We start from the raw sequence: 123,531 nt of genomic DNA, 5'->3' as shown, positions 1-123,531 counted from the left end.
CTTGTTATGTAGCCCAGGTTGGCCTTAAACTCATGATCCTCCTGCTTCACTTCCCCACTGCTGGAATTATAGGCACACGTCATCATGCCTGGCTTTAGTCTCCATTTTAATATGACCTGAAATCAACTAACCAATCAAAGATCATTGCTGAAGCATCTTCCAGATTGTTTAAAAGGAATGCTTATAAAATAGGTTTCTTTAAAGAAATTAAAAATGTTGTCCTAGTTAGGCAATTAGCTCCTTGAAAGCAGAGACCATTGCTTGATCATTTTTATATTCCCAAGATCTTAGAACTGGGTCTGGCAGGGAGTAATACTTCATATAAGTGGTACTGAATGGCTACACAATGTCAACATCATTACTTATTTACGTGTGAGTAAAATCACATTTGTAGTAATTAGGACTCTGTCTACTCAAATATGACTTTATAGTGAAGACTCCTAACAGATGCCACCTTAATCAAGTGATTGACACTAACATAATCACTGATGATATCAGGTACCCTGTGGTGGATGCTGAATAATGGTTCTCAAAGCTATCCAGGTCCTAATCCTGGATCCTGTGAATATGTTCCTTTACATACATGGCAAAAGGACTTTGAAGACAAAATTAAGGATCTTGGGATGAGGGAATTATTCTGGAGTATCTGGATCGACTCAATGTTTCACAAAGGTCCTTATAAGTGGGAGGCAGGGTAAGATTTGTACACAGAAGGAGAGAAGGCAATGTGGTGACAGAAACAGAATGGAGCGATGTGGCCATAAGTCAAGGACCACCAGCAGCTGGAAGAAGAGGGACCCGTTCCTGCTACAGTCTTCAGAAGGAACCTTCCTTGTCAAAAGTTGAATTTAGGCCTTTGAGGCTCATCTCGGACTTCTGGGATCCAGAATTGTAAGAGAATAAATTCCTGTTCTTTTAAGCCACCAACTGTGGTTATTTGTTACAGCAGGAACTAATACACACTCCCTGATAGAATGTGATGAGAAAGGCTTCTACCTCTTTGGTCTTTCTTCATAATTCATATCCCCAGTCTAACCATGAAATGATATTAAGCAAACTCAAATTAAGGGACAGTTTATAAATATCTAAGCAGTACTCTTGAAAAGTGGCAAGGTCATGAAAAACGGGAAATGCTGAGAAACTGTCACAGATAGTGCACCAAGAATCAAATGCCGTATGGTATTTTGGGTTGAACTCTGGAGCAGAAAATGACAGTAGTAGAAAGACTGGAAGCCTAAATAAAGTCTACAGTTTAGATCATAGTATTCTCCCAATGCTAATTTCTTAATTTTGTAAGATGTTAACAATAGAGGAAAGTAAATGAAGGATATATGGAAACCCTTTGTACTGTCTTTGCAACTTTTCTGTAAACCTGAAGTTGTTTTGAAATAAAGTATTTAAAAAGAGATCTAGCCCAGCCACATATTGTCTTGTTAGACATCTGTTATTGGAAGTAGAAATAATACAGGGCTGTATTTCTGGGGCATTAGAGCTGTGCTGATAGAATGCTCCAGGAGGGAGGAAAGAGCTGGAATGAAATGGCTGAGCATAGAAGGCTAGTGGCCCTCTTGGTCGCCTTCAGTGTCACTGGATGGTACTGATGCCTCATGTTATCTTGGGGCGTGGGCAAAGGGGATTGACTTGCCTATGCTCATGGGGCAGCTGTGGAAATGGAATATAAATCATCTAATTTCCAGGTATGTGCTGGCTGAACAAGAAAGTTCAGCTCACTTATATTATTTTAAAAATGCATCTATTTATCCAGATAAGAAACTCCAGTATTACTGGATGACAAATGGATTTCAGTCTGCATAACTTTTCTAAATTTGACCAGATTTTTCTTCACCTCACACCCTGTCTGAACACTCAAGGCTCAACTCAGGTTTACTGCACTTGCCTTTTCTGAAAAGATCTTTACTGTTTCTTTTGTCTTTTTGGTGATTTGTCTTTCTTTCTCTTGTCTATCCGATCTACTGATCAGGTGTAATCTATTGTTGCATAACAAATTACCATAAAGAAGTTGTTTAAAAATAACTAACATTTATTAATTTACAGTTTCTGTGGGTCAGGAATTTGGGAGTAGCTTGGTTGGGTGGTTCTAGTTCAGGATCTGCCATGAAGCTGCAGTCAGGGTGTCAGCCAAGGTTGCAGTCATCTGAAGGCTCGATTGGTGCTAGGGGATCTACTTCTAAATGACACTCACATAGTGGCGGGCAGCAGAATGCATTTCTTCACCAGGTGGACCTATTAATAGGGTCACTGCAGTTTCACCATGATATAGTGGCTGACTTCCTCCAGAGCAAGTAATCCCAAGGAGGAAGCCCAATGACCTTTACCATCCAGTCTTAGAAGTTACCCACTGTTCCTGTGACCTCATTTTATTTGTTAGAATTACTGAGCACTAACTGCAGCTCACACCCAAGGAAAGAGAAATTGGTGTCCATCTCTTAAAGAAAAGCATACCGAGAACTGATGGATATACGGTAAAAATCACTATGCCAGTGTTGTCTTAGACTTGGGGCTGGCTGAGAATATGGTCTTCCTCTCCTGGCATGCTGTAGGCATCATCATTTTCTTCTGCAGCTTTGTGGGGCTCAAAATGAAACTTGACTCTTTCTCTCAGAATACACCCCTCATCTTTCACTTAAGTTTCCAACCCCATGACAAGTCACAGAATGTTGAGAACAGAAAAGGGAACTTGAAATGATCCCAGCATTACAGGATCTGGATATAGTCATCTGCCTTGTTTGTTCCTGCTGTAGCACTAAAATTTGACATCTCTGAATCTTCTCAAGCAAGGGTTGCTGAAATCTTTTTAGCAGCTTCTCCATGGTGCTGTCACAAAACTAATATTGAAATCATGCTTAGTAGCCACTGACTTTCACCACACTACCTTCTCCTCAAAGCCTAATGTCACTTTATTCTCCATGAATCTTGCAGTATATATTCGAGCTATGTGGCATTCAACATTCTAGTTCTCAGTTTGCTCTCTTAATTATTTACCTCTCTGCCTCCAGACTTCATCTCTAATTTTTGTAAGTTCATTTACTCACATTCCCTTGTTCATATGGCAAACTCAATATCCAACACCAGATTCAATGCTTCCTCCAGAGTGACTTCCCTCTTGCCCTTGCTCTTTAGTCTTTGAATGACACACCTTAAAAACAAAATCACCATCTTGGTCTTCCCCATTTCCTGTATCCCCTACATTTGTGAGAAGCAATGGGATTCTTGCCCCCATATTGTGACAAAAATAGTTAGCCTGCCATGTAGTTGGAGACTATTCTCAGCCTTTATAAGGGACATCAAAAAGCCCCAATGTGGTGTTTTTTTTTTTTTTTAACAGTGTCTTACTATGTAGGCCAGGCTGGCCTCAAACTCTAAAAATTACTATGAAGCCCAGGATGGGTCATTATCTTCCTGCTTCAGCCTCCTTAGTGCTGGGATTATAGGCATGCGCCACCACACCTGGCTGTAATGGTTCTTGGTTTACCTTTGAAGTAGTCAAATTGCTGGTTCCATTCTGAATTTGGGATTTCAGTCTCCCACTTGTTCTCAGTTCCTGTCCCCACCGTTGTTGCCAGATCTCTCTGATACCTAGATCACCATATTCTAGACTTTAATGTGCACACAAATCCCCTGGGGTCTTATTCAGACTTTTTTTTGGGGGACTGGGGTTTGAACTCAGGGCTTTGCGGTTGCAAAGCAGGCGTTCTACCACTTGAGCCATTTCACCAAGCCAAAATTCAGATTATTTTAAAAATGCAGATTATCAGGTTGGGTGCATAGCTCAAGTGGTAGAGGGCCTGCCTAACAAACGCAAGACCCTGAGTTCACACTCCAGTAGCGCCCCCCAAAAATGCAATTATCAGGAGGTTTGGGGTAGCGGCTGACCTTCTGCATTTCTAGCAAACTCTCAGGTCACATCCATGCTTTGGCTCAAGAAACATATTTTGGGTAGTAAGCAACAGTTTCCTAAATGTGCTTCCTTGCTTGCTCTCTGCATGAGCAGAAAGGGCAGAATAAGCACTGTGATGTCGTCATGATCTCTGGAGCACATACTGTAGCCTACACTGGTTTCCAGTGCAGCAGAGTGCTGGAATCTCCCAAGAATCTTGTGAAAAATACCAGTTCTTGGATCCTATCCTTGGAGATTTCAATTCAGTAGGTCTGGGGTAGAGTCTCAGAATTTGTATTTTTATAAAGCACTCCAGGAAATTTTGATGGCTTTTATTTATTTATTTTTTTTGGTACTGGGTTTTGAACTCAGGGCCTCATGTTTGCTAGGCAGGCACTCTACTGCTTGAGTCATTCTGCCAGCCCTGTTTTGTGTTGGGTATTTTTGAAATAAGGTCTCAAGAACTATTTGCCCAGGCTGGCTTCGAACTATGATCCTGCTGATCTCTGCCTCCTGAGTAGTTAGGATTACTGGCATGAGCCACCAGTGCCTGGCCTTTGATGGCTTTTTAAAGCACCATGTTTTAGAGGTCAAAGTGTAATCTGCAACCTCAAATGCAAAATCTTTCCCAGAAGATTAAATATCCTTCATTTCTCATTTTTTACTCCCTTCCAAACCTTTGTTCCAGGAACAGTGTTTCTCAAACAGACCCAGAAGAGCTCCTTCTCTTTACTCTGGTTCTACTCACAATTTCTATCCATTCTATAATTTATCTTATCTGTGTACATGCCCCGTTGCTCTTCCGAGAATGTGCTACTAGAAGGTACAACACCATACATACAGAGAGTGGGAAGAAACTTTGTCTCTGGGCTTTTGATCCCATCAAATCTACCTACCTTCTAGGTTTTATCTAGAAGTCTCTCTGCCCCCATTATTAAAGTTTTACAGAAAGGTACTTTTCTGGAAGAATGGAAAATGTGACTCTATCGATTACAGTAAATGTATATATGACACCCCTCGTCCCTGCCCCAAACACATAAGCAAAGATCTTAGTCTCAATCCAAATCTATTGAGAGACTGGAGTCCTGAGGACAGGGACTACTTGTTCTACAACACTTTCGAAAGTCGCAAGCATCTCGTACTCGTCACTAAATAAAAAGCTAAGCTCAGGTCTGAGTGTGTTTGGTTCTCTGCTGGAAGATAACACATAATGGTAGGGATGCAAAGAGTCATTACAGCTAATTAGTTGAAATGGAATAAAAATTCTCTAATTAGCCTTTTTAAAACATCCTCGATCCCAGGAAATATTAGGTGTGAAACCTTAATATACCTTCACTCCTAAAATACCATTAGAACATTCTATGATGCTGTGGAACACCTAATGCTAACAGCAGCTGTGAGAAATGAACATCTATCTTCACCCGCTTCATGTACACAGGAAGGAACACTAACAGACCAATTGAATTTAAGAAGTGAGGCCAACTCAGCACATAGGGGTATGTAAAGAAATAAAGAGAAGCAATACCCAGAAGTCCTCTTTGTCAACCAAAACTCTAGATAGAACTTACTAGCAAGAATACAGGATGCATTACAGTCTCACTCAACTTACTTCTAGCTTCCTTTCATATAGCTCTTTCCACATCCCCTCTCTTCCAATCTGAGTGACATTTCTGGACTTGCATTAGTCCCCCTTCTCAATGTTCTCCTCTTTCCTTTATGCCTCCATCTAGGTACATACTATTTTCTCTGTTCAAAAGGCCATGACAAACACTTTCCCAACCTTTCAGGATAAGCATCACTTTCTGAAGAAAAGGTGGTTATTTCATTCTTGGAACAGGGCACAGGGTCTAAAAAGCTTCATGTTATTTTTCCCAGCCTCTTACACAGTACCTGGCAACTGTAGGTATTCAATAAAATTCTTTCAAGTGAATAAAGGCATTGCTAATTCACTAGTATACATGGAACCTTGTTTATTGAGCTCATTTCAATCACTTCTGATTTCTTCCAAAGTAAATCCACAGTCCCAAAATAATAATCACAATGATTGTAATAAGTAGCTAATATTAATCAAATGCTTAGTATGGGCCAAATATTATTCAGTCTTAACAGGGATTTTTTTTCACAAATTATCCCTACTCTACAGATGAGGAAACTTATGACACTAAGTACCTTGCTTAAGTAACACGCCAAGGTAATAAATGAAGGAGCTAGGACTGGAACCCAGAGACCCATATCACACCATTAAGCTATACTGCTAGCAACTGTTCAATGCCACTAAGCTCATGGTTATTGACTCATTATTGGTGATGCTCAATTCTACCTAGAAGCTCTTCAGCCTCCAGACATACAGCATCAGTCTTCCTACTGGGCTTCCTCCTTTCTGCCGGCTTTAAGGAGGCTTTCATATTACGGAAGGAACATGGCAGCCACCTTGGTGTTGTACACTGGATGAGTTCATGGCAACACAGTTGGAGGCTTTCTTGGTGGACCCTGGCATGGTAACAAGTACAAGTTCCTTTGTTCTTGGGTCCTGAAAAATGAGCCCTTCAGTAGTAATGCCTGTTAGTAACTAGCTTCCTGTTATGTATCTAGAAGAGATGGCTCCTTATAAGTCTTGAAGATATACCCTCATAATGTATTTATTAGTTGTTGACTAAAGGTGAAGCCTGATTCAAATAGTATGTCTTTAATAAAGTCACTCCCAGTACTCCTTCAACATAACTTACTTCTTTTCACCCACCTCCCAGTTCCTTGGGAGAATCTATAACTCTTTTAGAGTTCTTTATTTCCCACTACGGGCTTAAGAAGAAACTTGCTGTAAAATGTGGCAAGCATTCAATTAAAAATTGCAAAAGCTACATAAAAATGCCAGTTCATATAATTTTTAGAACAGATGAGAAAAGACCTTTTTTTTTTTTTTCTGGAAAACACCATTGATCTTTGAGAGTTAAGAGTACAGCTGGCTCCCTGAGAAAGGGAACACAAGGGCTTGGCAAATCTCCAGCAAAGAGTATATATGCTTTGTGCTTCTGGTTTTCCCAACATTCATTGCTGAAGGTTTAAGGCATGAGTTCTGTACATGTGTTTCTCAGTAGCAGTCCCCATTCTAACAAGGCTGAGTGCTGGCAACATTTATTAAATACCTACTACAGGTGCCGCACGCTTAAATGGAGAAGCCCAAGTTGTCTGTTAAGCCATGGAGGGACTATGATCTGCTGGCTGATTCTCATTTGGAGAAAGCCGGCAGCTGGGCAGTGATTGAAGCATCCAGCAGGGGGCTGGCATTCTCTGTCTATATGTGCTCCTGGTTCCTCATCAGAGCCCCAGCTCTGAGAGCTGCCGTTCGTTGGAGAAGTCGGTGACGTGCAAAGCATCCTGCCTATAGGATTGGAGGCTTTCTTAGTGCAGTTTTTTCTACCCACTTTAAACCTTCAGGTTCTAAATATCAGGAAAGGCAGGAAATGCTTTGTGAAAATAGCAGGGGAAAAAGTTCTTAGTAAACTCAGCCAGGGAGACTGAGACTAGGATGGAAGTAGAAAGAGCTGATGCAGACTAGGCTTCACTCTAAGCCTTCCTTTGGGCTGAGTTTGTGTTGCTGTTCACTTATTGGATATGGAGATGGGTTGCACCGGTAGTGTGAAGGCCAGAGTAGCACCAGCAGCAAAATAGTGACAGTTTTGAATATCATAGTATAGATGCAGTCAGAGTATTTTCTTTATTAAAGAAGATAGAATTTATCTTTACTGTCACCTAATTGCAAAATCAAAAGTTAAGAAACAGCATTGTAAGGGTGCTTTTAGGTAAGAAGTCTAGAGATGGAACCAAATAATTGTTTCCTCCTGAACTTGGAAGTGGACCATTTCACAAACTGCAACGCCTCCAATCACAGTGTGGATCTCCCTGTGACCGACGACTGGTTCCACCCGGGGATCCTCTATGTCATCCCTGCAATTTATGGAGTTATCATCCTGATAGGCCTCGTTGGCAACATCACTTTGATCAAGATCTTCTGTACGGTCAAGTCCATGAGAAATGTGCCGAACCTGTTCATCTCCAGTCTGGCTTTGGGAGACCTGCTCCTCCTGGTAACGTGTGCTCCTGTGGATGCCAGCAGGTACCTGGCCGACAGATGGCTATTTGGCAGGATTGGCTGCAAACTGATTCCCTTTATACAGCTTACCTCGGTAGGAGTATCTGTCTTCACGCTTACGGCACTGTCAGCAGACAGGTAAGCACTGGCTGAAAGTTACATGCTCTCCCAAGGTGGTGGATGCCTTACTAAATGAATGACCATGTCATGACAGACAGAGCTGCTTGCACAAAGGGAAGTTTTACTCAAACTCTGATTCCCTTCCAGGCATGTTTTTGTTCTGGGAATTGCTTCTTGAGTTTGACATATTGGTTTAAGAAAGAAAAACAAGTGAATGGTGGAGACGAATGAGAAAAAAAAAATCTGTGAGCATAAGACCGAGGTGTATTTTCTGCAGAGAAACCATTGCCTCGTCCTAACTTCTCCCTCCCTGCAAAATTAATTGACCAGAGAGAAAGACAATTACACCCCATAGTTTCAACAACCTCAGGCAAACGTTTCTTAGAAGCAATTCAAAACCTTCAGAGAACAAAGTCCCACCACACTTCTTCAAAATATTCTTTCAGAAATAACCAACAGGAGAAAACATGCCTCATTTCTTTAAAATTTATTTTCCTCAGAAAGTTTAACTTTTCTTACAGCTGATTTTGTATTTGGATCTCTATTAATGAAGAGTTGTGTTGCAGAACAAAAATGGAGTGACTGAACAGATTTTCTCAGTCTTCCATTCTCTTAAATGGAAGTAAGCATTATTTCCCCCACACGCACACCAAGAATTCTCCATTCAAGGTTGACTTTTAATTTTAATATCTTTATTGACATCCTTCTATTTACAATGGTTTTGGGGCTTTGGAGTAAGGGGGTCCAGAAGGATTTATTCTAGAAAAAATATATATTTGTGAATTGCATTGTTTGTATGACCACATTGCATAAAATTATTTTTATACAGCCTTAAAAATTTGTTTTCATTCTTGAACATTTACCAAACATCTGTCATGTAAACAATACTTTCTTGAATTAACAGGTCAAGAAATAAGTGCAGGCTGTTCACACATATTGCTGAATAGATCTTACATTCTTGTAGGTTCTGAAAATTGGACACAGTCATGATCAGAGTTTCAGACCAAATGGTCAAATTAAGAAAAACTGGTGCAATGAACCAGAGACTAGGAATTGTTACCTTAAAGTCAATTGTATATTATATGTCAAAGATACTTTGGATTTGAGAGTATACCAGAAAAGGCATAGAAGCAGCTCTTAAAAGTTTATACTCTGAAAAAAATGTAACACATTTTAATACATGTGGTGCTGGATTCTCATTTTGTAGAGGAACAAACAAGTCCAGGTGAGCTGGCCCTGTAGAGTAATGGACAAATATAGTGTTATCAATATTTGTACCCACGTATTCAGACTAAGCTGCCTGAAGTACACTGCTCAGCACGCATGACATTTGCAAAGATTGAAATGAGGAGATCACACTGACTGGACAGGGTCTCTCCATTCCCTCCTCTCACCCTCAGCTTGACTTACTCTGTCCGTTTACCCACCAGGTATTAATGACCACAAACAGTTTTGGTGTTCGTTCAGGGCTGGCAAAGTTCAGAACTGGCAGAAGCTCTGTGGCTGGTTACCAGTGGCCCAGGGCACTTTAGGATGAGGGCAATTTTCTTGATGGGAAGGAGAGATTTGTGTTTCCGGGCTGGTGAATGCAGGGGTACAGATGGTGTTTACAGTCTTCTTGGGGAGGCAGACAGAGAGGACATGGAATGCTAAGATGCAGCTGCAGGGATCCCCTTCCCAGAGTTTCAAAGCACACCATGCTCATGAGCAACAGAAAGGAAAAGCTCTTTCAAAAGCTGGCGTGCACACGTCTGCAGCTGCAGTGCGTCCTCAGTAACTTTATAGTTAGCATGTGTCCTTCTCAAGTTCACAAATGACTACAAGCTCCCATTCAATCAACTTTCTATGTTTTGCTACTGCTTGAAACAGCTGATGGGTCACGTGAATCCCAGGTAGTGTACCTAACTGATTTCAACAAGAATAGGCATTGAGCTACTTAAATCTTATTATACTATATTTTTTCTATTTATCTCATTTTTTAAAGCTGTGAGATTCTTCTAACAACCTCATGAGGTTGGTATTGCAAATATATAGTCTCTATTTTTTTCTCCCCAACAAGCTATAATCAACATACACAGTAAACTGAACAAAGTAACAACTCAAGATATTTTTACATAATATCTCTGTAACTGTATAGCCACTACTCAGTTAAGATATTAGAAGGGTTCCAGCACCCCTGAAGTTTCTCTTATGCCCCTTCCTAGTCAATATCCCCATAGAGAGGGAATCATGATTCTGATTTCAATCACCATAGATTATTTATACCAATTCTTTAATCTTATAAATGGAGTCATACAGCAAGTACTCCTTTGTATCTTTCTTCTTGTGCTTATTATTCTGTGCTGGTGCCTATAGCAGTGATTTGTTCTTGTTCATTGTATGTAGTGGTCCATTGTATGACTATCCCTTAGTTTATCCATTCTAATACCGATGGACACTGGTTGTTTCAGGCTTGGGGTTGATAACAACCTGTTCTGGATGTTCTTACTTATGCCTTTTGGAGAACGTAAGAGTTTATTTCTTTGGGGTGTATGTCTAAGACTGAAATGCTGGGTTATAAGGGCAGATATTTAGCAAATATTACCAGTTTTCCAAAGTAATAGTCTGTGTTTGATATGTTGAACCAAAAGACCCTCCAAGGTGGACAATCATTAGAATCATAGGGAACCTCCAAACCATACAGATTCCTAAGGCAAATCCTAAATCTACTGACTCATGCTTTCCAAGGTGCAGTGCGAGTGGGAGTCACAGTGATAGTCACCCCATCCCTGTGCTCTATAAGGTGGCCAGCAATGCCAGCGCTCATCTCAACATCCCTCTGCGTCCTCCCTTTCCCCGGGTGAACTTGAGTCCCTGTCAGTATAAAAAGAATAACATTTTTCTAGAAAAGTTTGTAACACTGTCACCATGTTGAATGAAGACTTCAAGGCAGTCCTAGAAACCAGAATTCTGGAATCAACATAGTAGGCCAGTTGAAAGTTTACATTCAAGCCCCTTCAATACGGGCCCCTGTCCTTCCTCTCCTCCCCAACTACCTGCCCTTACATATATATGGACGTCCTCATACACACTGTCACACTGGCCCATTCTTTTTCCATCCACTCTCCAGAAAGCATCCTCCCTTCCTAAGTATAAGATGCTTCACAGTGTTGAAATCAGGTGTTTACTCTGATGAAACCCAGTGTGCTTTATTCGTTCTACTAAATGGAGAATTTGCTCTGCCTTCAGCTGGGGTAAAGAATGGGGTGAGCATGGCTACCTAAAGATGACCAGAGATCGGGATAACCACTGTGGGATTGGCACCTGGGCAGCTGCCCCACTGTGTGAGCTCCTGACGGTGACAGGAAGGCATGGATTGAGGACAGCATGCTTAGAGGAAGGACATTGTCTTCAAGTTGACAAGCATATACGGTGTCGTAGCTAACACTTGAGTCATTGATGGTCCAACCTGTGATGTGAATTCTCTGACATTTTCTACTTGTGACATGGTACCACTGCTGTAAAAGTTGCCATAAACAGATATTACTGAATCACCTAAATAAATTGTTGACTATATTTGGTTAATAAAAAAAAAAGATGCTGCTACCCTCACATACAGTGTATAATCTTGAATGGGTGTCAATAGGCAGACCTTCATTTTAGACATTTTCCACCACTACTACCCAAGTGGCACTGGACCAAGCCACTTGAATCTCTGGCCTTAGTTTAATCATCTACAAAATGATGGATTGAGCGAGATTATTTCTGATCCCTTCAACTTCCAAAATCTTCTGATTTTTATCTGTTTTCTTGCCTCATTTATAATCTGCCTCAAGCCTCTTCCTCAAAGTTATTGAGGAACAATAACTCAAGACTTATTATTTGACTTGTGAATTACCTTCGTGACACCTTTTATCTTGCTATTTTGAAGTATTTCATTTGTTTGTCTTTTTTTTATCCTCTCATATATTCATTGCTTTAAAATTTTAAGTAGGTCATTAAGGATGTTGAGGATAGAGATTTCACATATATATTTCATCATAAAATTCAGTTCCCTGGACAGCTCAGATACTGAACAGTTGGATCTTTGCAGAAAGTGCTGTTGTTCTGTTACACAGTGCAGGATAGAGTTTGCTCTTTGCCTTGGGTTCTAATGTCTTTCCCAGCATCCACGTTGGCTGCTCGCTCACATAGAGGATATCAATGCTTCCCACTGCACAGGTCTTTCTGTCTGGGAAATACCTTCTATTGGTGAGGTTTTGATACTTCCTGAAGATACAAGAGAGGGGGTCCAATTTTCCACGCCTACATTATGACTTTATGACTGTCTGTCTGATCGTCTCTCTTTCTCTCTCTCTTTTTGTAGTACTGGTAATTTAGCTCATGGCCTCACACTCACTAGGCAGGCCCACTACCACTAGCCCTTTTTGCTTTAGTTATTTTTCAGATAAGGTCTCTTGTTTTTGCTCAGGGCTAGCCTCAGACCACAAACCTCCTACCTATGCTTCCCGTGTGGCTAGGATAACAAGTATATACCACCATGTCCAGTTTGTTGGTGGAGATGGGGTCTCACTAACTTCTTGCTCCGTCTGGTCTGGAACCGTAATCCTCCTTTCTTCATCTCCCAAGTAACTGGGATTACAGGCATAAGCCACAATATCTGGCCCCTTCCATTCTCTTTTGCAAACTGTCTTCCATCTACGAGTCTATCTCTATATCCCCCCATCCCAAAACTTGCCAGAAAAACACTGTTCAATCCAAACTGTTCATTGTCTCCCACATGTGCCACCAGACTCCTCTCTGCTCTGACTTCATTTCCCCTTCCTAAAGGCTGGGCCTTTTTCTCCCCGCCTACTCAAATCCTAACAATCCTTTAAGGCACAGCTCAAGTCCTTTCTCTTCTAGGAAGCATTCCTTGATCTTTTTGCTTTCATTGATTTTTTTCCCTTTCTTAACATATCTTTGCCTGTATTGTTCATTAATTACCAATCTGTCCTGCTTTGTACTACTGTGTCCTTTTTTACAAATGTGTCTTTTACTTCCTTAATCATATGGGAAGCTCCATGGAGTCTGTATTTTCTGCAACACGCAGGCCCAGCTTACTTATTAGACTACAATAACTACAGTCTGACCGGTGTTTGAGCAGTGACATAATGATAAAATGCAGCAGCTAGAAGTAAAAGTCATCTTAAAGTTCAAAGCCTTGTTTGACACAGAGACCAAAAGAGGTGATGAGATTTAACCTTCACAACAAAATCAGAGCGGAGCCAAATTAAAATACTACTCTTCTCATTCCAAATCTCAATTCCTTCAGCAGAGCTGGAAAGTTTTCTTCAGGAACCATCAAAACATAGAGTCTGATTTCTTTTCCCTTCTCTGGACACTGAGTGCTACAGACTCAAAACCTGGCTGTTCTGAAGAAAGATACCCCCCACCCCGAGTGAGTCCAGGTTGGTCCTCTTGGAATGGCTCTCGCCAGGGATCTCAATGTTTTCTCTACTGTTATACCCTGAATTCTTGATTCCAAAGAGATTATCCCTTACTCACAAGAAAGGACTCAATATACTAATTTCTTATAAAGCCTCCTTCCAAAAAGTCCTTTGGCTGAAGTAGTTGACATGAGCCGCCAGTTTATAAGTTCTCTATAGTTTCTTTTTTTCTGAGGCATACACTGCCTCTCTGGAAGGAAATTCAACTTATGTCTCCCCAGGGCAATGGAATTACCACAGCTATGGGCAGATTCTGGGGCCACCAGGGGCAAGTGCTGTGGAAGTGGGGTTTCCTAGCAAGGCTCTCTCAACTGAGAGCCCTGGCAAAGAAGGACAGCAGAGAACTTTGATTTTGTCTCTTACACATTATCTTTTCAAATGTCAGGCTTTTATGTGATTAATTATCATTTCTGGCAACTTAATATGCATGGAGGCAAAAAAGAAAAGCACAAACTTTATCATGAAATGCACAGCGCTGCCAGAAAAGGCTCCCTGGTGAGGTTTTTTGAACTGTTCCTGTCAATACCATTCTTCGAAAACAGACTAAATTTGCATTCTTGCACTTATAAATCCTCTTGGGATATGGGGTTGCATAAATTCTCTCTTAATTAAAACACACGTTTTTTAGAATAAAATTAAAAATTTTCTCCATTCCTCTTTTTTACTTCCCAGTAACAGAACAAGGGACACTGAAGAGGTTCATTTTATACATTAATCACCTCCAATAAGAAGTCCTCCTTGGCCACTCAGTTTAACGGAATGATCAACACTATCCTATGATCCAGTTTCTTCATTCAGGTTTATCAAGGTACAATTAACATACAATAGGTTCTTAGTTTACATTTCTATGAATTTTAACATTACAACCATAGTCAAGATAAAATTTCTATCACTCCTCTGCCATTTTTTCATATTCCTTTGTAGTCTATCCCCTTCTGCACTTTACCCTCCACTCCTGGAAACCACTGATCTTTCCAGGATGTCACATGAATGATAGCATGCAGTATTTAGCTGTTTGAGTCTGGCTTCTTTTAACTCATGTCATTGCTTGGCTAAGTAATCTACTGGTTTTTTGTTTTGTTTCTGATTAGTATTACATGGATATACCACAGTTGGTTTAACCATTCTCACTGAAAATGGACACTCAGTTTGTTTTCAGTTTTGGGTGATGACAAAAAAATGTAGTATCAGCATTCATGTATAGTTTTCATATAGATATATGTCTTCTTTTCTCTTGGGATGTCATCCAGAATTATTTTCTTGAGAATTATTTTGCTCATTGTTGGTATACTGTTTGTCTTCTAACTCTATGAGCTCCAAAAAAGTAGGAGGCAATTTCATTCATTAACATGTTTTCTTTTTTTTATTATTATTATTCATATGTGCATGCAATGCTTGGGTCATTTCTCCGCCCTGCCCCCACCCTCTCCCTTACCACCCACCCCGCCCCCTCCTCCTCCACCCCCTCAATACCTGGCAGAAACTATTTTGCCCTTATCTCTAATTTTGTTGAAGAGAAAGTATAAGCAATAATAGGAAGGAACAAGGCTTTTTGCTAGTTGAGATAAGGATAGCTATACAGGGAGTTGACTCACACTGATTTCCTGTGCATGTGTGTTACCTTCTAGGTTAATTCTTCTTGATCTAACCTTTTCTCTAGTTCCTGGTCCCCTTCTCCTGTTGGCCTCAGTTGTTTTTAAGGTATCTGCTTTAGTTTCTCTGTGTTGAGGGCAAAAAATGCTAGCTAGTTTTTTAGGTGTCTTACCTATCCTCACCCCTCCCTTGTGTGCTCTCGCTTTTATCATGTGCTCATAGTCCAATCCCCTTGTTGTGTTTGCCCTTGATCTAATGTCCACATATGAGGGAGAACATACGATTTTTGGTTTTTTGAGCCAGGCTAACCTCACTCAGAATGATGTTCTCCAATTCCATCCATTTACCAGCGAATGATAACATTTCGTTCTTCTTCATGGCTGCATAAAATTCCATTGTGTATAGATACCACATTTTCTTAATCCATTCGTCAGTGCTGGGGCATCTTGGCTGTTTCCATAACTTGGCTATTGTGAATAGTGCCGCAATAAACATGGATGTGCAGGTGCCTCTGGAGTAACAGTCTTTTGGGTATATCCCCAAGAGTGGTATTGCTGGATCAAATGGTAGATTGATGTCCAGCTTTTTAAGTGCCTCCAAATTTTTTTCCAGAGTGGTTGTACTAGTCTACATTCCCACCAGCAGTGTAAGAGGGTTCCTTTTTCCCCGCATCCTCGCCAACACCTGTTGTTGGTGGTGTTGCTGATGATGGCTATTCTAACAGGGGTGAGGTGGAATCTTAGCGTGGTTTTAATTTGCATTTCCTTTATTGCTAGAGATGGTGAGCATTTTTTCATGTGTTTTCTGGCCATTTGAATTTCTTCTTTTGAGAAAGTTCTGTTTAGTTCACTTGCCCATTTCTTTATTGGTTCATTAGTTTTGGGAGAATTTAGTTTTTTAAGTTCCCTGTATATTCTGGTTATCAGTCCTTTGTCTGATGGGTAGCTGACAAATATTTTCTCCCACTCTGTGGGTGTTCTCTTCAGTTTAGAGACCATTTCTTTTGATGAACAGAAGCTTTTTAGTTTTATGAGGTCCCATTTATCTATGCTATCTCTTAGTTGTTGTGCTGCTGGGGTTTCATTGAGAAAGCTCTTACCTATACCTACTAACTCCAGAGTATTTCCTACTCTTTCCTGTATCAACTTTAGAGTTTGTGGTCTGATATTAAGATCCTTGATTCATTTTGAGTTAATATTGGTATAGGGTGATATACATGGATCTAGTTTCAGTTTTTTGCAGACTGCTAACCAGTTTTCCCAGCAGTTTTTGTTGAAGAGGCTGCTTTTTCTCCATTGTGTATTTTTAGCACCTTTGTCAAAGACAAGTTGGTTATAGTTGTGTGGGTTCATATCTGGGTCCTCTATTCTGTTCCACTGGTCTTCATGTCTGTTTTTGTGCCAGTACCATGCTGTTTTTATTGTTATTGCTTTGTAATATAATTGGAAGTCAGGTACCGTGATACCTCCAGCATTGTTCTTTTGACTGAGTATTGCCTTGGCTATTCGTGGCCTCTTGTGTTTCCATATAAACTTAACGGTAGATTTTTCAACCTCTTTAATGAATGTCATTGGAATTTTGATGGGAATTGCATTAAACATGTAGATTACTTTTGGGAATATAGACATTTTTACTCTGTTGATTCTACCAATCCATGAGCATGGGAGATCTCTCCACTTTCTATAGTCTTCCTCAATCTCTTTCTTCAGAAGTTTATAGTTTTCCTTGTAGAGGTCTTTCACATCTTTTGTTAGGTTTACACCTAGGTACTTGATTTTTTTTGAGGCTATTGTAAATGGAATTGTTTTCATATATTCTTTTTCAGTTTGTTCATTATTAGTGTATAGAAATGCTAATGATTTTTCTTTCTTTTTTTTTTTCATTTTTAATTTATTATTCATATGTGCATACAAGGCTTGGTTCATTTCTCCCCCCTGCCCCCACCCCCTCCCTTACCACCCACTCCGCCCCCTCCCGCTCCCCCCCTCAATACCCAGCAGAAACTGTTTTGCCCTTATCTCTAATTTTGTTGTAGAGAGACTATAAGCAATAATAGGAAGGAACAAGGGTTTTTGCTGGTTGAGATAAGGATGGCTATACAGGGCATTGACTCACATTGATTTCCCGTGCGTGGGTGTTACCTTCTAGGTTAATTCTTTTTGATCTCACCTTTTCTCTAGTACCTGTTCCCCTTTTCCTATTGGCCTCAGTTGCTTTAAGGTATCTGCTTTACTTTCTCTGCGTTAAGGGCAACAAATGCTAGCTAGTTTTTTAGGTGTCTTACCTATCCTCACCCCTCCCTTGTGTGCTCTCGCTTTTATCATGTGCTCATAGTCCAATCCCCTTGTTGTGTTTGCCCTTGATCTAATGTCCACATATGAGGGAGAACATACGATTTTTGGTTTTTTGAGCCAGGCTAACCTCACTCAGAATGATGTTCTCCAATTCCATCCATTTACCAGCGAATGATAACATTTCGTTCTTCTTCATGGCTGCATAAAATTCCATTGTGTATAGATACCACATTTTCTTAATCCATTCATCAGTGCTGGGGCATCTTGGCTGTTTCCATAACTTGGCTATTGTGAATAGTGCCGCAATAAACATGGATGTGCAGGTGCCTCTGGAGTAACAGTCTTTTGGGTATATCCCCAAGAGTGGTATTGCTGGATCAAATGGTAGATTGATGTCCAGCTTTTTAAGTGCCTCCAAATTTTTTTCCAGAGTGGTTGTACTAGTTTACATTCCCACCAGCAGTGTAAGAGGGTTCCTTTTTCCCCGCATCCTCGCCAACACCTGTTGTTGGTGGTGTTGCTGATGATGGCTATTCTAACAGGGGTGAGGTGGAATCTTAGCGTGGTTTTAATTTGCATTTCCTTTATTGCTAGAGATGGTGAGCATTTTTTCATGTGTTTTCTGGCCATTTGAATTTCTTCTTTTGAGAAAGTTCTGTTTAGTTCACTTGCCCATTTCTTTATTGGTTCATTAGTTTTGGGAGAATTTAGTTTTTTAAGTTCCCTGTATATTCTGGTTATCAGTCCTTTGTCTGATGGGTAGCTGACAAATATTTTCTCCCACTCTGTGGGTGTTCTCTTCAGTTTAGAGACCATTTCTTTTGATGAACAGAAGCTTTTTAGTTTTATGAGGTCCCATTTATCTATGCTATCTCTTAGTTGTTGTGCTGCTGGGGTTTCATTGAGAAAGTTCTTACCTATACCTACTAACTCCAGAGTATTTCCTACTCTTTCTTGTATCAACTTAAGAGTTTGGGGTCTGATATTAAGATCCTTGATCCATTTTGAGTTAATCTTGGTATAGGGTGATATACATGGATCTAGTTTCAGTTTTTTGCAGACTGCTAACCAGTTTTCCCAGCAGTTTTTGCTGAAGAGGCTACTATTTCTCCATTGTATATTTTTAGCTCCTTTGTCAAAGACAAGTTGGTTATAGTTGTGTGGCTTCATATCTGGATCCTCTATTCTGTTCCACTGGTCTTCATGTCTGTGTTTGTGCCAGTACCATGCTGTTTTTATTGTTATTGCTTTGTAGCATAGTTTGAAGTCAGGTATTGTGATACCTCCTGCATTGTTCTTTTGACTGAGTATTGCCTTGGCTATTCGTGGCCTCTTGTGTTTCCATATAAATTTAACAGTAGATTTTTCAATCTCTTTAATGAATGTCATTGGAATTTTGATGGGAATTGCATTAAACATGTAGATTACTTTTGGGAATATTGACATTTTTACTCTGTTGATTCTACCAATCCATGAGCATGGGAGATCTCTCCACTTTCTATAGTCTTCCTCAATCTCTTTCTTCAGAAGTGTATAGTTTTCCTTGTAGAGGTCTTTCACATCTTTTGTTAGGTTTACACCTAGGTATTTGATTTTGTTTGAAGCTATTGTAAATGGAATTGTTTTCATACATTCCTTTTCCATTTGCTCATTGTTAGTGTATAGAAATGCTAATGATTTTTCTATGTTGATTTTATATCCTGCTACCTTGCTGTAGCTATTGATGGGGTCTAGGAGCTTCTGAGTAGAGTTTTTTGGGTCTTTAAGGTATAGGATCATGTCATCTGCAAATAGGGATATTTTGACAGTGTCTTTACCTATTTGTATTCCTTTTATTCCTTCTTCTTGCCTAATTGCTCTGGCTAGGAATTCCAGTACTATGTTGAATAGGAGTGGAGATAGTGGGCATCCTTGTCTGGTTCCTGATTTTAGAGGGAATGGTTTCAGTTTTTCTCCGTTAAGTATAATGCTGGCTGTAGGTTTGTCATATATAGCTTTTATAATGTTGAGGAATTTTCCTTCTATTCCTAGTTTTCTTAGAGCTTTTATCATGAAATGGTGTTGGATCTTATCAAAGGCTTTTTCTGCATCTATTGAGATGATCAAGTGGTTTTTGTCTTTGGTTCTCATTGACATGTTTTCTGACACTGGAACAGTTCCTAGCCTGCAGTGAGTGTTCAAAAAATCTTTGTTGAGTAGATAAATTGATAGAAGCATGAAAGAAGAAACAAAAGAATGAATGAATTCTGGTGGATCCTACTGGATGAACCTAGAATACTGGATTACAGTCTGCGAGTCATATTGTCCATTTCCTTTGATGATTCATAGAATGACAGTAGAAGAACATTGATTCCAATCCAAATGAGAAGAGCTCATCTGAGTTTTGTGGAGACTGAGAGGTACTTTTTAAGAAAACCCTAATAAAATTATGAATGAAATACTAAGTAAAGAAATTAATGTTTTAAATAATTTAGAAGTCATACCTTAGATTTAGAAATCACAACAAATTATAAATATAAATAAGCCGATAAATTTTACAAGTGTCACAAAATCCAGAAAAGTAACAAAATATCTTCTAAATAACTACCTGATTCACCTCTATCATACTTGGTCTCTTAAATATTTGGCTCTATCTTCTTTTGTCTCCTCTTAAAATGACCATAAGTTGAAAATAGGCATTTCTTTTATTTTAATTTTTTCTTTATTCTTTTCTTTGTGTGTGCTGGGGATTGAACCTAGGGACTCGTGCATGCTAGGCAAACACCCTGCCACTGAAGTATACCCCTATTCCTGGTAATATTTATTTCTATAGAGAAATTGTAAGAATAAGGCTATTGGAAGAATCTTCTGTCATTATTGATTAAACTTGGCTTTTTCATTAATGGGAAGTTAGAAATGATTTTTTTTTCAGCTTCATCCCTAATTATTGGTATGTATCATGTAAATATTTAGGATTAGCACCAAAATTTTAAAAACTTTGTCTTAGTCCTGTTTTCTGCTGCTGTGAGAGAAAAACATAGACGGGGTAAATTATACACAATAGAAGTTTATTTAGTTCGTAGTTCTGGGGCCTGGGAAGTCCAAGAACCTGGTGCCAGCATCTGATGAACCCTCCTCCCCAGCTGCATCACAACATGGAAGAAGGGCAATCAAACCTGTGTGAGACATAGAGGAAAAAGGAGTTGAACTCACCTTTGGTATAACCAACCCACTCTTGTGATAATGGCATTAATCTCGTCATGAGAGCAGAGACCTCATAAACTAATCATCTCTTAAAAGTCCCACCTCTTAACACCATACTGTTACAATGGCAATTAAATTTCAACACCAGTTTTTTCTTTTGGGGGGGGCATTTAAATTATAGCAGCCACTGTCAAGTTTCTTTCCTACATGGGTTGTTAAAGTTCACAGCATTGCAGGTTTTCTTGTGCCTTGAGTCATTCAATTGGTGGCACCTATTTACCATAGATGTCTTCACACTGTGAGCTTTTCATTATCTTCATCACTACTGGTATTTCATAGCTATGCATAACAAAAGTGGTTATATATTATATTTGCTGTTTGTAATTTAGCTACAGTTTTCGGCTGTATAAACACATACTGATAAATTCAATTCTACTTATACGCTTAAATATTTGTTTTCTTTTAGTAATACTGGGGGTTGAACTCAGGGCCTTATGCTTGCTAGGCCTAGGTTTCTTACCACTTGAGCCACTCTACCAGCCCTTTTTGCATTGGTTATTTTTTAGATAGGGTGTTGCTTTATGCCTGGGTTGGCCTGGACTGTGATCCTCCTATTTGTATTGTGACAGACATGTGCACCTAGCCCAGCCATTGATTGAGATGGGAGTCTCATGCACTTTTTGCCTGGGCTGATCTCAAACTGTGATCCTCCCTGATCTCCACCTCCCAAGTAGCTAGGATTACAGGTGTGAGCCACTGCACATGGCCTTATATTTAAATTTAAATCTCTTGCCTGATTGTTTTGTTTTGATTGATCTCACCTGTTTCATATTCTTTTTCTTCTGTATCTTCTTTTAAATTAATTAAATACTTAATTATTCTATTTCCTCCCTCCACAAATTTTTTAATTATACAAGCTTAATATTCTATAAGTACTACCCTAGAGTTTACACTATGTGTTTTTGACTAACAAGAATTTACTATAAATTAGAACTTCCCCCACATCATGGACAATACAAAGATAATAGAGTATTTCAACTTTATTTAAAATTTCCTCTTGCCTTTTGTTTGTTCTATATTTTAATTCTGTCTGTATTTTAAAACCCACAAAATATTATTTTTATCATTTACATATACTTTTAGATTTACTCACATATTTGCTTTTATATTTAAATTGCAATTTAGGTTAATCCACTTACTCACCATTTGTTTTTCTCCATTCTTTCCTGAGATCACATTACTTTTACCCAACAGACTCCCTTCCATATTTCCTTTTGTGTAAGTCCAACAGCCACACACTTCCTCAGTTTTTGGGAGATACTTGCACCAGGTAGAATTCTAGGGTGGCAGCTCTCTTGTCTTTCAGTGCTTTGAAGTTGCTATTCGTTGTCCTCTGACTTTTGCTGTGAAGTCAGATGTCAGTTTTGTTGTTGCTCCTTCAGCAGTATTGATTTTTTTTTTCTTTTGGACTGGTTTAAAATTTTTCTTTGTCTTTGGTTTTCAGCAGTACTACTATGAAGCACATAGTTGTGCTTCTAGCTTGTGGTTCATGTTAAATCTGTGACCAGAAGATTTTAGACAGTTTTGGGAAGTTCTTAATCATTACAACTTCAAATATTGCTTCTGTTCCAGTCTCTCTTTCTTATCCTTCTTATGATATCTACATACAAATAGAGTAACTACAGAGATTAACTTTACACCTCTACAACTTTTCTCCCTTTGGGTTTTTTTTGTTGTTGTTGTTGTCTGTTTGTTTCTTTCTTTTATTAAGATAAGCAATTTCATAATAGGGCCAGGCCCCTGATGCTAGAAATGATTTTATTTTATTTTTATTTATTCACTTGTTAATTATGAGGTGCAGGGGTGAAAACTATTTTAAGCATACTTTAATCTCACCATTTTCCCATGTGCCATAAATTTTCTACTCTCTTTTCTGTATTTTCCATCCTTTTTCCTCACTGTATTTCCAACCAACCATTTTCAGTTCATGAATTTTCTCTTCAGCTGTGTCGAGTCTGCTTCTGAAGCTTCCATTTAATTCATATTAAATTTTAATTAAATTATTTTATATTTAAATTCTGGAATTTATGTTTGGTTCCATGCTATAATCTTATTTCTCAAATTAGTCCCAATATATTTTAAAATCTCTCTCTAGTGAACTTTAGCAAGTGAAACCTCCAAAAATCTGTTTCTATTTTTTTCCCTTGTTTTTTGTCCATTTTGTTTTGTCTCCTGCTATACCAGGCAGTTTTCATCTGAATGCTTGATTTTATATGTGAAGAATTATAGCTAAATTGAGGCTCTAGAAGATATTATCTTACAGGAAAGATTAACTTTTGCTCCTGCAGACAGCTAGGAGGTGGTAATATATCTGACTTAATCAGGGATTGAGCAAATTGAAAGCTGGCTTTGGTCTTTGTAAGAGTTGGTTTGTATTAGTGACTTTGAACTGCTATAACAGATAATCTGAAAGAAACAATTTAAAGGAAGAAAGATTTATTTCAGCTCATGATTTTAGAGGCTTCAGTCCATGGTCACTTGGCCCGATTGCTGCAGGGCTGTGGTGTGGAGGAGGAGAATTGCTCACTTTATGGCAATCAGGAAGCAGAGAGAGAAAGCTAGAGAAAGGGTGAGGGAACAAGATACATCTTTCCATGGCACACCCCTACAGACCTACTTCCTCCAACTAGGCTCCACCTTCTAATAATGTCATCAGATTATCCATCAATGGATTAATCCAATGATGAAGTCAGAGTCCTCATGATCCAATCACATCACCAAAGCCCCACCTCTGAACTCTGCTGCCCTGTGAACTACACCTTCAACACATAAGCCTTATTCTCCTTTATCAATTCCTATTTTACATTTCAGCACTCTCTTCATGTTTTCTACATAAATTTGCCAAAAATATAAGTTCTTGGATTTTAAGACTAGCTCCCCAATGTATATGTTTCTGAAAGAATTAATGTTTTGTTTCTCTTTATGAATTCCTTTCAACTCCTTTCTTTAGATTTGTTCTTATATTTAAAAAAGGTTTCTTAATTTTACTATTAATTTAAGTATTAAGAAATTCTCATTTGTTAATGAATTATGTTAGAGTAGTTTTTTATGCTTTCGTTGGTTTGCATTTTTTCTTATGTCTCCATGTGCTATACTAGTTGTGTTAATGCTTTAACCAAACATTTATAAACTATGCTGAACCAGTTCCCAAATGGCAGTGTTTTGTTTTTGATTAAAATATTTTTCACTTAAAAAAGAAAAAACAAGCAAATACATAAGCCTTTGTGGGACACTTCATATCCAAACCATAAAGTGGTCTATTCTAGTCCTCTACTACTAGGGTTTACCCCTTGGAGCACCTCAATAAAAACCCTGGGGTGTTAACCTGGAATCTTCCCCTTGGTGGGTCCTGGACTGTACTTGCTATACCTCTTCATCCTGAAGCTTCTAGAAGCTCTGCTTAGCTCTTAGTCTCTCTGCTACTGCTTGAAATTTATAAATGCCTTAAGGGGAAAATGATGCTGAATAACAGCTTTGTCGCTGTACTTCCTTTCTCTCCAGGATTTTGGCTCCTCACATTGTTATTGCCTTGGCATTTCTCTGATGTTTTCAAAGAGATTTTTCTAACTTTTCATTTCAGAAGACTTGGTCAACCACAAGCTAGTTTGCCATTATCAGAAGGAGAAAATCCCATACTATCTCTCTTAAAGACCTCATCTGCTGTCCTTGAAACTACAGCCATCCCAGTTTTGTTAAAGTGGAGCTCAGAACTCCCTAGCCATGCCTGTGGGGTCAGCATTCAGAGGCTCGATCTTGGCAATTTAGAGTCAGAGAAGTGAGTTCTGGCTAATTTCAAAGTGAGTAAGTCAGAAACCTCAGCGGATGCCTGCAGCAGTGGACCCTGCCAAGTGTGTAGCACATCAAAGCCTCTGGGATCCTCAAACTAGGCAGAGACTCAGCCCCAATGAGCAGGAGCTGGAGCCGACATTTAGTTATACAATAAGTGATAGCAACTGAAATTTCACAGGAAGGAAAGAGCCAAAATGTCCCTAAGGTATATTTTTAAAAATTTCACTTTCATATTACACTTTCTTCCTTCCTTCTTTCCTTCCTTCTCTCCCTCCCTCTCTCAGACCTCCTTCCTTCCTTCCTTCTTTCCTTCCTTCCTTCCTTCCTTCCTTCTTTTTTCTTGTATTCTACTCAGTGGTAATAGTTAAATATTATATAGGAAGAAATAAGGGAAAAAATGCAAATTTTGGCACCTGAAGAAATTTATTTTCCAATGTGAGAACTCACTATGACAATAGTATGTCTATATGACTTACCTATTACTTTATGCTGTCTCCATAAAAGTAGAAGAAAGAACCAAAGGTCAACTTTAAGCTTTACAAGGTTTCCTTTTTCCCTTTGCTGGTGGTGTTTGTTTGTTTTTGAGTTAGACAATGCCACAGCAAGGTCAGCAGTACTTTAAACACAATAGTAAATTATGTGACATCAAAATCACAGTAGTTTTTCCATGAAAACATATGGGAAATGCTTTTTTTAGAAAATGATCACAATAGATTTTTAAGAATTTCATTATTATCTTGAAAAACTTACAGAAGAGCAGAAAATCAGAATTTGGTTCCATTTCTTTCCTAGATTGTCAACAGAGATGAAATTAAAGATTAAAATGATGGTTTAAAGAATACATGTACTACAGAGTGTAGACAATTTAGTCAATATTTAATTTTAAATATTCTTGTACTTTAAAAAGACCTGAAAATCTAAAGTACAATGGTGAAATATGAAGATTACTACTGACCCTGGAATCCAGAGACAATATAGGCTCTAGGCTTAGTTCTCAATTAACTAGCTTTGGGACTTCTCTTAGCTCCAGTTTCTTCTTTAAAAGAAATGGTACTTGATGACTTCTAGTTAAACATGTACTCATTTGTGTATACTGTGATAATGGCACTTTCTATGCTGATCTAGCATCATCTACTCTAGTTCTTCACAAAGACATGTAAATATCACTGTATTGTTCATTACAGGCTTTTCCTGAGCTTATCTTGCTTCCCCAGTCAGATTGTATATCCTCAGTGCCCAGGGTCTTTTATATTCATAGTGTCAAGCAGAGCCTGAAATGCTAAATTAGAACTTAAATGTGCTGATACATGGACTAAGCACACTGATCATGAGTACTTAGTGCTGGAAGACCAATGTCTGGGGTCAGTGGTCTATTGTTTTCATTATCACAAATTAATATGTCTAGCAGGCAGTGCTGTGTATGATGGAAGTCGGGCTTACATCTGTTTAAAGAAGGAAGAAAGAGCTTTGAGGTAGACACTCAGAACATTAGCTACGTTCACACATTCAGTGCACATAGACCAGGGCTTGGCAAAAGTTTTCAGTAAAAGGCCAGATAATAAACACTCTAGGCTTTGTGGGCCATCAGGTGTCTGTTGCAACCACTCAATTCTGCCCTAAAGCAGCCATAGACAATGTGTAAACTAATGGGTGTGTCTGTGTTCCAATAAAGCTTTATTTATGGACACTGAAATTTGAATTTCATGTAGTTTTCACATGTCATAAAAATAATACTTCTTTGGATTTTCTTTTTCCCCAACCATTTAAGATGTAAAAATCATTCCTAGGTCAGGGCCATACACAAACAAGTAGAGAACAAGATTTGGTCACAGGGTGGGGGTGGGGGTCTTAGTTTGCTGTCACTAATTCAGAGATGTGTGCACACTTTCTGGGGTGGTCATTTAGCAGTAAGAATTTCCAATTTACATGAATTGAACTTAGAAGACTCCATGACCCCTTTTTAGTTATGGAGGACAGACTTACTAGGGGATACTATAAATAAAAATCCTAAATCTCTGTGATGCTTTAGGGTTATGAGACACTGTCACATCAGGCACCTTAGCTTTTTGGGTCAACAGGAATCTCTATCATTATCCCTGCTTCTGGATGGTGAGATGAGGCTTCTATAGCACATGATTAGAAAACAGTGAAACTGACAGTCAAGTCAAGGTCCTTAAGGCAACTGTCCTTCTCAGCATGCCCTGTGTCCTCTGTGATGCAGACAGCTATTTGAATGAAGAAAATGAAAGAGTTTTAAGTCAAGGCTTAGCAGGATTGTAACTTCCATGGACACTGGGCTCCTCACCACCTCCTTTAAATGCATGGTGTTGCTTCTTCCAAGGTCTTTTTGTCATAAGCTCACTGGGTAAGTTGCCTTAAAATTGTTATAAAGGCAAATTGGACCTAGGGAGAATCACTTCCTCAGTTACCCTCACTGCATTTTCTAGATTTGAAATGGTTAGAGAAATAGGAAGTATTTTGGCTATCAAAGATCTCTTGGGAAAACGTTGATATGATGGTGTCCACACAGATTTGGAGTAAGAGGGCTTGAAAGGACTGTTTGGCTAGGAGTGAGGTGGGAGAGGAATGGGCATTCTGAACCTATTTTCTTATCTGAAAGTACATTACAGAGCTGGCAGATCAGATGAATAGTTCAAGACTATTAGTTTTAATTATTTATTTAGTCAATAGATAAGGTAGGGAGAAAATGAAGATGTAGGCACTCTTCATAAGAAGCTCATCCTCTTATGACCCAGGGTGAGTCAACCTTAGTGTCCAGGATAGATCTGAGGATTATGTCTCTTTTGCATTTTTTTGTTCCTCATACAGGAACATGCAAAAGTAGGTACTTAAGATACCTCTGGGTTACCAGGTATATTACTTTCTGGGGAGCGGGAGGTGCTTTGCTTCATTTAAACATGACGTGGTACCTGGAGCTAATGGCAGGAAGAACCTGTGAAAGCAGAGAATTTGCCTTCTAGTCACCACCAGAGTGAGGTTTGCTATCATCTGCAGAGCTCTGCCCGTTGGTTAGAGGGGTCATGGGTGTCCCTGTGAAACCAGGAAATGCTTATTTGACAGATTGCTTTAAAAAGATGCAAAATTGTATACTCTCATCCGCACAAATGGATGAGAAAAAAATGGGAGGAAACAGGTTTATATGTCACAATAAGACAACTGGGTGATCTCTTTCCTTTTTCTGTTTTTAGAATTCCGTACTGCTTAAATTTTTAGAAGAGTTCTTTGTACTTTTATACTAGTTTTTTTTAACTGAAAAAGTGCTTCATATTAGCTAAGTGCCTCTCATCTAGATTCCTTGTTGATATCTTTGCTGACACAAAACAACTATTTCAATTGGAGGCTATCTATGTATCTGTAGATATATATCTTCTTTTTGAGATGCTGGGGATGGAACCTACCAGGCAAGTGCTGTACCATTGAGCTACATCCCCATCCCCATCCCCTTCCAGATGGTTCTTAAGATACCCCTAAAGTTTCATGGTGGACATGCTTATGAACTATTTCCTTTCTTTAATTTTATTCTTGTAAGATACACACAAGATAATTTGCTACTTTAACCATTTTTAAGTGTGCAGCTCATTAGCATTAAGTACATTCACGGAGATGTGCAACTGTCAATACTATCCATCTTAAGAAAGTTTTTGTCTTCCAAAACTGAAGCTCATTACCCATTGCATAACCACTCCCATTCTTTCTTTTTATTTTTATGTTTGCTTAAATTTTATTTTTACTTTTTATTTTTATGTTTGCTTTCTTTTATTTCATTTATTGATTTTTTTAGGGGAGTCACATTTAGTAGAACACTATTCATAGTTGGGGATAAATTCAAAAGCATTAAATTTAAAGAACTGTTTCAATTTGATTCCTGATACTTCTAATTGTCAATCATGAGACTTGGAAAATTACTCCTATAAAACTCTGTTTTCTGATTTTTAAAATGAGAATTAGAGGGTTTACTTTTAATATATCACAGGACAGTCATATTTTTGTAATGATGAAATGAAATAATATGTTGACTTCTTTATGAAATAGTAGAATTGCTAGTCAAAAGAGTGGTGTATAATTAGTATCGCCACTATTTATATTCAGAAGTGAGCCAAAAGGTGGTTGTTGAAATCTTGACCAGTTGAAATGCTACTGGACAGTCATTCCTTTCCAGGAAATATAATCATAACCTTTTCTTTAAATAGTGCAACCTATTTTTCAGGGGTTTTGAAACATCTCAGTCAGTTTTTCATCATAGCAAACAAGTTAGTATTATTAGTCTATCCCTCAGATGAAGAAAATGGAAACATTAAGATCTTGTGGTTTGAAGCTTAGACTAGGGACCCAGATGGCTTCTGTTCAAACTCTGCCTCTGCCACTAACTGGTGGTGTGGTCTTAGGCATGTTATTTAGTCTCTCTTTGCCTCAGTTTCTCCATACATAAAAGAAAAAAAAAAGGATGACAGCATTAATAGCCACCTTCTAGTATTGTTATATGAATTAAAAAGTATTGAGAACTGCCAGACACATGGTAAATAACAAAAGAAACTGAGACAATGTGCTTTCACAAAAAATAGCTTATGGAAGTAGAAGTAGAGTGCAGGAATCCCAGTTTTCAGTCAGCTCCTCTCTCTCCCTACCTTGGAGTCCTTCATTGCACAGTGATGCCTCCCAACACTGCCAGGATCAACTTCCTAAGCCTGTGGACCCAGTAAGCTACAAAGGTGGGTCACCACTTCACCATTTAGAAAACCTCTTACAAAAGTTAATTTAAATATAGTGCTGTTGGATTTTATAATTCGATACAGTGAGTCACATGCCATGATGGTATTTTTGAGCTGTAATGAATCTTTTTTGGGAAAGAAATTATACTGCATTTTTAAGGTAATTTATAAATCCTATTTTTATTTCCAATAATAATTATGATTTGAATTACATTTGAAACTAAAAGTCATCTCAGCGATTTCATTTTCTGCATATATGCTTGATAAACTGAATGGACCAGGAGAAGAATTTACATAGTAGGTGGTATTCCTATCTCCTGGGGCAACCTGGAGGTGACCTACAGACCCGGGCTTCCTGTGTCTGATCAAGGGTGATTGCTGTGCCAAGGGAAAGATTGGGACAGGTTGGTGTGTCCTGGAATTAACAACCCAGGACAATGCTCAACCAAAGAGGGACGGGAATCGGTGGGTAAACACCCTAATCTCATTCTTTGATGGCACAATTCTGAAATATGACCACCAGGGTCTCTCAGGGGGTCTTCAGCTCTTCTCCCTTACCTGTCTTGTTTCTCTTGTGCTTCCTGGGATCCCCTCCCTTACTGGACCTAAATCCTTGCCTCGAAGTCTGTATAGGGGTAAATGACAATTTATGAAGACAATTTATGACCAAAAGCTATTATACATTCTATCCTAGAGTATGGGTGATTTGTCTCTGTCTCTGTGTGTGCCCCATTCTCTGTGTATCTTCTATGTTAACACACTAGAATAATTGCAGACTGCGTCTAACTACAATTTGCAAATGGGATCTATAAATGTTCTTCAAACTCTTTGGCTCATAAAATGCTGAAAAAGCCTAACAAGATATAAATATATGTCCTTCCTTCCATAACATTTTTGAGGAATGGCCTATGAACAGCTTACCAGGATGCTTGCACACCTACTGAAACTTAACTGTGTTACTGCTTTCCTTTGTTATTTTAAACATACCCACTGGCAAGTGCGATATTTCATCCTGCTTATACCCTTCTGACAAGCTTCCTTACAGAATTAGCATTGAGCTCTGGAATTAGGTTATCCTACTCACACTCAGTTTTGGCCTAGGGGTGAAGAGTTGCCGAACTGCTTGTGCACACACACTCTTGGATGTCCAACAATTGACTGCAACTCTTTCCAGTTTATTCCTCAGCATCTAAAACCCTCAGATCTGAGTCAGCATTTTACTTCAGAAACTTTCCCTTGTGGGTGGCTTCAAATTCTTCACTGATGCCATGTTTCACTCAGATGACCCCTTTTGGCCCTCGGTGGTCTCTGAACATGTAAAAGAATTTATATATTTACACTCTAGGTCTCAGGTCACAGGAAACCGATGGGTGTGTGTGTGTGTGTGTGTGTGTGTGTGTGTGTGTGTGTGTGTGTAAAAGGACATTCAGTATAACAGACTCAAGGCATAGCAGAAATAAGCGGGGGCATGGTTCAAGAGACTCTGAGTTCAATTCCCATTATTACCATCACCAAAAAAAAAAAAAAGAAAGGAAGAAAAGAAAAAAATACCATAACAGGAATTTTATGTTTGATTAGGAACACATTGCTTTCACCATGGATGGAAGAATGGAGGACAGGTCTTCTGATAATTTTCTTCGATTTCTTCTTTCCAATACCAGAAATCCCAGGGTTTCTTGTCAATGATAGGACCATCATGATAAGAAGCTGTGTGGCCTGGTAATAGGCACAGGCTGCAAGTCTGTCTCCTATATTTAGCACTGATGGCTTTGTATAAGTTACTGAGCCTCAGTTTCCTCATCTGTAAAAAAACAATAATATCAGCAGGATTGTTGAGAGGATAAAAAAAATGATAACTTAAACAAAGCACACAGCATAAGTACCTGATTCATAGTAGGTGTACCACTATGTGCTATGTGCTGGCTGTTAACAGACCCAGTGTAATTGAAGCCCAGGTACAAATGGTTTCATTCCTCTGAAATCTGTGCAAGAAAGAAATCCCCACATGATAGTTGCAAAGTGAGACTTTGAATAAAGTAAGTCCAAAACATCTGGCTTTTACAAATCTTCTCTGTCTGCTGGAGGAATGTTAAAAATCCTTTACTGGCTGGCTAACAGCCTTCCTTGTGTACTCAGAGGTAAGACTTTCCACACAGTCAGGTGAGGGCATTGACTTCTCCCCTCACAGTCAGGTGAGGGCATCTTCTCCCCTCCCCAAAGTAAGGCAGGCTCTCAGGGAGATAGTGAGCATTAGGCTTGTACTAGGGGATCCTGCCTGGATCCATGATGTGTTTCTTGATCTCTCTGACGAAAATGAGGAAAACAAAGAGTATGATTACACTTGGGAACTTGGATCACGACCAACTTCCTTAGCCTGAGTTTAAGGCTGGCTTCCTCTTCAGGCAGGAAGGTCTCTGCTGCATACCCCTAAGAAGTCCCCTGAAACTGTAGCTACATTTTCTGGACAGTGTCCTGTGGGACAAATGGGCTCCAAAGTGGGGCTCACATGTGCCTGGAGAGGTGTGACTTATCTAATAGGTAAGGGAGGAACGTATCAAAACTTCTATTTTTATTGCTTTTCATTTAAATGCAAGGATGAATGAAACATTAGTAATGTGTAGGGTCCCGTATGAGGCTCACCTTGTCACTGACTCTCCTTCAGATGATCGGGCATCAGGAGCAGGTGGCCCTCCATGTGGAAGGCTCACCAACCACAGCAGCCTTACTCTTCCCTGCTTTCTCAGCTTACCACGAAGCATTGGACACTGACATATGTTTGGGCAAACCTTAGTTTTAATTAAACTAACATCCTCAAAAGGATAAGTGGCTTAAAAATATTCTTATGGAAATAAAAAAGCACAAAGCAAACCCCCATAGATGGTACATGATATTAAAATTGCAATCCTAATGCCTGGCACACATGGCTCATGCCTGTAATCCTAGTTACTCAGATGAGATCAGGTGCATTCAGAGTGTATGGCCATGGACTTCTAGCTGATCAGGAGGATCGCGGTTCAAAGCCAGCCTGAGACCCTATCTCAAAAAATCCAATACAAAGTAGGACTGGTGGAGTGGCTTGCCTTGCAAGCCTAGCAAGTGTGAGACCCTGAGTTCAAACCCCAGTACAGCCAAAAAAAAAAATTGCAAGCCTAAGAGAACAGTACAGATATAACAGAAGATACACCTTTAGTGCCTGGTGTAAGTCATTTATGACATTTTCAATAACATTATAATAAAGTTTTTCTTCTGGCAAAGGGTTTGCCCTTAATAAAAGACAATAAAACATATGGCACTATTTCACATTTTTATTTTACTGTTAGTTCACTTAAAAAATGTTCTACATTCCAGAACACCCAACCGTATTTAACAATTACCATTTCTTCCATTTTATTCTCACTGTATATAGTGTGAGTGTGTGTGTGTGTGTGTGTTGATATGTTTGCTGTGTTTTGTTTTGCTGAGCTGTGGAAAGTAATGTGCAAACACCCTGATCTTTCACCCCTAAGTATTTCAGAACAAGGACGCTCTCCTATATAACCTCAATGTCATGATGACATTGAATGAAATTTCAAATAATTCTTTCATGTCATCTAATATGTAACCCATAATCAAGTCTTTTATAACTTCTTTTTTTAAATTGAGGAACACATTATGGCTAATACACTGTATTTGTTATGTCTTTCTTTAATCTCCTTCAAGGAAGAAAAGTCGCTTCTCCACATTTCTTAAAAAAAAATGATATCAGTATTTTTGATGAGTCCAAGACAGTTATCTTGTAGAATATGCCAGAATCTGCACTTGACTGACTGTTTCTTCCTATTTAGATTCGTGCTAAATGTTTTTGGCAGGATTATGGCATAGGTGAGGTTGTGCTTTTCTCATTGCACAACATCAGGAGGTACATGACATTGGCTTGTCCCACCTTTGGTGATGCAAAGTTTCAGCAGAGACACACAGTATGAATTTCATGGCCCTTGGTACTTTTGCCTTCGTGGGAACATTTCTTCATAAAATACTAAAAGTTATATCTCATGACTGCATTGATATAAAGACAACTATACAAGATGGATTATATTCATTTTTTTCTTCTCAACTTAAAAAAAATGTCATAGGTCCTTGGTCTTGTGCCTGCTTTGGTTAATAGAAAAGTAGGCCCTGGATTTGATTCCTTGATTAAAAGGTTACTTCCAGATCACCTCATCATAAAGGTACATTTTCCTCTTTCTAATTAGATAGTGATCTGTTGTGAGGTCCTTGTGTGAATATTCTGTTCCCCAAAGACCTCTTCCCCAATGATTTATTGTTTTTACCTGAATCAATTATTATATTGAAGGTTATAAATTATTAAACTAAAGGTTACATTTATCAGCTGCCCTTCTTGTCTTCCTCTTCCTTCTTTTATTCTTTCTCAGGAATTTCACAAGGAAGACCTTTCAATATGCCTTTTATGATTTCTGCTGTTAATCTATTACACTTTAAGCACTTCCTTTCTGTCTGGCACAATACGGTGTTTGAGGTTTATCCTGGAACATTTCTCCACTTCAGATGTAGGAGGAACCATTTTTCCAATGATGTCTGTTTTCTTTTAGTGGGTAATAAATTTAGAGTGATTTTTATGTTGCACTATATATTAGTCCTCTAGTACATATATAATGTATACATTAACATACACAGATTGTAAGTGTATGTCCATTTTCTTTTCACTGAGTGGTGTGCCCAGTTGGTGCAATGAGTACTGTAGGAATGCAATGAGGGTGTATCTGTGCCCTGGTTTTGAGGCTGATGAGTAGCTACTCAGATCGTTTTGCTCATCATCATTTTTTTTTAATGGCAAAAAAGACTTTATTCAATTATTGTAATTCGTGTAGGGGGTCAAGACTTTTGCAATAAGGAAGAAAGATTGAACTCAATTTCCTGCTCATCAACTTTTCCAAATTTAACATTGACCCATGCTTGTCCTTGTTCACAATATCATTTCCACCAAACCCTGGACAGAGAAACAAGGGCTACAGTTCTGTCAACTCTATAACCCTTCAGGGTCTTTAGCCATATACCGCTCATGTCTGTTCTTCCCTACATGCTTGGGAAACATGGTTTTTTTGCATGGCATTTTCATCCTTCACCAAGGTAGTTATTACTTTCCTAACTAGAGCCCTGCCTATTCTTAAAGAATTCTTACAGAAAAGGACTTGGGGACTTCCCCAAGTGTCCTCACTCCTATTCAGCCACCCATTACCCTTTCTCTAGCTTCCCCTGGTTGGCAAAGTACATCAGCAAGGTCCAGAGGAATATGCCAACTGTGGAATAGTACTTCTGCAATAGTTGTGTTGCTATATGGAACACAACTTTTGGTTGTTTCTTCTCTTCCCCACCCTTTCTTTCTTCTCTTTTTATCTCTCACCTTCTCCTCTCCCCTGTCTCCTTCTCTCTTCTTCTCCAATTTCCTTCCTTTTTCCTTCTTCATTTCCTTTTTCCTCCTTTCTTCCCTCCATCCCACCATCTCCTCAGGAATTTTGTTTTGATCCCAAGTTCATGGTAGAGTTCCAAGGAAACTAGAGCACATTAAGAAGGGGCAGAAAAGAGCAGTAATGCTATTTAGCCTGGAGAAAACAGAAAAGGATGACTGTAATCTGTTCCATACTTAAAGATAACAGGTAGGTGTGCACCAGGGACCATAGGTTCTCCATTTGCAGGGCAATAGCTCAAAGGGACAACAGATTTCATTGCTCTGGGTTACAGTCATCTTACAAGCCAGCTGATAATTGCTTCACATTTCTTCAGAGAAATTCTTGGTAGTTTTCTCAGGAGAAAATAAAGCCAGCGTTTCATAGCTTTGCCAGATCTTACTAGGTAGGATTCTAATTCAAATGCAGGCAATGTGTCAGTCACCCTAGACACCATTTTGCTCATTTAGTTTTCTTCTGTCTTCTCCATGGAGTGTGCATATGGATTGTAGTGGAAGTTTTCAAATATTGTTGTTCCATAACTTCTACAGATTGCTGTAGGTAATTATGGACAAATAAGGACTAAAATGTTGGAGCCTTAAAAATAAACTGTCCATATTTGAATAAAATATGTACCTTTCTCTAGGCAAAGGTTTCAGCCCTGAATGTGGGGAACCAGCTACTTTCATTTGCAAAGAATTTCTTTGACACATTAATCTTGTTGCAAAGACCGTTTTTCAACCTTTCCAGTGTTTGCATAAGAAGAATGAATACAGATGTTTTCAGAAGTGGGAAAGAATTGTCTCGAGCCCCATAATATCAGAGGAGTGAATTTGTCTGTCTATGGAAGAATGATTCTTACTAAGTGTGTAAAAGTGAATCTGCTTTCTCATTCGTGAGAAGTTGGAAATAAGACACTCATCTGCAAGTCATATATTAATAATCAATTAATTACCAAGTACTAGTTGAGTCCCCACTTTAAAATAAGTGGTATAAGAAAGAAGAGGAGAGAAGAAAAATACAAACTTCTGACCTCAGTAAGCTTATGAGAAAGGTAGAACGGGCATGCCCTTAGAAAGCTAGCAATAATTAATTCAAGACAGTGCATAGTAAGCATAAAATGAGAAGAGTTGATAATCTTCTTGGAAAATTCAGACAGGTTGGAATGTCTGAATGGGAATGTTTGAGGCCTAGATTAGTCAGCAAAAGCTTTATGACCATGATATGTAAGCTGGACTTGGGAAGGACTGGATTCAGATGCATGGAGACTCTAGGACTAAGCATGAAGGAAAGAGGGAAGTGGGAAGTAATGGAGACTTAAGAACTTGTCAATCTCTTGAGTCCAGTTGAAAGTCACAGCCTAGTCTTTCAGGGGGCAGCAAGTTGGGGGATGATATATGGGAAATGATCCTGGAAATAAATGTGGTGATAACTTTTTTGTATCTAATTGTTCTACACAAGGCTTTCTTGTTGGTAAAGAACAGAAGCCACTCAAACTAATGCAAATGAAAATGGGATGAGAGAAATTGTAAGATTATAGCAGGAGATCTCTTGTGTATTCAAAAGTAGTTCATGATCCAACTACATACTGTCTATAAGAGATTCACTTTATTTATTTATTTTCAGTACTGGGGTTTGAACTCAGAGCCTCATGCTTGCTAGGCAGGCACTCTACTACTCGAGCCACTCCACCAGAAGGCCAAAAATCACATGTTCTCCCTCATATGTGGATTATAGACCTGAAGCTAATGCAGTAATATTATTGCACATGGGTCACACACTAAGGGGAGCACACACACAGGAGGAATAGGGAAAAGGAAGGAAACCAAAAACTTGAATGTCATTGATGTGCTCACTGTAGAGGAGCGAATAATCTTAAATTGGCAGAGGTCACTATGGGAAGGTGACCGGAAAGTAGTGAGGAGGTCAGGTAGAGATGAATCAATTCGGGTTGTAATACACATGTGCATGGAAGCAATGCGAGGAATCTCTCTTTATCCAAAACTAGCAAAAACACCATGTCTTTCTTACTAGCTTTTATATATTTTTTCTTCTACAAAATCGGAGAACAAGAGGGCAGAACAGTTTCTGCCTGGAGGTGGCGGGGGGGTGGGGCAGGTGGTTCTAATAATGTATATACATGTAAATAAATGCAAAAACAACAAAATAAAATAATAAAAAGAAAAAATTAATTAATTAAAAAAGAAAAACCAAAAGTAGTTTATGGACCAAAAAACAGGGACCCTCTGCATGATCTCACTCAACTTCTCCTCTTCTGTCTGCTTCGTTCTTTTTCTTTCTCTCAGTTCATCTACTCTGCTTACTCATTTTCTACATGGTTAAAATATGGCTGCAACGATCACTTCCTTGACATCAATATCTTTTGTTTTCAGCATCAATCATTGACTAACTACATTCTGTCCATTTTTCTGGTTAAATGCTTACGAAAAAGAGAAACTCTTTAGTAGCTGACCAGGCAACTCATTAACTGGTTTAGATGAGCTATCCAGATACTCCAGTTCATCCAGCATCACTTGTAAACAGGAACCAGGCAAACTCAGCTGGAAGAGGAACTAGACTAATAAATTCCATGTGCTACAGACATCAGACATGCAGGGAACATAACATATAATATGTTCTATATACATTTGAAAAGTTTCTGGTCTGTTTCTCTGCTTCTAAAAAGGATTTATCCAAACTTCCTTCTGAAAGAGCTGTGATATCCTTAACTGAATGTTCACTCCAGCATTTCCTAAACTATCTAAGCTTCAGTTTCCCACCTGCAGAATGGGGATAATAATACCTACCTGTTATGGCTGTCTGGAATAAATGTGATAATATAGATACCATTCCCTGCTTGGTACAAAACAGGGACTTAATAAGTGGGATTTCTTTCATTTCTTTGATGTACCATGAATATTCAATACTAGAAAATTATTTGCATTGTATTTCATTTATTTTAATTACACAAGTGATATATGAACATATCAATTAAAAAACAATCCTAGATATCATTTTATTTCACTGGTCTTTAATAAACAAGGTCTCCTAAGAAACACATGACTGCAATATTATCATTTCATTTAACATTAAAATAATTCCTTAGAATAATAATCACCAAAACTACAACTGTTTGATTTTTTTTCCAATAGTCTCAAAAATATCCTTCAATGGTTGTTTGATTTGAAGGAAAATCCAAAAGAGGACCACACATTGCATTGTGTTGATATGTCTTCACATCTTGGTCTGTAAATATCCTCCCTGTTTTTCTATGACACGTATTTGTTGAAAAAAGTGGGATCATTATTCTTGTAGAATTTTCCAGTTCAGAACTTGGCTGACTTTATCTTCAACTCATCATTTAACAAGTCCTATCTGCACATTTTCTGAAAACTGGTATATAAATCTAGAGACTTAATTCGATTTAGATTTAAATTATTCTTTTGGCAAAAATATAAAAGAAATGTTTTATACTATCTTTTCTTTTCTTTCTTTTCTTGTGGGTTTTTTGAGGCAGAGTCTCAGTATACAATCTAGGCTGACCTGGAAATTACTATGCAACTCAGGCTGGTCTCAAACCTGTGATGCTTATAGGTTTGCACCACCATGCCCAGCCTATATTATCTCTTATGTTTTAAAAGTTGTGAATTTGAAATAGTCATTCAATAGTTCCCATGGCATTTTGCACCTAAGAACATAAGATTCCCAAGAGAGATGAGGGTAAGCTGTTCACGTGTGTTTCTGACTCATGCATGAGTGAATCACCTTTATTTAAAGACCTGATGGTACTTACTACCATTATTTGCCAGAAAATTTAGGCAGAAGTCATAATTGTCATTTTAGCCTAAAAATTCATTAGCAATGTCTTAAGTTATATGCATTTTTGGCTAAAGATGTTCACATACTTTTAATTAAAAAATCATTTCCTTGACTGGCTTACATTCTAATCTAGGAATAAAAGTGTTTAAAATGGCTAATGAATAGAGAATAAAGTAGAGGAACAGAGAACTTTCCTTGAAAATTTTATGTCTCTTATAATTGTTCAAAATGAAAGCAAACCCAGTTATATTAAGCAGGACTATGGAAATGTTCTGAAAATTGGGGGCTTTGAGTGTGTCTAATAAATCATGGCCCTCTCTTCTTTACTTGAGTTGGGAACAGAGACCTAGATGTATAAATCAGAAGAAAATGCTGAAAATAATACAATAAAGATAATATTTGATAAAGCTATCTGGAGAGTGTGACTTAAGTCTACAGCAATAATGAATTTGTAGACACTCTTATCAAATATCTTAGCAAACTGTTCTCCTAGTTAAGGACAGATCATGGGTCTCACTGAGCCTAATACACAAGCCAGGTTCTTTTTTCCAAACTTGCCACCTAGTAACTCACTCCCCATTGCCTGGCAGGAGGAGGAATGCAAGTGAGTTGTCAGGGTGTATACAAGAGTGGTAACTCAATGGAGGTCTAACCAACGAAGAAACAGTGGACGCACTGAAGTCCATGATATAAAAGAGTATCATAAGTAGATCCAGTTTGAACATAGTGTTTTCAGCAATGAACAGCCTCACATTTAGTTGGCCCCAATTCATATCAACTTTCACTTTATAGCAGCTAAGTTCCTCAATGAGATGGAGTTTGTGGGATGTACTTGTATCATGGTACAGGTGGATGTCAAGGTAGGAAAAACCCCACACTGTACTCACCAGGACTCATCCTCTTGTGAGTTCTCAGATAAGTGCATCCAAGATACATGTGTGGCCCACTGTGCTAGGCATCGTGTGGGAGTTGTGTAGACCCATATGGAGATGTGCTGTCCAGGCCTCTGGAAGAAGAGATGTGCCCAGCAGCAAAGGGTTGCTAGCTAAGAGCCTCCAGCTCTTTCTTTCAAGCTGTGGTCATGCTTTCTTGCAGTTCCTGCCCAGGAACTGAGCCAGGTAGTAACAGAAGTCACATCATTCTTGGGGGTGGTAAAACAAGTGGCTGGTCATTTATATCCAGGGAGTACTCCTCCACTGGGCAATCTATGCTCCCAGACTTCCCAAAGAGCTGATGTAGGTTGACCAGCTATCTCAGTTTACTGGACTGAAAGTTTTCCCAGGACATACAACTTTCAGTACTAAATCTGGAAAATTTCCAAGCAAACCAAGATAGCTGCTCACTCTTCCCAGTGTAGACCTTGTCAGATTAGTATTATGGTCAGAAAGCTCCCTCTGCCCAATCCTGCTTCCTTCCCTTTTTCTTTTCAGAGGTGCTACTCCCCAATAAACCTTCTGTACTCCTGACTTCTTACTTACGTCTGCTTCCCAGAGCATTTTACTCAGGTCAAGGACACAAATACCTCACAAAGCAGTAAGGCCCTAAATACTTTAAAAGAAGATATGCTGAGGGAGCCTACATTGGAGGGCAAGGGAAAGATTAATATGACGGTTCCAGGGCTACCCCTGGGTATAATGTTTTCTTACTTTTCTTTTGCTCTCTTTTTTATTAGTGCATATTATTTGTACAAAAGGGTCTCATTGTGATAGTTCTATATGGGTATAAGGATTCTTCATTCTTTGAAAGAAGAAAGTGGCATGCTTAAAATATTCAACAACTTGAGCTTCCTTGAATTATATGTGTGAACACTCAAGATGCAGGTTTTCCTAAAAATATAAGAAGCCAACCTTGTCTCTGTGTCTCAGTTTAAACAGCAATGTGCTTTGTTATTAATTTCTATGACAAGAAAAATGAAAGGAATATCAGCTTTTCTGAGAAGTATTCGTAAAATCAAGAGAGACTGAATTATACAACCTGGTGACTATAGTTAACAACAGTGTATTATATTCCTGAAAATCACTAAGAGTCAATTTTAAGTGTTCTCACAGCCAAAAAAAAAAAGGCAAAAATCTGAGGTAATGTACATGTTAATTAGCTCAATCTAGCCTTTCCAACAATGTGTGTTATATTATATTTGATAACATCATATTGTACATAACAAACATGTACAATTTTGTCAATTTAAAAAATTATGTAAAAGAATTTTAAAACCACCTCTAAACTGAGAGGGAGAGAGAAAGACAGAGGGGGAGAGAGAGACAGAGAGAGAGAGAGAGAGAGAAAGAATGTAGGCATGAGAAAAATGTTACTGCTGAAGAAAGAGGAAGAAGACATCCCTTAGAGCCCAGCATAAGGCAAGGGACATGCCTAAGGTGCCAAATTTAAGGAGACACTCACTATGGGGTTGTGTGACTTCACAGCTGGCATATTCATGAACTTGAGAGTGAGTACTTCCTCAAATATTGCACTTCAGGAGCCTGATTTGCCTCACTGTAGTCGTGACCCTGGCATCCATAATAGTAAAAAGGCACTTATGCAGGACATTCCCTCTTTACTGCCCAGGTACAAAGCCATTGTCCGGCCAATGGATATCCAGGCATCCCACGCCCTGATGAAGATCTGCCTCAAAGCTGCCTTGATCTGGATCGTCTCCATGCTGCTGGCCATCCCAGAGGCTGTGTTTTCTGACCTCCATCCCTTCCACGAGGAAAGCACTAACAAGACCTTCATTAGCTGTGCCCCATACCCACACTCAAATGAGCTACACCCCAAAATCCACTCTACAGCTTCCTTTCTGGTCTTCTACATCATCCCACTGTCAATCATCTCTGTCTACTACTACTTTATTGCCAAAAATCTCATCCAGAGTGCTTACAATCTTCCTGTGGAAGGCAATATACACGTCAAGAAGCAGGTGAGTGCCTAGCATTGATCCATTTTCTCCTTGGAGATTTGGTCCTTGCATTTCTTTTGGATCCCACTAACAAGTACAATATTTAGGTGGCCCTGTCACTTGATTTTGCAGTTAGAGGAGATGGCAGATGCTCTTTTAAACTCCAATCATGTTGTTTGGCTAGGCAGAGGGCTACCATGTGGAGACAAAGCAGACATGTGGTTGAAGAAAAAAGAAGTAATTTGATTAAGACAGGCTCACACTGATTCAAGTCCAAGTTCAAACTTCATGATTTACCTTCTCTGGGCCTCAATTGGGTAATAATACCTTTATCATAATAAAGTTATTGGAGGATTATGAGAGAGAACATATGTAAGGTCCAGCGTTCCCAGCTTTCATGATGCTCTCCATATGTGTTAGCCTCCCCCCTTTTATAACACCCCTATAATTTCATACTTGAGGTGCAGATAGGAGAAACTGGGGGCTCTGGCTTTCTTGCCTTTGTCAGTCCTTCTTGCCTTCTAGCCCCGATGCAGATCACGTGATATATATGATGGAAAAGCAGAAAGACCCCCCGCCCCCCACCTCTATTTAAATGCATAGCTGGCCATACTTGGAGGCTTTACCCTTCAAAGTTCTTTTGTTTTAGCGCCTCAGTTGCTAAAGACAAGTGGCAGTGGCAGTTGTCAGTGAAACTGTCTCCCTCCTTGAAAGACTTTTCAGTAGCAAAATCCATTGTATCCAAAATTCTTTTCCTTTCCTTTCTTTTCTTCTTCTTCTTCTTTTTTTTTTTTTTGTCAGTACTGGGGTTTGAACTCAGGGTCTCATGCTTGCTAGGCAAGAGTTCTACCATTTGAGACACACCCTCAGCCCTTTTTTGCTTGAGTTTATTTTTCAGGTTGGGTCTCATGCTTTTTGTCTAGCCTGGTCTCAGCCCTCAATCCTCCTACTTCTGCCTCCCACATGGGTGGAATTACAGGTGTGTACCACCATGTCTCGTCCTGATACCCCAAATTCTTTAATGAGAAAGAAGTTTCCCCTTGAGGTAGCAGAAGGAGTAGGGAGCAAAAGGAGGCGCTCAGCCCACTTTGTTTAATAACCTTCCTGTTTAGTGTAGTCCAGAAATAACTTGAGATTAAAAAATAATAATAGGAAGTTGTCTTGGCTTGGCCAATGAGGAAGAACAGAGCTGGCTGCTTTTATGAGCATCGGAGGGGATAAGAAATTATTAACTGTGGAGCAAAGAAAGGCATGCAGTAGTGTGGTTGATAAACTCCACCAATGCTCTCTGGAGGAAAAAGAGGGCACTTGCGAGGATTTCATTGTGCAATCCATTCAAGCATGTAATCAACTTTCTTTAAAGATCTCTTCTCGGCAGCATTTTCTAACTCTATTCAGCCTTGTGGATTTCTGCTTTCTGGCTTCTCCATCTCTCTCTCTCTCTCTCTCTCTCTCTCTCTCTCTCTCTCTCTCTCTCTCTCCCCTTCCCTTCCCCCCTTTTCATTCAGTCACAATTTTGGGGGAATTAACTTTTATCCCCCCCCATTGAATTCTTTTTTTTGGCTTTGTATGCTCACCTATTTCTCTAACTGTTTGTCCCTGTCTGATGTCTCCCTTCCTCTGACCCCGGCCCCTGGTCCCTCTGTCTCTCTCCATGTGATTCTCTCCTTAGATCGAATCGAGGAAGCGGCTTGCCAAGACGGTGCTGGTGTTTGTGGGCCTCTTCGCCTTCTGCTGGCTCCCCAACCACGTCATCTACCTGTACCGCTCCTACCACTACTCTGAGGTGGACACCTCCATGCTCCACTTTGTCACCAGCATCTGTGCCCGCCTCCTGGCCTTCACCAACTCCTGCGTGAACCCCTTTGCCCTCTACCTGCTGAGCAAGAGTTTCAGGAAACAGTTCAACACTCAGCTCCTCTGCTGCCGGCCGGGCCTGATGAACCGATCCCACAGCACCGGCAGAAGTACCACATGCATGACCTCGTTCAAGAGCACCAACCCCTCCGCAGCCACCTTCAGCCTCATCAATGGAAACATCTGTCATGAGGGGTACGTCTAGACTAAGCCTGGGTCTTGCCTCCCTAGTGACTCCTGTTTTTGCTTCACGGCTGGCCAAGAGCCCTTGAATCTGTTGTTGTTTGTGTACTCTCCAAAGACCCTCCAGGAGTCTGGGTGGTGTAGTTGGGTGGGGGAGCAGCCCAAATGGGTCACTACAGTGTTTCAAAGAAAATTACCAAGACTCATTTTCTCTTTTCAACCTGAGAGCACTTCTGATAGATAGCAAATCTGCCCTGTTTGAGAAAAGAGAACAAATAGGAAATTATTATTTTAAGCATCAAGCTCTGATTTACAGGTAAGGCCAATTAAGTCTTGGAAGGGTTATGAACAAAGAGATTAATTTAGAGAAATCACCATTGCAAGTTTACTTCGTGAAAGATTTCGCCTTGGTATTTCTTTTGGCAGAATCTAATGCTTTAAATGTGACTTGACTCCTATTTTTTTTCAGGAACATCTAATAATACCAAGGAACAACTTTTATTTGCATCCCTAACGTGAAAAGTCAACCATTTGATAGGGCCTCATACAGGAGATCTCCATCTATAACACTGGAAAGCAGTTTAATGTAAAACAAATCTCCAAATATTCATTTTTAAAATGATGTGATGAAGGACATAGGAGAAACGCTCAATACATAATTTTAAAGCAAAAATGCAACCAAACACATAGGCACATACACTAAGATCCATGAGTGGCTATAGAGTGACATCTTCACTCTGACATCTCACTTGATGGAAGTTGTGATTGTTGTTATCCAAGTTTAATCAGCATGGTGCCATTTACCAGAGAAGAAAAATCCTTATAGGGAATAGAGATGATCATGATATCAACTATTTATAAATGCATAAAAGATGGTATTTGTTCTGGATGTACATGTTTTGAGCCAAATGTATTTACATAGATCCACTGTCTTTGTCTGCTACATTGAAACAGTAGTTTCAATACAAGAAGAAGTGATCATACATGAGGAGAAGTAGAAGCATGTTTACATTTAAGCTCTGGTTCCTTGAAGTTTGTGAAGAAAATGAATACAATTTCAGTAACACATATTTCTGTCTGGATATGTATAAGAAAGTCTTTAAGAACCGATTTTTCAAAAGGTACATATTTGCTTCTACTTAAAAAGAATATTTATGAAATAGCCCATGTGCAGAAAAAGATTGGACTGAAATCCTTTTCTTTTTCTAAGTGACTAAAATTAGTTCCAAAAAGTTTGAATTATATTATTTTAGAAACCCTGATTTGAGTTTTTCTGGACTCAAAGACAGGTCAATTCTGACAGATTGCAAACATGTTAACTTGCTTTCATGGGAATCTAAATTATGCAAATGAGCCCTAACATATCCCTTCCATCCCAAGGCAATCTTAGTCCAGGTTTTCTCTGCCTAGGTGAGATAGAAACAGTCCACTCTCTTTTCCACATGGCATATATGAAAAGCTTTTTGTCTCTTAATACAAAGGAGTACAGACCTTATGGGGTTAGGACCAATAGAGTTGTAAAGGTCTGTGTTTACAGTTGTTTTAGCTGGAGTGAAGTTTCTTCCCTTTTGCTCTCTACACGCTCTTATGTCCTATACATACTTGTTTCACTGGTAATCCATAATTACATCACACAGTTTGAAAAGCAAGACAGATAACAGAGCCAAAAAAAGCAAGATTTTTTGACATCCCAATTCTGACTCTAGCTCTATGACTTTGGCTATCAACTTCCCTTCTCTAGTCTCAGTTTTTCATTTCTGGAATGAAAAGCCACCACTAAGTCCCTCCTATCACTAAAATTCTCCCAGTCTCTTCATCATTTCTAGTTCTGTCTCAAAAGCATTCATGTCCTGGTACAAAAGGAGACAGACCATTCTATCACTTCCAGGGAATCGTTGGACTCATTTGGATGAGCTTGCCATGTTTTGAAATTAGAACTGAGAGAGACATAAGAACACATATTGCTCAGTCTCATTACTCACAGGGTACCCTTTGGATCCCCCTTCTTCAACTTCCACGCACCTATTATCTTGAACTTCTGTTCCACAATTTTGCCCGTTTGACTACCTTCAAAACCTTTGTATAGAAATGGTTCCATGCCTAGTTAGTTGCTAACATTAATAGCATTCTGGGTGCCTAGAATTCTGGCATATAGAATTCTGGGTACTAGTTCAAGCATCTCTGACCTGCCTGCTTCTGGAGACATGTTGGGAGCAGGACTGATCTTCCTGTCTCTTTCAGTTAACGTCCTGGCATAGATTAGGTGCCACCTTCCCAGCTTCTAGACAAAGAATGAGAAGATCGAGATCTAGGTATAACTGAGTGTCCTTTAGGCAAACCTTGTTACTTCCTTGAGACTCTTAAATGAAAGTGTTCGAGCAGGTCATTGGTCAGCCAGTGACTAAGGACTGGTACAACTATTTTGTAAATGAACTAATTGATTCAGATCTTTTTACTAAGAAGGATCTAATTGGGCCCTTCTCTAAGGAAAGCAAAGTTTTACTTCACCTCAAGAACCTAAAAAATCACATGAGGGGGACCCAAGACCCATGTGTTATCATTTCTCTACCAGGGCATAGTGTGGCAGGGACTGGAGCTGAGACATTTCACGCCTGGCTTCCAAAGATAATCATGTTTAGTGCTTATGTCTTTGGCGAGGAAAAAAAATCAATTTTTGCTCTGGAAAACCATCTGTGTTTATTCAATTGACAGATACTACCTTTCAATCTATCTTAAATTGAGCCTCCCCGAGGCAGGCAGCTCAACAATGATAGATTAAGCAATAAACAAAGCAGTCTTTCCACCAAGGGCTGCTGCTGGCAGGGAAGGTACAGCTGCTCTTGGGAGTGATATCCCACAGCAAGAAGCAAGACAATCCTCCCTGCTTAGTGCGGACAAGACCCCTCCCTGCTGAAGACTTTATGATTCCCTATAAACGTGGATGGCTAAACCCTGTTCTACTGGCTTCTCTCACTCCCCCACCGAACCTGGCATTCTGCCTCGTTAACATACCCTGGATTTCCCTCTTTGCCCTGCAATTTAGTTTCATCTTGGAGGATGGAGAACCCTAGGTAAATAAGTGATTTAGAGGCTGCTACAGATGACCGAGCTCATCTTGTTACGAAAGTGCACATTGAACTTGCTATAGCACATGGACAGACTCAGGTTACAAAGTTCTCATGTGTGCCAAGGATAGCAGTTGGTTAGTGGTTCCAGAGTCTCTTCACACACCAAATGGCTTCTGGCAATAAGGTTTCACTTTGTTTGCAGATGACATATTCAATGACATCCTCATCTGTGGACTTAAACATGGCTAAGTCACTTTTCTCAGAAGTCAGATAGAAACAATCACCCTGAGGACCTGACTAAATGAAAAATGAATGAATGATACCCCTTTGTAACCTGGTAAAAAGGATGGGATACAAACTTTCTTGCCTTCACATCCACACCAGAAAGGAGCGGTTGTTACAAAGTAGGTTGGAATTAGCCTTGGGGTTCTAGGAGGACTGGAGCACATTTGTTTAACCTTTTCCACATTTTCATAAAATGAATTAACAGCTAAAAACAAAGGAATTCCTCACTCTTGAGGGACCAGACTCTGTGTATTATGCAATGAAATCAAGCCTTTACACGTTCTACTTTATTCTTTATCTGGGTAGTTGTTCCTCCCAGACCCACCCAGGGGTCCCTCCCTACAACACAAACACACAATAGCTTTAATATTGTGCAATCTCTTACTATAACTTTGGCCTTCAAAGACATCCTTTGTTAGGTGAAGGTATGTATCTGGAGCAATCAACAAATAGCACAGAGAGAACAAATTTTCCTCTTGAGGAAGCTCACATTAGAAATGCATTCAGTGAAATTTGAATAATTTTTCAGTGTTGCTCATATATTAAATTTAAGACCCTTTAGGTTAGAATATTACATGTCCATGTTTTATTCAAAAGAATATTTTGCACTTACCTAGTGTTCATGGTCTATAAAGCACTTTCACACTCAAACCTAAGACTTCCCTGCTGGCCAAAGAACTGCTTTACACCCATGACTATAGAAATTTATAAATATTAAATTCACTTACTAGTGACCATCTACCATTAGATTAAAAGGCCCACAGAACTATGAGGCTGAAACATGAAATTTTCTATTTTCGACCATATTTGACCTACAAAAAAGGTGATTTCATCTGGCCCAATTTAATCTGATTTTGTTTTGCTCTAATGTGAACTAACCATGCTTTATTCTCATGGCCTGTTCTAGAATAACGAAGAATGGTGCCGATCATTGCTTCCCCAGCTTACAGGATGTTTGTTGCCCCTCAAGTAAGTTCGTTTAACTTGGCACAAGGGAGTTATCAGGGTCAATGTTAGCTGTCCCGGGAGAGACATATTAGTGGGAACAACATTCCATGTCATAATGGAATGGAAGGCTAAGACACTGAAGGGTGGGATCCTTGGGAACAAAAACACAGGACATAAAATACGTTGCACTTGTCCAAAACCTGAATGGAGTCCTGTGGCTATGGAAGTGCTGGGAAGGAGGACTTAATGTCACCAAGCACTGATAATGTACCAAGTGCTGTGCTGAACACATGAAACCATGGCTCAAGGACATTACTGAGTGATTCTAAGGTCACATGGAAGCCAAATGGCAGAATATAAATGTGGATCTGAATCTCTCTCGAGTCCACATCTGTACCCCCACCCAGCATTACATCCCAAATCCAGACTATGGGAGAAATTAAGCTCACAGCACCTACTAGAAAGAAAGCTCTGTTCCCTACACTAGGCTGTCCTAAGGTCTCAAATAGTGAGAGAGTCAAAGAATACATGCAAAGTGTTTCAAAACACGTAGGTTAAAGACTCACTGAAAGTTGAGGCTGAAATGCAGAACCAAGCAGTTGAGCAGGTAAGTTCCATTAGTTCATTTTCTTACACCCTCACCCCCACCCAGAGACACAATTCAGTTGCAAGCAGAAGTCCTGGGAAGAATTTCCCACCTGGTTCTGTGACTAATTGAAGACAGGAAAAAACTTGGTGAAGGCCAAGATGGAGAGAGAACCCAAGGGAAAACAGTCAATCTAGTCATCCTTCTTTGAATTAGGATTAGCTGGAGAAAAAGTATTAGGAAGAGGTGAAAACACCACCCTCCCTTCTTCCTCCCTCAAAAGAGTAAGATGGCATAATGGATAGTTTCCCAGATCCTGGACACCATGTTACAGAAAAATACCTCTTGGACTAGGGGTCCAGATAAGAAATTCAGGTACAGAATTAGGATTCTGGATGCCTAACCTGAGGTGCCTAGCCCTCGGTGCCCTGTTTTAAATCCAGATAGCACTGTCTCTCTGCCCTCTCTGAACTCACACATTTCTAGAAGAGAAGATTTATTTTTCTCCCAATTTAAAATTCACTCCCAGAGTCATATAATGATGTGAAAAGACTCTTATAAATTTTATGGTCTTTTAAAAGAATCATTTTAATGGACGATAAAACCTCATACATTCAAGACCTCATTAACTCCCAGGTAAGCTTGAAAATTTTGGTATAGCTCAGGACTTCAATATTTAAGATATATAATTTGAGCCTGTTGTGAATCCAAATTTTTCATTACTTTACTTCAGTTTTATCTAGTGACATTGATAATACACTTATAACATATAAAAATTGATTTTCTTTAAAATATTTTTTCTGTAATCTGGACTTTAGTGATTTGAACATGACCCTTCTTGCATTCAAGTCACAGGGTTTTGGGTGATACAATTTGTTGAGATGGTCAGTTCAGTGAAGTGTAAAAGTACATGGCACAAATTTCTTTAATGTTATGTTTTGTTTTAAATAGTAGACACATATTTTGTAAATTATAATTGCACTTGTCAATGTTAACTATAACTATTTATTGCATTAAAAATGTACTACTCTGTGTTAAATAACTCAGAGCAAATTCCAGGTGTAGTGCTTAGTGTAAATAATGTCATGACTTGGCTTTGCCTAGACTCTTTGGATAAATGAATTATGTATAAGAAATTCACAATATTAATATGAGTGTCTCAGATCCTTTTAAATTTGTAAGCTAAACTGTGTGACTGTATTAAGACTCTATATAGATATTCTGTGACTGAATTTTCATTTTTCAAGGTATTTTTCCAAAGCTTCTACCACATTGTACATGGTTTATGTGACATTAAGTCAAATCCAGTAAGCTGAATGTTCAAGTTGTAGGAGACAAAAAAATTGATCTTGTTTATTAACATAATAAAGCATAATTTGTGAGGTGAACAGATGCATGTATCCAATGTTCAATAAAAAATAACCGTTGCATGAATGCAAACTGTCGCTTTGTGTCCCTCAGTTTTTTGGTTCCTGGAGATAGCCACATTAGAATCAGTTAGACTGCTTGTTGCAAAACGCAGATTCTCTAGTCCTTTATTGAACTGGAACACCTAGGTTGTGGTCTAAAACTCCGCATTTAAAAATAAGCACCCAGTGATTCCCCAGAACTAGAGTTTCATTTTATTTTATTAAATTTTAAATATGTATTTACCTTTTTAACAAGTAAGGTATTCTCATGGTTTAAGATCAAAAGCATGGAAAGGTATCCAGTAAAAAATTAATTATCCCTGTCCCCTGTGTTAGACTGAAAAAAAGGTGGGAGACGGCTCAACATCATCACAGATTTTATTTGGGAGAAGAAATATTCAAGGGGGTTCTCCAGCAGAAGCTAGAACCTACTGCCACTTATAGTCTGGAGTACACATAGAAGGTTGGTGGAGAAGTACCAGGAAGGTTGCTGGGTGGGAAATTCTTTCGTGGCCAGCTAAGGGAGATAAGTAATGGTGAGGTTTTGTCATTCTTTGGAGCAAGGTGGGGAGTTTCTAGTAAATGGCTAAAAGTAGATGTTCATTATTCTTTGGGGGTGGGTGGGGAGTTTCTAATAAGTCGCCTGCGAGGGGGAGGGGGGTCTGGTCCTAACGTGGCTGCCCTTATGCTCGCCCTAGCACTGTGTCCTCACAGTTCCCTGCACTCATCACCACTCCCTGCAATTGGTGACCATTGTTATGCTATTATTAGTTTCTTCATGTATATTTTGCAACATTTCTTCACATATGCAAATAAACACAAATTTGTGTCTTCTTGCATTACGTCACCATTTTACAGATATGGTAGTATATTCATTGTTTTACCCCTGCTTATATCACTTGCACACCATATCTTGAAGATCTTTCCATATCAGTGTGTTGAGTGCTTCCTCATTCTTTATTACATTTGCACAGTATACCCTAATTTATTTACTCAACCCCCTTTGATGAACATCTAGGCTTTCCCAATATTTTGCTATCACCAACTATATCACAATGAAAAACATATAATTTCATACATAAGCAAGAATTGCTTGGGAAAAAATCCTAAATGCAGAGTTTCAGAAACAAAAGAGTATATGCCTTTATAATTCTGACAGCTATTCCAAATTGCTCTCTTTATGGCTTGACTGCTAAGTTGTAAGAGTCCCTGCTTTGTAGGATTATCCTAGATTTCAGAGAGCAGGAAAACTCTTAAGAATTATGAATCATAGTAAAGAAATCTAGCTGAAAGTTCTAGATGTTTAACTTACTGCCTACCTGAAGTCTTTTTCTTTCTTTCCATCTAGCGAACTGCTTTTTGTGAAGAAAGAGGAGTGGATTATAAGGTTGCATTCCACAGACAGTGAGGATAGTCGGTATTTAGGTTATGAATTGTTTCATCCATTTCTGCACGATCAATGGTCAGGAAGCAAATTCTTTCTCCCTTTGCCACCAACCCAGTTATATGAAGTCTGCACAATGTTAGCCAGCGATCAAGTGTTTTGGAGTATTTTAAGTATTCAGCAGCAGCTACAGTGTCTGAATGTACCCCAAGATTTAAATTTCAAGTGATGAAATTTAATTCCTATTGTGAGGTATTAAGAGGTTTGGAAGTGAGCTCTTCAGGAGATGATAAGGATTGAATAAGGTCATCAAGTTGAGGCCCCATGATTGAATCCAGGTGGCTTTATGAGAAGAGGGAAAGAGACCAGAAGGGCTACACACACACACACACACACACACACACACACACACACCTTGTCTCTTGCCATATGATATCACTTTGAACTCTGCTAGGAAGAAGGTCATCACCAGATGGCCTTGGACCATCACCAGATGACCTTAGAACTCCAGAAGTATAAGCTGAAAGAAACCTGTTTTCTTTATAACTCAGCAGAAAGTGGATGAATGCTAAGAAGTTGACAGCAAAGAAATGACATAGCTACAGTAGGTATAAACAAGAAGCTGTCCAAGCTCCCTGCTCCCAAGTGAGAAGAGATAACCAAGTGTGCCTATCAGATGTGTCAACACATTTTTTTGAAGGACATGTTGGTGGTCATGCCATGGGAACTCCGGAATGCAAGGACTCATTTTAGAAGAAGATCCTTTGCCCCCTCCACCACACCAGATACCTTACCACTTCCCCTGCCAGGCACTCCACCATCTTGATGTGTAGCATGTACAATCCATGATTAGCTTGTAAATGTTTTCTAGAAGTATCAACACTTTAAATAGCTAACAGTGATCATGATTTTGTCTGAAGTAGACCTTGTATCTCTAGTTTTCATGGGTTGCATGGAAAGATAGATAGACTAAAATCTTTTGAAACACCCAGGCAATAAAAGACCAAACTGACATTTAAGATTATTCCATGTTAATTGCTCAGAGCTGCATTCAAAGCTCAAGTGATTTTTTTTCTATTACAAGGTCTGGACTCTGTAAGCATTCTGCTTACCATGTCAGAAAAGAATGCTTTATCAACACACAGACTATAGCACAGAGAATTTAATATTCTTTTAGAAGCATGGATTATTGGAGTTGGAAGACACCCCAGAGAACACCAGACGTACTCCTCTTTTCATAAATGAGGAAGTGAAAAGAAAGTCTCATAATTTGTGTTCTTCTAGGTCATCAGAATTTGAAAATATGGAAGCTAGTTGGCTTGAGGATGATGTAGATGAAGTGGACAGAGATTCATCAGTCCCTCCTGCTAGAGGAAAGACAAATTCAGGCAGGACTATGTTGTAACTTACCAGGCACCTTTCCTAGTCATTTGTCTCAACCTTGATAAACAATGACTTCTAATACAAGAGAGATAGCATAACATCTTGTCAAAGAAACAATGCAAATCAAGATGCCTCTCCCTTGAATATGGACTGAATTATGCACTATGAAAATGAATTTCTGAAATCATACCCTCCTTTCCAGAGCTGAAGTCAGATGTCAAGCACTTTGCTCCAGATCCCATGTCAACTTTGAGTCCTCCCCAGACCCTCTTTGCTTCTCAGAGAGACTGGACTAACTCACCAGAGTGCTCTTTCCTAGAATGATTCACTCGTGGGAGTCACCCAAAGCATGGCTACTTGAAGTATGATCTGTGGACCAGCAGTGTTGGCATCACCTGAGAGCTGGTTAAAAACTCAGACTCTCATGCCCTGTCACAAATCTACTGCCTCAGAATTGGCTTTTTAATAAATCCCCAAGAGGTTCCTATGCATATTAAATTTGACCGTTGACCAAGGACATCATTTACTGTGGAGAAATCCAAGTTCAGTCTTGTACCACCTTGCAAATGTCTACACATTTACCAACATATTCTGGGTTGAGAGACTCAGAATCTCTTTCCTGATGTGGTCCTGTTCACGATCTTCATCTTTTGGACCCAAATTCTGTCCATACAGAGTGGCAAGGTCCCCTGGTGTTCCTGCTCCCCCAAGAACTGGCTGATCTTGAATTCAGGACAGGAGTCTTGCAGGACTGAGTTCCTTTATTGACAAAACTTTCCACACAATTGATACCATACTAAAGTCACACCCTGCCCCCCAAAAGACAATTTTATCTGATAGCAACTAATGAGACATGCCATGTGTCTCAAGCTCCCTTGAGAAACCTTTGTCAAAACAACAGGAATATAAACTTGCTTGTTGCTTACCATTTGGCTCAAACAACTGAGAACTACCTGCCCGTTAAACTCATCTCAAAGGAAGCATTGGATCTGACTTGATGTTGCTACCCCAATTTCATCTAAGTCAGAAGAGGATGTTAAAAGATCTAGTGTACCTGAAGTCTCAGAAGCAGAATCCTGACTATAGGCTAATCTTCATTTGCTGTCTCTTTAAAACAGGAAAATGGAGTTCAGGTTACCAAATGAAAAAGGAATGTATCTCACAAGCCAAGGCATAAAACCAGTTGGGTCTTATCTGAATGTTGTGAAGACAATAAAGAGACATCAAGTCCCTTACTGATCTCTAGGTGTCACAGGACCTTGAAATTTCTGCCTTATTGCATATTTTAAGGGAACATAGAAAAGGAGTCACTCCAAATTATGCAGGTGCATAGCAATAGAGTCCAGTCCTATTTTGATGCCAACTGTTTATGTTCCAAATCAAGATCACTTTCTCCCAAGATCCTTCACCTCATTTTGTGTTTCTTTTGCCTTCTAATGGCTATCAAAAGTTTCCCTGTCATTAAAACTCAAATCTTCACCTTCTTGTCTGGCTCCTTCCACTCAGATCATCAACCTTCAGTCAGCCCAAGGTCTGCAAATGACCCTCTCAAATGTCTCATGTATAAGTGTCCATATCCCAAGGAGATGCTAGTCCAAGGGCCCAAGGGCCTCCCCTTTAGCCTCAACTTCTCTTCTAGGACCTGGAGTTTCTGCATGATACACAAACTAAAAAGCTAAGCCTCCAAGACAGGGGCCTGGACTGGATAGTGCAAGCTATTCTGAAGAATAGCCTATGATATGACTAAGTTGTCATCATTTTGATCCTCACTCTTAAATCTGTCTAGCCACTTGCTAAAAACATTTTGGACCCATAACCTAAACTCCTGAGATTCCATATGCCAGGTCTGGCCACCCTCCCCCCTCCACCAAACACCAAATAAAGATGCATGGTGAAGGCAGAGAAAGGAGGTTTGTTACATGGCTGAGGACATGCAGGGGGAAGAGGCAGAGTAAGCACTCAGCTCATTCTCAGGAATCTTCAGTATATAGACATGAGCTATAGATTTAAGAAGGCAAAAGAACTGGGGACAGGGGACAAAGGTATGCATTGTTAAACAGTCCCAGTGACAGGTGTGCTCTGGTTGACCATTACCTCAGTCCAAGGGTTCCCAGAGGGGTTCCAGAGAAGACGTTATCACTGTCATCACTTTGAAGGGAGCCATCTGATTCCCATGGGATGACTGCTCCAGCTCCAAGGTGTGGCCTTATCGTTACAGGTAATTGTCCTCATTTGGAGGGGTGATCTGTCCTGAAAGTCTCCACTGTTCCTTATGGGAAGTTTCAGTCATAAAGATGTTATCTGTTCTGTCCTTTCTGGAATTCAAGGTGATTGCAAAGTGACTATAAAAAGAATGGCTTAGAGCAAAGGCAGATACGAAATGGAGACAAGGATGCCAAGCTTCTCCTGTTTTTAGTTAATTTGTGAGCCCAAGTAAGGAGTCAGTGGTTTTCAGTGTAAGAAGTTTGAGCGCCTCTTACAATGCCACTGTCCTAAATATGTTCCTTGTTTGGCTTAAACTCTTGCCAAGTCTCTGATCAGAAGACATCTAGATTCTTCATGTCCCACATGGAAGAATCTAGGCAGAACATGTGACTGTATTAAGGGAGATAATGAACTTTATTATGAGAGAGGGAGGAAGGCGCAAGGGGTGACACAATCCCTGCCAGACACCATGAAGAAGCAGAGAGCAGGAAAGAATAGGAGAGCAGGCTCTCTGTTTAAAAGCATTTTAAGCCACCCATAACCTGTGGAAGGGGAAAGATTAGGGCAGTTCCTGATCTCCAATAACCTGCGAGTGGGGAGGGTTTTGGATGGTCCCTGGGTTAGGGTGATGGTGTACGCTGCTCATACACTTACCCTAATTCTCAGATGCCCTAACTTCATGTGGATGGAAGTTTCCATAGTTTTTTCTGCCTAGATCTGTGGTAGCAGAGGATTTGCAGTTGAAAAAGAGCCCTGGCAACTTGCTAAAATTTTTGCAGTTGAAAGAGAGATTCAGAGGGAAAGAGAGATACATAGGTTTAAGAGTTGCATTTGTTCCCTATTTGTAACCTTGCTTGCCTCAACCCCATAACAAGTTTTTATTTCTCTTTCCTGATATTATTTTCTAGATTATGATTTCTTTTATACACCTCTGATCAAGTTGTTCTCATATCCACATTGAGTTATTGGTCCCTTTTCCAAAGACAAAATCCAATTTCTCTGCTGGGGGCGTTGACTCCCTACCTTCCAAACTTATCTCCTGCTGCACTGTGTCTTCCTCCTGCACCCAGAGACCCTCACCTCCACTAATGCTTTGCTTCTGACACTTCCTTGTTCACTGTTTCTTGACCTGTGCTGCCCTTAGAATCACTTGGGGAGTTTTAAACAATCCTAACAGTCAGGTCCAGCTCCTGAGCAGTTGAGTCAGAATCTCTAGCAGACAGGACTCGACATCTCCATTTCCAAGCTCCCAAGTGTTTGCAGTGAGCAGGTGGGGTTGAAGACCACCTCAACTGAAATGTCCTCTTGTCAGTCAACTAGCCTGAACCCAACCCATTCCTTCAAGCTTAACACTGAAGTTCTTACTCCATGAGGCCCACTCGCTCTATCTTTCAGCATGTCTTGCTTTGAATTATATTTATTTGTGTGAATGCCCATCCCTCCCACTAGATCAGGGATCAGCAAACATTTTCTGAAAAGGGCCAGACAGTAAATACGTTAGACATTACAGTGAAATGGAAGATTTGAGGGTCGGAATTCTGGGTTCTTGTCTCAGGAAGCCCAAGAATGAACTTCATGGACAATGAGAGGGGGTAAAGCAGGAGAGTTTATTGAGATAGAAAAATGTAAAGTGGGGAAACTGAGTCCCTACAGTTGGGGGGTCCCCAAGAGAAGATGCCCCAGAAGTGACATAGTCTGAGGTTTTTATCCAATTTCTCCAGGGTGTTGTTCAATCTCTATGCTAATAAAGTATGCAAAAAGCAGCATTCTGGTTGGCTGTGCCTGCGACGTTCTGATTGGTTGTGCCCTAGTCCTCGTAGTGTCCTCATCCTGGTCCATCCTACTTTTCCTTCTTTCCACCCTTTAAGGTCACATGGAGGTTTCCAGGGCCCTTCTGTCTAAACAGGACATACCATCTCTGTCATGACTGCTCAGCTCTGCCACTGCAGCATGAAGGCAGCCATAGATAATATGGAAACAAATGAGTGTGGCTGGGCTCTAAAAAATTAGTAGTTCCAAAAACAAGTACTGGGCTATATGTGGCTTGAAACACATAGTTTGCTGAGCCTGCATGAGGCTAATGTATCTCCTTAGGGACAGAAACCTTCTCTTCTTCTTCCCTTTTAAATCTTTCCCTCCCTCCCTCCCTTCCTTCCTTCTTTCCCTCCTCCTTCCCTCTTTCCTTTCTTCTTTCTTTTTTTTTAATCTCCTTTTTTTATCTCTAGCATTTATTACAACACCTAAACTAATGGGAGAAAACCACAAAATTCCCTTTCTAGAACTCTGGAAAGAAACTGGGCAATTTCTCACAACCACAGCCTAGAGCACAAGTAGCCAAAGTGAAGCAGGAAGAGTCAAAGTTCATCACTTCTGCCTTTTAAGCAAATACTAATATTTACCTTACTTATAATTCCTCCAAAGAACCATCAAACAAACAACTTCCATTTATGGTGCTCAGAGTCACTCCTCAACAATGAAGCTGTGTTCCCATGCCAGGATGAAATTTCCAGCTGTACATGTGTTCCTTCTATTGTGCTGTGAGCTAGTGAGCGTCTGGAAAAGGTTGATGTGATGCAAAGACCTGAATAGAGGTCAGTGTCTGTTAGCGGCAGCTGTCCAATTTGCAAAGCCAAACAGTAGGAAGGTATACTGATTGGCAGCACCAATGAAGTTGACATAATTCACCATTATCAAAAAAATTATGGCCACTCCAAACAAGAGAGAAAGCAATCATGGTTCTCAACCGTCACCACAGACCAGTGAACTTTCTGGGAGCTGCTTGATGTGCATCACTGTAAGTGGTCAAACCCGCCAAAAGGGATTCATTTTAGTTAGAAAATATTCTGGACGAGATTCCAAGATGGCGGCTAGAGGGAAGAAGCAGAAAGCGTGCTTCCTAAAGTAAAATCTTGAAGAGGCGCTGCACATACACCTTACAGGAAAAACCACCAAGAAGAGGCAAAACCTTGACTCCTCCACACCTCCAGCCTGTGCATAGCATCTCTACTTCACTTTAAACAGAGAAACCAGGAGGGCTCCTGGGCTGCCACCAGACGCTAGCACCCAGACAGCTTGGGAAGACTCAGACCACAAGGTGAGCTAAGTGGTACGTGGTACTCCCACAGACAACCCTGGGCCAGATCAGCATAGCCCCTTGGACAGACTGACCTCCACCTAGGGAAAAAAGAAAAAAAAACTGAATAATATGCAATAACAACAAAAAAGACACGTAGCAAAGAGGGCAGGGTGCCCTGAGCACCAAAGGGGGGGAAGGGGAAATCCCTCATAACAAGCTGACTGGAGAAGGCAGGAGCAGCAGCACACGCCCAGCAACCAGGAACGGGTAGCAGTGGGAGGAAAACTCCACAGGAGAGGGAGGAAGACCCACTTCCCACGTGAGCTGGTGCAGTGTCACCTCCCCCAGTGTGCTTGGAAAGGGGAAAGCTTGTAGCAGCGGCTGTCACGCCCAGGAGAACTCTAGGTAAACAAAGCCTGAGGGGCCAGGTGAGTGCTAAGCTCACCCCAGAGATCTGCATAAATAAAGCCTCCAGCAACAGCAGGCTGACAGCAGCAGGCAGGTGAGCCACAGACTCAGATAGCCGTTCACAGAACTGTCTCCAGACTCTTTTTTTTTCTCCCTACCTTTGATGAGACAACAACCGAACTACACCTGCATGCTGAAAAACTAACTGAAACTGTATTGCATTTGAACTTGGGACACTTTGTGGGTTTTTGTGTGTGTGTGTTGTTTTGTTTTGTTTTTAGTTTTTTTCCCCTTTGATGAGACAACGACAGAACTACTGAGACAACATCTCCAGGATTGAAGGCTGAGGGACTAACACCAAAATTATTAAGACTGAAACTTTATTGCATTTGAACTTGGAGATTTTTTTTTCATTTATTTATTTTTTTTTTCAATCCTCTCTCTGTCTCTCTAATGCCTGTTCAGCTTACTGTTGATTAGTACACTATCTCTCCCTGTTTACATCTTTGAAATTTTGTTTGTTTTGTTTTTTTCTACTTGTTTGTTTATTTGTTTTTCCCTTTTTCTTTAACTTCTTTGCTTTCCATCTTGGAACACTTCTCCAAAAAAGGGGTCAATCAGAATTTCTCCTCTGTTGTCAGCCCTGAAAACCCCAGGGAGGGTAGCCAGATGCGGTCTGTCTGAATGTCATCTCTAGTGGCTCAGGGAAGTGTGGGTGTGTGGCCTGAGTGTGTACCTAGTGGTGTCACTTAGTAAAGGGAAAAGTCAGGATAGGGCTGGTATCTGTGGCATCCTGTAGCTTCCTGCCCTTGCCGTCAGCCTCAGGAGGCCCCTCACAGCATCACTCTGAAGCGACTGACTCTGACTTCCGTCTTGAAAGTTCCATGAAGATGGAGGCTCTGAGGGGTGTGCTGTCAGGTCAGTGGAGGTGGACTTCCAGGACTAGACAGGAATCAAGGTAAGGACCCTGAATGTTGACCAAAGGGACCACCCACACTTTACCAAGGGGATCAACCTGTGTTCACACAGCAGGCAGTTCCCCTCTGCCCCCCTCTCCTGTCTGGGAGGTCCTGGCAGAGCTGTGGTTCTGACTTCTACTCAGAAGTTTCCAGGAAGCAAAGGGCTTGGGATATGGGGGTGCCACCAGTTCCAGAGAGGGAAGGAGACCTAGGCCTTAACAGGAGTGAAAGCCCTGAATACTAATGAGGTGGCCCAATAGAGCCTGGCACCTGCCATCAAGACAGGGAGGCCTCCTGCAAGTCTTGCCACACTGGAGTCCCTAGATTTTTCCTCTAGCAACTTCAGGAAGTGAGAACCTTGGTCTGGCCTGGCTGACTGAGGTCTATGGAGTGGGGAGTTGGAAGTCCTACTAAGAGTCAAGGTTAGAGCCCCTGGTGGAGACCAGTAAGGTCTCCTAGAGTCCCACCCATGCTGTCAGGCTTTATAGGCCCTAAACAGCTTTGACAGGATGTGGTTCACCCTGAGCTTCCAAATCTCTGAGTTCCACTTAAGCAAGGACCTTGGTGTGAAAGGTGTAGTCTGAGATCAGCTGAGAACAGAGTCTAGGACTGGTAGAGTACCAAAGTAAAGAACTCGAGTTGGAAAATGGGGACCCTATGGCCAAGAATGGTGGGATATGCCTATTATCCCAGCTACTACTTGGCAGAGAGGCAGAGATAGGAGGAGCCTGGTTACAGGCTAGCCCCAGCAAAAGCGAGCTAAACCAAGTCTGGTGAGGTGGTGCATGCCTGATGTCCCAGTTATGTGGGAGGCAGAAGTGGAGACAGGAGGATCGAAAGCTCAAGATCCTATCTTAAAAAACAAAAAACAACAAAAACAAAAAACCCTAAAAGCAAAAGGACTGAGGGTGGTGCTCAAGTGGTAGAACAATTGCCTAGCAAGTGAGAGGCCCTGATTCTAATCCCTGGTAGCAAGAAAGAAAAGAAAATGGGGACCATTGAGCTCCCATTGAGCTGGGAGGGCAGCTCTGAGCCCCTCTCTTAGGGTTAGAGACGTAGGAGGCCCAAGGCAGAGCTATAGGCTTAGGTGCCTCCTGACTTCATCCTGCAGCTTCAATAGCAAAGGGCCTTGCTTTTTGTTTTTTTGGGGGGAGGTGGTATTGGGATTTGAACTCAGATCCTTGCACTTGCTAAGCAGGCACTCTACCACTTGAGCCACTTCACTAGCCCTGTTTTGTATTGGGCAATTTCAAGATAGAGTCTTGTGAACTATTTGCCTGGGCTGACTTTGAACCACGATCCTCCTGATGTCTGCCTTCTGAGTAGCTAGGATTTCACGTGTGAGCCACTGGCACCAGACAAGGGTCTTTCCAGTTCAGTAGAGAAAGGAGAGGAAGAGAAGGAAGAAGGTAGAAAAGAGCCACTCCAGGTCAAATGAGGCCACAAAAAGTCCCACCTCTGCTGTAGGCCCTGGAAAGCCATGCACACAGCAGTTAGGATGAGGTAAACCCCTCATTTCCTGAAAGAGGGGAGGTTATTTCAGAGAGGTGATTCCACTCATCAGAAAGAGATTTGAATCCAACAGGGATCAAGATGAGAACACTGAGAGAGATGAGGGAACCCTTTCCAGACAGAAATGGGCCACATAGAGCCTCACCCCCACTACCATACCAGGGAGACCCAGGTATGCTGTCATGGTGCACCACACTCATTTCCTCCCAGGCATCTCACAAGTGAAGAACGGAAAGTTAAAGGGGACGGCGTTGGCTTGGCTAATGGTTTCAAGTTCTTGCCAGGAGTCAAGGTGAAGACCCTGAGGACTGTGAGAGACCATGAGTAGTTGTGGTCAGTGGAGGAGAGCGTCAGTTCTTTCTGAAGGTGTTGCAATACTGAGGGGCAAGTATGAGGGAACAGGCCTCAGGTGAAAGCAGGGATATCTTCTAGGTTGTGATAGGAGTCAGAAGGATGATGCTGAATGGGGACAGAGCAGAGCATCTGCTCAGAGCAGGGGACAATACAGAAACCCTGCTTCCCTCTCAGCCCTGGGGGAACCCCAAGAGAGATCAGCAGATATGGTGCCCCTTGCTTCCAGACTTGGAGACTGTTTCTGAGGCTGGCAGATTCTGGTGGGCTGAGGGACAGGTCTCACCTCTTGCTGGAGAGATGATGAAGTGAGTCCCCAACCCAAAACATCAGAGGATCCAAGTGTCCAGATCCGGGTACCAATCCAGGAAGGCTATGAACAAGGGAGGCCGGAAGTGGACTCATGCTTTCTTTCACCTTGTGGGGTCTCAGAAAGCAGAAGACCTTGACCTGAAGGGAGGGCCTTCAGAGGAGTAGAGGGTGTTTTACAGGTTGGGCCAGGAGTGGCTATAAGGTCCCTGAAGAATGTGGGGCCACCCACCCCATATTAACAGGGACACTTCAGAGTCCTTTCCTATTTTATCCCTGGGAGGTCACAGGCATCCATGTCAGGCCAAAATTGCTCCTCAGGGGAAGTAGACAAGTGAGGGTCTTGATCTGAGAAGAGTGGTCTCAGGGGGTCCCTCCACAGGGCCCTCAGGGGACAGGCTGAGCAGGACAACAGGAGCCTCGTGGGGCCCCAGAGCAGTGCCCTTAAGGACACCAGCATGGGGCCTTCTTAAAGCCAGGGTGCTTTCTGTCTACTGAAGAGGTTCACACTCTCTTGTCGTCCACCTCCAGGTGCTGCATTCTCCTCCTGCCACTGTCCTATGTACTGTCCCCAAGCAAGGCCATCATGTTCATGGTCAGAGGAGTAAGTGCCACCAGGCCAGAGCGAAGGGCAAGGTCTCAGGGATGCACCCTACTGCAGCAGAGGAAGGTGCACCTGCATCCTGCTCCTCTCCTGTTTTGGAGAGAGGGCTTTGCAGACCACCACCACTGCACACATTCCCTGAAGTTCTTGTGAGTGCTAGGCACCAGCTCTCTTGCTGCAGAGGTTCATGCAGTTCTGAGGAAGGGGTTCTGAGCCAAGCAGAGCAAGGTCCAAGCCTATCCTGCCCCCGGTCTCCTGGGAATGCTCGGGCAGAGATCCTCTGATCAAGAAGGTGGGCATGGTGGTTCAGAGTCTCCTTTGCAAGTACAGAATGGAAAAGCCCACTGAGAAGGTGGCCATGCTGAAGGTTATCAATGAAAGTACAGGAGGCACTTCCCTCAGAGCCTGCACCCAGCTGCTGAGCACATGGACCAGAAGGAAATCGACCCCAGCAGTGACATGTTCAGCCTTGTGGGCAAGCTGGATCTTCCCAGTGAAGGAAGTCTGAGTGAGGGCTGGGCTTTCCTAAGGAGGTAAGTCTCCTGGTGCCTCTGTTGGGTGTAATCTTAGTGACTGGTGACTGTGTCTCTGAGGAGGTGATGTGGTAATTCCTGAATGTGTTGGGGGTGCATAACAATAAGGTGTACCTCATCTTTGGGGTTCCCAGGGAGCTCATCACCGAAGAGTGGATGTAAGAAAAGTACCTGGAGTCTCGCCAGGTGAGAATTCCTGTGAGGTCCCAGGGCCCCCACCCAAGCTAGCAAGATGAGAGGCAGTGAGTATTTGGCCGGGTCAGTGGCACCATCCCCAGTGCCTTCCAGTCCCAGTATGAGGGGGCTTTGAGAAACAAAGAAGGGCGAGCCCAAGCCAGTTGCAGCCAGGCGTGGCAGCACCGCACTCAGCAGATGTTCCCAGCCTTAGTGCAGAGGGAGGTGGCCTCCACTTGCGGCTGGAAAGGGCTCTCAACCTTCTCAGTAGTGGGGGAGGTGGGGCTGGAGAAAACACAATGGTGGTCTTCTTTGTGCTTTTGTTATTCACAGGCCACTTGTAGATTTTCTTCCTTTTCTACTTTTCCATTGCATTCTTTTTGAAGAGTTTAGATTCAGAATCCAAGCTCATGAATGACCTGGAGCAATTGTTGTTGTTTGCCAAGTTCACTGTTTTGTAAACAAATTGGAAATTCTTGCATCTTTTGTTGTGACCTACTGCAGGACAGCACAGCCCTGGGATAGGGCTTGAAAGGACCTTGTACTGAAATAGTGGGGAGTCACAATTGTTGAAAACAGTAATGGTGGCCAATTCCTGGTTTGTCTTATTTCTTTTAGTCTTCTGGTAAAATTGAAAGGTACATACCTGCATTTCTTTAGCTAATTCAAGAATGCATGAGAAATTAAATCGTTGTAAATGAGAACTCATGTTCACCGGCTCTTTTTGTTTCCCCAAAGCATCTGTGCTTTGACAGAACTCCTCCAGCTTCCAGGGATGTGTAGATAGAGACCCAGCCCTTGCCAGTGCCACTTTAGAGCCCAAGGGCAGCTCAGGAACATGGTGAGTTCCCTGTACACCTGAAGGACAATAATGGGAAGGGGTGAGGAAGGAGGCAATGACTGATAGGAGCAGCCAGTGTGAATGCTCTGGGACCAGGCAGGTTGGCGACATGGGAAGCTACCAGTCCCTCAATGGGAGGGAATTTTACTCATGCAGGGGCTGCATGAGGCTGATGAGAAGGGACTAGAGCCTCAGATGGTGGACCTCGGAGTGGAGAGACTTCGTCTGTGACACAGAACTCCTAAGATTCCTTAGGGATGTGGTAAACAGGAGAAATCCCCATCTGGGGCAAGAGTGGAAGGACTCTCTGCTCTGGCCCCATACAGGTGAACACAGGGCACTACAGAGGTAGTTTGTGCACTCTGGGTTAGGGAGTGCTGAGAACAAGGGTGGTACTTTCCTTGAGGTGGGATGCCTGGCAGCCATTGAGCTGCCTCATTTGCCATAGATGTGGCTGGGGGAGCTGGACAGCTCCAGTAAAAGGGAACCTGAGTTAGGTGTTCTGTATAATATGACAAACTCTAAGCGATGTCTAGATTTTGGGTGGTGCAGAAATGAGTGAAAATGGGGATGTATTAAATGCAAAGCAGCTAGGAGGGAGAAAAGTTGTTGGTCCTTACCCTCCTTGTAGGAACGTACAGTGCATCTACCTGGGAACGTCTACTTCACGCCCACATCAAATGATTGGTCGTCTAATGGGGAATTGTTACCTGGTTTTATAGAGAAAGCAGCATTTTGGCTAATTCAGTTATTTATTTATTTTTTGTCCTATAATGCTGCATATTCTCTGAAATCTCCTGGGTTCAAAAAATAGCAGTGTGGTACGTGGTATTCTCTGGGGTCAAAATAGTCATAGCAATTACAGTCACTTAAAAAATCTCAGCATTTACCAGGCACTGTGCTGGCTTCACAGCGTGCATTCCACACAGCCCTCAGTCCTAGCAGCCAAGCCTTACCCAACCGGCTGCACAGATGGAGAACCTGAGGCTTCTGGAGTTTGTTAATGTGCTTGAGTTTTCACTGCTGCTAAGTGGCTGGGCTGGACTAGACCCTCAGTCTGAATCCATGCCATGCCACACTGCCCCACTCCTCCCAGCCTGAGGCTCATCTTGTGGGTTTTAGTTCACATGTGGCTTCACTACTTCTCAGGCAATGAAAAGAAGACACTGTATGTGTTTTATTAGCTTGGAAGGCAAAGTCACAAGTGCGAACCTCAAAACACATGGTTGGTATAAAGAAAGATCAATGGTGACAATAGCACATATATGCACTGTCAGATCTCCTCACAAGATCAAGGGTACACGATGACCCTGCCCCACCCCTTCCTGTAGGAAGCCATTCTACTAGAACTGAAGTTTCATCAGAGCATACATCAATTGCCTTTCTCTCTGACAGCCCACCATTTGTACTGGGCCCCTGGCCAAGTCTCTTGCAGTCCTGCCCTGCTGATAGCCCTAGGAGGCTCCTACAGCCTTGGCGGGATGTGGTCCACCCTGTCTTGCACCTTAGAAGTTTCAAGAAGGTGAGGACGTGGGTCGGAAAGTCATGGACTCAAAAGTGGAGGATGACGCTCCAGGGTTGATCAGGTATTTAGGTGAGGACCTTGAATGTGGACTGAAGAGACAGCTCCCACCATAACCAAAGGGACCGCTCAGTGCTCTGCCCCTGCTTTTAGTCTTAAGAAGGTGGACAGGGCTGTGGGCTGACTTCTGTCTGGATGGTCTAAGGAGTCCCACAGAGGGAGAAGACCTGGGCCCTAACCAGTCCAGGTGAGGAGCCCAAGTACTAAACAGAGGCTTTCTCCAAAAGGGGGACACCCTTGTTGTCAGCACTGGGAGTCCCAGGCAGAGTAGATAGATGTGCTATGCCCCAAACTTCCCCCTGTAAGGGGCCGGGGTGGTGAGAGAGCCATGCATGGAAGCTTTTGGAGCAGGTCAGGAGAGGGACCCCCAGGGGGCCCAGGACAGGCCCCTCCTGCCAGAAGTGAGGAGGTGAAGTATATCCAAGGGAGGTAAAGGCCAAGTTTGAGGTCAATTCAGCAACACTAGGGGCAAAATCCCCAAACTCTGTCTATAGTTGATATCATGGAGCTGAATGTGAATTAAGAAGCCCCTCAGCCAAGAAGACAGGTTCCCCAGTACCAGCTCTTGCTGTCACCCCAGCCAACTTTAGGCAAGGTTGCCAGGCTATAGCCTAAGGTGCCCTCCAACTTTCTCCACAAAGTACTCAGGCAGCAGATGGACCCAGAGAAGGAAAGTTCCATGGGCAGGTTTCTAGAGTACACTCACAAGGACACCTGCAAGGGGTCTTCTTAAATTCAAGATGACATCTCCATATTTCTTCATCCTCCTCCTCCAGGTGACTGCATCCTATGTGCGTCTGTTACAGTCCTTCCTGTCCCTGAGCACAGCCATCATGGTTCGTGTTCAGAAGAGTAAGCTCCATGCTCATGAGAAATGTTACCGGGCCTGAGCTATGCATCAGGGTTATGAGGGGCTCTGGCCACTGTCCCTGCCCTCCTCTTCTATTTTGGGGAGTGTACCCCAGAGCAAGTACAGTGCTACATCACAGCACTCTGCAGGGGCCTCAGAGAGCTCCATCCACCACCCCCACTTTCTGTAGGTGTTTCATACTCAGAATCGTATGAAGGTGCCAATGGCAAAGGAGAAATCCTCTGGACCACTATGAATATGTTCACATCAGTGTTTACTAGAATGAATTCTTTTTAAGGCATCTATAAGGAGCCAAGTAAAGCAGACATGCGGTGAAATGTCTTTTCATTTCTAATGAGAGATAAACTCATCATGGCACTCTTTAAATCAACTGAGTAGGCATTAACAAGGCAAAGACCAATGGACTTGGTCAACATACCCACAAATACTCAAGAATGGGAAAAATGAAAACCAGGAGAAGAACAGGGGAGAAAGAGTTTGCTTCAAACTGAGGCCCTTGGATATGTAGTGCTGTCTCATTGGGCATTCACTCACACTTCCCTGTTAGCTGATGAGGTCATTCCATTTGTTCCTTCCCCATTTGGATATCGCCTTTCCTGGGATGTCTGTTTAAATTCCATACTCATTTTTCTATTGAGTTGACTTATGTAAGTTCTTTATATATTATGAATTTAATCTTCACAGAACTAATATATTTTATAAACATCATCTAATACTCTATGGCTTATCTTTTCATATTTTTTATGGTGCATTTTAAAGAAATCTTTAAGGATTCCTTTCAAATTTATCAATGCCTTCCTTAAGGTTTTGTGGTCTTTACTTCTTATTTAAGAAATCCTGCTGCACTTTGCAATAATAAACATTTCCCCTATATTTCCTTCTAAACCTTTACCTTTCACATTAGTTTTGAAATTGCACTCACGTGGATCTTTGGGCAAGTTGTAAGAAATGTATCCAATGCCAACTACTGAGAAATCCATTCTCTCCCCAGTGATCTGCAGAGATTCCAGTTTTGCACCAGGAACCCAAACATGAGTATATTTCAGGGCTCTGCGTGGTTCCATTGGGTTACTTGTCTATCTCGTAGCCAACATTATGCTGTCTCCATCACTGTGGCTTTACAGTAAGATCTGCTCCCTGGGAGGTAAGTTCTTTCATCTCTCTCTGCTTCTGCAAAGTTTCTTTCCTCTTCTTGATCCTTTACACTCTTACATATAAATTTTAGAATCAGTTTGTTCATTTCCAAGGTTGTCAGTTTTCACTGCTACAAATTAAATGATGGATAAATCTGGAAAGACTTTATACCTTGACAATACTGAGTTGTCCAATCCTTTCCCTCCTTCCCTGAGTTCCATAGAGTATTTCCACTATTACAGATATGTAATACATCTGAGTTTGTATATGATCATTCTTGTTTTTGTGGACATGTTTATCTTTGGATCTGTCTTCCACATATGAGGGAAAACATGTAGCCTTTGTCTTTCTGAGCCTGTCTTGCTTCACTTAACATGATGTCCTCCAATTGCATCCATTCACCTTCAAACCACATCATTATTCCTTATGGCTGAGAATATTCCATTGTGTGTATATACCACATTTTCTTGATTCATTCATCAGTTGTAAGACACCTGGGTTGTTTCCAGAGCTTGGCTATTGTGAATGCAGCTGCAATGAACATCGGTGTACAGGTGTCTTTATTGAATCTTGTCTTACGTTCCTTTGGGTATATTGATTTTCATTCATATATACCCAACTTAGGCTTTTCTAGGAATGTAATCACATCCTCTGTGAATAATGATATTCTGCACCTTCCTTTCCAATTCTTTTTCCATGTTTCTTTTCCTTACCCTACTATACCTCCCAGAACATCAGCGCAATGTTGAACAGAATGGTCATCCCTTGCCTCATATCTGAACTCAAAGAGAAGGTGTTCCAGGCTCCCACTGACTACAGTGCTTGTTGAAGCTTTTCCTATTAGGTTGAAAGATATAAAATTAGTGACTTTTGACTTGCAAGAGCAGCAATTTGATATGTTTTTAACCCAGTAGGTGTTTTGGAATGTTAAGGTAGTTCCCTCCCAATTCTGATTTTTTTTTAAGGCCTAGGGTAATGTTTAAAATTATAAATGATGGTGATTTTTTTCAAATGCTTTTTCTGTGTCACTGAGTTAGCATAATGTTTTCTTGTTAATGTGGTACAGCACAATAAATGGTATCTAAATACTAAGACAGTTTTGTGTTTCTGGATTAAAACCAGTACTTCTTTTTTAGTGTTTTGTATTTTGTGGAATGAGGTATCCCGTGATTTTATTTTCTTATGCAGTATGTTCAAATCTTACCTGTACCCATTTGCCCTGTCTTTGCCATTTATAGTTCTGATTTGATATATATTCATTTTCTCATTTTATTTTCTATGTCTTTTAGTCTCTCGTTCATGTTTTTCAGGGGAGGTTGCCTTTCTCTGATGCAGTCCAGTTCATTTCTTCAAGTAAATATTCCAGTTTATTAGTTTTGCCTTCAAATGGATCTAATTTAAGCCAAACTCCTCTCGTGAGTTATTTACTCCTTAAATTTTAGAAACTCTATTTCAAATCTGCTTGGTCATTTTCACAGTTTTCCCCAGTATGTGTTTTTAGCATCCATTATTTCTTTAAATACAGTAATCGTTAGCTATTTTATATCCCATTACTAATATGTAAAAGTTTTATAGGTCTGTTTTTCCTGGCTTTTGGTTTTTTTCTGCTAATTTTCACTTATAGACTCATATCTTCTTTCATCTTTAATTATTGCTTTTTCTGATGTTTGTATTCCTTAAAAAGTTTTAGTTGCTAGAATCCTTGGAGATTTGGAATAGTTCTTGGTTTAGAAAGAATTGACTTTTGCTTCTATCTGTTAGCTGTGGGCATTTATCAAACTTGTCTAAAACCACTAGATTTTTGGTTTCAGATTTTGTCAAACACTCCAGAGCTATAAATTTGGGTTCCTAGTTCTCTAAAGAGCCAGCTTGCAGTCACGTCTTCCTGGGGTGTTTCTTCTCTCTCTTCTCCATGCAAAGGTTAAGAGAACAACTTTCACTGCAGTCACCTGAGACTATAATCCTTTGTACTCCTAATGTTATGACCAAGGCCTTTTAAAGAGATTCTTCCCCTTAAACACACCCTGGTTTTCTTCTCCTCGCTCCATGTCACATAATAGTGACACTGAAATTCAAGTTCACATCAGTTTGGCCAGAACTCTCAGTGTCAAAGCCTGCTTTGGTGCTCTGCTTAGCTATCTGAGTTTCCATCTTCACTCAGTCTACTACCTGTGTTCCTTTCTTGCCATATTTTAGCTCTTTTAGTAATTTTTAATGCACTATTTTAAATTGCTTTCTTAAGGGGAGAGGGTCAATCTAGAAACTTTTCTTGCACTATTACTAGAAAACAAAGTTCAAAGGCAATATTCTTCGCATACTTATTTTTTAAATCTGGCTATTTTCTATTTTAATACCCATAACATAGTCAGTGAATATAATTACCAACACTCAGGCTGAAATTTATTGGCGAAGCTGAGGCTGAAAAACAGGGAATCCTGTTTTCTAGTACTTTAGAGAAGACTGCACCATATTCCATCCTGGAGTATCTCACAGGATATAAATGAAGATCCCAGGATCAACTTGGTCCCTTTAGAGTCCTTAACTACCTCCTCATTGTCTACCCCAAACAAACAGTATCAGCAGGCTTCAGATTGTGCCAATCATGACTTAAGCCATCTACTTGTGAGATTTCTTCTCCTTCCAACTCATGTCCAAGTGTAATCAAATCTTTCATTTTGTTTCACTAGCAGAAATGAATGCTTAGCCATTCTCAACTGGGGGTAATTTTGTCTAGCACTCACCTCCCAGGAGACAGTTTTATTTATTTGTTTATTTGTTTTTACTATGCTGGGAATTGAATGCAGAATTTTGCACATGCTAGGCAAGTGCTCTACCATTGGGCTATATCCCCATCTAAGGAGATATTTCTTTTTTGGTACATTTTTAGTGGGTTTCATTATGACATTTTCATACATGTGTATAATGTACTTTGATCATATTCACACACACACACACACACACACACACACACACACACCCCATTATCCTCTCTTGTCCCTGGAGACATTTTTGGTATCACACCAGGAGTAGGGGACTTACTGGGTTCTAATGGGTAGATGCCTGGGATGCTGCTTAATAGTGCCTTTCAACAAAGAATGATCTGTCCCCAAATGTCTATAGTGCTGAGATTGAGATATGCTGGGAAGTGATGACCCCAGAGGGTTTTGCCCATGAGAGGATAACTTCTTTAAATTGTGTAGGTGGCAGAAAACACAGGCTATGTGGTGATGGTGAGTCAAATGCAATTCTATTGCTTCATGGGAAGAAGGACTGATTGTTAGGTCCCTCCCTAGTGTAAAATCAACATGGTTACATGGAACTGGCCCCATCTCTGGGCTGAGAGAAGCTTTTCACAGGAATATTTAAGCAGGAAATGTTTCACTCATTGCCATATACGCACACTGTCTTTGGGGACATGTACACACTGTGACTTAACTAAATACATGAGAAAAAAGTCCCACTTTTCAGTCTCATTTGTTTCCCACAAGAGTGGAAAAAACACTAATTATATATTGAGTGTGAAGACAAATCAGGGCAATTTAGGACAATTTAAACTCCCCCAAGAGAGAATTTGATGAAGGGTCTTCCTGAATAGCCATGTAGTAATTTAACTGAAATCTAATTATTAGAGCTACTGAATCAATATCCATCACCAACAATTTCAGGAGATCACTTTTCTTCAGAAAAAATAATTCACTAGCACTTGAGAAACAAAAAGATTCTCCTCAAGAAATTCAGTTACATGTTAATAGTGATGTTTAACTCATGGCAGAAAATAGATAAAATTTCAATGATTCTATAAAAAAAATTTTTGTGTTAGCAGTCTTCCTGAAGTCATTAATGAAAAGATGTGAAATAATTTCTTTTTTAGCTGTACTGGGGTTTGAACTCAGGGCTTCATACCTGCTAGGCAGGCACTCTACCACTTGAGCCATGCCTCTAGCCATGAAATAATTGTTAGGAGAAAATCTGAATCAGGCAGGGTTCTGTGAGAGAAACAGGAACACAATGCATGATGTTTAGAGTGCAGGGTTCCTTGAAGAGATGACCTTACCCAATCGTGGGAATGTGGAGCAGTCCATGCAAGGCTATGGCTTCTGTGGTTAGTGCCAGCAGTTGAATGGAGCTATGTATGACTGCAAACAAACACGAACTAGAACCTGCCTCTCTCACTACCCCAGCCTTGTAGTAGCTTCCAGGAAAAGCTAGCTTTGCCACCTTCACTTGTTTCAGAGAACTCTAAGGAGGGAACCAGTCAGGAGCTGAATGAGCTGTGTGTCCAGGTACTGCCCTGTGCCAACAAGGTGAGCCAACAGATCAGTGACAAACTTCCCTGCCTGCTACAGCACAGTGTAAACATAACTGATGCTTCACATCTGCCTTCTGAACCTCATGCACCTTTCTCTCAGGGCTGATCCTACCCTGCAACCTCACAGGGAAGGGAACAGTGGGAAGCCTGGTACAAAGACACCACAAATATCCTACTTTCTAATGAAAGGGCAAATAAACACTCGTGGATAAACATTGCCACCTTGACATTAGTGATCGATAGTATATGAGAGGCTGGCACCACTGTTAGAACTGTGGATGTCAGAGAATAGAATTTCAGAGCATGATAAGTGAAGATCAAATGACACAGAGAGTCCTCTTCAGGGAACTGTCTATCCAAAAGATGTGCACTGTGCAACAGAACATGACTACCATATTTAATTTGGCAGCTAAAACTATGATTAGGCAACTGCAGGGGCTGGAAGCTCATTCCTTAGAGATTAAGATGATTGATTTTATCTTATGAATGTGGACTGTAAAAACTTGTTTGGATGGCTAAATAAGTTAAGTATTAGAAGATTAAAAATTGAAAGAAAAGCACATATAATACTTTCTAGAGGATTTGAGAAAGCATTTGATAAAATTCAACATTCATCCATGATTTAAAATTAACTGTTAATAAAATAAGAATTACTTAATTTACTTCCTTATCATGGTAAAATTTAACCCAAGTGTTTCATGGGAAAATATTAGAAGCATCTTCATTAAATTCAGGACAAGACAAGGACAGTTTTTATTACCATTATTATTTAACTTAAAGTTGTTTTAGCCAAAACAATTAGAGAAATAAATCAAAAGGCATAAAAACTGGAAAAGAGGGGATTAAGTTATCATTATTCATGGATAAAATGGCTTTTTACTAGGAAATCCAACACAATGTTCATTTAGAAGCCCCTCCCCCCCAAACCCATCACAAATGGTAAAGAATTTTAGTATATTTCTGTGTGTGAATTTAATATACAGAAAACAATAGCAGTCATACAAATAAACAGCAATGCAAGATATACTGAAGAAGACCCTATCTATAATATCACAGTGATTGAAGAAAGTGAAATACCTAGAAGTAAACTTAATAAAAACTGTGCAAAATTTATATAAAGAACAATTTAAAAGGACCTTGAGGGACAGGAGAAAGATATATCATATCTTTGAATAAAATATTCAATATCATAAAAATGTTGGTTTCCTTTGAATTAATCTGTAAATTTAATAGAATCTCAAAAATTCCTTGTACTTTTGGGAGAAATATACAGGCTGAATATAAAGTTCATATGGAAAAAATTAACAAGCAAGAAAATTAGGCAAAACTCTGAAATATAGGAGTTATAAAAGGAGTATTAACCATATTAAACATTAAAATATTGTCAAAGTATACTCTGAAAAGCAGTGCATGAAGATGGAAATCATGAGAAATTTCAGAAGCAAATCTAAGCACACATGAGAATTTAGGATAGGATAGACAGCATTTTAAATCAGTGTGGACAACGTGGATTGACAAAAGAAACTGGAGCTATTGGATAATATCTTCAAAATGTATTTTGTCAGATATCTCATACTCACAAATATAAATAAATATTAATGTACACCATTAAAATATAAATATAATATGCACGTAAGTAAATAGTATACAACATGCAAATATAAACAAATATAAGCATGCACTGAACTTTTAAATCCAAACATTGATGTCATAAAAGTACTGGAAAAACCAGGAAGACTTAAAAAATTAATTAATTAAAAAATTAGAATGGCATAAAGCCATTTTAAAAAGCCACTTTAAAAAATTAATAAATGCAAAAATATTTTCATGGCCAGAAAATGCCCCAAGTAAAATCAAGAAACAAAAGGAAAACATTCAGAGACTAATGTCTCTAACATAAAATAGCTTCTACATGCCAAAACTGAAAAGGTAAATTTACTATTGAAAAAAGAGCAAAGAATGTTGTATCAGTTAGCTAGTACCACAATAATGCTGCTTAACAAACCATCCCTAAACTCAGTGGCATTAAAAAAATAACCATTTGTTTCACATTCTTGACTCAGTGGGTCACCTCAGATGGATGTGCTTTCAGGTGCAGATCTAGGGATTGCCTTTCTGCATTTAGCAGTTCTCCAGGCAATGGCGATGTGGTTGTGATAGGCCCATGTTGGAGAGGCTACGGTCAGAGGGAATCTTACTTCTCACATTTCACTTTTGTATATGCATGTATTACCTGTTCACAAAAGAAAAAATAATTATAAAGAAAAAGATTAGCTGCTACCTAAAGGGAAGCATGTGTGGCAAATTTTGTTGCTTTTATTGCTGTAGATTATGAATATTCATTTTTTGTTCTTTTCTATAAGTGGTGTAGTACAGTGGCTCAAGCAAATATACCAGACAGAAGTGCTTGCTAAAAGTGACAAAAGTCTAAGAGGTTAGCCAAGCATGGCAGCATGCACCTGCAGTCTCACCTACTCAGGAGGCTTAGGCAGAAGGATCACTTGAGCCAGGAGGCTGAGATCAGCCTGGGACCTGACAGTCTCAAAAAAAGAAAATATCTGAAAGAGTTGATTCTGGAGTTTTTCAACCTGCAAATTTGTCCTTGGCTGAGCAATGTCTCTGACAGTGTAACTTCTTACTGTAAGCATCCACAGTGAACTCATCCCTGCAGAGACCTCGGCCTTGTTTGAAATGGATGAAGATATTTACTATACAACCCTTTCTAGCAAAAGTTTGGTGACTCTTGTTACAGATGTTGAGGAGACATTAGAAAACAAACAACTCAAACCAAGCAAAACAAAACAGAAAATTCTCACTGTCATGAAACACGCATACCAATGGATTCTGCAGGACAGGAACCAAATATTAGACAAAGAAAAAACTAAGTTAAAAACCTAAATAGCCCTACAAAGTCTGAGAAACCAAAAATAAAACTTGTAAGAGTATTCTAAGTATTTACCACCTTGCAGAGAAAACGTATCTGATCAATTTTCTAATTCTACTCAGTCCTTAAGGCAACATCACCACTCCATGATTAATTTCTGTGTGAAATATAATTAATTGCTTCCTATCAAAAACCTATTTCCACTAATGTTATTTATCTTTTGCTACTCTCTTGTATTGATTTTTGTAATGTATCTTAAATTTCAAGTTTATCATCTATTAACCTTTAAAATGTACCTTTATCTTATGCACATGAACTTATGTCCTTAATGAAACAAAATCAAAGCACTTATATATGTATAATGTTTATGGTAATAAAATTTAAATATTTCTTCATTTTGATCTGGCAGATTATATTTTAATCTAGGAGCAAGGTTTCTCAATTTTACTGTGCAAGATTTATGTAAATTAGCAGTGATGACATTCTGAACTCTGTCGTTCTTTGTTAGGGGTCTGTCCTGTGCACTGTAGACTATTTAGCAGCTGGTCTCTACCCACTAGAGGCCAATAGCACTGTCTGGTTATGACAACTAAAAATGTCTCCAAGCATTGCCAAATGTCCTCTGGATGGTGAAACCACAAATTCAGTCTTTTTTATTGCTGTTTTATCTTCATGGTTTTCTTAAAGATTCAATCACAGTCTTTGGCATTAGATAGTTCCAAGAAAATAATTTCACTTCTTCAACTTATAAGTAAAGTTTAAGAGGCTTTCCCAGAAAAACCTTTTCATTAGTAGCTTAAAACCACATCACTTCACAGAGGTAATCAAAGACAAGGTTACATCTCCACCAGGCACTTACCAAACTGGCAAGGGCAAGCTAAGTAAGTTATTTTATTATTGCCTGTGTTGTCAGACTAAGGAAAACTCTCATCTTTATTTAAAGATATCATACTAAAGCTATTTTCTGTTAAGTTGACTGTGGTGGAAAATCACTTTCGGAACGGTGACATAAGAACCTCTTAAAAATTCACTCCTACAGAAAAGGCTTGAACAACACTGTACACCAACTAGATCTAATATACATCTATAAAACACCTTACCCCACAAGAGCAGAATACAGACATGTCAAGAGCACATAGTATGTTCACTAAGACAGATCATGTTGGATCACAAAAAAACAGCTCAATAAATTTTAAGGAATAGCAATAATGCAAAGTGTAGTTTTCAACCACAATGTAAAGAAATTAGAAATTAATAATAGAATGAAAGTTCACACATGTGGAAATTAAACAACACGTTCCTAAATAGTCAATAGATCTAATAAATCACAATGGAAATCAGAAAATATTTTGAGATGAATGAAAATGAAAATCCCACATACAAATGCTTATGAAACACAGCAAAACCAGTACTCAGGCAAAAATTTAAAGTTATAAATTGTAATGTTAGGTAAGAAGAAAGATCTCTAATTAATGACCTAATTTTCTACCTTAAGAAACTAGCAAAAATCATGTTTTGGCCTTCTGTCTAAGATCAAGCGAAAAAAATCAGCAAAATAAGAGCAGATTAACAAGAAGGGACAAAATGATAAAGATCAGAGTAGAAATATAAGAAATACAGAATAGAAAAACAATAAAAACAAAAAATGAAATCAAGAGTGGGTTATTTGAAAAGATCAATATTAGCACATGATATGATCTTGTATAAAGAAAAGCTTAATGAATCCACAATAAAATAACTATGAAAACCAACCAATGAGTTCAGTAAGCTTGCAGGAGACAGGATCAATATACAAAGATCAGCTAGTTATTGGTTTTTTGACTCTCATAAGGAACAATCTAAAAGTGAAATGAAGAAAACAATCCCACTTGCGATAAAATCAAAAAGGATAAACTACTTGGGAATAAATTTAACAAAAGAAATACAAGATCTTTATGCTGAAAACTTCAAGACATCATTGAAAGAATTTAAAGTGACCTAGATAAATGAAAAGACAGACTAGGCTCACGGATTAGAAGCTAAATTGTGAATATGACAATACTCCCCAAATTTATTGGCCTATAAATTCAAAATCTCAATTGCCTCCCTTGAAAAAATTGATAAGGTGATTCTAAAATACATTCAGAAGTACAAGAGACTCAGAATAGGCAAAAAACAATCTTGAAAAAGAACAAAGAATTCTCTTTCTGTGACTTATTTTTTCATATAAATTGTCTGTTTTCTATTTTTCCTTTGTTTCTTATGATTTGCTTGATTTTCTTATATATTGAAGGTATTAATTCCTTGACTCATTTTTGATGTTATAAAAATCTCTAATTAAGCTACTCACTAATTATGTATGTGGTATCTTTTATCCCTCAAGAGCTTTTAGTGTTCATGTAACCAAATAATAACTTGTCTGTCAACCAGAAAATAATTTTTATAAATAATTGGAAAACCCATTTACTGGTAGAAAATCATGTGGAAAGAGTGATATTGAGATTTTCAAAGTAAAAAACTTCAATTCATGAAGTGAATTGTGAGCTGTCTTTAGTGAAGTCAAACACTTTATCTGCTCCAAGTCTACATTGAACAGCTCCCATCATTTTACTGGGTTTTTTTTTTTTGTTAGTCTTTTTATTATCAATTATTGTGCTGAGGGTACATTGTGACATTTACAAAAGCTCTTAATAGTATATCATAGCTGAATTCACCCCCTCCATCATTCTCTTTTATCTCCCCCCCATTATTTATTGTTGTTTTGAGATTCAGTTTCACTCTTGTTTATACAAAATAATTACTCATTTCAGTTATTAAGCATACTGACATATTTTATCAATTTTTTACTGTTACAGTGTTTATTTCTGTTTTATTGTGTACAGAGTTTAATATTTCAACAAGGATTGGCAAGTCATACATTCGGCCTTAGTAAAATGAATAAGAATTTATATGATCATAAATTTCTAGCTCGAATATGTTACTCCATTCCATTGTCTCCTTGTAACCATTGATAATGAAAACCTTTCATTTTTTTTTAAGGTGAGACTGGGGTTTGAACTTGAGGTTTCTCACTTGCAAACCAAGTGCTCTACCACTTGAGCCACACCTCCAGTCCATTTTTGCTCTGGTTATTTTGGAGATGGGGGTCTTGTGTCTCATGAACTATTTTGCCCGGGCTTGCCTCAAATCACAGTCATCCCAATCTCAGCCTCCCAAGTAGCTAGGATCACAGGCATGAGCCGAAGGTGCTCAGCTTTTCTTTCTAATTGGTCCTTTATGTCTGTCTTTTGTATTTAGTAACCTTTCAAATATTTTCTCTTTTCTGCTGTTCTTCATTTCTGCTGCATTATGTCTAAAGATGGGTATAATTTTATTTTATCCTGCTCTCACACAAAGTGTGTTTTGGTCTCAAGACTCATGCCACTCATCAATTATGGAATGCTTTTTTAAAATCAGTATTTCCTTCAATATTATTGCCTATTTAACTTCTTGCTCTGTTTTTTCTCATGGAACTCACATTATGTTTGTGTGTTGGTTTGTTTGTTTGTTTGGTTGATTTTTAAGACAGTCTTGCTATGTAGCCCAGGCTAGTCTTGAACTCATGATCCTCAGCTTCAGCCTCCTGAGTACTAGGATTATGGGAATTCACCACAACACTGGCAACCTGTGTAACTATTGTTTTATATTTGGTACCTGTATCAGTGTCCTATATTCTAGATGAATACTTCAAGACTGTTTTCCAATCCACAAATTCTATGTTCAGATGTGTTTACCTCTGAAAGTATTCTATTGTCTTTTTTTTTAAGAAGAAAACTTTATTTTTTTTCCTTTTCACTTTGAAGTATATTTTCTTTTCTTTTTTCTTTTTTTATTATATTAATATGTGCATACAATGTTTGGGTCATTTTTCCCCCCTTCCCTTGCCCTCTCCCTTACCCCCCCCACCCCGCCCCCTCCTTTACCCCCCCCAACCTTTCACAACCAGGCAGAAACTATTTTGCCCTTATCTCTAGTTTTGTTGAAGAGAGAGTATAAGCAATAATAGGAAGGAACAAGGGGTTTTGCTGGTTGAGATAAAGATAGCTATACAGGGAGTTGACTCACATTGATTTCCTGTGCATGTGTGTGTTACCTTCTAAGTTAATTCTTCTCAAACTAACCTTTTCTCTAGTTCCTGGTCCCCTTCTCCTATTGGCCTCAGTTGCTTTAAAGTATCTGCTTTAGTTTCTCTGCATTGAGGGCAACAAATGCTGTCTAGTTTTTTGGGTGTTTTTCCTATCCTCATACCTTCCTTGTGTGCTCTCGCTTTATCATGTGATCAAAGTCCAATCCCCTTGTTGTGTTTGCCCTTGATCTAATGTCCACATATGAGGGAGAACATATGATTTTTGGTCTTTTGGGCCAGGCTAACCTCACTCAGAATGATGTTCTCCAATTCCATCCATTTACCAGCGAATGATAACATTTCGTTCTTCTTCATGGTTGCATAAAATTCCATTGTGTATAGATACCACATTTTCTTAATCCATTTGTCAATGGTGGGGCATCTTGGCTGTTTCCATAACTTGGCTATTGTGAATAGTGCCACAATAAACATGGGTGTGCAGGTGCCTCTGGAGTAACCTGTGTCACAATCTTTTGGGTATATCCCCAAGAGTGGTATTGCTAGATCAAATGGTAGATCAATGTTTAGCTTTTTAAGTAGCCTCCAAATTTTTTTCCAGAGTGGTTGTACTAGTTTACATTCCCACCAACAGTGTAAGAGGGTTCCTTTTTCCCCGCATCCTCGCCAACACCTGTTGTTAGTGGTGTTGCTGATGATGGCTATTCTAACAGGGGTGAGGTGGAATCTTAGTGTGGTTTTAATTTGCATTTCCTTTATTGCTAGAGATGGTGAGCATTTTTTCATGTGTTTTTTGACCATTTGAATTTCTTCTTTTGAGAAGAAATTCACTTCTTCACTTGCCCATTTCTTTATTGGTTCATTAGTTTTGGGAGAATTTAGTTTATTAAGTTCCCTATATATTCTGGTTATCAGTCCTTTGTCTGATGTGTAGCGGGCAAATATTTTCTCCCACTCTGTGGGTGTTCTCTTCAGTTTAGAGACCATTTCTTTTGTTGAGCAGAAGCTTTTTAGTTTTATGAGGTCCCATTTACCTATGCTATCTCTTAGTTGCTGTGCTGCTGGGGTTCCAGTGAGAAAGTTCTTGCCTATACCTATTAATTCCAGAGTATTTCCTACTCTTTCCTGTACCAACTTTAACATTTGTGATCTGATATTAAGATCCTTGATCCATTTTGAGTTAATCTTGGTGTAGGGTGATACACATAGATCTAGTTTCAGTTTTTTGCAGACTGCTAACCAGTTTTCCCAGGAGTTTTTGTTGAAGAGTCTATTGAGTCTTTCATTTCAATAACTATACTTCCATTCTGTTTTGCTTTCACATGTACCCTCCCTTATTCTTTCATAGTTTCTCATTCTTTTTATGAAAATTTATTTTTTGTCAATCTATTGTCTTAGGCATACTTATGATTGAGTTTTTTTTAAAGTTTTTAAAAATTAGCTTAATTTCTGAGTTCAAACCCCAGTACCACAAAAATGATTTGAGTTTCATTTTGAGTGAATTCATGTTTTGTCTTGTTTTTAACGTATCTTAGCAGACAATTCCTCCATTTTCTTTGGAATTTTAGTTTGCACGCCATTTTGAGTCTCACTGTCCTCTTGTTGCTGCTTTCCAGTGGGTTCTTATTTACTTGTTTACTTTGTTTTAGAACTGAGGTCTCACTGTGTTGCCCAAGCTGACCTAAAACTCCTGGATTCAAGTGATCCTCCTGCCTCAGCTTCTGGAGTAGCAGGGACTATAAGTGCAAGTCACTGGGCCTGGTTGCCAATAGAATTTTAATACTTCTACCTCTCGTCTGATGATACAGAAGGAGTTCTTTTGAGGTCCCAGGTCCAGCCTTGTGATGATATCTGAGATTTTTGCAGCTCTAATCCCTAAGCCTGTGGATACCTTGGCTCCATTCTGGTATGACAGCTACTTTTGTCCTCTGTGCCCTTAGAGGCTTATCTCTGAATGATAGCCTGTGAGCCACAGCCCCAGGTGGCAGTAAGCAGCACATCTTTATAGCTGCCTTTCACCCTTTCCTTTCTTCATTTTTTGGCAGTACTGGAGCTTGAACTCAGGGCCTCACTCTTACTAGGCAGGTGCTCTACCACTTGAGCCACTCACCAGCCTTTTCACCCTTTTACTACTTTTTCTTCTGCCTTTCTTGGCAAACAGAGCAGGAGACAACAGTTGGCACCTATTTCTAAAAAGTGGCTGAACTTTGTGGAGCCCCGCTGTCTGGGTAGTGTTCAGCCGACAGTCTGTTCAGCTGGAGAACTTTACGAGCCAGCTTTTAAAGCCCAAAGGGAGTTTTACCTAAAAATGAGTTTGATTTTATAATGGCTTATTTGGGCACAAATGACACAGAAAGATTTTAACAATAGCTGCTTTTCTTTTGGGGGGGCAGCAAGGATTCAATAAATGAAACCTACTTTTAAGGACTCCACATCATGACAAAATAATCCAAGAACTAAAGAAGGACCAGAGGAAGTAGGGGCAGCGCAGTGGGGGCAAAGAGAGAGAGAGAAACTAGAAAATGAAAGCGAGAAGCTATCAGGAAGATAAGGTAGGACATGGGGTGGGAAGACAGGAAGGTAAGAGAGACAGAGCCAACAGAAAAAACACAGGCATGTAAGAGACAAAGAGACAAAATGGAAAAGCTTGCCAAAAAAATGTTTAAGTATGTTGAAGGGATTCAATATTCTTGCTTTTAAAAAAGAAAACATGGCCACACTCGTATGAGTAGATCTGCCTATTTGCTGAGTCTGTTGAGTGGATAACCCAGAAAGGAGGAAGTAGTAGAAATGACTAATCTATGGTCACTTCTAACAGCCAGGCTGATTTGATAGTCTCTTCAATAACCCATTCATCCACAGCCTTATATTAGTTTTTATCCTGAGTTGCACTCATGCCCTTCGGCTGAGAACATGTGGAAACCATTGATTGATGACACTGCAGTACTTTCCTCCTCACCAGCAGTAGCCAAGCCTTGGCTGACACACACTTCCCTCCCTATATCACAGGGACCAGCTACTGCAGGACAAGTGAGCCTTTATCAGCACATCAGGAGCTGGGTTCATAGAACAAACCACAAAAGATTAACCCCATCCTAAAGACTGATTTTACCCTTCGAGATAACCTGGTAAGCTATCAGCATGAGGCCAAATATTTGCACTTCTCCAAGAGTGCTACTGTTTATTCAAACTTTGTCTTGACCTGGGTTTCCCCAGAAGCAGAAAGAAGGGTATGAATGCAAGTAGTTTATTTGGAAAGTGCTGATAACACTGGCAGGAGTGGGGAAATGGGAAAAGAAAGAGGAGGCAGCCAATGAAGGATGCTTTATCAAGCCAGCTTCCACCAGCAGCTGCTAGAGCTTAACCCTTTAGGAAAACTCTGAGAAGTGGTGTAAAGCTTAAACCTGTAGGATTTGTGCGGCTCCTGCAACACATGCTCAAAGGCCGTAGTGGAGACATGGAGGCTTGCTTCATTTACTGAGCTCATCTGGGAACAGCTTTCGGATGCTAAAGTTTCATAACATGAGTTCATTTTCAAGTACATGAGCAGTCTCCATTTGTGGCATATCTGAATTAATCCTAGCCCTCGTGTTTAACTCTTACTTGATACACAACTTGCCAGGCAGACATTAAGCCTCTGTGGTGTCTTAGGTTTTTTCATTTGTCAAAGGGAGATAAGATGTCACTGGCTTCCCTCACAGGAATGAAATGAGGCTCAAAATCAAAATATTAGAATATACATCAGCAATCAACAAATGTCACCTATAAAGGGCCAGAGAGTAAATATCTCAGGCTTTGCAGGCCATGTGGTCTCTGTTGGGGCTACTGACCTCTGCTATTGTAGCAGGAATGGGTAGCCAAATAAGCATGGCTGTGTTCCAATAAAACTTGATTTATAAAATGAGGTACCATTTCATAAAATGACCAACCAATCCATGAGTTGTGATTTTCTACCTTCTTATCTATACAAAAACATCCTTGGTAAATGTTAGCACTATGTGCATTCCCAGTGTCATTTATCCCTGTCATCCTGGGCACAGTTTCCTCCTTCACACAGTGCGTGTAAACTGAGTACCTCTTCTGAGAAGGGTCCTGGGAGTTGAGTGCCAATAAGACAGACACAGCCCATACCCAACACCTGGAAAGGGCACTCGAAACCTGTTCCTCCACCAGTCTGTCCTACTAGAGTGCTATTCCGTTGGATCAACAAGTGACAACTATAATACTCTCCAGGTCTCAGAGAGTTGAAAGCATAGGCTTCAGGGCCCCATACTTGCGTTGGCTCCTTCCAAGGTCCTGGAAACCACCATAACAATGTTTTGTATGGTCATATGTTTTTGTCAAACTCACAAATACAAGCATTTAACTATAATTGGTTAAGGCCACTGACTTATCCTCTTTTGTGGTTTCACTGATCCTCCCCTTTGAAATAGCATTGTAAGCTATCACTATTTCAATGAAAAAAAACATTATTACTTGGTGGACTTTGGATCTATGCCCTATTGGGACTTTTTGTCAGATAGAACTACTTTTGAGGAGCAAGAATTAATAACAATTAAATAATTTTTCACTATGGTTGTTTGTTGTCCCTGTAGCCAGAGCACTGTTGGGAAGGACTGCTATTGGCAGCCATTATAACTTCTAATTCAAGAACAAGGGGAAGCCTGATGCCAGTGGCTCACATCTGTAATCCCAGCTACTTGGGAGGCTGACCAGCTCAGGCAAATAGAGAGAGACCCCCATCTTCAAAATAACCATAGCAAAATGGACTGGAGCTGTAGCTCAAGCCTTACAGCACCTGTTTTGCAAGTGCAAAGCCCTGAGGTCAAACCACAGTACCACAAAAAAACTGGGAAAATACAAAATGACCAGAGGTGTTGTCAAATTCTTTAAGGTTGGTAATTACCTAAGCTTAGAGAAACAGCTCAGGATAATCCAGGTAAAATGTATCATCACCAAGATTTGGGAATTTACAAGCTCATCCTTAGCTCTTTACAGACTCGAATTCATCCCTGCACTAAGCTGATAATATGATGACATTTGCTCACCTATATACCAAAATCCATTAAAAAAACTCCATGAGTACAAGTGTTTATCTGACTATGGCTATACATACACATATATTTGAATGAATATGTACACATATAAAACATGTTTGATATCTACGCAAAACTCTCCTAAATATTCAAATACTGGGAATAGGTGACATTGTGTTTCTACAAATACACCAGTTATATAAACAATGGCAACCATTTATTAAGAACTTACCACATGCCAACAAACCAAACTCTCAAAGTAAGTACTATTATTATTTTCTCTGTTATTTGAATGAAGAAGTTGAAACACAAAGAGGTTGGGAAGTTTCCCAAGATCAACAAGTTGCAAGTGATGGAGTTAGGACTGAAATTCAAGTGTTTCAGTCCTGGACTACCACATAGGCACTGTAAGTATAAATGCCCTGTGAAAAGGACAATGTCTTCACAAAATTGCCTAGAGCCTTGGGAATACATCCGTTCACCAAAAGTCACTATTGGGATCCAGTGCTTGTATGTCTGGGTTAGGGCAAGGCTTTAGGCACAGATAACATTTTCTTCTGGAATAATCATTATGGAAGGATTCCAGTACTCAATCTCATTCTTTCTCTTATGCTTTTTTCCCATTATGTCAATCACTTCAGGAGCGGTCTACTTGTCCTTGGGCTTATCCAGATTCTCTGAGCCTCAGTTTCTGATAAAGTTGTCTATCCATTCAGACCCACTAAAGACTGACACTGGACATCTTTATCTAAAACAAGCATGTAGTCCATATAAGGCTTCTGTATGAGATATACAAGTTTATTTGTTTGTTTCTGCTTATAGTAGCAAAGAGATGGGGCTAAAAATGACTGAAGTATAGGAAGTCTATTAAGTGACACAAAATTGAGTTTTGAGGGGTATACTGGCTTGTATGCAGGCCAAACACAAAGTATGATTTTTCTTGGTATTAATGTTTTCTTAGAAATTCCATTCCATTTCTTTATACTTCTATTCTCCAGCTATTATCGCTGGAAACACACCAAAAGTTCATTTCTTTGACTGGTTACAATGAGAGTGAATTAACACGATGGGGAACCTATAGGGCATCTCAATAAGAGAATGTTAGAAAGGACTTATTACGGTATTTAGACTTGTATGTAGTAGGCAATTTGGAGGAAGGCTTGGGCAGGGGGATTTAATCCTGGTTTAGATTCTGACAGGAAGTGTGGATAATCCTATGATTGGCTAGTTTAGTAAATCTTCTCAAAAGAAGGCAAGACTAGCATGAGGCTTAAACTGTTGTTGGTAAAGCAGCAGTATTCACTTACATTAGCTAAGATAGAGAGCTGTTTGGCTGGTTTTTTTGGTTTCAACAATGTTCATGTTTTTGTGTTCAGACATGATTCCAAGGTGGTCTTACTTTGTTTTGATCTTTTGTGGTCACAGAGTGGGTTTGTCTGATGATGGCATTGTGTGAGGTGGTTTGCAATAAATAGAACAACGCCATGGCCTAGCTGTGAGTGCCAGGTTAGCTCCTAGCAACATCAAGGATTAGCTGAAAGGACCACACCAATTTCTGGGCATTAGGTACTTTAACTTTCTCAGTCTTCTTGTCCTTCAACTGATGTTTTTGAGACTTAACTCTTGGATGAGTAGGTATCCATGCCCGCCTCTCCTACATGTAGACATTACGGGGAGAAGCAGAGTTATCTCAAAGATGGTGTATTTTATGCCTCCAAAAAGATCTTCACATTTGCAGCGGAAAACATACATACCACATTTTCCCTGCCTTGGCTTTCTATTTCCTCATAACATAGAAAGAGTTCCACCTGTAGCTCTACCTAGACTAGAACAAAAAATGTGCTGTGATCACAGGAGACTAAGGAAAGAAAAAGTAAGCATCAGTGTAGGCTGAAACCTAAAATGCAACAGTCCACGGTCACAAAATAGCACACATAGCAATAATCAATAAAGAAAGCGCAGATTAATTTGTGCATAGCAGTGACTGTAGGAAGTGGAAGGGAGAACACAAAAAGCTGCTTAGAACAGCTCTCAGAGCATGCTTCCTGGCCTTGGAAAACTTTCATAACTGGCTTCTCCATTGGGTAGTAGAGGGGACCTTCCTATTTCCTTTCATCTTGGACTTTGCATTGTCTCTGACCATTTTATTTTCTTGACTGCTGTTTCCCAAAGCTTCCAAAACACCCTTCTTTTGCTAGAGAATAAGGCTTTGACACAGACACACATGGTCTATGCTTCCTAGGCTGCTAGTAATAAGACTTGCCATGTTGACATCCTCATATAGACACTGAAGCTACCTACCAGCAGAACTTGGATTTGCCTATCAGACAAGCCCATTTTTCTTCCTGCATGAGCCATCAACTCTGTAGTATGTTTTCTCTACAAGAAAAACATTTGCCAGAGCTGAAACTTACCTACTTATTGTAATTTCTTTTACCATATACTAATTAATTTGCAAGTTCTATGACTTCATATAAATGAAATAATGCAACACGTATCTTTCTCTTACCATAAAGTTTGTGAGACTCATCTATGCTATTTCTTTTTATCAGTTGTTTATTATTTTATTGCTGAGCATTATTCTATTGCATGAATATTTCATAACTTATTTCTCTCATCTACTGATGGACATTTGGGTTGTTTCTAAGTTGGGGCTATTATAGATGAAGTTGGATGTATGCTTTCATTTCCCTTAATGAAAGACCTATAGTAGAAATTTGAGTTATAACATGGGCAAATGTTTGTATGAAACTGACAAATGGATTTCCAAAGTGATCAAATTATATTTTCCATTCCCACCAGCAATAAGATCTGTGGTTCCTTCACATTCCCATCAATATTTATGCTGAAAGTCTTTTAAAGTCCAGTGGGCTTTATAGCATTTAAATTTTTTCTAATTGTCTGTATCAATAAATAGTGTTAGATTCAATTCTTATATTTTTATTGAACAGTGAAACTAGAAAAGGTGCAAATTTTTCTTTAAAATGATACAAAAACATTACCTTAAAAAAGAAAAGGTTGATAAACTGGGCTTAATTAAAATTGACCTTCTGTTCATTAAAAGACATATTTAAGATGGTAAAAGAGTAAGCCACAGACAGAGAAACATTTTTATGTATACAAAAATGACTCATATAATAAAGAATTCCTATAAATAAGTACAAATGACATTGACTAAATTTAGAAATGGGCAAAAGATGTGAACGGGCAGTTTACAAAGAAACTATTCAAATGGCCCATTGACACATAAAACATGTACAATTTCTTTAATCGTCAGGAAAAGGCAAACTTAAGCCATAATGAGATATTACCACACAGTGAGCAGAACAACAAAACCAATATGATTAAGAATGCTAGATTATGGCAAGGATGTGGTCCAGTCAGAACCTTCATATGTTACTAGTGAGAGGATAAATTGGTGAAGCCATTTTGAAATGTTGATAGTAACTACTTACTCTAAATAAGCATCTACCTAAGACAAACATGCCTTAGCAATTACTAGATACATAACCAAGAAAAATGATTGCATGTGTATTCCAAAGACATGCACAAACCTGTTCATAGTAGCCTGTTCATAACAGCCCAAATTGGAAATAACCCACACGCCACACGCCTGTGAATAGGAAAATGATGCATAAATTATGGTGTCGTCACATAGAATACTAGGCAATAATGAAAAGACGATGAGCTACAACAACATGCAGTGACATCAATGGCCCTCACAGACTTGATGTGTGAAAGAAGCCAGACCCCAAAAAACCACATACTATATAATTTCTTTTATATGCAGTTCATGCACAGGCAAAACTAATTAATATGATAACTGTCAGAACACCGACTATCTCTAGGGAGGAGGTATTGACTAGGCAGGACATGAGCCAGCCTTCTGGGGCACTGAAGATGTTCTATATCTTGATCTGGCCCATACAAATTTATCAAGTTGCACATGTATTATTATTCATGCACTTTATTGACTATTTTTTAAAACCCAGTAAATATTGCAATAGACATATTTGAGAATTTCAAAGCTAGTAGTAAGATTTTTGAGAATTTAAAGTCTGTGAGTAAAGAATTAGTCACTTAAAGTAGATGACCCTCAAACGTGTAAAGTGTTGCGATTCGCCCCTCAAAATAACAGTTATTCATTGTTTCCTAAATTAAGGTGGAACATATCCTGAATGGGTGCTGTCTAGTTTGTAAACCATAGCCAGAGACCTGGTACTTGGGATCTATTCAAGATTGCTCATTTGCTCTGATATGTCATGACCTCATTTGGAAGGATTAGAAGCTCTTCAATGCTTCTAATTAACAGTCCTGGATTACAGCCCCCAAATAAACTCATATTTTTCTGATGACTTGGTTTCATCAATATAAATTTGGAGAAAATTGGATTACAAACCACGTTTATGAACTGTATCCACAATATCGAGATGCCAAGTCTGTAAAAAAATGGCAACCTATCCCAGCATCCTGACCAGAAAATATGGCTTGCAGCACAACATGCTGGTCACCCAGGCTTGTGCATGCATGTGTGTGCATGTTCGTGTACGTGCGTGTGCTCGTGTAGGTGTTTCAATAGTCTGGTCTAAGGCGGTATGCTTTCCTTTTAAAATCAATGCTTTTCAATTTAAAAAAGTTTTGTTTCTGTGTCATAAGTTCAAACAGGAGCAAAAACAATCCTGAGAATTTTACCCAATTATTGTAAATATTATTGCTTACACTTTCTTTTGCGTTGTATTAATACTGATGAAAAAGAAACTCACCCTGGTTGGGGGGTGGAGCAGTAAGGAGAAGAGGCAGGAACAAAATCTTATTGGAGTAACAAGAAGCCTTTTTGAGGGAATAAAATGCCAACAAGGGGATTATGATTTATAAATTATAATAAACACTCATATTTAGCAACTCAACACATAAGACTGAATAAGTTTCATTTCTCCATAGAGGAAAGACTAAGGGCAAATAAATTCCACACACATAATGAGGTTTCAAAATGACTTTTTTAAAATGTAAATTTTCTTCCTCTTGTCACTATGGAAGCCAACTCTGCTCATATTAGACTACTCATTCAAATTTAGCATAGAAATCCTTCCTTCGGAGTAAATGTAATAGTAAATAAAACAGTTTCCATAAATACTCAATAAGTTCAGATATTTGTACAGAAAAATATACAGTCTAGTGATGAAATTTTAATTATCTAGGAATAAACCTTCCTCCATTTGAGAAATACGTTCCCCTTGGACTTTTCCTCCTTGGGATGTCTGACTGGGGAATGCAGTATTGGTATGAATGTCCGCAGGGCAAAAATTAAAAGGTTGAGTTATCTCCCATTGGAAATCACATCCATGCCCCAGGCTTTCCAAAAAGAACAGCCAGCCATGCACAGGAGGTCTCAATTTTGGTTGCTTTACATGCTAAGTGAGCCCTCTCGTATCTGGTGTAATGTGTAAAAGTAAGGCTGCCACTCAGCAAGAAAGGACAATGAGGTTGGACAACAGTTGACTTTAAACTGGGTTAAAAATTTATTTGCAAAAATGTTCAAATGTTACAATTTTATAAGGGAAAACCCTATATCACAGTATCTTCCAAAACATCCCATGAAGCCACAAAAAGACAGCGTCAACTAATTGAAGAATGGTGTGCCTCCCCAGACCGGCCATCACCGCTTATTGTGAAATAGGCAAGTCTGATTTTAGAGCACGTTTTGCTACCAATGAACTTTATTAAAAAAAAAAACCCTAAATTTATTTTTCAACTGATACTTAAATACATAAAAATTATACACAATAAGAGGGTAGCATGTTCTGATATATGCATACATTGTGTTAACATTTCAATTAGGTTATATATATCTGTCTGAAATATTGATCATTTCCTTATGGTGAAAATATTCAGAATTCTTTCTTTAGCATTTTGAGATATGCAGTACACAATTATTATCTGTACTCATCTTACTGTGCATAGCACACCAGGACTTCTTACTCATATCTAAGTGTAACTTGGTACCCATTGATTCACATTTCCCTATCTTCCTTCCCCCTTACTCTCCACAGCCTCCAACAGCTACCATTCTACTTTCAACTATTTTTTTTTTGGCAGGACTGGGTTTTGAACTCAAGGCCACACATTTGCTAAGCAGGCGCTCTACCACTTGAGCTCTTCTGCCAGCTTCTACTCTCAAGTTGTATGAGATCAACATTTTATAGTCTATATGAATGAGATCATGCTGTATTTGTTTTTCTGTGCTTGGTTTATTTCACTTAACATATGTTGCTGCAAATAGCAAGGTTTCATCTTTTTATGGCTGAATAGTATTCCATTGTATGCATCTTTGTACCACATTTTCTTTATTTGTCAGTTGACAGACATGTAGGTAGATTTCAAATCTTGGCTATTGTGAATAGTTTCCAGCAGATAATTTGTTTTCATCATTTGTCTTTTTGGGGGTTATAGGTTCTCAAGTGGTATTTGGAGGAAAATTCATTAAGGACATGTGAGACATTGGAGTATAGTGACGTGGTACATAATGTCACAGAGTGAATGGTTTTAAAGCTTTAATGATACTTATTTCTGCTACACATTGACCAGCTCACAAGTGGAGGAATTCATATTAAATATTTGTGCTGCCCAAAGGGAACATTTCAACAAGTGAGAAAATGACAATGAAGTACAAAGGAGACATATACTTGTGTCCACAGTCTCAAGGGTACACAAACCATCACTTCTTTATTTTTTGGTACTTCAACCTAATTTTCAACTCCTAATCCCAATTCTAACAGTTTGATGGATTACTAAACCTTTCTTTGGTGCTTTGCCTTCTCCTTAATGTTGTATTGGCCTTCCCATGCTTTGGAACAAACTATTGACTGGAGGTAGGGGATGAGGATGGCTTACAATGACCATTTGATTTTCATTCGTGGCCTATGATGGCTTCTGCTGAGTCATCTCCAGTCTCCAGTATCACCATTGGGACAGGAGCATAGTTTGCTACTTTCAATCAGCTATATGGTCTTGCCAACAGAACAGCCAAGAAGCAGATTATAGATCTGAACTCTTCCAAGGCAGCTGGTTTTCTTTCTTGTCCCATTTCCCAAATCGAGGGAAGTTAATTTCTTGTTTGAGAGGCAAGAGAACGTCTCTTTCCTCTGTTTTACTAAAACTCTGAATATAACTACATATTAATTTATAATTTTTAATTTTCCATTTCTCCCTGCTCATTCAGTTTTACAAATTACTATGTAGAAATATTATCCTTCCAAAATTACATGGATTTATTTTTCCCTGGTGCAATTATAAACAACAACAGGGTAGGAGTCAGATTTTTATGTCTCTGCAGAGTTTTGTCTCTATCCTCAGTTAGATAAATATGTGGAATACAACAAGGGGTCAATGAACAAGTGGAAGGATGAATGAATGAATGAATGAATGAAGACATAATCAAATGAATAATGTTTCAAAATCCAAATTTCCTACTTACCCTATCTTGTACCATGGGCAAACTCACTGTCATCTCTGCTGTTCTGTTACCTCAATTTAAACTTTATAGGATTCATCTGATTATTATAAAATTTAGCTTTTTGTGCCAGGAGTCATGAGGGTCACAATAGAAGCTATTTTCACCATTGTTTCCCTCAAGGAGTCTCTTATCTAGTTCAAGACATGGTTTACACCCATAGGCCATTAGAAAGCAGTGCAAGGTGAGGTAGAAAGGAACATTCTGCATGTTATGAGAGCTCTAAGCAAAAGGAGATTGCTGCAGGCTGCAGTGGATGCAAGATGCTGCAAGGAAACAAAGGCTCCTAAGGTGGACCACAAGTGTCTTTGGCAGTGGAAAGGAGAGGAGAGAAACTGTGAGTAAAGGTGCGAAGGGCATAGGACATAGTGTATTTGAAGGCAAGGAGTCCAGGCTGTCTTGAGAAGAAGATGAATAGAAACAACAAGGCATGGTGAACTAGCTTTAGTAACAAAGGAATGTCTTTGGATGTGGTTGAAGAACCATAGAAGAACTTTGGCCATGTGATCAATGCAAAGCCATGACTCACACAGTGGGAGATCTTGCTGTGAAATCTCTAAGCCCCACATATTGGAGGGCTAAAAGTAGAACTTTTAGTAAAATAAATTAATTTTTTGCTGTATCCTGGCTCCATAACATGACCTAATGCACAATTAAAAAGAAAGGTGATACTCAATATCTTGTTGATTGGTTGATTATGGTATAAAGGTCTTCAAATCTAGAATGAAGAAAGACAGACTCCAATTGCAGTTCTGCCACTAACTAGCTGTGTGATGTTAGATAAGCCACTTAGTTCTTCTTGGCCTCAGTTTTCTCAACTATAAAATGAAGAGACTGAACAAAAGATACTCAATTCTCCTATGCTCCCAAAGCAAATAGTCAGTTATAAGTTGAACTAAGGAATCAAGGTACAAAAGTTTTTCTGAAAGAAATGAAGCTTGAAGAGATTTTTAAAAGAAAGTAAATATCAACAAGCTAGGATTAAAAAAAATCAATAAATCTTTATTTAATTACAAATGAACATCAATAAAATTGTACTATAGGCTACAACTTCTATTTTCAATAAAAGTATGAATAATATAAAAACAGATTGATTCCTAACTGGAAAGGAGAGATGGGGGTGGGGTACTAGAGGCACCCTCCATTCTTACTCCAGAGTAAATGTGCTCTCAGTGACCTAGATTTTCTGCTGTGACTTCCACTCTAAGCTGAGACGTCAACAGGGACTTAGCAAAAGTTTTAGTTTAGCTGAAATCAATCAGAATGTTTGAAATTGGTTGAAACCTCGCTGAGTGTAGTTCAGATAATTCTCTCCTCACTATACTTTGGAGTGGAGGGGAGGTAAGGAGGGGAAGAGAAAAAGGTCAGAAAGTCATAGTTTCCAAAATTCATCAACAGAACAAATCACTGAAGACATTTGAGGTAACTTTTCTTATTTGGAGTGTCTGCTATAGAGTCTGAGAAACAGATCGTGTATTTGTACCCTATCTTAGATTATTTTGTCTCATTGTATGTTGGTTTTATCAATAAGAATGAAGGAAAAGACTAAAATGGAAGTGGAAGCATTTGGGACTCATACAGAAGATGTGTCTCCATACAGAAGATGTTCAAAACACCAGAGTATGAGTGTCCAATCACCGACAATGACCCTGTCTTAAACACCTCCCAGAAAGCCTGGATATGAAAAGATGACATGGAGTAATAAGATTGTCTTTCTCAGGAATTTACATAGGCAAAGAAAGAACACACGCAGGAAATGTCAGAGGGGAGGGTCCAGGTCGTAAGGGACCACAGCCAACTAAAAAAGCAGAAACAGAGTAAGTTAAAGATAGATGCCCAAGGGAAGCTAGACTAAAAGCAGAGGAGAATGGAGTAGACTGTCAGTACAATGCAAAAATGCCATGACGAAGGCCCCTCTAAGAACTGGAAACAGTGAATTGCAAGAGTCCCTACCATGTCTGTTGAGACTACCTGAGTCTAACTAGAGATAATCTCATTCCTTGTGGTAAAATTCTTGAGGAAGACTCTACTTCTCGAAGCCAAAAGTCTTAGCCAACACAGTGAAGAATATTTAATGTCCTATAATTATGTCAAAAAGCAATTCCAAAAATAAGGACATCCTTATTAACATCCAGTGAATACCAATAACAACTCACAATTCAGTCTAATCCCTTCATTTTGCAAATGAGAAAGCTGAGGGCTGAGCAGCAAAACAGCATAGCCATTAACAAGGTGGTAATTACTGTCACAACTGAAATCTAAGTCTCCTGTGGTGACAGTTTCCAAAATGGCTCCTAACACTCTCTACCCCTGCTATCTGTGCTCCTGTCCAATCCCCTCTTCCTTAAGGGTGGGCTGGACTTAGTGTCTAATGAGTAGAATATAGCAAAAAAGTGATACAATGTCACTTCAGCAATTAGGTTATAAAAGACCATGGCTTTCATGTTGCTTACATTCTCTACTTGGTTCTTCTTGTTTGCTCAGTTTGATGAAGCCAGCTGCCATGATGTAAATTGTTCTATGGAGATGCCCACATTGCAGGAAACTAAGGGCAGCCTCTGGTCAACAGTCAGGGAAAAACTGAGGCCCTCAGTCCAACAACCCATGAAGAACAGAATCCTGCCAATAATCATGTGAGTGAACTTAAAAGCAAGCCATCAGACCTTGAAATGACTGTAGTCCCAGCCATCTGACCTTGTGGAGACCATGAGCCAGAAGACCCAGCTAAGGCTTGCCTGTATTCATGACACACAGAAATCGTAAAATAACAAGTATTTATATTAAACTGCTAAGTGTTGGGATAGCTTATTAGGAAACAATGAATAAATAATACCTCCCCCCTCTCCTCCCACCCCCAGTGCTTGGATAAATGCTTTCTTCTCCACAGTGGACAGTAGCCATGCTCACCTCCACTCAAAGTTATGTCTAGGATTCAGCTCTGATCCCAGCACCAGGTGGCTTTCCCTGCTGACCTTGGCAAGGAAACAATATTAACATGACACTGGAGCAAGTAAAGCTCAGGCGTGAGACCAGAACAAGCAGAAACAAGCAGTTTGCTATCTGCAAAGTGACTGCAGATTTCTGTGCTCTGGAAGCACAGATTGGAATTATCTACAGCTGCCCCTTAAACATTTCATCAGTAAATTCACAGCAATAATCTTGTTCTGGTGATGTTCACAGTGAAAAACAAATACTCTTGATTGATTTTCCCCTCCAATAGGATGAGTTATCCATGTTCCTTGTTGGTGTGTGCAAATGTGTGTGTGTGTGTACACGCAGATATACACACACAGGGAAAATGCACATCTTTTCCACATGTGCTCTATAGAGAGTCGTCAGAAAAACTAAGAATTGTGTTCAGTTAAAAGAATGAAGATTTCTCATGGAGAATTATTTTATCACCATCTGTTCATTCATGCATTCACTTGCTTACACGACAAATACTTTTTGGGCATCTACTGTGTATCGGGCCATGTTTAAGGCCCTGGAGACCAAAACTGAATGAGATCAGTTCTCTGACGCTAGGGAGCTTGAGGTCCGGAGCAGAATGTGATAAGAAGCAGGCTCTTCTGTTACAAACCTATAAAACATGACCAAAATAACCACTGAGTCTTTGGATTGCTGTAGCTCTCCTGAGATTTAAACGATCTCACTGAAATTTCACAGAACAGAAGCTCTGGTCTTTCTAGAGGAAATTCTGTATCATATTGTGCAGGACGAGCCTAGCTGTTCTGTCAAAATCAGCCTGAACAGTATGTGCACCCTCACTTGAATGCCATCAGCCCTCTTGCTCTATTTCTGGATATCTGCTCTCTAGGCTCTCAGTCTCAGAAGTTGGACAGAGAGGACTATCTTGGCCTCCAAGTGACTGTGCCACTTACTCACATGGCAAATCTATTTTGATCAAGTACAAAATACCTGACCCTCTTTTTTTTTTCCCACAAAAGATCTTTTGAATCCAGGAGTCCTGGTACAAATTCTACCAAGACCTATTCAGATCAAGATCAATACAGTACTGGGTCTGCCATGCTCCTAGCATCTACCCCAGTGAAAAGAAATAGCAGGGAAAAACCCAGACAAGATCAACCATAAGATGTAAGTTTCCAATCTTATATTCAAACTAGTGGTCCACATATAATTATGAAATTCCTTTGAGTTACAGAAAAACCCCATAAAAAGCACTCTTTAATAGATTTAGTGTAAAAGTACTGTGAAGCTATTGGTGAGCAAAGCATTCAAATCAGCTCTTTGGGAGGTTTCAACTTCTCATCAACAGAATCCTATATTTGCTTTATAGAATTGCCACCTATTGATCTCAGAACCTGGATTTCTCTGTAGTCTTTCCTTTTTCATAATCACTTTCCATAGTATGTCAACTTACTGTTGCATATAATATTCAGCACTCCACAGTACACTATTATTTTATCATGAGTCCTCACTTTCCTTGAGTGGGACAAGTGAATGAAGATTTTGTAGAGCCCCTTGGACAGCCACCTTCTAGGGAACTAGGAACATCTGGAGCATCACTATTCTCAGCTTAATAAGGGTTATGGAGTGTGTTGATATCTATACATATGAAAGGTAGAGCAGGGACAAAATCTTTTCCTGGTCTGTATCAAGTAAGGGCTGGTGTGAAAGAGTTTCTCAAAGCAGAAACAATCCATCATAAGTATAAAATTCTTTGATCTATTTTGTTTTGTCCCAAAATTTTATGGGAATATTGCATTCTGGTCAATAACAGTCTTACCAGAAACTGCCAAAATATTAAGTCTACACCATGATTGTCACCAACTGTAAAAAACTATGTAACAGCTTCCAGAATATTATCAGCAAGCCCCTAAACCCTATGTGTCTTCTTGTAGTCACTGGTGACTCCCCTATCCTCACCTCAAGGTTAATAATTGCCTTAGACCCAGATTGTTTTGCCTATTATTGAACTGAATGGAATCATACTCAATAAACCCTTTTGTATCTGTCCTCTGTCATTTTACTTATTTATAAGATTCATCTGTGGTATAGTATGTAACAGTAATAATAGTATTCTGTTGGATGAATGGGCACCAACTTATTTATATCTTCTTTTGTTAATCACCATTTGGTTTATATTCTGTTTGTGCCTATTTCTTCTTTTATTATTATTTGATTCAATTTGTTTTCATAAGCATTTATAAACATAGGTTGATTCACAAAAACAGAGTAGTTTGGTTTACAGGACAGTGTTTTCTCTTTTCTGTAATCAAAGCAGGAAATTTCTAAAGTTAGGTATAACAAGATTTCTGTTTTCCGTTAGCCCTTGGGACTAGAGTGTTTCTCACGTTGGGGGTGTCTTCAGGTGCTCAGGGTTCCTTGTGCCAAACTATTCTATGATATAGTGCACTAGAAAGAGGATCTCGATGCTTCTCATTTCTCCTGGCTGGCTTCGCCACAAAATGTTAATGGCATTGGTGCAGTCTGTGATCAGATTTCCAAATTCTTTGTATCCCACCGGGAAGAATCTATGGCAGGACACGTGGGTGCAAAGGGAGTTTATTAAAAAGTAGGGAAGGGAAATACAAAGGGAAGCATGGTCAGGCCCAGGTGGAAGCCAGAAGTCTAGAGCTGTTTGTGCCTATTTCTAACACTGTAGCTATGAACATTTTTCTGTATGTCTTTTAAGTGAGTGTAAATGCTCATTGCTGTCGGAGATATATCAAGGATTGAACTTTCGAAGGTATTACAAATTATCAGCTTTTACAATACTGCCAGACAGTTTTCCAAAGTGGTTTTTATCAGTTTGTATTCCCACCAGTAGTGTATGAGTTCTAATTGCTCCAAATCCCTGCCAAACTTGGTATTTTATGTTTTTTAGTTGTTTTGGGTTTTTTTGTTTTTGTTTTTGTAGTGAAAATGATAGTAAGTCTTATTAGGAAAGGAATACACTTTCAATAGACTGAAAGCAGGTCCTCTCTAGAAAGAGAACGAGAATGACCTCTGGTTTTTTAAATTTTAACTGGTGCACTGTGTATATAGTAGTCTATGGTTATTTTAACATAAAAGTGTTTCTCCAAAATCCTTAAATGACATTGAACCCTCCAGTTACGTGCCACATTTATACTTTTCATTTCTGTGTCCTCTAACTCAGTATCCATATGTGTCTTTTTCCCTGTTTGAGAAAAAAAGCACGTTGAATGGCAAACACAGGTTTTGAAGCCCAGCAGAGTTTTCAAATACCAACTCATTTCTGTCGCTCATGCTGTGACACCAAGGTTAACTTACTTCATCTGAGCCTCAGTTTCTGTCATGTAAAAATGTAATAAACATACATCGTTCGCATGGTCCTCATAGGACTTCAAGTGAGAAGACCTAAATAATCAGTAGTAATTGCAAAATTAGTGTCATCCTTTTTTATATGGAAAGGGTGGAATATTCAGTAACAACCCCACTAAACCTCACATAAATACCCAATTGTCTCTGGAGCACCGTGAACCTAAGGGGATAGTACAATTCCTTGTTTTCATCATACATTCATCAGCACTGAGCTCCTGGCTTCTGCTCTCCATTTAGCGCTGTCCCAAACACTCCAGTATTTGAATCTCACAAAACTAATGATGATATTTAGTGTATTTGGGCATGACCCAAAACTGAAGAAGTGCTAGTGGGCTATGCTTTATAGTCTTTGATGGTCCCACAACCTCTGACTGGCTTCTTGTTCTCTACGACTTTGCCCTCCATAGCTTATCTGATTTCCTGCTGCTTGGAAACAACCAAACTAATTAAAAGGCTAACTCCATAACTATATTTGGCCTCCTGTAGAGTCTTCACAGGTATGATTAAAAATCATCATAGGTAATTATCCTATCCTCTAAACAGCAAATGAAGATCATTCCAGTTCATGCCTCTGATAATTTTTCAGCAGAAATTTAAACACCAGGTTTAAAAAAAAGATCAATTTTGAATTGTAAATGTCAAAGCAACTTGAAACTCTATTCCAGGAATAGCTTCCTTCTTTGGTAGATATTGCTACTGCCTGAGAGTTCACCACAGGCAGGTTTTATAAGCATTATTATTGCTTCTCTTTTTTCTTCAACTCTCTTCTATATACTAAGTGCACTCTATGTAATGGACCTAGTAGTGTGAGATCAGAACAGTCAGAAAAGCTGGATTTTCTCAGGCTTTGTCACAAATTAACATTGAATCCAGGGTTCTGGGTGTGGTTCAAGTGGTAGAGAGCCCACTTAGCAGGCCTGAGGCCCTGAGTTCAAACCCCAGTACTCCCCCTCCCAAAAGTAACATTAAATTTAAGACATTGTTAATTATAAGATTACACTACAAGAAAGAAAAAAGTATTTCAAGCTCAATTATGACATAATGCTTCCTAATTACTTAGAAGTTTTATTTTATAATTTAAAAAGAACTTTTTAGACTCAATTGATTTTAATCATGTCTTAACTTTATAAATAAATCAAAAGAGAAGTCTGAATGGGATAAATGGATTTTTTTCAAATTTATTGTCCAACTCTTTCGAATCATTTTTCAACCGAGGATTCCTATGTCCATGTTTCATTTTTCCATCTGTGTCATACTGCAGGGTACATGTGATCTTGTCCTCCGTGCTCTTGGGAGCACTAGTGGTGCAGCATTTCTGAGGATGGTGCTCCACCATCATTCTAGAGATTTTTTTTCCACATGGCTGGCACTCATTGTGCAAATGCTGATATCAACACTTTTTTTGTTTGGTGACTTATTGGCAAAGCTTTTGCATAAACACAAATGACAAAATGTAGCAGAATTTCATTTACTTGTAGAAATCCTTTGCTACAGTCATAAAGCATTTGGTCCTTGCAATGAAAGAAAATGTCCCATCAGTGACAGATACCTGCTCACTAATATCAAATTTACACCCTGCTGCTCTGTTTCTTTGCTTCTTTGCATTCACAATAGCTTAGCCTTCAACGCTATATCATGAAATAACCCATGCAAGGTAGCTTGAATTCCATTTAAATGCAACACGTGTATTGATAACTGTGTATGTAAGTCAATCAAAAGGACAATACAAACACTAGGATCAAGCCGGTGCCCATCATGCGTTAACAACATGACAATGGCCGCCTGGCTGCCAATGATTGTAAGACACCACCAACCATTATATACATCTTGGTTTCAGAAATGTTGAGTTAAGGAAGGAGAAAAGATCTTGAAATTGATGAAATACGTAAATGGCAAATAAAATCAAGAATGTGTCTAGATTAGTTCACTTAAGCTTCAGTTCCAATCTTTCCCCTTTCCCCTGTGTGGGATCATTAGCAGATGCAAGATGAGATTGGGAAGAAAATTTAGGGAGTCTATCCACACTTCGCATAATTTAGGTAAAACTACTCTGTGCAGTTATAGTTCCTTCTGATGATATTAAAAACTGCTGCCACTGTAAGCAGCAAGGCTTTAAATCCAGCTCGGTCCCAAGCATGATCTAAGGAGCTTGATTTGAAGAAAGATATCTCATTTCAGATATGTCATTTCAACTCAGAATCTCCTGATTCCTTTCCTTTATTACAAACGCACATCAGGGAAGCCCCTTTCTCAGGGAAAACCCTGAATATTCACTAGTGACATCTGAAATGACTCAAAATGATTCTCTTCCTAGGATTATGTGCATTTTAATAAGGAACGCTGGGAGACAGAACGAAGCCATCAGAACCCAGAAGAATTTATCTTCCAAAAAGAATACTTGTGGGGTGATATTTTGGTTGAGAGAGGTTTCCCAGTGTGTCTCCTGCCCACTTCGAAGGCTGGCTCTCTTTGTGAAAGTGGGTGGGAATTACAGATTCTCTCAGTGAGCTGTCTCCCTGGAACTGGAGATTTGCTAAAGTGCCTTTTGTTTATGATTTAAAAAGAACAAGGAGTGCTTACTGAAAGGCTAAGAATGTCACTGGCAGGCCAAATGTCCACGTGTCCTTGGCATTGCTCTCTTACCTTGAAAATCCTGTGTTTGGATAGAGTGATCTTGAATACCCCTTCCTGGTCTCTCCTTTTCTCGTTCTGTGGCATGACACAGTGAGAGAGAACACAGAGTGACTGATTCCAAATCTGCCAGCACCTCGCCATCTGACCTAGTACAAGTCACTTCACCTCTCTAAACCTCAACAGCTAAAGGAAAAAGTTGGAGAAAATTATGTTTCAAATTCTCTTTAGATCTACTTTCTGTTCATAGCTACCATTTGCAAGTAAACTAGTATTTCTAGTCTGGTAAACCATGCTCAGAGATGTGTATCAAAAGTTATTTCAGCTCAGAAAAGGAACTTGAAAAGACAGTGAGCACATAAATGGAAACCAAGTTTAGATTCTTTCACTGAGTCTTAAAGAAGGGGAAACTTTACGTCTAAAATATAGAGAAGTTGTAGACATAAAATAATACCAATATAATGTCTTTTTTTTTTTGCAGTTCTGAAGTTTGAACTCAGGGGCTTGTACTTCTTAGGCAGGAGCTCTACCACTTGAGACATGCCCATAGCCTTTTTACTTTAATTATTTATTTGTCAGGGAGGATCTGGTGTTTTTGCCCAGGTCTGGCCTCAGACCACCATCCTTCAACCACTGGCCTCCCACGTAGCTTGAGATGACAGGTGCACATCACCATGCACTGTCATTGGTTAGGATGGGGTCTCACTAACTTTTTGCCAGAGCTAACCTTGAACTGTGATTCTCCCCCGAAATGATCTCCATCTCCCAAGTAGCTGGGATTACAGACATGAAGCATCATGCCTGGCCTATTATTTTGAAAGCATTTTAATGAATGTCCCTGGTAGGAAAATAAATGATTGCACCGCTAATAGAGGATAAGTTTATAGGACGCTTAATCAGAGAAAACAAATCCTCTGTGAGAAACTAAGTCAAAAGCCTTGTGTGACAGCGTGTTGATGGCTTGGAAGAGCTGCAGCAGCACGAAGTCCAAAATGACAACAGATACAAAGACTGCATTTGGAGTGCAGAGTTTCAGGGCAGACAAAGAGGTGGTAACAAGCTCTCCAAATACATTCTCTCTCGTAAATTAGGGAACAGCCCTCCTATATGCACATGAAAGCAGTGCTAAACTCGTGGGTACATCAACAACTCTGGCTAGCAGTTGTGACCAAAGGAACAATCTCACATGAAATAGCATGCCAAAATTGCTACCAGGTAGCCTTGAAGGAATTAATAACTTTTGAAAGAAAATAATTTCAGTCGACTGGAAAATACGTTAGTTGATGGTTCTTTGTGGCATAATGAAAGTAATATCTGCAAAATAATTAGCTCAAGAAAGGACAGAGTCCTTCACTGTTAGTTATATATAAAGGTGTGATGGTGGGCTGTGACCCAAGCTGGAGAGAAAGATTGGAACATAAAATTATCTTATGATACTTGCAGCCCTACAAGCAAAGGCTACATTTTGATTATCCATTTTCTCTCTTCACCCATAAATTCACCCTTTGAACAATAGCCGGCTCACATACAAGGGAATCTTTTTCTGATTAGTTTTTGCCTTATTGCCCCAAAAGCACATCAAAAAGGTACCAGTTTAGACAATGAAGCCAGAGCTAATTGACCTAGCCATATCATATAAGAATCCACTCTGAATGAGCCAGGCAGATTCAAAAAGCTAAAACAGCAATTCCTTGGGTTGAGTTTTCTATTAAAGTAGGTTTTTTTTTTCTTTTAAAATAGCAGATTTGAAGTCCATGAAGATGCTTCATACTGTTATTCTAATTCTTTTGTGTATGGAAATGCTGATTCAGTCTAGCCCATTAGACAGCATGTGGGCTAAACCTTCAGAAAAATTTTTTAAATGGCCCCAATGGTTGAATAGCAATCAATTAAAATGGTATATTCAGCTTCTCTTACAATCTAGGCACTAGCACAAGGGCTATGGAGGAAAACAGGATATATTAGTCATTTTGCCCTGTATGATAAATAGCTTCAAAAATCCCAGTAACTTGCTCCAATAAACATTGATTTCATTCTCAAGGGTTTAGAAGTTGGCTGTGATGGCAGTGATCTCAGCTGCACTACACAAGGTTCATATCTGCTCCACACCGTAGGCCTCAGTCCAAAGAAGCAATGGGTACGCTTTTGCCATGGAGGGTAGTAACTCAAGAGATGGTGGAAACTTGGAATACTTGCCCGTTAGCAATTTAATGCCTCTCAGCTCCAAAGATACTCTTCTGCTCTGTAAAACCAAACTGGACTCTTTAATCACCCATCCTTTAAGATATGCTTTGCCAGTGGAGGGACACTGCAGGACAAAGGGACTTTCTTTTCCTGGCTCCACCATGCTGTTTTGCTTTTACTTGCTTCCACGTGGTACATGTGTGTACGGACAACTAGTGGTGCTCTGGCTCCTCTGTTTGCTGAAGAGTGTGCCATCATTTAGTGACCGTATCACATAGCCTGGCCCAGGCCCAGGGACCTTCACGACATGGCCCTCCTAATGTGAATACCGGTGAACTCCAGACCTCATGCTGGCAGCTCTCTGTGCACCCACCCAAGAGGCTTGGCTCACTTGGGCCCCTGTGGTTGGTTCCCACAGCCTTCCCAACACCCTAACACAGATATCATGGGTCAAAGACTGGGTGCCACCTTGCTAGTGAGTGGGCTCTAGATACCCTGACTCTCTCTATGCTCCTGCCTTTCAGGCTCAACGCTGGCCAGGACAACCAGCAAACATCTCCTCCACCCAGTATAGACATACTATTTCCAAGTTTGTCCTCCTTTAATTTCTCTCTCTCTCTCTCTCTCTCTCTCTCTCTCTCTCTCTCCCTCCCTCCCTTCCTCCATCCCTATCTCCTATCTATTTCTTAGAATTCCTTTTATTTCTTTATATTAAATTTATGCATGACAGACTTGTTTACTATATTTATTCTGATTACCTCTCCCTACTGACCTTCTCCAACACCCTTTTATCTTGTTAATCTGTATTTTGTTTCACAGGTCCTAACTAAGAACTCAGAAGGGTAATTGAGGAAATTATTTTTATATCTCTTACACTAATATATGGGAAGTGAGCCTCCACTAGTTACTCAAATATGAATAAGAATTCATTGCTTGCCTCAAAGAGCTCCAGGTCTAATAGAGAAATCCTACATATAAACAAATAACCCTTAACATGAAATTAGAAAGTGAAACATTGAACATGTAGCCAGAGTAGAGTTAACTCAAAGAAAGCATTGAGAATGCTATGGAGGCTGGGTGCAGTGGCTCACATCGGTAATCCCAGGTACTCAGGAAATGATCAGGAGAATCATGGTTTGAGGCCAGGCTGGGCAAAAAGTTAGCAAGATCCCATCTCAATCAACAAGCTGGGTATGGTGGCAAGTGCCTGTTATCCCAGCTGTAGGTAGGAGGATTATGGTCTGAGGTCAGTCCAGGGCAAAAATGTGAGACTCTACCTAAAGAAGAAGGAGGAGCAGGAGGAGGAGGAGGAGGAAGAGGAAGAGGAGGAAGAGAAGAGGAAAGGATCATGCTGTCTGATTAGAGGTCAAGAAGATTCATGGGAATAGCAAGGCTGTGTGAAGAGTTAGATTGAAGGGATGAGAGAGGCAGACGTAACATAAATTCTGAAGATAGCCACACTGTGACCTGACATTTGTATAGTTTCCCCAACTTCAAATTATAATCACACCCACTGCCCCAAATTGTAATGAACCCAATGAAGGTAAACTAGAGTGCTAATGCACAAAAATGTATTCCATTTTCTTGAAACCAATCCAAGTTTAGATTATTTCTGCTCAATGTAGAGCAAGAGTTGGAAACTGTTTTCATGTGAGAAAAGACTGTATATATTAGTCCCAAGTGGGAATTGAAAAGAAAAATGTTCTATTCATTTAAATTGTTTCTAAACATAAATCAGATGTGACATTGGCCTCCAACATATTAAGAACAGAATCATATCACCCTTGTTTCTAACAGAGAAATGGTATTGTTTGAAAATCCTGCCAAAACTCCCCAGGGAACAATAATTCCTTCATTTTGTGCTTTCGTTTCTCACTCTGGAAGGAAGTAACAATAACACCGTCTTACACTTTAGTGTCTACACACACAAACACACACACACACACACACATACACACACACACACACACATACTTTGTTCCTTGAGTTTCCCCTCCCTCTCCTGGGGAGCTGGGATGCAGCTGGGAACTTGCTATTTTTCCCCACTGCCTCAGTTTCTCCATGCTTCTCTGCTGTCCTGTCACCTCTTTCAGGATTCCCTTCCTTTCTTCCTCTCTTCAGAATATCGTCTTTTCTTTGTTAACTGTCTCTTCTCATTTATAGAGTTAAAATGGTGGAAGCTTTTACTCTGCTGTCTTGCCCCCTCTCATTCAGTCTTATGCAATGTGTTTTTATTCTGATGGATCTTGGGTCCTTAATGGTATGAAATCAAAGACTTCTAGAAATTCTGACTCAGTCCACTGGTATTATCTAAAGTTGTCTAAGTGATGCCATCAGAGAATTATACCCAAGATTTGTTTTTCAGTGTCATTAATTTGAATTACCTGTTATCATCGTTTTTCACAGCATTTTCAGATGGTCTTTTTATTGGAGATACAAACATGACCGCAGTTCCAGGAGAAAATTAGAGCAACACAAAGACTTTCCATCGAGCAAGGGGAATTTCACTGAAAATTAACTTTTCCTGAAAATTTTCCTAGGGGAAGGATCTGATAAAAGTTCACGATAAGAATAATGCAGCTGAAAGGGAGTTAGATTGTTTCTGGGGCATGAAAAGCAAAGAGAATACAGTCATTCTAAAAACACATGCAAAATCTCTTCGAAAGCAATGATTATTTCTACTTTCAATGGTTCATTAACATTACATTTGACAGAAAATGGATGGACATAAAAATGAATGAACGTGATTATTTTCATTTGTGTGTGGATTTTAATATAAATGCAGGGATATAAAACATTAATGCAAGTCAAAATGTTTCAGTGATCAAGATTCAGCAGTTCAATGTTATAACAATTACAATTAAACTTGTTTTTTGGACAATGACAGCGTTTGGAGTTTGTTTTTTTGTTTTTTTTTTTTATTCATTGATTCATATGTGCATTCGTTGTTTGGCCCCTTTCCTCTCCCCCCCCCAATCCTCCCCTTTTGGCTTTCTTCCTTTCCTGTTTCACTTCTTGACTCCCTACAAGGGCAAAAACCATTTAAAAAATAGTAAAGAGGTTAACATGATTGTGAAAAATCTTAATTCTTTTATAAATGAGGAACAAGAAGCCTTTGCTCTTTTTTCTTACATAGTCAAGGATGCAATAAAGTCAACATAGTGCACAGGCTATTATTCTGGTTAGACATAGAATTATATGCTAGCCAGGAAGTAAAATAAAATAGCCCTTCTAACTGTAGACAAAAGCAATAGACAGCATGCCAGGGAAATAAGGCCATCAAAATTGAGCTCACTTGGCTAAGATTTTAATACATTTCATAGCTTTTTTTTCAAACTCAGGTATTAAAAAACAGCATTAATAAAATCACTTTCCAAGTCTTGCTTTTCATTAAGTCCATCATAATTTGCAACAAGTTGACACTTTAAAGACAGATTTTAGGGTATCCACTAGGTGAGCACTAATTTCACTACAATACTAAGAGGTTATTGACTTGCAATATGCTCATCATTGCTGTCTTTAAATGAATCAGTAAAGATGTTTACACTATCTCAATCTTCCTTCCTTCCTTCCTTCTTTCCTTCCTTCCTTCCTTTCTGTTTTGGGTTTTATTTTTGAGACATTTTTACTATGTACCCCAGGCCAGTTTCAAACTTGAAATCTTCCTGTCTCTGCCTCACGAGTGCTGGGATTATAGGTGTAGGCCATCTGGCCTGCCTTCAGTTGTCATTTCTAGTATTTTAAATATTGATACACATGTACAAAAGTTCTTTAGGCTCTTCAATAAATCACAAGAGTACAAGGTGGTTCCGACATGAAGAAGGAGGAGGAGGAGAAGGAGGAAGAAGAGAAGGAGGAGTAAAGGGGTGGGGGTGGTGCTCTGATCTTGCACACCATTTTAGCAGACAGATCTGTGATACAACTTTCTGTAGACACACACCTCCCCCTTACACCTCCCCCTTACACCTCCCCCTTACACCTCCCCCTTACACCTCCCCCTTACACCTCCCCCTTACACCTCCCCCTTACACCTCCCCCTTACACCTCCCCCTTACACCTCCTGAAAGTGGCAAAAGTGAACACTTTCATATTCATTTGATAGCCCAAGACTCAGCCTCTTTATGGCATATAAAAAATAAGAGGAAGATTTTATAAACATTAAATTGTGGTTAACAGTTATGTGATCTAGGTATCCAATGGTGATTTGATAATTAACTCAACTATCATTCCCAATTTTTTTATTTTATTCTTTTATATTTGAATTAGTATACATGAATAATATGAGGGGGTTTCATTGTGATAATTCCATATGCTTGTACACTGTACTTTGAACAAGTTCACCCCTCCATTATCATCCCCAAATTTTAAGCCTTTGAAAATTATCTTTAAGTTGACATACACAAAACATTGTTGCTGAAATAAAGAAGTTTTTAGAATGATGACAATTTAATTAACACAAATTTACATTTTTTATAATCTTAAACATTTAATAGGAGTAATGCTAGTTTATTTGATCTGAACACATTCAAGAAAAATGTATACAAATGGAGTAAAATGTACTTAACAATGATGAATCAGAGAAGACAGAACTGTATTTGTTAAACCAGAATTCTCAATTAGTCTATTTGCCAAAATTATGTGAACTGGTGTTGTTAATACAATTTGAGTTAGTTTTTCTAAGAACTTCTTACTATATTTAAAATATTAGATATTTTCTTATTTTCTGAAATTTAAAGAATATTCAATTTCTATATGCATTTAGTCATACTTCTTTGCCAACATAGATCGAAAGTTCAGAGTGCTCAGAACAGAGTTCTACATTGAGATATTTTATAATCTATTTGATTAATATCCTCCAGAGATAGGAAACCATTGCACACTCAAACAAAAGAGTTAGTAAAGACCTTTCTGAATTCTAGACATATAGACACATAGCTTATAGCTTCAATTCTGAAATTGCAGCCATGGGTCAAGGCTCAATAGAGAAACACAAAAGCTCACTGACCCTGATATCAAAGAGCTGTTCTCTTTGATCGTTAAATTCTTAAATGGTTTGATCTCAAAACAGACAGGTGGACAAAGAAAAACACTAACATCCCAGATTCTCTGGTGTCTCTTATCAACAAACTTGTACTGTTCACAGATCAGCAAAAGATGAGATCACAAAACAAAATTCCAAACTACTAAACTATATATTCTGTGTACTATGCAGCACACGTGGGCTCTGAATCCCGCTGCCCAAGGTGCAATTCCATCTCCACTGTTTACTTGCTGTGTGACGGGCAGGTCACATTTCTTTGTTCTAGTAAAATGGCAATAATAGTATCTACCTATTGGGTTCTAGTGAAGGTTGATATAAGATTCAGAATGGTAGCTGGGTGCAGTAGTGCACATGTATAGTCCCAGCTACTCAGGAGCCTAAAACAGGAGGATCGCTTGAGACTAGGAGTTTGAGGCCAACCTGGCAACATATCTAGACTCTATCTTAAGAAAACAAAACAAAACAGCAACCACAAAAACATTGTGTTTGACATATTATAAGTCCTATTCTTGTATCAATCCTTATTATTAGACTCTACCCTTAAATAAAGTTCCAGCTTGCAAATCAGAAAATGCATTTCTGACTCTCCACACTTCGTCCAATCTCAGTTTCCTGAATGGGTGTTCCAAGAACTCTCCTCAAGGCATGATACATTACTTTTATCATCAACCCGCCCCTTAGTATCTATCAGTTCCTCCTCCTACTTCACTAACAACAAAAATCCTACCGACTTTTCACACCAATCTCCTACCCCAGCATCACGCTCAGTCTTTCCCTACTGTGTCAGAAGAAATGAATTTCCTTTTCCTACAGGACAATTCCATGTTTACATGCTGGATCCCATCCATACCATTTTCTCAAAGAATACTTACCCAATATCTGCCTCTTTCTCTGTTCATATAATGAGCTTCTTCCTCACATCGCACAGATGTGAACAATGGGTTCAAATGACTCCAGCCTATAAAACAAAGATGTCTTCAACCCATCCTCCCCAATGCCTTCCTTTTAGAGCTGGACTTCTAGAGAGTACTGTGCTGTGCACCCTCTCTGTAAGTAACTCCTTTACTTCTCAACCAACTTCTTTTTTATGTCCACTTGCACCAAACCAATGAAGTGACCACACTGTGACCTGATGGCCTCAGTAACACCATATGCCTTGGCCATGCGTCTAACCTTACCTCACTTGTCTTTATAGTGATGTTTGGTACTAATGACCATTGGCGAGGTCCGAAATTTTATCCTACCATGATCTTTTTCAAGAGTGTCTACTCTTGCTTCTTTATGTTCTCATAAATTTGCAATAAGTTTGGCAAGTTCCCACAGCAAAAAACAGTTGGGATTTTACTTGGATTGCATTGAATCTCTATATTAAGTTGAAAAGAAATTACATTATAATATCAAGTCTCCTATCACTTATACAAGATAGATCTTTTTAACTCTTTAAGTCTTCTTTAATGTTTCTGAATTTTAGATCCTTTTGGATTATCCATGATACATGCAATCACAACATCTATAAACAATTGCATCATCTACAAATGGTTTAAAACTCCATACCTTTTATTTCTTTATTTTGCCTCATTGCACTATAGATGTTGAGTGGAAATCATGTTAGCTGGCACACTGGTCTTTTTTCAACACAGCCCAATGAAGAAGCCCTAATCTTTCACCACTATTGATTGTTGTTTTCTTTCTTTTCTTTACCCTAGACAATCTTTACTCACCCTTCAAAAATCTTTTTAGGGCTGGGACATAACTCAGTGATAGAGTGCTTGCCTAGCATGCACAAGGCCTTGGGTTCAATCCCCAGGACCAAAAACAAAACAAAAAAACATTTTTCAGCACCACCTCGATTGGGACTATTTCCTGGGATCATCCAGTCTGAGTTAGAGTCCCCCTCTCTACCTGTGCATTCCACTAAGGCCACGCTCATTGACATTGGGTTCTAAGTGGTCGCTTGTTTGACTCTTCTGTACTCAAAGGGTCCCTCATAACACAGAGCCTCGTCTAGAAGGAAATCAATCAATACCTGCCAAACAAGTGATGAAAGTTCTACACTTTGGAATTCTTTTATCCTGCATAAGGCTTTTAAATAATTGCTACATTCTCATAGCCAATATTTTCATTAGAGGGGGAAGATCTGTGAAACAGAATGAAGATGCCAAGAAGAAAATCTAACTGTGATCAATTGCATCTGGTTTCCAGTGCCCTACTCAGTGGGAGGACCTATAAATCCTCTCTTTAGTGGACATCAGTGAGGTCATAGGATTTACACTGGCCAACAAAATACGGGTGGGAATTACATGAAACACATCCAAACAGAAGCTTTCAAAGTAGTTCTGTGATGCACCATGATTTTTTCCTACCAATGGGCACAGCTAAGAGCCAGTGGTCCTTTTGCTGCCAATGACTTTCCCCTGGTTGGGTTTCAAGAAAACAGTATATATCAGAGACAGCCATAACATATAACAGATGTAGCATGAGTGAGAGCTAACTTTTGTTCATGTAGCTGATGTGACCTGGAGGTTCAGTTACTACAAAGGCATAGCTAATCTGACTAACATGCTAACATACTTGAAGTATATCTTCTCAGTCCTGTTATAGATAACCCAGCTCATATATCATTTCTTACACTAATACATGCCCTTATATTTTATGTAATAATATTTTATGTGCTTCTCTAATCAAAGAAATCAGCACTTCCTAGTTTTTAAAAATTAATTTCCAAGGGTACAGATGAAGTAGGCTTGTCTGTTGTCTACCACATTTATCCTTATAAAGGAGAGCCTGAGTATTGTTTAAGGGACAATACTCCTAGCTAACATGCCAATTTTCACAGACTTCCTTGGGATTAAAGGGGTTATGTTTAATAAAAAACAGGGAGGGGGAAGCAGAACGCTTCCACATAGAGATTTGAGGAAACCTATTGCTTTTTATGATCAATAGCACATGCTCTGCTGTATGGTGTCATTTGTCTTTAGCGCTCCCTAATTATTCTTTTTTTTTATTTTTAGTGTTTTTATTTAACCTATCATATTCAAAATATGGTCATTTCAATATCTAATGACTAATATAAAAATAATTCTGTTTTGCATTCTTTTTCATCTTTGAATATCAATACATATTTTATACTTACAGCATATCTAAATTAGTACTAAACATTTTATTATTTATTTTTAAAAATTATTCATATGTGCATACAACGCTTGGGTCATTTCTCCTCCCTCCCCCTCCCTTACCCCCCTCCCCCCACCCCCTCGATACCCGGCAGAAACTATTTTGCCCTTATCTCTAATTTTGTTGAAGAGAGAGTATAAGCAATAATAGGAAGGAACAAGGGGTTTTGCTGGTTGAGATAAGGATAGCTATACAGGGCATTGACTCACATTGATTTCCTGTGCGTGGGTGTTACCTTCTAGGTTAATTCTTCTTGATCTAACCTTTTCTCTAGTTCCTGGTCCCCTTCTCCTATTGGCCTCAGTTGCTTTTAAGGTATCTGCTTTAGTTTCTCTGTGTTGAGGGCAACAAATGCTATCTAGTATTTTAGGTGTCTTACCTATCCTCACACCTCCCTTGTGTGCTCTTGCTTTTATCATGTGCTCATAGTCCAATCCCCTTGTTGTGTTTGCCCTTGATCTAATGTCCACATATGAGGGAGAACATACGATTTTTGGTCTTTTGGGCCAGGCTAACCTCACTCAGAATGATGTTCTCCAATTCCATCCATTTACCAGCGAATGATAACATTTCGTTCTTCTTCACGGCTGCATAAAATTCCATTGTGTATAGATACCACATTTTCTTAATCCATTCGTCAGTGGTGGGGCATCTTGGCTGTTTCCATAACTTGGCTATTGTGAATAATGCTGCAGTAAACATGGTGTGCAGGTGCCTCTGGAGTATCCTGTGTCACAGTCTTTTGGGTATATTCCCAAGAGTGGTATTGCTGGATCATACGGTAGATCAATGTTTAGCTTTTTAAGTAGCCTCCAAATTTTTTTCCAGAGTGGTTGTACTAGTTTACATTCCCACCAACAGTGTAAGAAGGTTCCTTTTTCCCTGCATCCTCGCCAACACCTGTTGTTGGTGGTGTTGCTGATGATGGCTATTCTAACAGGGGTGAGGTGGAATCTTAGCGTGGTTTTAATTTGCATTTCCTTTATTGCTAGAGATGGTGAGCATTTTTTCATGTGCTTTTTAGCCATTTGATGTTCTTCTTTTGAGAAAGTTCTGTTTAGTTCACTTGCCCATTTCTTTATTGGTTCATTAATTTTGGGAGAATTTAGTTTTTTAAGTTCCCTATATATTCTGGTTATCAGTCCTTTGTCTGATGTATAGCTGGCAAATATTTTCTCCCACTGTGGGTGCTCTCTTCAGTTTAGAGACCATTTCTTTTGATGAACAGAAGCTTTTTAGTTTTATGAAGTCCCATTTATCTATGCTATCTCTTAGTTGCTGTGCTGCTAGGGTTCCATTGAGAAAGTTCTTATCTATACCTACTAACTCCAGAGTATTTCCTACTCTTTCCTGTACCAACTTTAGTGTTTGTGGTCTGATATTAAGATCCTTGATCCATTTTGAGTTAATCTTGGTATAGGGTGATAAACATGGATCTAGTTTCAGTTTTTTGCAGACTGCTAACCAGTTTTCCCAGGAGTTTTTGTTGAAGAGTCTATTGAGTCTTTCATTTCAATAACTATACTTCCATTCTGCTTTGCTTTCACATGTACCCTCCCTTATTCTTTCATAGTTTCTCATTCTTTTTATGAAAATTTATTTTTTTTCAATCTATTGTCTTATGCATACTTATGATTGAGTCTTTTTTTGGTTTCAGTTTTTCTCCGTTAAGTGTAATGCTGGCTGTAGGTTTGTCATATATAGCTTTTATAATGTTGAGGTACTTTCCTTCTATTCCTAGTTTTCTTAGAGCTTTTATCATGAAATGCTATTGGATCTTATCAAAGGCTTTTTCTTCATCTATTGAGATCATCAAGTGGTTTTTGTCTTTGCTTCTGTTAATGTGGTTTATTATGCTTATTGATTTTTCATATGTTGAACCACCCCTGCATTCCTGGGATGAAGCCTACTTGGTCATGGTGAATAATCTTTTTGATGTGTTGTTGAATTCGTTTTGCCATTATTTTGTTGAGGATTTTTGCATCAATGTTCATTAGGGAGATTGGCCTATAGTTCTCCTTTTTGGAGGTGTCTTTGCCTGGTTTTGGGATAAATGTAATACTGGCCTCATAAAATGTGTTAGGCAGTTTTCCTTCCCTTTCTATTTAGTGGAACAGTTTAAGGAGGGTTGGTGTCAGTTCTTCTTTAAAGGTCTGATAGAATTCAGCAGAGAATCCATCAGGTCCTGGACTTTTCTTTTTGGGGAACTCTTGATTGCTGCTTCAATTTCATTTTGTGTTATAGGTCTATTCAGGTGATTAATATCCTCTTGGTTCAGTTTTGGATGCTCATATGTATCTAGAAATCTGCCCATTTCTTTAAGATTTTCAAATTTATTTGAATATAGGTTCTTGAAGTAGTCTCTGATGATTTCCTGGACTTCCATGGTGTTTGTTGTTATCTCCCCTTTTGCATTCCTGATTCTACTAATTTGGATTTTTTCTCTCCTCATTTTAGTCAGGTTTGCCAGGGGTCTGTCGATCTTGTTTATTTTTTCAAAGAACCAACTTTTTGTTTCATTAATTCTTTGTATGGTTTTTTTTGGTTTCTATTTTGTTGATTTCAGCTCTTATTTTTATTATTTCTCTCCTTCTATTTGTTTTGGGATTTGCTTGTTCTTGTTTTTCTAGGAGTTTGAGCTGTATCATTAGGTCATTGATTTGGGATCTTTCAGTCTTTTTAATATATGCCCTCATGGCTATAAACTTTCCTCTCAGGACTGCCTTTGCTGTGTCCCATAGGTTCCAGTAGGTTGTGTTTTCATTTTCATTGACTTCCAGGAACTTTTTAATTTCCTCTTTTACTTCATCAATGATCCATTGTTCATTAAGTAATGAGTTATTTAGTTTCCAGCTGTTTGCATGTTTTTTGTCTTTACTTTTGTTGTTGAGTTCTAGTTTTATTGCATTGTGATCAGATAGTGTGCACGGTATAATTTCTATTTTCTTACATTTGCTGAGGCTTGCTTTGTGCCCTAGGATATGATCTATTTTGGAGAAGGTTCCATGGGCTGCTGAGAAGAATGTATACTGTGTAGAAGTTGGATGAGATGTTCTGTAGACATCAACTAGGTCCATTTGATCTATTGTATATTTTAGATCTTGAATTTCTTTATTGATTTTTTGTTTGGATGACCTATCTATTGATGATAATGGGGAGATAAAGTCTCCCACAACCACTGTGTTGGAGTTAATATATGCTTTTAGGTCTTTCAGGGTATGTTTGATGAAATTGGGTGTGTTGAAATTGGGTGCACATAGGTTGATAATTGTTATTTCCTTTTTGTCTATTTCCCCTTTTATTAGTATGGAATGTCCTTCTTTATTTCATTTGATCAATGTAGGTTTGAAGTCTACTTTGTCAGAAATAAGTATTGCTACTCCTGCCTGTTTTCGGGGGCCATTGGCTTGGTAAATCTTCTTCCAGCCTTTCATCCTAAGCCCATGCTTATTTCTGTCTGTGAGATGGGTCTCCTGTAAGCAACAAATTGTTGGATCTCCCTTTTTAAATCCAGTTTGTCAAATGGTGCCTTTTGATGGGTGAATTAAGTCCATTAACATTAAGTGTTAGTACTGATAGGGATGTGGTGATTCTTGTCATTTAGTTGTCTTAGTTGTTTGAAGGTTTGATTGTGTGTACCTAAGTTGATGTTGCTCTCTACTTTCTTGCTTTTTCTATTCCTGTAGTTTGGTGCTGCCTGTCCTTTCACGGTTATGTTGAATTTCACTTTCTGTGTGCAGAATCCCTTGAAGAATCTTTTGTAGTGGTGGCTTTGTGTTCACATATTGTTTTAGTTTCTGCTTATCATGGAAGACTTTTATTGCTCCATCTATTTTGAATGATAGTTTTGCTGGGTAGAGTATCCTGGGGTTGAAGTTATTTTCATTCAATGCAAGGAAGATCTCTCCCCAAGCTCTTCTTGATTTTAATGTTTCTGCTGAGAAGTCTGCTGTGATTTTGATGGATTTACCTTTGTATGTTATTTGTTTTTTCTCTCTTACAGCCTTCAATATTCTTTCCCTAATTTCTGAACTTGTTGTTTTAATGATGATATGCCGTGGGGTAGTTCTATTTTGATCTGGTCTGTTTGATGTTCTGGAGACCTCTTGCATCTTTATGGGAATATCTTTCTGTAGATTGGGAAATTTTCTGTTATTATTTTGTTGAATATATTATGCATTCCCTTTGCTTGCACCTCTTCTCCTTCTTTGATGCCCATGATTCTCAGGTTTGGTCTTTTGATGGAGTCGGTGAGTTCTTGCATTTTCTTTTCACAGGTCTTGAGTTGTTTAATTAATAGTTCTTCGGTTTTTCCTTTAATTACCATTTCATCTTCAAGTTCTGAGATTCTGTCTTCTGTTTGTTCTATTCTGATGATTGGCCTTCTGTTTTGTTTTGCAATTCTGTTTCATTCTTTTTTCTGAGGTTTTCCATATCTTAAGTCATTTACTCTTTAATGTTGTCTATTTTTGTCCTGAGTTCATTTATCTCTTATTAATTGTGTTCTTTGTTTCACTTTGGCATTTATGCAGTGCTTCTATGGTTTCTTTTATTTCTTCTTGTGCTTTTTCAAATTCTCTATTTTTGTTGTCTTGGAATTTCTTGAGTGTCCTGTACATTTTGGTTGACCATATCCAGTATCATCTCTATAAAATTCTGGTTGATTACCTGTAGTATTCTTCTTTTAGATTATTCTTGTGGGCTTCATTGGGTTCTTTGGCATAGTTTATCTTCATTTTGTTGGAGTCTGGTCTGGATCTGAGTATGTATTTTCTTCATTTCCCTCTGGTTCCTGTACTAATTTTTTGCCGTGGGGAAGCTGGTTTCCCTGTTTTTTCTGTCTTCCCGTCATTGCCCTTGGTGTTGTTATTGTCCCTGTACTGTGTGCAATTAAGTATTTTCTGGCTTGTAGTAATAGCACTAGTGATATTTAGAATGGAAGGGTGAGAGGAGATGGAAAGCAAAGAAGTTAAAGGAAAAGGGAAAAACAAATAAACAAGTAGAAAAAAACAAAACAAAGAAACAAACAAAAAAGTTTCAAAGATATAAACAGGGAGAGACAGTGTACTAATCAACCATAAGCTGAAAAGGCATTAGAGAGACAGAGAGAGGATTGAAAATAAAAAATAAAAATAAAATAAAAAATAAATAAATGAAAAAATATGTATATAAAAAATTTTTAAAACTCCAAGTTCACATGCAATAAAGTTTCAGTCTTAATAATTTTGGTGTTCCTCTCTCAGCCTCCAATCCTGGAGATGGTGCCTCAGATGTTGTTCTGTAGTTGTCTCATCAAAGGGGACACATAAAGTAGAACAAAACTGCACACACACACACAAAAAAAACCCACCAAGTGTCCCAAGTTCAAATGCAATACAGTTTCAGTAAGCTTTTCAGCATTCAGGTGTAGTTCGGTTGTTTTCTCATCAAAGGTAGGGAGAGAGAAAAAAAAGAGTCTGTAGACAGGTCTGTGAATGGCTATCTGCGGCTGTGACTTGCCTGCCCACTGCTGTCAGCCTGCTGTTGCTGGAGGCTTTATTATGCAGATCTCAGGGGTGAGCTTAACACTCACCTGGCCCCACAGGCTTTGTTTACTGAAAGTTCTCCTGTGCGTGAGCTGCTGCTACAAGCTTTCCCCTTTCCAAGAACACTGGGGGAGGTGACACTGCACCCGCTTTCTCTGGCCAGTGTTTATTTATAGCTCACGTGGGAAGTGGGTCTTTTCCCTCTCCTGTGGAGTTTTCCTCCCACTGCCAGTTTTACAAGCTTTCCCGCTCCTGGTTGCTGAGCATGTGCCACCGCTCCTGCCTTCTCTGGCCAGGCTTGTTTATTTACAGTTCTGTGAGGGATTCCCCTCCCCTCTCTTTGACGCTCAGGGTGCCCCACCCTCTTTGCTATGTGTCTTTATTGTTGTTATTGCTTATTACTCAGTTTCTCTTTTTTCCCTGTGTGGGGGTTGGTCTGTCCAGGGGCCTATGCTGTTCTGGCCCAGGCTTGTCTGTGGAAGTACCGCGTACCGCTTAGCTCACCTTGTCCACATCTTCCCAAGCCATCTGGGCTCTGGTGTCTGGCGGCGGCCCAGGGGCCCTCCTTGTTTCTCCATTTAACATGAAGTGGGGATGCTATGCACAGGCTGGAGGTGTGGAGGAGTCAAAGTTTTGCCTCTTCTCGGTGGTTTTTCCTGTAAGGTGTATCTCCAGTGTCTCTCCAAGATTTTACTTTAGGAGGCATGCTTTCTGCTTCCTCCCTCTAGCCGCCATCTTGGAATCCTCCCTTAATTATTGTTGTATATAATGGTTGGAAGCTCAGTAGCCACATTGGGTTCATGAAGATAATAGTCAAATGTTGCAGAAAAGGAGCAAAAACGCTAGAAGATGCCTTCAAATAACTTCTTTAAAGAAATACCAGTCCTAGGATAGCTACCTCTGGAATTGTTACTAGAAAAAAAAACTTAAATGCCTTCTGTGTCAAACCCACCATTTTAGAAGATTCTATTATATGTCAGCAAAAAAATACCTGCTACAATAGATATGCCTAAGTTAGGGTTTCTCAAATTAATAGTACTGACTTTTGGGGGCAGATAATTCTTTGCTAGGAGGAAGTTGTCTATGCTTGCAGACTGTTGAGTGGTGTCCCTGGCCCTTACTTACTAGATTGCAATAGCAGCACCTCTGGTTCTGTGTTAGTCAGCTTTCTATCACTATAATAAATATCCAGACAATCATCTTATAAAGACAAAAGGTTTATTTTGGCTCACAGCTTTATATTTTCTAGTCCATGATCAGTTGGGCCCATTTTTTTTGACCTATGGCAAGACAGGACATCATGGTAGGAGCACTTGGTGGAGAAAAATCACTCACCTAATGACTGGGAAGCAAAAATCAAGAAGAAGGGGCTAAGAGTCCCACAGTTCACTTCAGGGGCATACTTCCAATTGCCTAAACATTTCGCACTACCACCGCCTCCCAATGCCACCACTCTGGGGACCAAGTCTTAGACACATGGGCCTTTGGAAGACATTGAAGTTCCTAACTACAGTAAGTCATGACAGCCATAAATGTTTCTAGATATTTCCCAATGTCCCCTAAGAGGTATTACTCTATCCCATCAGGATCCCTGGCTTTAAATACCATTATATGAAAGTAAAGGCCAAATTTATTACTTCAGGCCTGCTTTCACCTCTAAGCCCCTAAAGAGATATTATGAAAAGAGAAGAAAAGAGAACCTAGAGCCAGGCTTAAAACTTGGGTGACTCATAACACTTTAATGTTTCAGACACTTAGGAGAAAGTGCATGATTAACACATAATATTCTGCCACTTACAAGGATGCTTCATTTTCATTTTAAAGACATTTCTTAGAAATTGCAGCATTTGTGACATCTTTGTGCCCAGGGAAGATGCTGTTTTGAATGGGAAAGAAATCACTTCAAAGTAGGAGTCATTCCATGGAGATCTAAGCAGTGAAGCTCATGTTTTCCAGGTGTGTATATATGTGTGTGGGGAGGGGTGAGAGAGAGAGAGAAGGGGGGGTGTCATGTTCTCTTCTTCCCCTGTAACTGATAAACTTCCTTAGCATCTATTTATAGTACCCCAATAAGGGTTCCATATTCTATGTCTGCTGAATAAGTGGGATTCAAACACTGAGATTTACAACATGGATTCAAACCTTTGCATCTGGTGTGGAACATCATCCAACCCATTGGAGGGCTGAACAAAGACAACAAAACCAAGGAAATGAAAGTAGAAAGTATTCCACAGCCAGCCTGGATTATGAGTTTCTTAGATTTAAGTCTTTTCTGTCCCTTCTCCAGACGGATGGCCATTTCATTGTTCATAAATACTTCCTTAAAACAATTGCAGTCTTAAGATAAGAAATTTCAATCCCTGGTACTATGGCACTGTGTCAAAAAAAAGTTGAAGGTAGCGAGCAGTGGCAATTCTAATATCACCACCAATTGTCAATTTCAACCATCCTTCCCCTCCAAACTTACCTTGATCTTGAAGAAGTTATTACTTGCTTTTACTGAGTGTCTATTTCTAAAGTCAACCAACAGTAATATTGTCTAAGTATTAAAGTAATGCTTATCAAAACACTAATGCATATTCATTGTGAAAAATTCAAATAGCAGAGTCTTAAAGTGAGAAATAAAAAGGCCCTCCTCTGTTAAGTCCACTTATCAGGTACTTCTTATTAATAATTTGAGGATACTTTCAGACATCTTCACTTAAATTAACCTTTATCAATGTATTATAAGCATATAGTTTTAGGAAAGGCACATAGTAAAAGGCTTATAACAGTAAAACAGTGGTCCCATGTCCCATCCTATCCCTATCTATTTTCCTTTTTTGCCTGCTCAGAGATAATCACTTCAGACTCTTTTAGCTGTTTCTTTCAACACTCAGATATAATTGTACTTTTAGAAATTTATATATGATCATATGCCTTATAAGTTTTAGACAATTTTTCCTATAATGATAGGTCATGATTTAGTTCCTTTTACACTTCTATTCCCTTTGCTTCTCCTCTCACAACATTATTAGATTAAAATTTCTGGTTAAGTCACTATTCAGCATTTACATTAGTTTGCCTTTGCAAATGCAATTCACAACTGATGCAGAAATTTTAAAGTGACAGAGGCCAATAGGAGAAAGGGACTAGGAACTAGAGAAAAGGTTAGTTCGAGAAGAACCAATTTAGAAAGTAACACATATGTACATGGAAACAAAACTAGGAATCTCCCTATGTAGCTACCCTTACCTCAACTAGCAAAAACCCCTGGTCCTCCTTATTAATGTTTATACTCTCTCTTTAACAAAATTAGAGATAAGAGAAAAACAGTATCTGCTTGGAAGCGAGGGAGTGGGGGTGAGAGGGAGGGGGTGGAGGGAAAGGAAGAGGGCTGGAGGAAGGGGGGAGTAATGACCCAATCATTGTATGCACATATGAATAAAGGAAATTTTAAAAATGCAATTCACAGCTGATAATTGTGGCAAAGTAATATTATAAATTCTTTCTTACTTTTGTTTTACCCAAAGTTAATAATTGCCTTTGTTTTTTTTAGTTTGCTTGGCTTTCTTTATAAGTACTTAGTTTTTTCTTTGTCTTAAATAATTTGTCAGAATGGTTTTAGGGTAATCTATCAGATCCAGTATTTTCTCTTAGAGTCATCCCTCATGGAGACCTTCAATCTTGTTCCATGTGAACAAGCTGCTTTCCTAAAATTTTCTTCCTTTTCATCCTAAAAATTTCCTTTTGCCTTTCTCCTGACTTGAAGCTCTGTTGAATGAATACATCTCCGCTTTAATCTTGGTTTCCTCACCTGTTCTGATGAATCACATACTTCACTACATAGAGGAGGCTAAATATTAAATTTTGAATGAAACTTAAAAATATTCCAGACTAGGATGTGGCTCAAGTAGTACTGTGCCAGCCTACCATGAGGCCCTGCGTTCAATCCCCAGTACCACCAAAATAAATAAATAATAATAATACTTCTATACTAGAAGTAGAAAATTGTAGAGTCTCCAAAATATCAATTTATCCAGCTTTTACAATTATGAGTCTTCTCTTTCCAATGTTTCACTGAAGCTATTTCATGAAGATCATCATTGACATCCTATTTCTAACTACAGTAAATATTTATTCAATTATGTTTGATTGTATTGTGTGGCAGGTGCTATGTTAATTGTGCCTATTCTGTGTAAAATAGATATACCTATACTAGGTCAAGGTTCAGCAATAAACAACATACATACAACCCTCATGGAGTTTATAGATATGATGTCTTTCATGAATTATCCCAAGCTATGGAAAGACACAGCTATTCTCAACCTGTAGCTCTCTTTGCACTCTACTACCTTGGCCTTCTTAAAATCTATTTTACTACTCACCATTATCAAGCATATATTTCAATATACAGACTTTTGGTGTTCAATCAATTCCTTTCACCTGAAATTTCCTTGACCCATCCATTTTTTAAGAACTTACTCACTCTTCAGTGCTTACCTCCTTCATAAAGTCTTTTATAGTTTATCTATGCTCTCCTACCTCCTGCAATAGAAATAATATCACTGTTTTCTTCCCATAGTTCTTTGATTATAGAAATTTCTACACTCTTATCTTAAAGCAGAAATCACATGTTGTTCCTCTTAGCCCATTGTGGTCGGCATTCTATTTGTGGCTTTTCTGACAAAACGTACTTTTCTCACCCAATAATTCATTCTTTGATTCAATCAGTGTTCATAAAATGTATGCCATGTGTGAGGTCTCCATTAGTCCCTGAGCTAAGTCCCTGTGATAGAATTATATAAGGTTCCATCATTCAGACCAAGTTAGGGAAACAGAAGCCCTACTAGCTGTTTCACAGATACCATGTCCTATTGGGGACTAGCTTCCATGAGGGGCAATAGTATGGTAACTAGAGCAGAGAGCTTACAATTTGTTAGAAATTTCATCTGTAATCCTCTTGTTCCCCTTAGGAATCTCATAAAAATTAAAATACTACATTAATTTAAAAAAATTGGAAGAACCTTTGTAAATGCTGCAATGTACCCCCACCCAGCACAGCAATAAAATAAATAAATAAATAAATAATTTAAAAATTGGTATGATATACATTGCAATGTTGATTGTAGATATATCACTAAGTATTTTCCAAAATTTTTATAATGGGTATGAGTTACTCTCACAGTAGGAAAAATATTTTTCAAGAAAGTGAATTCCAGTGTAGGTTATGTGTCTCATCTCTGCTCCCAACATCGATGAAGAGAAATTGCTTCATTGTCTTCCTTGTTTCTCCCCACAGCAATTATGTGCCTCACTGAAGAACTGAATAATTTTGCCTTTTTATTTAAAGATGCAGCTGTGCCAAAATATAATTTTTATTTCATTAAATGAAGCAGATTTCTTGGACAAACAGCGAACACCTAACTTCTGTGCAATGGAAACTAGAATTTAAAATATCTATCATCTATCATCTTTCTATTTATCTATCTTCACTTAGAACAGTGATTCTCAGTCCTGACTAAAGAAATACATGGAAGGTTTATAGTTGTTATTGTTTGCTTTTTTACTTCCCTTCCCTCTATGGAAAACACATATACCACATTCAGCATCCGTTAAGCACGTGCTCGTTGAGTGTCTAATCTTTACAAGTGAAGGATATGGCAGTAAACAAAGTATTTTCACCTGTGGAGTTTACATTGCTCCTGAGGAAGTCAGACAATAAACAGATAAATGTGCACAAAATATCAAGTAGTTTGAAGTATTTTGAAGACAGAAAATGCAGAGACAGAAATTTATCCAGAAGGAGGTTGAGGGAGGCTACATAAGATGGCCAGGTGAGGCCAGGTGACATTTGAGCACAGATCTAAATCAAAGGAGGAAATGCATCATGTGACAATCTGTGGTCAGGCATCCCAGCCTGAGGAAACATCAGGAACAATGGCGCTGTGCAGAAACACACTTATAGGGTAACAAGTTTATCATTCCTTGTTACCATGAGGAATGATAACAAGGCTGGTGGGGCTAGAGCAGAGTGAGTGAGATGAAGACTGGTAGGATATGAGGTCAGACAGGTTGGCAGGGCCTTGTTAATATAAAGCCTTTTAGCCAAGGGAAGAAATGTGAATTCTATTCCAAGTGAGCAGAAAAGCTAGTGGAGTGGTGTGTGTGTGTGTGTGTGTGCGCACACGTGCATGCGTGTGCACATATGAATGTGTATGACACATCCATGGAAAATACTGAAGCTGAACCACAGGGAGTACAGGGTGACCTGTTAAGAGATAATTTCAACAGTTTAGTGTAGAAATGGTAATTTGGATGCACGTCCTAGTGATGGAAGTGAACAGGTATGGTCAGATTCAGGTACGAGAATTAAGGATCACATCTAGATTTTTACCCCAGGTAATTGAGTGGTGGTGGATTTAACTAAAATGCAGAACACCTGAGGAGAAATGGATGCCATGGGAGGCAGGATTGGCAAGAATTTGGGCATGATGAGTGTGCTATGTCTACTTAAGTACAAGTGGAGGTATTGAGTAGGCAATTGTATGTACATGCCTGCGGCTCCAAGGAGACTTGCAAGGTTGGAGATATAAATTTGGGAGTCATCAGTTCAAGCGACATATAAATCATGAGACCACCTAAGAAGTAAGGATGTGCAGAAAAGAAGCTTGAGCACTGAGTCCTAAGACCCTCAATAATCTGTCTTTGAAAACTGAAACAGAGCAAACAAGAGTTACTGAGGGGCTGGTGGAGTAGCTCAAGTGGTGAAAGCGCCTGAGTTCAAACCCCAGTGTCACAAAAAATAAAGAGTCACTGAGAAAGGGCATCTGGTGAGACAGCAGGAAACCCAGGCCAATATTAGTTATGTCCCAGAAGTTATATAAAGGAAGCATTTTAAGAGGGAGTAGATAGTGTGCTTGCTATTATTAAATTGTACACAGTGATTAAAATGAGAAATTTTATGTTATGTAAATCTTATCACAAAAAAAGGGTGACAAATACTCAGCAGCAAATACTGCTGAGGCCAAGGATGACGGGTACTCAGAACTGACGGTAGAATAGCAGTGGTCCTTAATTGTGGGTAATTTTGACCCCTGGAGATATTCAGCTATGCCAGAAAATATTTCTGGTTATCACTACTGGAATTCAATAAGTAAAGACGAGAGATGTTAAAACATTTTAAAATGCACGGGGTAGCTTCTCGCAACAAAGAATTACCAAGCCCCAAAATGTCAACAATGTCCAAGTTGAGAAATTCAGGGATATGGTAATAAGGACCTTTTTCTTTTTTTCTTTTTTGATGGGACTGACTGGGGTTTGAACTCAGGGCTTTGCACTTGGAAAGCACGTGCTCTATAGCTTAAGCCACACCTCCAGTCCATTTTGCTCTGGTTATTTTAGAGATGGGGGAGTCTCAAGAACTATTTTCCCAATGTTGTCCTTGAATCACGATCCTCCTGATCTCAGCCTCCCAACTAGCTAGGATTACAGGTGTGAGCCACCAGCACCTGATTAACAATGAGGATCTTAGATGACACTAAAAACCTGGCTTTCACCTCTGTGGGATGCATTAAAAAGAAGAGAAGGGGCACCTCAGCTCCTCAACCCTGCTAGGAGGCTCAGTGGGGTTATACACTGTCCTGGGCCCAGTGGGGGTCCCTCTCCTGACCTGCTCCAAAAGCCTCCGAGCACGGCTCTCTCACCACCTTGGCCCCTTACAGGGGGAAGTTTGGGGCATAGCACATCAGTCTACCCTGCCTGGGACTCCCAGTGATGACAACAGGCGTGCTCCCCTTTGGGAGAG

General features: G+C 39.4%; 1 protein-coding gene across 2 annotated transcripts; it reads left to right on the top strand.

Moving 5' to 3' along the window:
- Positions 1-7,186: 7,186 nt before the first annotated feature.
- Positions 7,187-49,753, top strand: Grpr (gastrin releasing peptide receptor). 2 transcript variants are annotated; one of them, XM_074064322.1, is made up of 4 exons: positions 7,187-8,126; positions 41,051-41,402; positions 43,054-43,433; positions 43,891-49,753. In XM_074064322.1, the coding sequence occupies exons 1-4, from the start codon at positions 7,714-7,716 to the stop codon at positions 43,898-43,900; spliced, it is 1,155 nt and encodes a 384-aa protein (XP_073920423.1). In that variant the 5' UTR covers positions 7,187-7,713; the 3' UTR covers positions 43,901-49,753. The 2 variants fall into 2 exon arrangements, with proteins under 2 accessions (XP_073920423.1, XP_073920422.1); XM_074064321.1 differs by having other exon boundaries at positions 7,189-8,126; positions 43,054-49,753.
- The last annotated feature ends 73,778 nt before the right edge of the window (positions 49,754-123,531 follow it).

This window comes from Castor canadensis, chromosome X, assembly GCF_047511655.1.
Source record: "Castor canadensis chromosome X, mCasCan1.hap1v2, whole genome shotgun sequence".
Lineage (NCBI taxonomy): Eukaryota > Metazoa > Chordata > Mammalia > Rodentia > Castoridae > Castor > Castor canadensis.
The sequence above is the reverse complement of the archived record's forward strand: the minus strand, read 5'-3'. Positions and strand labels throughout refer to the sequence as shown.

Excerpts from the sequence above, each read along its gene's own strand:
- Grpr (XM_074064322.1), top strand. The coding sequence starts at position 7,714 with ATGGAACCAAATAATTGTTTCCTCCTGAACTTGGAAGTGGACCATTTC. Across the intron at positions 8,127-41,050 it reads ACGGCACTGTCAGCAGACAG|GTACAAAGCCATTGTCCGGC; the intron begins GTAAGCACTGGC and ends TTTACTGCCCAG. Across the intron at positions 41,403-43,053 it reads ATATACACGTCAAGAAGCAG|ATCGAATCGAGGAAGCGGCT; the intron begins GTGAGTGCCTAG and ends TTCTCTCCTTAG.